The sequence below is a fragment of the Prinia subflava genome, chromosome 17 (genome assembly GCF_021018805.1).
Source record: "Prinia subflava isolate CZ2003 ecotype Zambia chromosome 17, Cam_Psub_1.2, whole genome shotgun sequence".
NCBI classification, from domain to species: Eukaryota; Metazoa; Chordata; class Aves; order Passeriformes; family Cisticolidae; genus Prinia; species Prinia subflava.
Genome location: NC_086263.1, coordinates 6,476,443 through 6,587,677, shown reverse-complemented (window position 1 = coordinate 6,587,677; position 111,235 = coordinate 6,476,443). Strand labels below are relative to the sequence as shown.

At 41.7% G+C, this 111,235-nt stretch overlaps 3 protein-coding genes across 4 annotated transcripts; 2 read left to right on the top strand and 1 right to left on the bottom strand.

The window, feature by feature from the left end:
• The first annotated feature begins 8,367 nt into the window (after window positions 1-8,367).
• On the top strand, window positions 8,368-15,333 carry LITAF (lipopolysaccharide induced TNF factor). 2 transcript variants are annotated; one of them, XM_063414145.1, is made up of 4 exons: window positions 8,368-8,788; window positions 12,735-12,917; window positions 13,305-13,461; window positions 13,743-15,333. In XM_063414145.1, the coding sequence occupies exons 1-4, from the start codon at window positions 8,383-8,385 to the stop codon at window positions 13,849-13,851; spliced, it is 855 nt and encodes a 284-aa protein (XP_063270215.1). In that variant the 5' UTR covers window positions 8,368-8,382; the 3' UTR covers window positions 13,852-15,333. The 2 variants fall into 2 exon arrangements, with proteins under 2 accessions (XP_063270215.1, XP_063270217.1); XM_063414147.1 differs by lacking the exon at window positions 8,368-8,788 and adding an exon at window positions 9,092-9,246.
• A 6,850-nt stretch (window positions 15,334-22,183) lies between these two features.
• LOC134559710 (uncharacterized) lies at window positions 22,184-94,766 on the top strand. Its single transcript, XM_063414776.1, has 73 exons — window positions 22,184-22,364; window positions 22,824-22,874; window positions 23,414-23,574; window positions 24,562-24,632; window positions 26,619-26,784; window positions 27,672-27,809; window positions 28,603-28,792; window positions 29,827-29,954; window positions 34,248-34,351; window positions 34,735-34,900; window positions 35,130-35,312; window positions 36,012-36,164; window positions 37,398-37,542; window positions 39,008-39,166; window positions 39,902-40,020; window positions 41,028-41,309; window positions 42,326-42,481; window positions 42,932-43,116; window positions 43,883-44,065; window positions 44,199-44,290; window positions 44,481-44,650; window positions 44,938-45,097; window positions 46,124-46,203; window positions 46,745-46,925; window positions 47,998-48,153; window positions 49,383-49,516; window positions 49,619-49,777; window positions 50,351-50,531; window positions 50,996-51,207; window positions 51,735-51,923; window positions 52,807-52,946; window positions 54,295-54,457; window positions 54,569-54,655; window positions 55,132-55,266; window positions 55,654-55,773; window positions 56,279-56,496; window positions 58,137-58,330; window positions 59,490-59,792; window positions 60,479-60,708; window positions 61,718-61,879; window positions 62,088-62,165; window positions 62,523-62,873; window positions 63,434-63,790; window positions 65,785-66,135; window positions 67,051-67,182; window positions 67,880-68,029; window positions 68,489-68,605; window positions 69,245-69,418; window positions 70,177-70,384; window positions 71,401-71,567; window positions 72,942-73,054; window positions 73,930-74,011; window positions 74,218-74,355; window positions 74,991-75,153; window positions 75,796-75,917; window positions 77,316-77,456; window positions 78,450-78,563; window positions 78,944-79,072; window positions 79,535-79,696; window positions 81,277-81,441; window positions 82,508-82,673; window positions 83,952-84,136; window positions 84,672-84,764; window positions 85,032-85,236; window positions 86,122-86,309; window positions 87,024-87,121; window positions 87,508-87,692; window positions 88,766-88,968; window positions 89,395-89,584; window positions 90,213-90,322; window positions 91,869-91,988; window positions 92,338-92,477; window positions 93,757-94,766. The coding sequence occupies exons 1-73, from the start codon at window positions 22,304-22,306 to the stop codon at window positions 93,770-93,772; spliced, it is 11,580 nt and encodes a 3,859-aa protein (XP_063270846.1). The 5' UTR covers window positions 22,184-22,303; the 3' UTR covers window positions 93,773-94,766.
• Window positions 94,767-97,421: 2,655 nt separating this feature from the next.
• RMI2 (RecQ mediated genome instability 2) lies at window positions 97,422-99,454 on the bottom strand. The gene is made up of 2 exons (XM_063413960.1): window positions 99,106-99,454; window positions 97,422-98,567 (listed from the first exon to the last, which is right to left on the bottom strand). The coding sequence occupies exons 1-2, from the start codon at window positions 99,371-99,373 to the stop codon at window positions 98,419-98,421; spliced, it is 417 nt and encodes a 138-aa protein (XP_063270030.1). The 5' UTR covers window positions 99,374-99,454; the 3' UTR covers window positions 97,422-98,418.
• Window positions 99,455-111,235: the final 11,781 nt, after the last annotated feature.

Below are 111,235 nucleotides of genomic sequence, written 5' to 3'. Positions count from 1 at the left end.
AGCTCAGAGCTCTGCCTGTTTACTGGCCCATTGTAACTTCTGAGTGTCTCTGTGCTGAGCTGAGAGGTGCCCTTGTTGGAATTACTCAAACCCCTCTCCTTTCACTCTCAACACTCTGATCACCCAGGTGAGTTCTGCTCAAAACTTCAGCTGTGGCAGGTGGAGGAAGCAGCACTGACACAGAACAACCCTTGCCCTGCAGCATATGGGAGATTCTCCACTCCTTTCTGTGGAATGATCAAGAGCAAACAGAAACATGATGTCAGCATTAGAACGGGACCTTGTTTTGTGGGAGCAGTGTTGTACTTACCGCACCTGTTGCATTTGCTGCACTTCTGATTCCATGGATTTTAGTCACTGCCCATAGGCATTGCTGAAAGTATCTCCTGAGTGACACCTCAAACCCCCTGTTGGCCTCGGAGACTTCTAATGCAGTTGCCCATTTAGCAGGAATATTTCACTCCCTTGGAAGTTTGCCTGTGGGACACAGACCAAACACCTTTCAGTTTTCTGGAGAGCCACCAAGGGGCAGCTTCCTTCACACTGCTCGAAAGCAGAAAACCTGCCCAGTTGTCTTGGTTTAGGCTAATTCCAGTTTGCAATGACAAGGTCCGTCTGAAGGGGGGGGGGAAATGAACATTGAGAGATTTTATTTTTAATCTGAATGGACCTGTGAGGGCTCTGAGAATTTGGTGCCTTTCAGTTATCAGGTATGTAGGGATAAATTCGTCTAGACTGTTACTAATTTCATCTTCCTATGAAGCACTGTTGCCTTCACCCTGAGATTTTCAGGTTTGGTCAGTCCTTTAAATCCTCAGCCCTTTCCACTCTTGCCTGCTTCTCCTAGGCAGTAGGCTGGTAAGAAACAGGTGTTCAGTAAGGTTCTAATATTTCTCCCTGCAATGCCTTTGCCTTTTGTGTTTGATTTAACTTGGTTCCAGCCACCTGAAATCTCAAAGATAAAAACTAGTTTTCCTGAATGACAGACATTTTCTGTTTTCCATCTGAACTGAAGTCTGCTTATCTCTGAGGCAAGCAGATTTTTGGATTATATAAGCAAACCAAGAAAATCATTACAGACAGGTTTTCTTCTGTGCTTGCCTAGAAGGATAAAGAAATTAAGAAGGATAATTACCGTGAAGATTTTTTGCCCCATGGATGTTACACAGCACATTTCTGTGTCAGTCCCTTCTGGATGCAGTGCCTGCCATCTTGTGGACAAGTCACATTATGAATCCTTGAGAAAATATTTGAAGACCATAATATTTTGTGTGTGTGATAAAATTGCTTAATTACTTGCAGCTCAATGCAAACAGTCTTTCTTTTTGGGGACTTATTTTTCAATTGAAGTTACTTGAGTTTGTTTGGTTCCCTTACTTTTGAGAATGCGTATTTCCTCTGCTCCACTTGTTACCAGCTGTAAAACTATCAAATGTGAAATTCTCTGCAGTTTCCTATTTAATTAAGTTTAAATCAATTACCTAAAATGTTCATTTGGGAACCAATCAGAAGTAATTCTGAGAAATCTGTCAATTGCTATATGCCATCAATAAGGAGAAAATAATTTTAGAAACTCCTTTGCTTCAAATCTAAAAGCAAAAATACTCTTCTTATTATGGACATAAATGACTTGTACAAATACTTTTATTTGAAATTAAGATTCTATATTCTTTATTAATTTTTTATTAGGTATTTATAAAGTATTAATCTATAATCTATACTGGTTTGATTCTTGGTAGAATGCAAGTGACAACTCTTCTGTCATTCTTTAGTGAGTGAAAAATCCTTTCCAAATGCAATAAGGATTCATTTTATGGGGAAGGCTCTAATCCCCCCAGTATTTGTGAAAATATTATGCTTGCTGAATGAGATAATTTCCCTTTTGTGAAAGTCCTTTGGAGACAGCCCACTGCCTGTTTTTCTAAAATTTATGGTAAATGTTCAGAAAAGCAAGTGTGTAAAACTTGAAAAAACTTGTTACAAAGGTGATGTTTTTGCTGCTACATTGAAAGTACAGTTCTAGCAAGGAACAGCTTCAACTCTTGGTCTGACTTAAATTCTCATTTGGACTCAAATTTTTGTTTAAAATAAAAAAGACTGTAATTTAAATTTCATTTCATTAATAAAAGAGGATGAATTGTCACTATTGGCACTCCCATGTGATTAAAGAATCATTAGGGTTCATTGTGCCGGTAGCTGTGTCTGCCCTACAGGTGGGCAGAGCCATTCCTGGCTTTAAGACAGATGTTATTAATTGCTCCTGCAGAATTACTGGAGAGGTGACCAATCCCAAGCTCTCCCACCACCCAGGTGGGACAGAATTAGTGCCACAGAGGTGGCAGCTCCTTATAACAGATTTGTGAGGCACCTCTGGAGTGCTGAAAGCTGTCAAGGAAGTGGCAAAGCAGCTGGGTCAGATACACAACTGAGGGTAGCATAAGCTGCTCAGAGAACTGGTGACTTATTAAACAATCATCTGGGACGAAACCCAAGTGTTGCAAGTGTTTGAAGGTTCTAAAATAGCTAATAGTCTCTAATGACAATTAATGAGGTCGTGCACAGTGTGATAATCATAAGGAACTGTGTTTGCTTACCAGTGCTGGACAGTTATTTATGAGCTGGACTAAACCGAGCCATCAATTTGCAGAGAAGCAGTTTATTTTTAGTTACTGTAGATTCTGTTGTGATTGTGTCACAGAACACATGATTTTGCCGCAGGGCAAATTCAGGAGGAGCTGTGCATGCAATCAAGACTTGCAGAATCTCTGCACCCAGCTCTCACAGCCTACGTGAGGCTTTCTAGTTCACTTATCTTTATTACTAGTCTTTGTAAGTGTATTTAATTGTTTACTGATTGCTTTGTTTATCATAGAGGATCAGTCTGAAAAGACAAAGGTTTCGTTTCAAGCGAGAAGTGTGTTAAACATTTGGCATCCAGTGTAACTTGCCGCTCAAGGCTGCATGCAGATTTGGAGAAGTGTTTTTACTGTGTAGCAATGGCTGATGAGATTGCGTTTCACCGTGATTAGTCATTTGTCTGGTAAATGGCTGTTAATGCTCGCATTGCTGTTGCTGTTTTAGCTGTGACAGTAGCTATGACACTTGTGCCCAGATGATAAACTTCCTGCCTTGCTGCTTCCTACACACAACCAGTTTCAAGTGACAAGATGTGACATATAATGTCTGAGATTCTGAAAGAGGAACTGAGCCCTTCCGAGCTGAGATTTGGGAGATTCACTGAAGTGGTTTCAAGGAAGGCAGTCCTGTCAGATGTGGGGAACTGAAATGCTAAACATGATGTCAAAGCTATCCTTAAATCAAGTAATCTAAGTAAAAATTCCTAGAAATTATAAACCAATACATAATTCAATAACTCATAAAGTGAGAGGAGCATAAGAAAATAAATGCTTATTTGAATCTAGCTTTGCACATAATGTGTGAGTGATGCTAGAAACAGACTTTAAGAGAAGCGGATATTTGAGGCCTGAAGGAAAGCCTTACTGGATAAGTATGAATTTTTAGTAATATGGTCTCAATGTTTATACATATTTCTGTATTTCTTGCCTATATCCCAACTAGATCACAATAGTTCTGGTGTCCAGAAGACAGCTGTGTGAATATTCTATCAGAATTTTGCACAAGAGAATACTGATCATTCCTTACTCACTTTAGATCCAGAGTTGGATCAAAGCACTTCATGGGAAGCTATTGCTCCTCTGCCCAACAGGGTTGGAGATGACCATATGGAAATTGAAATTAATTTATCCTGCACCAGTATCACCAGTGCTTTGAGGACACCTCAGCAATGTAAACATGCATTTTACACTGAAGTGTGGGATCTTGTCATCTTTGAGGCTTCTCGTGTGATCTTCAACGCTTGTATCATTGTACTAACTATTGAAATTGTGTTGGAGTTTTTATTGTGCTTGCTTAGGAACTGGAATCAGTGATTGCAGCAGCGAAGAAAAAAGAAAACATTCTTTCAGATTATTTGGCTTAATATATCTACCTTGCTTCTCTTTAAATCTGTACATTGATTATTTGTGCATTGATTATTAGTCTGAAACTGCATTCTGGTACAATTCCATAAGTATCTAGTATTGCTGAAATGATCAAAAGTCATAGAAATTCTTATCTAGCTTCAACAAATCAGTGTATGTGAAATGACATACACACATTAAAAAAGATTTATTTGTATGTGTGCAAGTCCTGTGATTTCCAGACCGGAGTAATTTAAGGTGAGATTAAGGTTTACTTATTTTACACATGTTATTGAGAACATATTACAGTATGTAAAATATGGGGCTAACAGGCTTTTAAATGTATATCAACTTTTGAACTTCATTTAGCTTCTTTTACAGAAGCCTACTACTGTAAAAGCAAAGGGTAGTAAAACCAGCATGCAATTATTTTTGGGGCTAAGCTGACATCTGCTGGTGTTCTGCAATAAGGTGTGTGCAATGAGTGTGATCCCAAAACCTCCACGGTCCTGTGTGTGCATTTGCAGGTGCTCGAGCAGCCCCGGTGGTGACTCAGTGAAGCAGAGGCTGAGCAGTGAGTGCAGGGTGCGGCTGCTGCTCGCACCGTGCCGCGGGGCCGGGGCGGAGCGGGCTCTCCTGGTTACCTCCTGCTGCCTTGGTATGGCGGGCTTCTGAACCTGCAGGGGCCCTTGCTTCTTACGATTTTTAAAAACGAGTTATGTTCCTAATCTTCGGGTACGCAGCTCGTGGGGAAGGGAGGGAGATAAGCTGTATCAGTTTCTGGCCGTGTTTCCTGATGCACGCCTGAGCTGGCACCGGCCGTGTCCGCACCCAGTCACCTGGTCTGCTGCAGGAAGGAACTGCTGTGGGTGCCAACACGCAGGCGGCAGCCTCGGGGAGCTGGGGGCTTTCCTTTTCTGTTCCATTAGAGTAGGAAATTTGGCACAAAATAACCCCACTTGTGCTGGAGATCAGAGGGACCGAGTGCAGCTGGCCTTAATTTCTGGTTATTATCAATTTGGCACTGCAGCCTGGTTGTGTTTAATAAGAACATCCACAATCACAGATTCACAAATAGTGCTACTTATTAAAGCAAAAGAAATAGAGATTTGGAAATGGTATTGATAAATGCTGTTACTGCATTAGCATCAGCCAATGGTTAATTAAGCTAAATTAGCTTCAAGCAAATGAAAAATTCAGTTGGTCATTACACTTCACAGATAATTAAGCTTAGTTTCACTCAGGTATGGTCTGACACAGAGACAAAACTTACTAAAGAGGCATCTCTCCTTTGGGGAGGACAGAGGAGCAAAACCATCCACTTGTCTATGAAATGGGGTCACATTCTCATCCTCTGCACAGAGGATTCCAAATATCAATTTTATATTTTAAGATAAATGGAGGTGAGACTGTAGTCAAATATAATAGATTACCTGTTGCTTCCATCGTAGATAGTGGGGATAAAGGCCCTTTCTCAGTTGCCTGCCCGTGCATGTTTCATACGTAAATGAGGGATAATGACGGGTTTGGTTACCTTTGGTCAGGCTGGGTTAGGATTAATGTTTGAATCAAAGGCAGAACAGAACCATGATACTTGAGTATTGCATCCTCCTCTGTTGCATGCATGGCAACGGTGACCATCGTGTCCAGAGATACAGCCGCCAGCAGGGGAACTGAAAAGTGTCTCTTTGGTTAAGCACAAGGATCCATTTTTATTTCTCCCCTTCCCAGACCAGGGAGAGGGAGGAAAGTGTGGGGGGAAGAACGGAAATGGGAACGGAAGGGGCAGAAAAACAGAAGGGTCACAGGGGCCGATTCATGGGGTTTTGTAGGGTGTTGAAGGGGCAGAGTTTTAGGGTTTGGGTCAAAAGAGGGGTTAACACAAGGAGAGTAAGATTAGATATCAGCTTCCTAGAAAAGGGGTGATTCCACACTCCTCCACTCGGCTAAGGCAGAAGTAAAGGCCATCTGAGCTTTGCTTGATCATCTTTGCTCCCATCAACATTTTACAACTGCACATCTTCATCACAGAATCATAGAACAGTGTGGGCTGGAAGGGACCTTTAAATATCATCTAGTCCAAGGCCCCTGCAATGAGCAGAGACACCTTTCAGTAGACCAGGTTGCTCAGAGCCCAGTCCAACCCAGCCTTCAGTATTTCCAGGGGCATCTACCACCTCTCTGGGCAAACTGGGACAATGGTTTACAACCCACATTGTAAAAGTTTTTATAGCTATCTTTTTATATCTAATCTAATCTAAATTGACTCCTCCTTCAGTTTAAAACCATTATGTCTTTTCCTGTTGTAACAAGCCCTGCTAAAGTTTGTCTCCAATTTTCGTGTAGGAGAAAACTACTGAAAGGAACAGTGAGGTCACTCTGGAGCCTTCTCTTCAGGCTGAACAGCTCCAGCTCTCCCAGCCTGTCTCCATAGCAGAGGTGCTGCAGCCCTTGGCACATCTGCATGGCCACCTCTGGACTTGCTCAAGCAGCTCCATGCCCTGTTGTTGCATTGTGGGCCACAGACCTGGACGCAGCCCTGTAGGTGGAGTTTCATGAGAATGGGGCAGAGAGACAGAATCCCCTTCCTCGGCCTGCTGGCCACACATCTCTCACAGGAGCAGATTCTACTTCTAATAAGGCCTGCTGTGTGTGTTTAAGGGGCTGAGGCCTTGTCTCCATACTGATGTGTGAGCACACTCTCTGCTTCCCTCAGATACTGGGCTGGGAGCCCTACACTTACCCCAGACACCATGCAGTGCTCAAGCCTCACTCAAGTCAGGTGTAATATAACCAAGTGCCTCAACTCATGTCCTCGCTCAACCAGCCTCATCAATTCTCTGCAGCAAACTTGCCAATTTTCCACAAGAAAAGTGTGAACTTTTCACTGAGAATCAGGAATACAACTCCTTAACACCAATGTAGTATTAAGAAGCATAGTAGTATTAAGGACATTACTTTTTATGGTGCCTGATGGACAGGATAACTCTGCCTAAGGTGCACGCTTGGCTCAAGATGGTACAAGTATTTATTAGCAAGGACATACATATCCCTCAGAAAAGTGTTACAATTTGTTACTTTAGGTGGCCACAGAGCCCATCAACCGGGCTGATTTGTTCCACTGACCACTATACAACGTTCCATTAATTGTGACTTCTGTGTAATTTTCCACATGCTCACTGGTGCTGTGGTGACCAGCTCAGCCACACACTGGCTAAAGCTGATGCTTCTATTGCCCAGGACCATCCAGCAAAAGGACTGGAGAGGCAGAATTAGCAAAGGGTGAGCAGAGTGAGAAGGAGGACGGATAGTGAGAGGAAATACAGTCACGTACCAGTAGTAGGGCAAAAAGGAGAAATGTTACTGGGGTCTCCAAGGAGGAACACGAGCCAGCCCAGACTAGATGCAAAATACAACAGTGAGAGAGCATGGCAGCTGGAGTAAGAAGGCTTTCAACTGAAGGTCATGCCTTGTTTCATCCTGGGAGATGTGTTCAGCCATGGCTTCTCTCTTCTCTCTTCTCACTCCTAAGCTGCTCATAGCCACCTGGGGAAGGGGATTTAGTAAGAGAACAATTACTCAATTTTAGTTAATCTAGGGCACCAAAGCCCAAATTACTCATGTTCTGCTCCTGAGAAAAATAATATATAATGTGATTTCTTGATAATGGTGTAAATTTATTCACCTCTAAGTCTAGTTCTAATCTCAGTGCTGATGAATCACACTCCACACTCCTCTCCCTGTTCCCCCCAAACAGAGGACTGGAGTATTCATGCCCTCAATACTCAACGTCTGATGGCATCCCCAAGCACCCATACTTGCAGGTAATTCAGTAGATTACTGTGACTGTAGAGCTTCATATTGGATTTATCATCACCTGGGGTAAGAGCTCCTTTCATCCTATAACACCTGACTCCTTGCTCCAGGATGGTTTTGAATTGAAGCTTTATGTGTGTTCCTTAGGGCAAGGTTCAAGAAAAGATTTAAATACAAAAATAGGACTTGAACAGATTTTAGATGCTTTCCATCGAAGGCCAAAAGGTCTTATGAACTGTCCCTGCTAATAACCTGCAGGGTTTATCAAGTCCCTTCAGTCTAAGGTAGATTCACACAAACCAGCACGTGAAGCACTCCCTGTTGAAGCCTGTTTGGGATCTGACCATAATTTACTTCTGTATTACCATGGAGCTGGATAGAGGAAGGAGTGACAGACTCTTGTGTTTTCCAAAGACTGAATCCAGTTCAATTGCTTGTAAAGGTGCTACCGAAAATCACTGAATCTTGAACTTGAAAGTTTTGTTGAACATTTTATGTGCTCTTTTATGTTGTCTGAAATAGCTGATCTGGTAACGTAGGGGTATTGTAGAATTAGAGAAGTGATTTCCCTGCAGTGTTACAGAACATGGTGCTTGGCTGCGCTGCTAACGGGAAAGTTGAAGATCACTGGTTTCATCTGAGCGAGCTCTTGGCGAAAGCCGCGGACTTCCCGATCGCCGTGACTGCGAAATGCGTCAGGAGTGCCTGTACTTCCACAGCCTTCCCCCCTTCCCTTCCCGGGCTGTCCCGCCCAGGCACTGCCGGGAGCCGGCGGGTCCGGGGGAGCGGCCGAGGCGGCTCCCGGGGCAGGGCCCGGCCGGGCCAGCGCAGCGCCCTCCTGGGCAACCCCCGCGGCGCCTGCTCGCGGCTCTGGGGGAAGGGGAGGAGGAAACGCGGGTGGGGACGGGACGGGACGGGACAAGCCCTGCTGACGGTGGCTGCACCCAGAGGAGCGGAGAGGAGCGGAGGGCTGGCGGACACTGCTCGGCACGGTAAGGGCTGTGCCGCGGGCAGGGCAGAGCGGGGCGGCGGGGGGGCTTTGCTCCTCTGCCGGGGCCGCTCCGGGGCCGAGCGCTGCTCTCCCCGGGCCGCTCCCACTGCTCCGGCCCGGCTGCGGGGCGGGGGGAGAAGCCTCGGCTCGGGGGCCGATCCCGCCCCGCAGGAGCCCCCGGAGCACCGGGGGCAGGCTGGGGCTTCGCGGGCCAGCGCTGCCCCGAGCGGCGCGGTCCCGGTCCCGGTCCCGTCCGGGAGAGGCCGTGGACGACGGCTCCTGCCCTCGGCGATGCGGGCGGGGGCCGAGCGAGGCCGGAGTTTCGCTTCCCCGAGTGCGGCAGGCGGAAGGTGGCCGTTCCCTCAGGGAAACAGCTGCTCCTCTCGAACCGGCCCTGCGCTGCCCCAGGGAGGGGGTTCCTCACAGGAACAGGGTTATTCCAAAACTCTTGATTACTAGGTAACAGTAGCACACTAACCTCTGACATCTCTCCTGCCAGCAGAACACACCGTGCGGTACTATTTCTACTTTGCCAGTATAGCATTCAGTGTGACCTCAATGCCATTGGTTCTTCCTGAAATAATATGTCCAAGTCTTTTTTGTTGTGATTACAGGATTTTATTGTCACAAATGCCTGAGAAATTTAAACAACTTTGAAATAATATTTTTCAGCAGGTTGGTAAACTGGGAAGTTATTTTCCAGAGTTCAGAAGAAGTTGGTGGTCCAAGAAGGTGCTGTTTTAGGGCTTTGCACTGCAAAAATCCGAGTGTTCTGATAAACCTGTATATCCTGCTGGGTTGTTGAAAAAAAAAGCCTTCAACGTGTATTTCATTCTCAGATTTGCTGACCGGTCGCTGTCTTAGACTCTGATGTGCAGGGAGCCCTTAAACCACCCGTGGTGTTGGAGGGCGACTTGGGATTTCTAGTGAAGAGGGCTGCATAGGAATTGTTTAATTTAAGGATTAAGTTATGTCAAATTTTAGCAAGAGATTAAGGAAAGGGCAACAACAGATTTGTTTGGCCAGATTAGGTTAGGACAGCTGTAATTGTAAGCAGTTCTTATCTGGATGGGGTTTTTGGTTGGTTTGTTTTTTACATACCAAGCAGAGAGGTGGGCTATTGCCTTCTTTCTCCCTTTTTTAAAATTTTTTTTTCCCAGCCTAATTTTCAAGACCTGGAGTGTGAAACACATTTGCACTGGCTGTATGAAGTGATGATTCAAATATCTCTTCAAAGTTGACATTTAAAGCAGAAGGGGCATTAGAAAAATGAAACTGAAAAGCTGAAGCTGTGGTTACATCTATAGTACTCAGTATTTGGAAGAGGCTTTTTTGTAGTCCCAATGTCATCTTGATGTTATTAGCAATTTTTGTTTCAATACATAACTTGAAGGAATTCATACATGTTTTTAGTTTCTTACCATTCATTGTAGTACTTTGTACATGTTATTTGTGCTTTTTTTCTTTTAAAAAAGAAAAGGGGTACCACAATGTGCTATGTGGACCTTAGACTTGTTCACGTTTGTCTACAGGAAAAGAAAAAAAAAGTGAAAGTGCAGAAAAAGCACAGTGATCACTTTTAAATTGAAATGGTTTTTCAAAACCACTTAGTGGTAAGAAATGAACATGCAATGTAATTTAAAAATAAGTAAATATCAAGACTAGAAGTGTTCATGCTAGAAGTTATGATAATTTTGAAATCCGTGAAAGAGTGTTGTTCCATTTCTTAGAACTTGTCAGTGGAGCAGAGCTGAGCAGCAGCAGGAGCTGTGTGTTTAACCCCAGCTGGCAACTCAGCACCACACAGCTGCTCCCTCACTGCACCCCTGAAGATAGTGTGGAAGGGTGTGAGAAAATTCATGGATTGAGATAAAAACTCTTTCATAATCACAATAAAATAATGATAAAAAGAATAATGTAATAGTTGTCATGAAAAGGAAAGTAACAGAGAGAAATACAATCCAGCAAGTGAAGCAAATGAGAACAATTGCTCACCACCAACCAACTGATGCCCAGCCAGTCCCTGAGCAGTATTTCCCTCCCAACAACTTTCTTCCTGCTTTTATTGCTGAGCATGATGCTTTATGGTCTAGAATATCCCTTTGGTCAGTGAGGGCCAGCTGTTCTGGCAGTGTCCTCTCCTGGCTTCTTGTCCAGCCAGAACCAGCACACTGAGTGGGGGCAGTAGATCATGATTCAGCTCTGTAGTTTAGTCACAAGGAGAAAACTTCTCTTTTCTCAGGAAAACAGAAGATCAGTGTTTTTTTTAAGTATAGCTGTGAAATACTTGTTACTACAAAAATTTACTGAGTTTCAACATCTTTGACTGCTGTCTTGTTCCTTCTTCATTCTGCCAAAGCTGCAGTGTGAGTGTGAGAAAGGAGGGAAGGAGCAATGTTTGTCCCAGGCTTACCACAATTACTGCTCCAGCACCTGTAGCCACATCTGTCCTTCTGTACCAGCTCCTGTGTTTGTCCTGGCCACGGGCCTACTATAAAACCCACAGCTGATTGAGTTCACCATTCCATTTGTAGTACACCTTTCCACATTTCTGCTAAATCTGCTGGGAAGACTGTGGGACTCCTGAAATACATAAACATTGGTGTTTGCTGGTGTATCCCCATGCTTCCAGTGCAGCCAGTCCTGTGTAACCTGGAAAAGTGGACAAACTTGTGACAAGTTCTTTATGGAAATGTTTATAGACTGCACTGAAATCCTGATGAAAGCTGTGTGTGTGAGGAAGATAATCAGCCGTATTCCAGGGACTTTTCATGCTCCGGGAGAGTGGAAAGGCTTGTGTCATTGTTGGAAGCCTGTGTGCTGGATCTCACACGAGCTTTGTGTGTGTGGAGTGACACCAGCCCTAAACAGATACTTAACACCTGAAATTCTCTTTGCATGTTGTCTTTTGTACCTGCAAATTGCATCAGTGCAATTTCCCTTCTTTTATTCATCATAGTGCTGTGGGTAATTGGAGCTCCTACATAACTCATAGCACCACAGAATTAATATTCCAGATATAGGTTGCCTTTCCCAGATAGTACTGAGTGAAAAGACTTGCATGTGTACAGAGGGATTGCATGTACGACAACAGAGTGGAGTGTGGCTCTTGGAGAGCTGGCTGAGGGTCCTTAGGAGGAAGGGGAAAAGGGCAATCTCGGTCAGCATTGATGCCATGAGACCTTGTTCCACAAAGAAATGTTGGGCAGACTATAGGAAGTGGGTAGGTGGGGAGGAGGAGAGGAAGTCTGCCTTGAAACCACAGTCCTTTCTTGGCAGTGGCCAGCGTTCCTATCCTCTGCAACAAAATAACAATTGGTGGAGGAAAAGATGCACTACAAACTCATTAAAATATTGCTAATGAGCAAAAATGTCAACCTTAGACATATTTAATAATTGTAAAAGCTTTGAGTTCAGTTTGACATGCTTAATTGTTTGGGTTTCTTTTTCCTTCAGTATAAATACTTCTTATTTCAAATTACAGCAGACGTAAATAGTATTTTTTAAGTATTTAAGCTTCACCACAAACCAAGCTCATGTTGGTTAGCAACTCCCATGTGGCCTATCATACTGTTCAGTTTTTCAGGTGAACAAGAGGGATTAGAAATAGTGTTTTTGGAGAATTAGGAGACTGCTAGATAGTTTAGTACACTAACAAAGATGCTCCACCTCCCTGCTTTAGTATTTTTATTTTATAAAGGAGGAACTGGTGTTGGGACAAAGTGTAAAACATTCCCAGTGAAAAGGAAGTGGGAAGTAGACAGCAACAACAGTAAAATCAAGATTAACATTTAATACTATCACAAATACCACCCAATCAATTTTATGGTGGTAAAAGTCCCTTTTAATCTAGTTATCTTCTTGCTGTTGAGTTGAGTCTAATTATTTGTCAATTGCCCTTAATAAATAATGCCTTTTGTTATGATTTTCTCTCTTTTATGTTTTAGATATAATGGCTGCTCCAAGTGGCAACGCTGTCCCATCTGCACCACCTTCGTATGAGGAAGCCATGGGAATCAATGTGAACTATCCTCACCCCTATCCCGTCCCTGGCCCTGCACAGAAGCCAGATGGAAAGGGAATGGACCCTCCCCCACACATGGGACAACCTCCACCAGCAAATAACCCCAGTAAGCCTCCAAAACTCTTCTGTACCTCATGTTAAGGTGGTGTTAAGTGGCTGTATAATAGGTGCTGTCAGAAGATGAAAAATGGTGGTTCACAGGTGTTCATCACCTGCCAAAAATATTTTTGAAGGGAATAAGGAGAATCCATTCTTTTGAATCCCTCTATGCACTGATATCAATAACATCATTTGGCTTTCTGCAGTTTTTAGTGCAGCTTTATTTTTTAGACAGTGTATTTCTGCATTAGGAAATGACATGGTGATTTCTGTTCTTGTTGTGTATTTCATTGCTCTGAGCCCTGAATATTTCAGTTATACCTGGTTTAGAGGAAGTTGACTACTACTCTTTTTTCCTGTTCCTGATGGAGTAAACAGCCATTTCTCTGCTCAGTCACTGTTCAGACCGTGTATGTGCAGCAGCCTGTACGGTTGTATGACCGCCCAGTTCAGATGTGCTGCCCTTCCTGTAACCAGATGATTGTGACACGTCTCTCCTACGACTCAGGAGCTTTGACCTGGCTGTCATGTGGTGGCCTCTGCCTGGTGGGGTACGTCAACTCTGATTTGCACTTTTACCTTGACTTTTTTTAGCTGTAGCATGTAATTTTGCTTTCTCTGTGTGGGGCCTGAGCCTTCATGGTTCAGTCAGCCTACATCTGCCTCTGTGTCCTGCAGAACCTTAAAGCGGTACTGGACTCCATAGCCATGTGTGTTCTTCCTAAAGCTTATGGCACCAGTTTTACTGATTGCTTTTGGACAAAATACATTTTACTTCTCGTGTGTATAAAAAGTGATAAAGCAGTGTTTTCCTCTTTTTTTGCCTTTGCAGGTGTATAGCAGGCTGCTGCTTAATTCCCTTCTGCATTGATGCCTTAAAGGATGTGGATCACACCTGTCCAAAATGCAACACTCTTATTGGTTCTTACAAACGTTTGTAGGCAGTGTTAAACACTGATGAAGTTTAGCACCTCTACAAGCCCTCTTTGAAGCTTTGTGGAGACTTCCTGTTTTTTCTCTGCATCTGTTCCTGGAAACCAATAAAAAGTAACGTTTATTGCTGGTTGGTTTGAATACAAATTTGCTTGAGAGGAGTCTCACTTAGGTCTGTAAAAAGCATACCCAATCTGTATGGGCCACTCAGTCCAGCACCAGTGGAGAGCAGTGGAGTGTTTCCCTTTTGCTTTATACAGAACAGGTTGGTGATGTTCTTCAGTTAATCTTGTCTCGGGCATGTTGCACATTGTGCTTGCATTGAGACCATGAAGTCTCAGCACAGAAAAGAGGAGGATGTGTATGGAGAGCTATTCAGGCTCATGCTTTGGCAGCAGCACTGTTTACAAACTTGTGGGGAGTTGCCTCAGAGACAGGTGCTCCTCTTTGAAAAAAAGAAATTGGTGTCATCTTTTCATGAGAACTAGAATTCATTTAAAAACTTTTGTAGTTGGAAAAGAACCAAACCTAAAGGCTTCTTCCTTCTTAGAGATAGCTTTTCAAAATGGACAACTCAGGTTGTGGTGCAAAATTAGTGATTGAATCTGGTTATCTAAATTTTCTTGCCAATTTCAAGTCTAGTGATATCTCTAATCTGAAGTAAAGATATTTATATAGAAGATATTTGTTCAGTGGTTTCTGTCAGGCTGGAGGCTTTCTTACTGCTGATAGAAGGTCTCTGAAGTGTTTTCTTCACCCCAGTGGAAATGCCCAGAGAGCCGTGGTTAACTTTTCAAACTTCCTTGTACAATTACATAAGTCAGCTGATCGATCATAAACAAACCTTAGCCTTAAGTCTTGAATTCCACCTGAAACACAGAAATAAAACACTTGGGCTTTTAGTTGTTGATCTGCTGTTAATTATTGTTTCTTTATTAAGAAGGTAAAATGTTTGTTAAGAAGTTTCTCTGATTTTTCTAAATTTAATGAAAGATGACTTCTGCTTTTAGAAACTTAAGTTGGATATGCTTATTTAAGATGATAATCACAAAAAATCAGGGGATGAGGCTCTGAAGGTTAAAGTAATTTCTGTGTCGTAAGCAACTTGATCAAACAACATTTTGATGCATATCAGAGAATCTGAATCACAAAATCAAGGGGTTGGAAAAGCCCTTTGAGATCATCATGTCCAACCTGTGTCCTAATGCCACCTTATCAGCCAGACTGTGTGTTGAATACCACACCTAATCTTTTCTTAAATACCTCCAGGGACAGCGACTCCACCATCTCCCTGGGTGGCCCATTGCAATGTCTGATCACCCTTTCTGTAAAAATCTTCTTCCTAATGTCCAGCCTAAATGATACCTGTCCAGAAAAGGCAGACAGGTGTTTAAACAAGGCTGTGTTGGTAACGCTGTATTAATATCTGTAAAAGTAAAAAGATAAAATAAATACAAATAAAAAATACTGCATTTACTGTTCTTGCTAAATGTGCCTTCTGTAAATATTTCATATAAGTTAGTTTTTCATAAGTCTTTCAACACTAATGTTTGAAGTCCAGTAATTTTGTAGATCGTGTACAATCTCTAGGCCTTGTCTTAATTACGTTTTGTAAACTGCTGCTGCTTGTGAGTGTGCAAGTGATTTAAGAGCTTCCTTGTGTATTTGGAAAAGGTTTCTGGTCTCCTTGTGCCGTAAGAATGTACATCATCAGCTACTAACTGGCAAGAAGAGGATGGAGATCAAAAGCTGGTAGTTTTGTAGCTTTCCATCTTGATGACATGGTACCAACAAGTGCTTTTATGTGCTGATGCACCACCACAGTGCTCTCCGTGTTCTTGAAGGGCTTGGGTCATGCTGCATTGGATTTTCTGTACTGGTGACATGAACAAGTCCTGTGCCTTACTGGGAGGCAGAATTCCCCCTCTGGGTGTCACAGAAAATGTGCTTCTTGTCAGTTTATTGTCAGAGCAAGACAGAAATAAGCAGTGAAGCTCGCAGTGCTTCCAAACTTGGGATTTGCTTGGGTGGTGGGGAGGATTTTTAATTCTTTTAGTACCCTGTCAGTCTGGTCTGGATAATCCTGCCATATATTCATTTGGTAAGTCTTCCAGTTGTTATTCCCTTAGCTCCCCTTTTCTCTCCAAAGTGATGATTGGAAAATCTGAGGTGGTGGCACCAGAATGCAAAACACCAAATAAAAATGTTTTGATTTATGTGCACAGTCTGTTGATTCTCTTTAAGTTCCTTGTATGGATTGAGAGTAGGACACACAATGTTGGCAGCTTTTCCTTCTAATTCAGCATTCTGCAAAGCTTTCTGCTGCCCCTTCTATAGTTGTGTTTCCTTAAATGCAAAGCTTGTGTTTGTTCTCTTGTGTATGGAATGATCTACAGACTGTGCCAAAGTAACCTGCTTTGTTAAACCCACCTTGGACGAACAAATGCAGGATATAACTTGCTTTGTGTGAAAGCACTTTGTGTTGATTATGTTGAAATTACTGTTTGTTTTTAAATTGACTCTATTTAAAATAAAACTTTGTCTTTCCTATCTAGTGCTTGTAATTGGAAAATTATAATATTTGGAACGTTTCCAAACACATGGATGGCTGAAATGTGAAGAAAAATAATTACAGGGAGAAATTTTTTAGTGTCTCACCTGAGCCAAGTCTCTGTTGACATTCTTTGCTTTGCAGACCAACTGTACCACACAGAGCCACACTGAAAATGGATTGTTTTCCTACCACCCAGGTTTTAGAAATATGTTTTTCAATTAAAACTGTTGAGTAAAACTTTCATTTGCAATGCAACTAAACAAACATATATAAATATGGCTCCATGTTCACATACCAGGAATATATATCAAATATCACTGTATTCAATAGGAAGGAATCCCTATTAATCATGAGAGAATACCCTACTTTCTTTCAATGTCTAAATTTTTTGTTTGGTTGGTTTTTTTGAGGTGCAGAAAACACAGGAAGGCAAGGTTAGTACCTCAAACAAATTTGTTTTAATGCTTTGATACTTATTTTTATTAACTGTAGGGTTATTTTGGTAGAAAGTGAGTGTTCCATGAATAGTTTTTCCTTGATAAGGTAATATACAGAAGGAGCAATGCTGACTTTATGGACTCAAGCTGTTTTCACATAAGGAAGAAGCACAGGCCATGCGAAATCCTCCAGCCTCACATGACAGGTTCAGGTAAAACCTTCCTGCACTCACCTTCATGAGCTTTCCAGGAGGACATTGCTTTCTGTTACACTTTGACAGTGTTATTTTCATTAGGCTTCTATTAAAAATAGAACATGGAACAATGTTCAAATTCTGATGAGGCTTGAGCCAGAAGGAAATAAAACTTGTTTTATCATGCAAAGAGGATCCAAAATAAAAGTTGTTAAAACAAGTAAAAGGCAGCTGATAGCCCTACAAGAGGGAGTTGTTAAGCAAGTTCAGAGTGGTTTCAAGAAGCTGCTATTTATTGCAATGATTGTGAAAGCAGTTCTGGCAGTCTAGCAACAATGGTTTTTTTAAGAAATTATTTGTCCACTCAAACCTAGTTAATTATTATTCATAATTGAGCAGCAGGAGGTCAGTAATGGAGTCTACAATAACGTCATCCTCAGAGTAAAAAATGAAAGTGGAAGTCCTGTGACAAAAATGTAGTTTTTGTAGTTCAGGTGATCGCATTTTGTAGCAAATTAACCTTTGTGTTCCTATTTGCTTCATAAGATCTGCAATGTGATACGAATTTATTTTCTCGAGGATGATGTTTAATGGAATTTTTTGTAAGATGGATACTCTCATGTATGATATGCTGAGTGTGAATCTGGTATAAAAATAAATTTGCCAATGAGCATCTTAGTACTTTTTCGAACCAGGATATTAAAAGGTGCATATGAAACCGACTGATTTCAAAGGAAGTGTTTCTTATAACCATTCAAATTGATTTTTGTCGGGGTCTTTCGGGGTCTTTTGGGTGTTTTTTGTTGTTGTTTTGGTTGTGGGTTTTTTGGGTTTGTTTTTTTTTTTTAAGAACTTGAAAATTTAATGTCTAAACGAATAGTTCTGTGGTCTGGAGGTGCTGAAAGTGGCTGTGTCTGAGTTGAGAATAAACCAAGAGTGAGTAGGCAGCTTCTTGTAGGTCCTTTTGTGGTTGGCTGTTTTGCTTCACACTATAGCTTTGTCTTTGTAATAAAAAATTACTCCCAAAGAGCAGCTTCAGTGAGCTCCAGAGGACTATTGCATTAAGAGGGTGTATGACTGACACTGCTCTAGGACTTTAAATCACAGTGCATCTGAATGTGACAGCAAGGGGTTCACAAAAGCATTAGGAGGGAAGAAAAAAAGACAAACCCAAAGCAATTTTTATTTCTTGCTCCCCACAGCCTCTCAAGTACCTTCTGGTGCTCATCTGTGTCTTGATAACTAGTACAAAAGTTACCTCAGGCATATACCTCATAAAATGCTTTTATTGCTCATGAAGTGCCGTTGAAGATTTTTTTTTTTTTTTTTTACTCTAGGATAACAGAATCATAGAATTGCAAAGGTTGGAAAAGACCTCTGAGATCACTGAATCCAACCATCAACCTGCCAGCTCCACCTTTCAGCCGTGTCCCTAAGCTCCACAGGGACGGTGATTCCAGCTCCCCTGAGAGCTCTCTCAGGCAGCTGGCAGGGAAAGTCCCTCCTGAGCCTCCTTTTCTCCAGGCTGAGCCCCCCCAGCTCCTCCAGCTGTTGCTCATCAGTGTTGATGAGGAGCTCCGCTGCGCGTCTGTGGTCACGCTGCAGCAGCTCCATGTCCTTCTTGTGAGAGGCCAGAACTGGACACCGCAATGGAGGTGCGGCCCCATCACCCCGATTCCCCTCAGCCATCGCTGACCCTGCCGCTCTGCCCGCCCTCGCCCCGGCTGTGCCGCGGGTTCCTCGGCTGCTCCTCGGCGCTCGTAGGCCGGGTTTGGGGACTGTCCGCCGGCGAGCGGCCGCTGCCACAGCGCTGGGGCGGACAGGTGGCCCCTCCATCCCTTCACTTCGGCTGGGAAAACGCCCTGGAAAGCGCTCGTGCCTCGCAGCACGTTCGCGGCGTTTTCCCCTGAGGTGGGGGTCGTTCGGGCAGCTGTCCCCGGAGCACTGCCACTGCTGGTGCCCGGGGCTGTGAGGGGCGCTCGGGACGTGCCCGGGGCTGTGAGGGGCGCTCCGGGCGGTGCCCGGGGCTGTGAGGGGCGCTCCGGGCGGTGCCCGGGGCTGTGAGGGGCGCTCCGGGCGGTGCCCGGGGCTGTGAGGGGCGCTCCGGGCGGTGCCCGGGGCTGTGAGGGGCGCTCCGGGCGGTGCCCGGGGCTGTGAGGGGCGCTCCGGGCGGTGCCCGGCGCTGTGAGGGGCGCTCCGGGCGGTGCCCGGGGCTGTGAGGGGGGCTCGGGACGTGCCCGGGGCTGTGAGGGGCGCTCCGGGCGGTGCCCGGGGCTGTGAGGGGCGCTCCGGGCGGTGCCCGGGGCTGTGAGGGGCGCTCCGGGCGGTGCCCGGGGCTGTGAGGGGCGCTCCGGGCGGTGCCCGGGGCTGTGAGGGGCGCTCCGGGCGGTGCCCGGGGCTGTGAGGGGCGCTCCGGGCGGTGCCCGGGGCTGTGAGGGGCGCTCCGGGCGGTGCCCGGCGCTGTGAGGGGCGCTCCGGGCGGTGCCCGGCGCTGTGAGGGGCGCTCCCCGGCCGCGGGCTGCAGGCGGTGCCCGGCGCTGTGAGGGCTCCGCGGGCTCGATTCGGGTCCGTCACCAGACGGAGCTCCCGGGCACAGGAGGGCGGCGAGCACACAGGTGGGTGTTGGACCCTGGCCAAGGGCACTTCCCTCCTGCCTTCGGCTGTTCGGGCTAAAAGTCAGTGTTACGACTATATTAATTTAGTATTATTTAAGGGGCCTCTACAAAGCAGACTTTGCCAGTTTGTAGTAGCTCAGGCTTTCTTGGCAATAATAGTGAAGAGTTCTCAGGTGTCCACGGACAGGCTTAGCCTGTTGTGTGACAGATGGTACCTTTAATTAAATTCATTTTCCAACCTTGAGTATAGTATCCATTAAAATGGATGGATATTTTTCTGAGACTTACAGCCAATGTGGATCTCTTGCTACAAACCAGTGTATTTGTAGCATGCGTGCCAGATTTTCTCCCATTTTTAAAGATTATCTAGGACAGCGATGTGCTAGAATTTTCAGGAGATCCTTTTTCTGCCTATTTTGTGGGTGATGTTTTGATTTTTTAGAAGAAGCTCAAGTTGTGTGAAGTACAAAAAAATGTTTAAAAGATGTTGAATTTTGGGCTCCATCCTGCACTTGCCAACAACTGCATGAGGGATGTCACATGAGCCAAGTGCACAGGACACTTATGTGATATTTTATCTTAAAGGTTTGAGTTCAGTGTGCATTTAAGACCTAGCTGCTATTCAGGCATTTAATTCCATATTTAGATGTTTCAATAAAAACTGCCCCAGATCTGTGCTCTGCTGTTTGAAATAATTTTATTTAAAAAAGCCCTAGAGTTTTCTTAGCGAATTTCTTTGTTCTCAGGCCTATGAAATTGTCAAGATTCAAGCAAGCTCGGATGTATAAATTCTTGAGTGTGCTTGTCGTCCTACTGTAAGACATTTTTCTTCTTTTTTTATTAGTATAGATTATTCGCTAAGAAATGAGAAGCTACAAAGCTAAAACTTGAGATTAAAATGCAAATTAGATTATTTTAGAAAGCCTAAGGTACACTCTACACTTGAACTGGTGTCATGATAAAGTAGAAATTCCCTCTGATTTCAGTGTTGATGTTCCTACTGATTTTGATGCATATTTTTTGCTTTAAAGGTTATTTTTTTCAATAGCTATGTGAAATATGTTGAAAAATCTTATTATATAAACAGTTAAAAGTCAGACAGGTGTGGAAACTGGGCAATAGTAGTGATTCAAGAAAATAATTGTCACAATATAGCAATTTTCTGGTAAACTCCTGATTTTTTTTGTTCTTGCCCAGCTATTGACTTTCCTCTTCTATCCATATTGCTGATAATAGACCAAGAGCTAAATGACTGCTTACATGGAGTATGTACTATGCCCAGATGAGCTGTACTCTTAAATCAAACATTAGAATGAGTATCAGACTGAGTAAAAATGGCAAACTCTGTAATTTTCCACAAAGAAATCTCTGAAGCAGTTTCAAAATTAGAACATTCTCAGAAATCACCATGAAGGCAGAAGAAGGTTTTCTCAGTTAGTGCTTTGGGGTGGTTCTAGGAAATTTCAGCTGCTGTATGAAATATGTAGGTTTTGGTTTTGATTTTTTTTTTAAATTCAGTTTCAGACTTAGACTGGATTTCAGTTTGGCATTTAGTAGGTCAGGAATTTTGATAGAGGGGCCCAGATTACATCATGGAGTATTTTATTAACTCCTTAGACTGGAATTGCTCTCTCTCACCTTCTTTAGTCATTGATACTTGTAAAGCACCCTGGAGAAGTTGCTTTCCCTTTAACATTCGTAAGCATTTTGTGAGCAAATGTTACGCAATGGAGGAAATAAGTGCAGGTAAGAGGCTGTAGCAGCACAAATCTAGAGGGGGAGACTAGCACCAGTGACTGGGATCGTTACATAAATTTCTCCTTATGACTTTTGTTTCAAGTAAAACACTAGCTCAGCCCAGACCGGAGGGCTTGCAGCAGGAGGAAATCAAGGTTTCCCTGCCCACAGGGCTCCCCTTGGGAGGTGCTGGACACAGGCTCAGCTGAGCTGTGGCCATGGCTGCGGGCTCACAGTGCACGGCAAGTGTGGGAAGAGCCCCGGGCCTGAAGAGGGGCCTGCCTGGAGGGCCTGTGGCTGGTGAGCTGTACAAACCTGATGGGTACCAGAAGGATGGTGGTTCAGTCCTTCTGTGCATTATTCACACACAATTTCACCCATCTGAGGTTTGTGACTTTGGTGTGACGAGTTGCCTCCCATGAACTTGCTTGCTCAAAATGCAAACACCTTCCCTGCAGTCCCAAAGCTTTGGCTTTAATTCTGTGTGCTTTTTGGTTGGTTAATCATCAAGGAGTTATTTCTAGGGTAACTTTTACAGTTGTTTATTTAGTTTAAACTCACTGCATGGGATTGTTGTGAGCATTTGCTCTGTTACAATGCCATATACCTAATTTCTTTTCCTTGCAGTTTTCTGGGATTTCTAATAGATTAACTTCTCTTTCTCTTCTTTTGCAAAAAGGCTGAAATGCTTTGGGGATGGGATCAGTGGTTATGTGTGTGTCTGTCTCTCCCCCTTACTACAGCCTCCCCCTCCCCTCTGCAGGCTGCCCTGCCAGAGCCCCTCCTCTGGCTGGAAGAGGGGAGTTGAAATAGTGAGCTCCTGCTTTGTGAAGGAAATTTTCTTTCAGTGCCTTGCTCTGAGGTGCCTTTGAGAGCAGAGCTGATGTGTTTTTGTTAACTTGAGGTCTGAGGAGGTGATTTCGATGGCCACAGGGTTGCTTGCCATCATTTTTCTCTGTGCTGTTGTGGCTGGAGCTTCAGGGAGTAAGTACAAGAAATTTTTCCTCTGCTAAGATGGATCTCTATCAATGCAGAATACTTCTACTAAGAAATGTTCCCACTGGCAAAACCTCAGAGAATTATGTTACAACTTGTCGGTTTGTAGTAATTCTTGTAGCAGCTTTGTCTGGATTTTTAGTGTTGTGTAGCAGTTTGCTTTACTGAGCTCTTTGGGTGGTACTGGGCAGGTGGGAGAGCACCCTCCCTGGAGAGGACACATTAAATAGTGCATCTTCCTTCAGCATTCTGGGGAAAGCAACAGAAGTGGTGAGACTGTGTCAGCCTGTACACTTGATAGAAAAACTCTCATGGATTTATTTATTTATTTGTTTTGAGAACAATGCTTTGGTTTCAGTAAGTTCACTGAAATTCAGAAGCAGCAGATCCATGCAGAGCTGCACACAAATTTGCAGTGCTTCTCTGTTCTGTTACCTGTCATTGCAGGATCCTCAGAGAGGTTAAGTTATGGAGCTTCCTGTTCTGCAGAATGTGCAGGTGAGTAAAACAAGATTGTATTCAGGCTTTTTGTATGATAAGAAAAGAGGAATTTGAAAACTTCCACAGGGGCGTTGTGTTCTGAGAAGAATCATACGTATGTCTGAGTGAACAGCATTCATGAAAGTGGCAGAGAAGTTCCACTAAGGTTTACCAGGCCCACACCTGCCTGAAGTTTGCATTCTGTGAACTCTGAAGCACTCCTAAGCATTAGAGCTGAGCAAAGGACTAAACCAGTGTGGGACTAAGCCCAGCCGTGGACATGAAGGGCAGATCTAGTTCATCTTGCTGTGCCGAAGGTCCTGCTTTGCTGCTCTCTGGAAGGTGTCGAAGGAGCATCATGCTGTAAATGTGTTACATTCTTTTTCTGCCCTTAGAAATTAACTTCTTGTCTTGAAGGAAACAGTGAGGTTATGTGCTTGGGAGAGGGGAAGCCTTTTCACTGTCCCTACAGGAGCTATGGCCAGCACACTGGGTGCTTTCACAAACCCAATTCTGAAACTACCCCCCTCCTTTGTTTTGTTTTGTTGATTTCCTAGGACACAGTGCATCATACTTCCCCAAAAGAGCTAGATACAGCTACAGGTATTCAGCAGTCACCAACACATTCCTGCAGGGAAGTATTCACAAAAGCAGTGGCATCTCTCTGGAGAGCACAGTGATCATTGAAGTATTGGGGAATTGCCACATGGTTTTGAAAGTAAGTATTGTCATAATTGTTTGAGTGATTGGGATGAGGTGTTGTGCAATCTTATTTTTCTTTGGGATTATTACTATATTTCAAACATTTTTCTTGTAATTAAAAGCCAGTTCAATTCTGGATCTCATAATTAGAGTTGCAGTATTGCTTTGATGCACCACAACTTGAAATTAGGTATTTTCCAGTTTTAAAAGGCAGATTAAGCAAATAATTGTTTTCTTTTCTAAGTGGCACAACAATTCACTGTTTTGTTACATGAAGTGCAGAACTGGAGATAAAGCCAGTTCTTGAAAGGAACTTGGTTTACTTTAAAGCACTTTCATATATGTAGCAGTAATTTTAAAATAGCAAGCATTTTAAAAAGAACTTGAGAAACTTGTATGACGTGCTGGATTGGTGCCATTCCTAGCCCAGTAAAATTCAGTGGTGTAGCACTCCATTCATCACAGCAGCAGATCTGTCTCTCAGAGACAACAGCAACAGGGCAGTTTCAAATTGCAGAGCTTCTCCTGAGGTGAGCCCTGTGGAAGGTGGAGAACTGCAGTGCTTTAGAACTGCAGGGGCAGCAGGGAAAAATCAACTTTTCACCTGCTTGGGTTTTCCTTCAGGTTAACAGAGGGGATAATTCACTGCCTTTGCTGCGGGGTTGACCTGTGTCTGCAAAATACACACATAAACGAGGCCAACAAAGTGGATAGTTATCCTTGTCCTAGCACATGGATAAAAATTAACTGCTTAGTGGTTTGACAGTGAAAGGGATATAATGGTGCTGTATAAAATCTGTTTAATAGTGAGTGAAACTTCTTCATAGAAGAACTTTCTGGAAGCTGCCTCAGACACACCTCCTGAAGATGGGGCTAATGCAGTTCTGTTGCAACACTGAGCCTTTGTTCATAGTCTGTGATGTTCTGTGTGGATATCCTGATATGATAAATCCACAAGTTTCTCTTGACAATGAAATATATTGCCTATAATCTTTGCTCCTAGGTGCAAGATGTACAGTTTACGAAAAGTTTTGCATCCAGAAAGGAGTCTCTGAAGGAAATGGACAGTCTAAGGTAGAAAACCTTCTAATCTGGTCTGGTTTTTGGGGTTTTTTGAAACCATATGGCTTAACAGCAGCATGACTGGACATTGTTCATTCTGCTTCATATTCTATTTAGTTTGTAGGGTGGTTGGTGTTTGTTTGTTTTTGGTTTTGTTTTTTTAAAAAATGAGTTTTCAGATACAAGCACTATAAAGAAAAATGAGAGAATGAGAGGCATTTGGTCCAAACAGGTTTTTCTTCAATGGAACTTCATCCCTTTGTATGTAAAATCATTTGGACAGTAGACAGTTCAAATTATTCTGAGTAAAATCAGCAGGCCTCTATCAGCACACGTGGATCACAGCTCCCAGAGCTGCAGATATTCTACAGAGTCTTGAGTTTTGCAGGAAATTTCAGAAGTTATTGGTTTAGAAGATTCTCATAAGGCAAAACGTTGTGTTTTTTTTTTCTTCTGGGATATTTATATTTCATTTAGTTGTCCAATGAGATTTTCTTCCTTTTCTGTTTTTTAGGTTTAGTAGCTCATTCATAACATATGTCTGTGTTTCTCACTGACTTGCCAAGGTATAGTCTGCTGTGTAGATGGCTGTACAAAAAGATCTCCTCAAACTGTGGAAGTCTGGCATTTTCCCAGAGAGCTGATTCTTCTTTGTGTCATCAAAAAAAAAAGGCAGTTCTGTTGTCTGATTAAGCTCAGCTTGTAATCTTCCTCTTTGTCCTGCCACTTGGATTCTCAGCCTTTAGACAACACTGAGAGCTGAGGTAATTGACTCAATCCAAAGGGTCAAAAAGAGCAAGCTTGGAGTAAATGCATTGCCTTTTTTATTTATCAGGAAGAACTTTGTGTTCTCTCTATGGGCAGTGGTATCAGAGTTCAAATGAGTGTACAGGCACATCTTCTGTGGAGTTATTTGCAAGATTTTCGTAGCAGTAAGAGCAGTTGTGTATTGTTCTTTGCAGAGAAGCCAAAAAAAGAGAGGTAGCAAAGAAAGCATTCAGTGAAGCTTGGCTATTCAAAATAATTATTCAGACAAGTGAGCCTTATTAGCATTTGCCTCAGCCTATTGTGAACATACAGTAGTCTAGCTTGTCCTCTGAACATGCATGTAATTTCCACAGATAGTAGCAAAACCGGGCTCAGTTGCCTAGGAGTTCAGAAACCCTTATCCTATACGCCCAGGCTCTTCTGGAAGGACTTCATCCAGCTGTTGGTGCATTAAAATTTTCTCTCTTACCTTGTGACCTGATTGATTAGATGAATAGTTAGCACCCCAGTTAATGTGCAGATGAACTCTCTAACTCACTGTATGGGAGCTACTATAGAATGCTTCCTTTGGATGGTTTTTTTTCCCTATTTAGAGGGCAAAGATACGACTAAAGTATGCTACATTAGGAGCAAAAATCAATGTTAAAAATGATCCCTTGGAAAGGTAAAAGACACTGTACTCTCAATCTGGGATAGCAAAAGCCATTAGGGAGTGTACTAACAGCAGAGATTGGGGAATAACTTTGGGATAGAGCCCAAGTATGACACCTAGCAGAGCAGGAAGATATGGGTTAATTGGGAATTGTTCTTGTGTGTACCACAGGCATGGTAGAATTCAGATTACTTTGCAATTCAGATATGCCTACCGAAGCTAAAGGCACTCTGAATAATAAAATGGAATTTCTCTCTTAATTAAACAAGAATTATTGCCTTTAAGTACATTTACTTGTAAATAATTTGCCAGGACTGCTTTTATTAAGTGTTACAATTATGTTGAGGATGCTGTGATTATCTTGAGAAGATTTGTTTTTAGGTTTTCACAGGGTTTTTATAAAGGCTCCTTGGGTTAGGCTGAATTTATGAAGCATAGAGGCTTGCTGTAAAGAATGGAGATACAGAGTGAGACAGATCCATTGTGGAAGAACAGCTCTGTTGAGGAAAATCTCAATCTAATGTCATAAATTGACTTGCACTCGTTGAAGCAAGAAATGATAAACTCTTTTATCACAGGGAAATCCTAGAACAGCATCCTCTTCATTTTTCTTTCCATGAGGGGAAAGTTCTGAAGCTCTGTCCTGTGAGGAGTGAACAGACCTGGGCACTGAACATCAAGAGGGGCATTCTCAGTATCTTACAGACAGTGCAGGAATTCCCTGCTGGTGCCATTATTGAGGAGGTGAGAGTGTCAGTCGTGCTGAGGTGACTCTTAGCTCTTGTACATGTTAAGTCTACTCCACTTGTAAATAAATAAAGGGTTTTGCCACTTGGTTCAGCAGACAGTGGCAGTCATCTGATGGTTTCTTGTAGTGAATGTTCTAAAATTATCTATAATTTGCATTCTTGTTGAGCCTTGGAATCCACTACACCTGAGTTCTAGTGCCAGGGTTTTACCTGTGCTATGGAGAAAATACAATTTTCATAATTCATGATTAATTTTTGTTACTTTTTTCCATTAATTTCAGGAGGTTTTAAGATCAGTGTTCTCAGAGCTCTTTGAAATTATTTCAATGCTTAAGCTCAATTTCTTCTGTGTAACACTGAAACAATACTCCACCCTACCCTGCTGTCACCTGTGTGTCTGCATGGGTGCAGCTGACACACTCAGGGGCTGCAGTTCTCTTGTGGAGAGCTGTCTCTACACTGACCTTCAGCATGATGAGCACTGCCTCATTCTCAGGTACTGCTGTGGGTCAGTGTTAAAGAGGTGTTCTGCACTAGGGCTTGGCCCACTCATACGTGATTGAAATGACTCTGCCTAGTGTAATGCTCTTCTGAATTAATGCTTCCCTGCATGCCCACAAAATCTGAAATGAAAAAACACGTCTGTAAATGATCTGATTCAGAATAATGCAGTGAAATTAAACAAACCAACAGAACCTGGTTACTATAAACTATTTGCCTTTTCATGGCTTTTGTGGCAAAGCCCGTGTTCTGCAAGGGAGATTTCAGATCTCTGTTGTTATTACCAAAAAAAAAAAATTATTAAAACTAATTGCAATAACCAGTACTATCTCCTTGTATTTTATGTGTGTGTGTGATTCAGCAGTGTATGTTTGTTCCTAGGTGGATGTCCTGGGAGTATGCCCAACCAGGTATCAGAGAAAGGGCCCCATTCTTGTCAAGACAAAGGATTTAAACCTCTGCTCCCACCGCTCTTCTGGTTGGACTGCTGTGCAGTCTGTTGTTCTTCCTCATGTGTCAGTAAGTTTTGGGAATTACACTGACTCTTGCTTTTGACTTATTTGAAGATAGTGTCTGCCCAAACTTGTGTTCTTAGCGAAGAAGTGGTGAATATTATGCTCCCTGTAATGCCTGTTATTAACAGAATTTGTTTTGATGCAAGTTTGCTTTGTAGTTGATGAATGTTATGGTATAAATGCAAGAGGTTGTTAGGTACCTGGATTAAACTCTCATTAAAATATGGTTTAGAGGTGATTGAACCTCTACTGAAAACTGAACATAGACCCTGGAAGAGAGGAATAGAGAGATTTTAGTAAGAAAAAATACATTAGAAAAAGAAAGCTATTATTTGTAGAAAACTTTGGAAATATAGAAACTTTTCTAAATGTCAGACTTGCAGCTTTCCACTGTTGACAGAAAATACAGTCAATATTTGTATATTGTGCTATTTTTATTAGGTATATATTACCTGTTTCTTCTATTGTAGTAACTATTCATGATTTACTAGCCTTTTGCTTTTTTCTACTTTGCTGACCAAAAATATCTGATTAACTTTGAGGCTTTGTGAACCGAAATGAATTTACACCATTTGATGCTGACAGTTAATAGCAGTTGTTTTTTCAGTGATGAAAAACTAGGCTAAAATAAGGAGCTAAAATAGTAATATCCTCCACAGGCTGGGAACTGTCAGAGGTGCAGACAAGAGATCTCCCACTATCCCAGAACTGGAATCCTCTGTGAAGCTGGGAGAGGAAGGGTTGGGTAGGGTGACACAGAGCATCAGGAACCTTCCTGAAGTATCTGTTCTTGTCAGTCTGAACAGCAGATGCTGTCCTCCCAGCTGGAGTGTGTCCAGAGCATCAAGGACGGGGTCCTGGAGGGGGCCGAATGTTCCGAGTCCGACCGCGTGGCGCTGCTCCCTCAGCAGGGCAGCGGGGCACAGACACAGACACGGGCTACACTCACACTCTCGCAGGTGGAAACAGAGACACTCTACAGTAGAGGTAATGATGTTTCTGCTAAAGTAAATTTATTTCCTAGAAAAATATTGTGATTTGTCTGTGAGAACTCTTTGCAGCCATGATTTTCACCTTTAATGTATTAAACTGCTTTAAAGTGGGTGCTTTTATTGGCTGGGCTGAGCAGTCCTTTCTTTGAGGGCTTGGCCCTGCCATAACAAAACTGTGGATCTCCAAAACTGGGTAGGTTTCCAAAAGTGACCGAATATAATGGCCAGCTCCTCTTTATCTACTTTACATACCTATTGCTCTTGTATACAGAGCATCAGCCTTCCCAGGTCTGTGGGCAATTCCTAGTTTTTATATAAATGGAACCTAAATAATTGCAATTCCTAATGGAACTAAGGACATGCCATGCCTGAGAACTGTTTTAATTTTTGCTCCTTTGCCCTGTGTGTTTCTCCTTAGGAAAACGATTTTACTGAAGTCAATAGATGGCTTGCCTGAGGAATGATTTCAAAGTTGAATTCTAAACGCTGAGGAACATGTTTTCTGTCTGTTTCTAAATAGTTGTTTGGTTCTTTTTTTAAAGGAACCCTCAGATTTCCAGGTCACTTTGTTTATAATTATACCAACATAAGATGATAGGATTCTTCCTTGGGAAGAGGTTCAGAGCCAAGCCACTTATTTTTCTTGGCACCTAGATCTCATGTTGACTTTTTGGGTGATTGAAGTGTGGGACGAGTGATTAGATGACCTTGGGAAAGGTGATGAATGTAAAGTAGCAGGGCCATTCTAATTGATGTATGGATGGAAAATAGGGCTTTTTTCATGTGTATCTTTATCTTGTTTCTCTGACTCCTTCTTTTGAGTCACACTTGTCTTTATTCTGTTGTGTTCTTAAATTCAAGCTGACTGCAGGCATTCATATTCATCCCTTAGCTGTACTGAGCCTAGAGAGGCTTACAGGGAGAAATAAAGGCTCAGAGAGAAACTTCCACCTTGCACAGAGGGTTAATGATAGCTAATGGTCAGCAATCACCAGAGATGTGATTTTTCCTTTATATTCCTTTTTCCAGGGGACTCTGAGGATCTGTATGTGACCAGTATTCTCTATGAAAGAGAGGTAACTAAGAGGGAGGTCACTGGGGCAGAAGTGACTGAACTGGTGTGGAAGCTTTGCTTAGCACACAGTGCAAGTTATGAGGTAAGCTGTACTCACAGCCTCTGCTTCCTTGGGAGGCTCTTGGTGGGCTGAGAATTCTCCTACACAAACAAGAGGTGACCAGGAGAGCAGGAATTTTGAAATACTGAAGCCTTCCATTGTTTTGGACATTTTAAAATGTGGAATTACAGAAAGAGAAAATGCTTTAAATCACACTGAGGAGTTAAAACATCCTGTAGCCCCCTGAATATTTAGCAAAAGCAATTTTGAACTCTATTCTAAATTAATCTGAAGGAAAATGTCCCAAATTTTTGTTTCTCTGTGAAAAAACAGAAGCAGAAAAAGTATCTGGTTTGGGTTGTCACTGGCAGTTTTGATACCTCATTGTAGAAAACATCTTCTATAGCTTTAGTGTGTAATACTACCCCAGGCTGGGCTGTTGTCTCCATGTTTATTTGAGTTCTGCCATCCTTATATTGCCTCATGCCCAAAGCAGTTTGCACACGAAGCCCTTGCCTCTGGGTCTTGGCTGGTAGGTTCCTTGTGCTTCTGGTGAACTCTGCTGACAACCATGGTGTTTTCTGGGGATGCTGCTGGGGTCCAGGGGGAATCTCAGCCCACTAGACCATTTTCATTGGTGAATGCTGCTAAGATAGGGTGGAATCTTCTGGTCATGTGGAACAGGCAGTGGATTAAATGTTTTTATGATGACCATCATTCTAGATGAGGGTCTGCCTGTCTCCTTAGCTCACTTGCGTCTTGTATTTTTTGTTGATACTGGTGGCAGCTGAATTAGTCACTAATTGTCCCTGTGTTTGAAATGAAGATCCCTATCTCTGAAATTCAGAGATTATTAAGAACACCTGCTAGGTTATAAAGAACACCTGTTATGTACAATACAGAAGGATCAACAGATGATGATGCTTAATCACAGTTCACCTGAAATCAACTGAGGGCAAACAGAGGACACTTCATATCCCATTATCCTTCAAACAGAGTGGTCCTTGCTAGTAGTGAAGTTCCTACAGAGAAAAATAAAGGAAAAATTGTAATTGTGAAAATAGAAGAAAACTGTCTTTAATTCATTTTTGGTCAGGATATTACTAGAAAATAACTATGGTCACATGGGAAAGGCACTAAACAGGGCATTGCTGCCTCCATGAATTTGCCACTGAGTTTAGTCAGCTCATTCCTGATATATTCCCAGTCCTCTGAGGTTCTGGTCTTTTAGATTGTTTGTACTTTGGAGCAAGGTTATTTCCTGTGCAGAGGGGCTGAGATCTGTCCTGTAAATGGATATAGGTACAAGTGATGTTAACAGAAAGCTTCAGACCCAGCATGGAAGGCACTCACCTTCCTTTGTTTAGATTAAGTCCTGTGTCAAAGAACAGCATCTCTGCCTGTGTTTCCCCTGGGCTGGATATTGGGGGATGGAGGAGAGGCTTTATGGGCACTGGAGAAAAGTGCAATGCTGGATTGCAGCTCTGCAGTGATAACCTGGGTGTGTTCACCTGTGACTCATGAGCACAGGTAGGTGTTCATGTTTTGTGTGTGACTTCAGGGGAAAGCACAGGGGGAGCAGGATAAGAAGCTGCTGAAGCCAGCTGAAGCCAGCACCTTCAGCCAGCTGTGATGAATTCCAGCCCCAGACCTTACTCCCAGCCTGTTAAGTGGTAATCATGGTCTGACCTGGTACCACAGCCTGACAAAAGCCTGGGCACGGGGCTGAGGAGAAAGCAGCAGGTGGCCTTGGTGGGTGTTGCAATATTTCAGATATTCTGTCTCTGCATTATAAGCAGATCTTGCATCTCTCTTAGCTTCATGCTGTGTAAACTGGGGCTATGGAGAGATAAGAGAGCCATATAATAATGTTTGGTGCTAATATAGAATAAAAGCAGCCTCTTGGGGATGGATAATGCTTAATTCCATGTGGCTGTCAGTGTTACTGCAGTATGAAATGGCATTTAGGCACAGACTAGAGGGTCTCATACTGCCTGGAAAATGTTGAAGGAAGAAATTACTGCAGCAGACCTGAGAAACTTTCTTCAAATCCTACCTTCTAAGAACATTCTTAATTCAGTGTCTTTGAAAGAATGGTGGATGATTTTTCCCAGTAACAGTGGGATGTCACTTCTGCCTCCAAAGAGGCCTATTGGCTTCATGTGTGGGAAATTTGTTTTTTAAATTACTAAGATTAGCACAAGTGGCTACTGTCTGTGCCACTGCCTAAAAGAGAGGTGAATTATTCATCATGTGCCCGTCCCAGCACAGGGTTTGATTGGTTGTCAACCATTTTCACTGTTTCAGGGTGTTCTTTCTGTGTGACAAGACATTTCAAAGAGAATCTTTATCATCCCTCATTTCAACCAATAAAATGTCCTTTGGGCCAAGAAAGAAGTTATGGGAATGCCCACAGCGTTGCTTGGGAGACAGCTGCACTGTTATGCATGTAGAGCTTGTTTGTCCCTTTATTGTTTGACTCTGAATGAGGTGAGATTATGCATTTCTTTCAGGACACAAAACCAAGAATAAATGGAAGGGAAAATCTCCAGCTCTGGGGAAAACAGTGAAGGGATGAGAAAATGGAGGTGGAGATGGTGTCATTTCCAAGGAAGCAAAGTTGTTGTTTAATTTTTCTAATGCTATTATGAGACAAGATTGAATTTCAATGTGGATGTCGATTAGCTAATGGACCATTAAGTGAACAAGCTGCCTACTGACAAAGAATGGAAAAAGGGATGGGGAGAAAGGACCCTCTCTTGAGAGAGGCTGGAGAGAAGCCTGTCACTCCACTTCTGCTGATGCTGCATTTCCAGTGACTGCCTGGGTTTTGGTGCTTGATCAGTAGCTCTGGTGAATGTGGCTGTGTATGCACTGAGCAAGGTGGGCAAGAGTATGTCAGATTTGCTTTGCCTTTGCCTGGACCCCAGTGTGACCCACAAAAGTTTACTTTCAGGGCATGATTTGTTTGTTTGTTTGGAATGGAAACGGAATGCCTGTGGATCTGTCTGAACTTTAGATATGGAATTATAAACATTAACAGAATTAATACATAGATGGGGCTTCACATACGAGAACAAATTTAATTTGATGAAGTTATATATTATTTCTAAGAAGAATATAAATCCCAAAAGAATAAAAACATAAACTATATCTATATCAGATCTGACAAATTACTCTCTCAGCCTATCAAACAAAACAGCAAGAAATTACTCAGACTTCTTACTGAAAGACAGCTTCTTGTTACTGAAAATGGTTGGCAGTCTTAAATTAAAATTGAATGCTGGCACTGGGTTATTCAGTGTTTTCATTGTTTTTGGGAGTAGCTCCTGGAAGAAATGTCAGGAAGTCAAAGTAGGTCTGTCCCCAAACCTTTGGAAATGTGACTTAGTAGAATTAGACTTAGTATGTTTTTTAACTTAAGAAAAATGTTTTCTTTGGAACCTAAAATTTAGTCCTATGTTGAAGCCTTTCACATCTGAGGTAAATAAAGCATTGTAGTGAATCTGACATGGACCATGTTTAAAACTTACACATTATAAAGGTCGGTTAACATGAACATACAAGATCCTGCATTGAACATTCTACTAATTTTTCAAGTAATGAGACCTATCTTCTTGAACTTTGGATCAGGTCTCAGAGGAATACACCCATGTGCTATTTAACCTTTAGAATGCCAGGTAAAATAGCTGCTGAATGATGTACCAATTCCTCTTAGTGAGAGAGAACAGCTCTTCTGCCTTTACGCTTCCAGCTAATCTGGTGCTGCCTGCAGAGAGAAGTAAGGGCAGTTCTGCCTCAGCTGTTCCCCAGTAAAATGGAATAATTCTCACTGCCCAAGGGTTCTCAAGTGAAACTTCTAAGTGTTGCCCAAACCTCAGTTAAATGATCTTTCCCATAAACCTAAGATAATATACAGTTAGCTTGACCATTGTTTTATTTGTATCAAAGCTATGTCAGCAGTTCTGGTCATAAATCAGGATCTTGCTATACAAACTCAGAGAAGATTATGACTTTCTCTTCTGGATTGTAACCACACTGTTGCATTTTGGTTTGTTATTCATTTGTGGGCCAGTGGTGTGCTTGGTGGTCACTGGGAACTGTTGTCTGAGGGACTGACTGACATCCAAAGCAGAAGCCCTTCTCTGTATATGTTTGCAGTCTGGAGAGAAAAGCAAATGAGGAAGGAGTGTAGGGACACAGGGAAGAAAGGAGGGTTCACTCTCAGGTTTCATTGTAAATCAGTGGCAATGCCAGTATAACCTCTTGTGCTCTGTTCTCTGAAGCTGCTTTCTGCACAGCAGGGATATTACAGTTGTGGTTGTGCATTTACAGACTGCAGATCTCTTCATGACTCTCGTGTTTGAGCTCCGACATCTTTCTCTTGAGGCCTTAATGGCACTATGGCAAAGATCATCATTTAAGTGCAGAGACAATTGGTAAGTCTCTTTTAGCAATTGCATTCAAAAATATCCAGGAAAGAAATGTTTTGCAAATATTTAAAATGTTTTAAATCTGTGCCCAAATGTTGAATTTAAATTTGGAGCATTTTAAAGGAATAATTTGTACTGCAGATCTTGTATCTGTAATGGGATGATATTCTCTCTTCACTGAATGAATGTTATGTAGAAAATAGACTTACCTATTCCCACAGTCAGACTTCCTGTTTCCAAAGCAATGTGAGTGGGAAATCTGAGTCACGGCTTGGATAGAAATCAGTTCTGCAGTTTTAAGCTTATGTTGCCATTTGTTATGAAAAAGCTTACCTGGATCTGTACCTTCAATGTCCTTAGATTTCCTGTGCTATTTTCTTGTGTTACAGGCAACCATTAATAGATGCTCTCCCATCTTGTGCCACAGAGGCATGTGTTGTCCTAATGAAAGACCTCATAGCTTCTGGGGAAGTTGAGGAAGACAAAGTAGAATATTTCTTCTGGTCACTTGCATTCATTCCTAATCCCACTTCAGGCATGATTGAATCACTTGCTGTGAGCGGATTTTTTTTTAATTTGTAATGTGATCTAGGTGGCTCATAACTTTTGTGTTTTACAGTAACAGTCTTTTTCACAGATTTATGCAAAGCTCTGTCCAGGTAACTTTGTTGAGACTGAGTTTTACTATGTAAACATTTTGATATATTTATAATCTGTGTTATGTTACAATAGTCATTCTCATGACTTTAATGAAACACCTCATTCTTTTTGTGATTGTTTACAGCCTTTGCTGAAGTCACCTAGAGCAATCCAGAGCTGCTTCTTGGGAGTAACTGCTCTCGTACATAGGTTTTGTTCAGCTCACAGCTCCTGTGGTATTGTACCTGCTGTGCAGAGTGTGATGACGACCCTTGGGAAATTTTTGGGAGAAAACTGTACTGTGCAAGATTCAGAACATCTCAGCAAGGTATTGGTTGTACAGAGGCACATGATATAGTGCTTTACTCTTCTGTTCCTTTTATGGTCAGGAACTTGTTTGATGAAAATGGTATTCATTGGATTTCCAGACAGCCATGAATACAAGCTTCGTAAATGAATATTCCTTACTAGAATAAGCTGATAAAATTTTGTAATCCAACAAGTAGAAACTGTCTGGATGTTGTTGTGTGTGGAAATAAGGAAAAGCCTTGGGTTTTCTGATGAAGCAAACTTCATACCATTGAGCAGTATGAAGAACACTTATTTGTTGACAAATTATTCTTTTACTTTAGTTATTGTATCCAGAACTCTATGTTGAATCACTAAAATCTGAAAATATTTGTGAGGGACAAAAAGGGACAAAATATCAAAGTACCTGAAAAACTTTTCCAGTACATAAAATTTATGGCTTTTGCTCTTCTGTTGCAATGTAGGCTTTTAAAAATGTTTTCGTATTCCTTCAGGTCTAAGGCAGGTTCTGCTAACAAGTGCCACGTGGCATTAGAATAAAACAGTGGTCCATATGTGTCTTGTCCTCCCGATAAAGCAGGGTGTAGGTGGTACAATAGGGGCTGCCATGAACTCCCCAAATCACTAGTAATCATTTGAAACAATTTTGCAGAGAAAATGTTAGTGCCATGAAATGCACTTGGAGCTCTCTCTGTCCCGCCTTGCTTTGCGTTCACAGATGCAGCTGGTGCTGAAAGCCATCGGCAATGCGGGGCTGGCCGCGGCCCCGCTGGCTCCCGCCCTGGGCCGGTGCGCTGCCCTGCGGAGCCGCCCCGTGGAGATCCGCCTCGCTGCCGTCCGGGCCTTCCGGCGCGTCCCCTGCTCGGGCACGGTGAGTGATGTACTGCCGCAGGGCTGGGGCTCGTTGGAATAGTTACAGAACACACCAGCAGAAAAGGAACAGCTGGAGACGTGTTCCAGCAGAGCCCCTCTGCTGGCGGAGGGGAGGGTGGAACCATCCAGATGAGCAAACCTATGATAAGCTTTGCTGCAGTTGTGGTACCACATCCAGTGACTGAGGCAGTGTTTGGGACTTCTTAATTAGGCACTTCTGTTGGGTGCCTTATGTCTGCGGGAGTTACGGCTGAAACCCCACAGGACTTGATTTTTCCAATAGTCTGTTTCACTGTTTTACTCTCTGAAGCATAAAGTATTAATGTGAGAAGCTGGTTGTGATTTGTAATACACTGCCACAGTTAGAACATTTTGTTAAGTGGTTTAATGGAAGAAAGTTCAAAACTTGTTTGTCTCTGATATCTTGATACTTGGAGGAATGGCAAAGCCAGGAGTGTTGGCCTGGGGAAAGCTGACAGTGCTGGTTCAGAAGAACAAGAAGTTCCATGTGGACTTGCACTTGGAGAAGCCCCATTCTATGGCTTTTTAAAATTTAATTTCAGTATGGATTGGTATGATTCACCTTTTGTACAGTTATGAAGCTTGGTGTTGCTCATTGGACATGTTCAAAGTATCAAGTCTGTATGTTGTCATACACCCTATCGTTGTCTAGCAAATGAACTGCTGAACTGGGTGGACTGGGGCTGTTAAATGCTGATAAAAATGTTAGTGGTATCAGTCACCAGCTTCTTAATTCCTGGCAGTTCACAAAAAAAGCTGTCTTGGTCGATACTGGGGAAATATTGAACAGAATAAATTTGTTGCTGGCCTGCTCTTTGATTGAGACCAAAAGTAAAGATCTTAATAGCCCATGAACAAAACCATGGCCATTGTTGTGGCACATGAGAGACACTGCAGACAGGTCTCCCCTGGAATAAAACCATCCTTAACAGTTGTGCTGGCAAGGGAGGCTCTGTGTTGCAGTCCTGTGTAGATTTGTCTGTATAGCATTCAAGGTCATAATGAGTTTGTTCAGGAAATTTGTGGATAAGGTAGTATAGATAATATGTACATACATCTGTATCCATGTTACACAAAGTGACTTTGTCAGGTATAAGGCAATAGCTATGAATATAGCAATAGCTCTTTGAGAACAAAAAGGACTGAAAGTGCACATGAGGTATTCCAGAGAAGTGAATTGTAAATGTCTTTTTTTGTGTTTTTCTCTTAGAATGCTATATTAGTTCAGTTGTATCAAGCAACCAGCGAAGATGTGGAAATAAGAATTGCTGCTTATTATATAGCAATGAAATGTCCACATGAAGAGTTATTTAAACAAGTACAAAAGACTTTACTGAAAGAAACATCCAGCCAAGGTCAGCCAAGCATTTACAAAAGTCTTACATGTTCCTAATTGATACGTCTATGTGACATTTACTTTGCAGGTGTAACGCTACCAATCTATGTCAATTTTTATTTAATCTCAATGCTTTGCAGATTATTTCTAAATGATTGTTTGTATGATTGTGACATTTTATATTGAAATTATGGTACTGTTAGTTTAGTAGTAATCAGTAAGGACTGACTTTTCTTAGAATTAGTTTCTTCTACTGGCAGCATTTCATTCACTGAAGGCTCCTGAGAAGGATGTATGGAAGAGCTTTTATGCTCAGTGCATTAGAAATATGAATGGATGATGGCAAATTGTGTTTTATTGAGAATGAAGTGACAGGAAAAAAAATATTGCAATATTCTAAAATGGTTTCACCTTGTTCAGATACCTCTAGACTAATCCCTTGCATTTACATCTGTCAAGAAGAAGCAAAGATGAGAAGGGTATCTGTAAGCTGGTTTGCAGGGAAATGAAAGCAGGCTCTGTCTGCATTGTCTGGATCCTGGCCAGCTCTGCCTTGGAGCTGGTATCCATTTTCCCAGAATGTTCCGGACCAGTGTATCCTGCAGTGATTGTGAGTTCAGGCTCAGTATTGTGTTCACATCATCACCTGCTGATGTGGCTTGTGGTTTGGAGGGCACTCATTCCTCTCTGTTCAGAATTCAGACAGAGAGAAATTGCATCCACCTCCAAAATCCTGTCAGGGTGTACCCTCAGTGACTCCTCCTGGTGACTCCATGCAGAACATTTAATTTGTCCAATTTATGAAGGAGATCTACAAGTCCATCCAAAATGGTGACTGTTTCAAACAATTTAAATGCTTATGAGTATTCCTTATTTCTTTCCTTTGTCTTTTGTTGATGTGACAGCTAAATAATTTATATAATAAACTTTTGACAAACAAATGCTTTTGAAGGCATAGGGCACAGCTTAGTTTTTAGTTCCACATTCAGAAAATGAAATTTGAAAAAAGAAGTTGTGTAGTGAAAAATGCTGTTACATCAATATTCAATATCTGTGCATTGAACTAGCACTGGAGCTTAATATCTTTTAACTTCAGGAGACAAAAACCCCTCTATTTAGAAGCAACATTCCAGAACTTATGGAAATATTTGCCCCTCAGGACACAGCACATACATGGCCAAACTGGGACTCCACAGTGTCATGCAGGAATACTAATTCTGAATCACAATTGTTTAATTGTATGTGGGGTTTTTTTGTTTGTTTGTGTGGTGTTTTTTTTGGTTTTTTTTTTAATTTAATGTGCTGTTACAGTAGGTGAATCAGGCTGATTTTAATCATACTGATAATGAATGGATTCTGTTGTGGTTGGGGGAATGGCTCAGAACTAATGATGGTATAAAAAATAAATATATCTCCTGTATCTGTATTTAAGACTCTTGTAATTTTTCTCTGATTTCCACATGCTTTTCTTTGTTGAATTTTAGTGGGCTCCTTTGTTTGGAGTCATCTCTCTCAGCTCTTGGAGACAGATGATCCATTGAAGGAGCACCTCCGAGATTCTATTCCTGATGAAATCCTTAGCAAGGATTTTGACGGGGAGACATGGAAATACTCCTCATACTCTGATGTCACCTTTCACTCAGGTATGTGGAGTTCTAGAAGTTAATACTTTGTAGCATATGGATTATTAACATCCCACATGGCTTTTCTGACCCTTTACATATTATAAAGTCCAGAGAACTTTGATTTCTATGATCAAAGACTACACAAATATGCAAATGTAAGCTTGATTCTGCTTTGACCTTAATTGGAGCATATGAGATGTATTTTCAGCAAGCCAGATACTGTGCACCTTTACTTCTTGTGAGAGAGGAGACTAAGTAGCAATGAACATTTAAGATTATTTTTAATTCCTTCCTTAGTTAACTTCCTTTGCAGCAACAGAGGACTGTGATGTTTTTTCTTCTCCTGATCCATGTGCTGTCCTTGGTATAAAGAGTCAAACTAGTTCCTTCCTGTGTTACTATCTGTTCATTTATTTTCAGTGAAAATGCTAGATTTTGTTTTTCAGAGCTATGTTTTGATTTTCTGTCCATTTCCTCCAGTTCATTTATGTATCTTATGTATTATAAATACTTTCCTTTTGATGTTAGTGAGATAAAACCCAGTAATATCCAGTAAATATGGAATTCCAGTAAACGGAAGTTACTTACATTAATATCTTTGCTGTATTAAAAAGTTAAATAGTTTTACCTATGATTGTTTCATTCACCATCTTCTTATTGAGTGGACTAACAGTTTTCCAAAGAATTATGAATTTTGAACAATATATGAGAAGAGCTGATCTCCAGCTGACAGACGTCTCTTTTCCATTGCAGCTGGTGCAGGTGCAAATATGGAAGCATCAGTGGTCTTTTCTCCTGCATCTTTTCTACCACGGTCAGTCATGACAAATTTGACTGTTCACTTTATGGGACAGGCTATAAATCTCCTGGAGGCAAGTTTACAGGTTTTTTAATTGTGGGGGTTTTTTATCCCACTCCTCAAGTGACACTTGGTACATTGAAGTACAAAGCACTTTCTGTTTTCCTGTTGCAGTTCCTTTAGTAAAAGGTGCTTTTCATGCTGTAGCACAGTTGTCTCAGACTGGTGAGTGCTCTGTGTAATGGGCTTAGTCAAAATAAAAGCACTGTCACTGCTAGTGGCATGCACCAGGAAAGTGACTTATACTCAGCTGCTGTTGGTTCAAATGAAACATGAAAATCAGTGCTTCCTGAGACACTGCTCTAGCTCCTGTTTAGGATAGCAAGATTCCTTTTCTTGATGTACAGTGGAAAATGGATTGGCTTGGGTACAGCATTCCTTTAACACAGAGATGGACTCATTTGTACTTAGCTGAAGTCACTGTTCTAGTGCCATTTAGCATCCACTGCTTGGGACATTTCAATGACCTGCCTGTGACCTCATCATCTCTACCTGCTGTGCCAGGTAACAATGTGCACATGAAAGAAAGAAAGTATTTAATGGAGCCTTCAGATCTCAAGTTTAAGCTTGCAAGGGAACAAAATTTTTTTTCAGTGTCGCATACCCTGGATTTATGTGTGTTAGTAATTCTGTTTTAAGCAAACTTCCAAACAGAATCTTATTTCAGAGCATGAAAAGGGTGTGTTAGTGTTTTCCAGCCAAAATACTGTTTTAACATGCCAAAATAGCAGTATCCCTTTCTGGCCCATCATGGTGTAAATGAACTGTAGTACCTGAATGGAAAAGGATTTTTATTTTGGACTGAGCTTTACATATCTAATATATATGGGAAGATTTAATACTGAAATATCCAGTATTGAATGCTGAGGGACGTAGAATGCTAAACTTTGTAGACTACTGTGATCTTGCTTGGCAAATCTTTTATTACATTTGGTTGTATATTTGATTTTGTGCTTTAGAACTGGCCATGGCCTGTATGTGTCACTGTTAGGCTTTTCACTGCTGCATGCTTTTCACTAGGTTGGTGTACGATTGGAGAATGCTGAAACTCTCATAGAGAAGGGTTTTGGGCCGAAATCTTCTACTCTCAGTGACTATTTTTTTGGAAACACTAATGAAGGAAACCACAAGTCAGAAACCCCAGTGGAAACGGCAGAGAAAGTCAAGCAGAGGAACCCGACTTTGAAGCAATATAGCCCCACTAATCATCTTGTGAGCAAATCTGGCAAGCCAAAGCTGAGAAAAACAAACCAAAATTGTCTTGGTAGAAAATACAATAAGATGAATGAGTTAGTCAAAAAGGTAACTGAATCTGTAGATCTTGGAAAAATTAATGACATTTCCCAGTTGAACACAGGGCCCCATCTCACACTGTGCTCTGGATTACTGTGACTCCTTTGCATCAAGCACATGTAACTCATTCTGCTCACTTGCAGAGAATTGAACAACTGCAGAAAATACAGAGCAGCAAAGAGCCAGATCTTTAGGGTTTTTTCAGATTGTTTTATTGTCTCAAAACAATGACACTCAGCCATGGGATTATGTTGCCTGTGTTTTGGGCTTCTTCTCATTATTTTGAGCTCTGGTCCCTTTATGCTGATGTCCTTTTGTCTATTGACTGCTGGGCCACTGTAAACAGCTGCTTGATGTTGAGTTCCTGAGTCCTGTTGTTTACAGTCTGACTTCCTAGTTTAATGTTAGATGCTACATTGATGCTTTGATGAAATTTGATGAATTTACTCATTTTTGTAGAGAGCTATATTTTATGTACAAGACAGGAAAGTTCTGAGAACTGACTTCAATTGTTGATGTATTAGCTGGAAAACTCAGAGTGTGATTAATTTAGTTTGTCTTAGATCATCTCTCCTCTTGGATTCATCTTAGGGTTTCTTCTTAGAGAGCAAGCTCATGATCATGGTGTGTTGCTGTGGTAGAATTGTAAGGACAGAAAATGTAAAATTTTTACTTCCTAGCAGTTTATTTAGCAACAAGGCATCCCTAATGTTGTTTTGGATTGTATTTTTCAAAGCTTCATCTGTTAGTGGGTATATATGGCAATACTTCTCCTTTGCCTGTCATCTTAGGACTGGACATGACCAGAGCTCATAATGACAGCTAGCTGTGTGCTATGGAGCTGAAGTGTAGCTGGAAAGAACAGCTCCTAATCCAGGGTCTTAAGTGGTCTCCAAAGTACATGTAAAAGGGAGCCTTATGTTTCTTCACTAATAGCATAGCCTACATTGAGGAATTGTTTATTGTGAGTTTGGAAGGAAATTATAACACCATTCCCTTTGATTTCTTTTTTTTTATCACGTCAGTTCACTGAGAGAACAGTAAGAAAGGAGGCACTGAAATGTGAGCTAAGCATGAAAATCTTTGGAAATGAACTTAGCTTTTTAGATTGTGAAGATTTAAGAAAACAAATGAAACATTATTCCTTAAATCTGGCGGAGTTGGCCGTCAAACTTCTGAAGGTAAAAAGAACCTTTTTCTATTTGAAATTAATAGCTTGAGAAACTGCTTTCTGACAGATATGTAAAAGATACAAAATATTACTTGTTGTTTCTCTAAAATTGAACCCTAAAAGACATCAGTGTATATTTGGTTTAAACAGCATTCACTACACTAGGTAAAGACTTGTTCTGCTGCCTAATGGTTCTTACCTCTTAATGCTTCTTTCCTTCAAATGCACCCTTACTTAAATGCAAATTATTTTTTTAACTGAAGTAGGACTAGTGTCTGACTCATGCCATGGCCATAGGCAGACTTTGGGCTGCTTTCTTCTTTGTCCTAGAGCAGCTCAGGTAAAAACACTTTTACAATAGACAGATGCAGTCAAAAGTTATATCTGCAAAAATTCTTGAATGCTAGCTCTATTACGCAAAATAAAATTCTGGGTTGTGTTTGTGTTTTGTTCACCACAGGGGCAGGAGGTCCAGTTTAATAAAAGGATGAGTTTGGCCACTGAAGAACTGCAGTTTCCAGCAATTTCAGGCTTTCCTGTTCAACTGGCAGTCAATGCCTCAGCAGCAATCAACATAAAAATCAAAGGGAATGCAGATTTCAAACAACAGTCCAATTTCTTTCTAGATGGATATATCAAGCCAAGGTATTAACTGGTGCAAATGTGTCCCTTTCACATGTCCCTGATATAAGTAGCAATTCCCAAAGTGAAAGTTTCACGTGAATGCCTATTAATTATTTAGGAGAATCCTGAAGAACAAAAGCAGTCATCAGCCTTCTGTTGCTGAATGGTTGCCATGACGTAAGGGCAGCAGTGCTTTCCTGTCCTGCCTGTCTGATTTTGAACTCTTGCTATGTTAGTCCAGTACTGGTTTAAGCTGACTATCCTCTCTATCTCTTAATCAAACTCCTGAATTCTTGCATGCAGATGATTTTTTAATGCTTTACCTGTGACAAGTGTGTTTTTCTCAGGATCAAACATGCTGTTACAGGTTATGGATGTGCAAACCAGTGGAGGATTTAACCCTGTGTTTCCTTACCTGGCTGTTTTAGCTCTTGTACATACTGAATACATTACTAAACTTCACTAAGTGCGGTACAGACAATGAGAAACTTGCCCTGTGATACTCAGTTTTAACTGCTTTCCTTTTCTTAATATTTCATGCTGAAATCTGCATTCAAATCTCCTCCTTAGGAGATACAGTAAAACTATAATTCATGTTAGAAAGTGTGTGTTGGTGTACATGCAACCTTTTCAGTTATTTCCTGAAACAAAATAGTTCATCATTTTAATCATAGAATATAGTGTGTTACACCATCAAATGCTGTATATTTATTGAAGAGGTTTAAAATAAGTGCTTTAAAAAGAAATGGCATTTCATTGAAGGAAATGTACATGAATCTTTCCACAGTGCATTTGTCCAGCTTTCTGTCCAAATGGGAATTGTGGGGACTCTGGGACAAGCTGGCCTGCAGTGGTTAACAGGAATGAGGACTTCTACTAGTCTTGATGGGGGAATCCAGGTGAAGAAAGGGAAAGAGCTCAAAGTTTTCTTGAACACTCCAGAAGAATCTATGGAGATAATTGATTTCAGGTAAGATTAAGCAGGGGCATCTTCAAAAACAGTAACTGTTAACTTTCTTGAATATAACTGAGAATTTTGCTCAAATATTGCTGTAACTTTAGCATAATGGGATTTAAGTTATTGTTCAAAATCTTGGTTGTAGCTCTAAACTCTACTTCAGAATGGTGGATGAGACAGAATATATAGATGTCTTCCAAGACCACACAGAAACCAGATCTTGCACTAGGGAGGAAGGTGAGTCCAGCTATTATGTTTGTCTTAGAAAAGCATTCTGAAATATCTGTTACAGGTCATTTTATTCAGTACAGTTTATTTTTTCATACGTTATTTCTAAAAGGTCTACAGTGCAGTGTTCATTTTCATGTTTTCTTTGTTTGCTGTTCTAACTGTTCTAACTGAATGTTGTACTGTTGTCTTGTCGCAGTGTCTGAGATTATTGGCTGGCAGCTGTGTTCTGAGATGTCCTACCCTGACCCAGCCAGCGGTTTGGTGTTCCCCCTGCCTGGACCTTTGAGAGTGGCTGTGACACTGACTAAGCAAGACCGAGGCCTGCAGCAGTACGTGGTGGAAGCTGCCTACAGCTACACAGCTCAGGTACCACTGGCACTCCGGGCTCTGCCTTTAGTTCAGTTTGCTGTTCTGGTGACACAGTGGGGAAGCTCACACTGCATAGCTCTGGATTCCAAGCTCTACATTATTATCCATTCCATTCCCAGTGTAGTGGGAGGGTCTGTAGAACACAAATTACTGGTGCTGATAGGACGCGTGTACTCTTTTTATCTACAAAACGGCACACACAAACAATCCCTTGTCTCAGTGTGAGAGATTGTTTTGTAAATGGTGTACTAATGAATACTGTGGTTATCCCTGCTCTCTTTCAGGAGAATTCGTGGATCCCAAGTGAAGCTGTCTTTCACTTCTTCATTGGGACTCCAAAGTCAGACTTGAAAAGAGATATTGGTGTTGACCTAAGTTTTAGTGTCCCACAGAAGAAATTCAGAATCCAATTTATACAACCTAAGAAAAAAATTGAGATTGATGGTAGGTTTTCCAACTAAGAGCCTGATCATCAGCTAATATCACTTAGGAGAACTTCATTACAATTAACAGAGAAATATCAGTATATTTCACTCACTAATCTAAAGCTGAAACTACATTATTATGTGATAAATGTTCAGTTTACTGCTTTTAGGTAGTACCCATTCCCAATGGAGTTTGCATCTTGGTTAAGACTATATTTTGCACAGTCAGAAGTTCATAAAGTCATGTTAGAGAAGAAAGCTGTTACCAGGATTGATGAAATGAAGGCTAAAGAACATGATGGATTGTTCTGACATCTTTTACATATGCTGAACTTGCCTCACTGTTTCAATTTGCTGTGTTCTGTTAATTGTGAGATGAAGTTACATGTTGCTAAATCAGGGAAGTACTGACTGTGATATTGCCATGCACTATAGTAAAAAATAACATTTTAATCACAGTGCCACATAGAACACAGAATCTACAAAGCCATTGAGGAAATATAAACTGATAAATTAATGGTAATATAGACAACATATTTCACATGGCCTGCTGGTCAAGTGGTGTTTTATGTTGACATATTCTACCATATCACATATTTAGAATTTTCCACTCTTTTTTTTTTTTAATCCTAGTTATTTCCAAATGGATTGCAAGGAAGCTTTACCAACACTCTGCAAAGCTTTGTGTGCACAGCATTCTGAGCTCCTGAAATGTCTCCATAGCACAACACAACTTACAAGTTTTAGCAGAGGCTTAAAGGAAGTGCATAAATCAGTTCCAGAACTAAGCTGTTTTTGTTGGAGACAGCTTCATTGCCTTTTCTCAGTTATTCTCCTCAGAATATTACTAGTTTATTCTGAAGACACTTTGCAAAATGCCTTTGCAAATTCTGATCCTAGCTTTTTTCCTTTGAGCTGCTATTACTATGTTTTTTATCTCTATATATCTATTGTTTATAACAAGAACAACTATCATTTCAAATACAGTTTTATGAAGCATCACCGATCAGTAAAGGAAAAGTAAAGAGTTTTCTTTTTCTCCAAGGGAGGATTGAGTTTTCTAAAAATTCCCGGGTTGGACACCTGGAGCTGATCGTGGATGACAGAGATGTGTACTACATTAAGGTATGTTTGCATTTCATGAGCTCTCATTCTAGGATGAATACTTACACTAAAGCACAGAAAAGAAAGGCAGTGAAAATACATCATTGAAAAACAGTTTTGTGACCAATCCATCAGAGAAATTACCAGTTCTCCTTATTACATATATTTGAGAGAGACTCAGTGCTACATTTCAACCTAAATCTCTGTGAGACTGCCAATATTTTCAATAACACTCTGTAATTTCTGGCCTTGTATTGCAACATTTGTAGTGATTTCAGTCCTAAAACCAGCAGAGGCTGAAGGAAGTAGCATCTTGCACCACTGTGACCTCTGTGTAACTGGAAAAACAAATCCATCCTTCCTCCCCATTTATTTATCAATGGCAAGTTTTAGGCTTTGTGAGGTGTGGAAGATTTATTATTAGATATATAGAAAAACATGTATTTTCTTCTTCCTCTCATCTCATTTCTGAAACACCCAAGTCTATACTATTGTTTCTCAAAACTTATGTTGTCTTATGAGTGGCTTGGGGTTTGGTTTTTGATTAGTTTGTTTGTTCTAGGGAATGGCAGATTTGCAGATGCTGAATGGAGAGCAGAGATACACGACCCAGCTGGAGGTAAAGCTGATAAAGCAAAGCAGTCCTATCATTCTGTCAGGAAACATCACTAAACAGCTTGGCAAGAAGATAGCTTTTTCAGTATCTCTGAATAATTTGTTGAAGGATGCTGCATTTCTTTCAGGTTAGAGGACAGTAAGTATTTGCCATATAAATGCAAGTTCTGGAGCTGTTACTTTGTTAGCATTACCTGGTTTTGGACACTTATTCCTAAAATTCCTTTCAAATCCATGAAGACTGTTTTTAAAAATACTATCCTGCATAAATTAATAAAAAATATGTATTTCAGAATAAAATAAATTTAAAAATAAAAGTCTATTTTGAATTACTCTTGGAAAGCATGGAGGAAACAAGATACAAGGAATTACTTAACAAAAACTTGCCAAAAAAACCCAGCTGTTTTTTACTTTTCTTAGTACAAAAGTATGCAGATACACATATTTGTAGCTAAATGTCTCTTAAGACCTGCTGTTCTAAAAATCTTGAAGACTTTGTGCCTCACAAATAAGCTAAGAGGAAAATACAAGAGAAAGTATCTGAAAGTGAGCCTTAATATTTGTATAATATCAATACATTAAAATTAAAGTAATACAGTGAAATAAAGCAGTAGTTTATGTCTGAGGCCCTCATTTTTGGCTGAAATGTCATAGGGTTACACAGTCCTTTCAAACAGAACTAACCTTTAAGGAATGCAGAAGACCAGTTTGTTTTTTGGGAGATGATCTTTTGGTGAAATTTTCATCCTCAGCTTTCACATGGATTGCCAGTGACTGCATCCAAGCCAGTTCTGGTCTGGTTCCAAGCTCCTAGCACCTGAGAACTTGGCTGCACCAGCTGTGCTGCTGCAGAGCCACAGCGCTGCTCTGACTTTGTGCAGAGAACATCCACATGTTCAAACATTAGGGCTTAGTTAAAAGATCTGTCTGTCTGAATCTGTTTCCTTTGGGAAGCAGCTTCTGGATGCATTTCAGTAAGGTTGAAGCAAGCTGTGAGAAGTGGTCTGCAGGCTCTCTGTGGAGATGGAGAAAGGCACTGAACATCCAGCTCTGTGTCTTTTTATCTGTTCACTACCCAGAGAGCTCATCATGGTGGAGAGACTGAATACCCCTTTGGTTTTCCCCACTGTAGTATTCCTTTGACTAGCTGAAGGAACTTCAGGTTCTACCACTGCATAATCATTTCTCTCCTTTCTGTAGCACTTCTGGAGAAAAAGATTGATGATAAGCTGAGACAATACTCGTTGGAAGGGGAGACTCACCTTCCAGGTGTTCTTGGAGTTCACGCCGTTGCTCTTCTCCAGCAGCACGAGGGATTGTGGTCTCATCGTCTGCAGATGAAATATGGACTCCTAGGTACACTGAAAAACAGGGAAAGTAGAAGTATTCTGTAGTATTCATTTTTCCTACAAGATTTGCCTCTGTGTTTAGAACACAATAGAAAGATTTCACTTAAGTTTTAAACTGTGATCTGAAACTTGGAATGAGTTTCTCTTTTCAGTTGGATAAATTTTACTCTTGGAGTTTACATATAAAAACATTTTTTTTAACATGGGCTTTTCACAAGCATATCCATCATTTGATTAAAAATCACTTTTTTATTGAGAATTGCTCCAAATTAATTTGTGTTTTTGGATGTTTGCATACATTCCCTCAATAACATGAGGGTTGGTTTCTGGGAAGCAGCTGGCTGTGCTGCCCTGGCTGCAATATAGGAATTGCATTAATTTTGTAGGACAAAGCAGGTGAACATCAGTGCAGTTACATCAAAGTATTGAATCCCTGTAGTAGCTAATCATGATAAATGTATAGGGGGATTGTTTATGCTAACTCTCTTGCACCTTCAGAGAGTATGTAGCAATATGAGTAATAAAGTTTTCTTAAACCTACACAGGTGTGGCCCCATAATTTTGCTAAAAATGGCATGCTGATCACAGGATTTTATAAACATCAATCAAAGTATACCTGAACACTTAAACAGTACCTTAAAATGCCTGGCTATAACCATGTAATTGTGAAGTTTGATGCTTGGAGCATAGTTACACTTTAGTTTAAACCCAGTTTGACAACTATTCCACCTGAAACGGTCACAAATACTTACTTGGAGAAGTACTGGATTTTTCATTTTAAAAGTAAACCTACTTAATAGTTGGAACTTCAAATTCATTATTTTAATTTTCTTCTTAGTGTCCAGAAGGGGTGGAAGTTGGTGGGGTTTTTTTGTTTGTTTGTTTGTTTGTTTTACCTGAAATATTTTGTCATATTATGATGTTGGGAGCTAGGTGGTAACAGAAAATCATCAAATATTGTGTGATATCAAGAAAGCTGCAAAGCTTGATCATGATTAGTTTATAGTGTTTTTACTTCAACCAGGTAAAATTCTGTTTAAGTAATAAAGTTCGTGCTTTCCTTGGATTTGTAGGTGTATAAGTGTACAGGTATATGGGTATAAAAATAGAAAAAAATTACTTTGATGTTCTGAAAAACAGAAGTCTTGGAGCCAGTGCCAGTCTTATACTATTAACATTGTGAAAGATTAATTCTGATTTGCTTGAATAGGTAACTTTGTGATTTAACTTGAGCAGGAGAGGCCAAAGCCCCTTTGCACGAGTGCAGAACGCAGCAGAAGGCTCAGGTGGAGACGGGTGCACGGGGCCTGTACAGGCTGGAGCTGGGCCATGAGTTCCACTGTGCGCAGGCTCCCACCTACAGCCACCAGGTGGGTGCTGGGCCAGGCACTCCTGGGCACCCCGGGTCACCTCTGCTCAGGGCTCTCAACATGGGAAAGAGCTCAGCAAACAGGCAATGCCCTCTTCTTTAGGTCCACCTGAAACATGAAGTGAGTGCATCTTGGATCTCCTCCCAGATGGAAGTGAACTATGGGAAACGCTGGGATGAGATAAACAACGAGAAGAAACTGCTCATCACCCAGACCTTTAAGAACAGTTCCAGTTCATCTGTGGTCAGCTATTTCATGGAGGTAATAGTGATGGTTGAAAAGTAAGACCCTCACCTCAGATATTTAACAGACAGACTAAGAATAAATTTTGATTTTTTTTTTATTATGACCTTTTTTTTGTAAATACAGTATGTACTAATAATATAAGGCAAGTACCCAGACCTAATACTTTTGAGCTAGGTGAGGTCTTAGCCCAGAGACACTGAGATCTCTGACTTTTGCTAGAAGATAAATTTTGCAGATACCAGAAAAGTTGGGATGTAGTTTGGTCTGAGGTTGTTGCACTGTTAACTCATATACAATGACTGAGGAGATTTATGAAAGCTGCTTTGCTGATGCAATGTGAAAGGAGGGTGCAGGTTTAAATAACTCAGACTACTACAGCATTTTTCTTTTTGTATCTCCTGTAGTTGTAGCAAATGCATATTAAAGAAACCTCAGTCTATGATTGGTGAGCATGCATGAAAATCTATAGAGTGAATGGCAAATGTGCAGAGGTGGAAGCTGTGACCTTCCTGTTTCTATGTGTGTAACTTACACAGCCCTGAAAATGGGATCTTGTTTTTATTTAATTTTGCTTCACTTCTTTTCCAGTTTACCATGCAAGTCCTGGAAAAACAGGTGAATTATAGAACCCAGCTGCAGCATTTGCACACCTCTCAGGTGTATTTGCAGAGCAGCACCAACTTCGAGGTGCAGTATAATGACCACGTACCATTTGTGGCTGGGCTGCAGTGGAAGGATGCATCCAGAAATGGCCTGAAGAAGTGGGAAGGTGAAGTACCACAAACCATTTCCAGTCTGTGATTAGAAACGCAGGCATTGGAAGCTGTTGCCAGGTTTTTCTGAGCAATTTTGCGTGACTGCAACACAATGATAAAGATTTTTCTCAGAAAAGAGAGACCCTGGAGGTTGTCCAGCCCAGCTTCCTGCTCCAGTCAGGATTGTTTCTAGCGTAGATCACATCTGTTGTGGCTTTGTCTAGCTGAGTTTTCGACATCTCCAACCTATCACAGCCTGGCTGGCTGGCCTTTTCCAGAAGTTCCATTTACACTAGCGAAGGACATTTATTTCATTATATACAACCCAGAGATTTTAGCAGCTGGAAGAGAAAATGTTGATAGCAGCATTTTAGCTTCATTCTGGAACCCCTGGATCTTAACAGCCTTGATGTGGAGTTAGAATCCAGGCAGTTTGAAATCCAATGTTTCTGTCATCTTTAATATATATCCCTTGCAGGTGGATTCAATATAGACACCCCCTGGCTCTATCTGTACACAGCTCACAAACTGCACCAGCCTCAACATTCTGCTTATTTACTGACATCTGAGCTGACAGCTGGAAAAGCTCTCTCCATTAAAGACCTTGTACTGGAACTGTTCTATAAAGATCAAGGCAGTGAGAAGGAAGGAAAAGTTCACATTTACACACCAGCTGCCACATACCTGCAGGTTGGTGACATGCTGCTTCACAGAGTGGATGGCTTTGGGGACAGGGCTCTGTGCTATCACTATGCCCTGACTATGGTTTCTAAGCTTCCTCCTAATTTATTTTAGACTGTGCTATGCAATAGAGGTTTAAAACTGATTTCAACATAATTGGTGTGCATTAAGCAATGTGGTAGACTTCTATCACTATGCAATTTCACTTATGTTTATGATTAAGACATTCCTTTATCAGCTTTTCCTTCTTAAGTCACTACTGCTTCAGGCATAGCTGTGGAGGAATGTGAGAAACATTCTTGAATGAGAAAAAGGTGTTCATCAACTATTTAGCTTTTTGTCTCTCCCTAGTTTGGAGGAGCTAAAATAAACTTTGAACTCTGTATGGTAATTTTTGAGTATTTTGATAATGGAGAAACTAGCACACATTTCTAATAGTTCTTGTAAATGAGCATTCTGTCACCTCTGTGCTGTGCTGCTGCATAGTGGAATGGTGTCTGTCCTGGCCCAGCCAGACTAATGTCTTTGTTTTTCAGGCATCCACAGTTAATCGTCTTGGGAGGAATGTTCTGCATAGCCATAGTGAAATAGTGTCTCTGTGGAATCAGCTTGTGAAGAATGAGATTCATTTGGAGAATAATGAACGAGCCAAACTTCTCTGCTTTAAGATAAAGAGTACAAAACAGGAATTTAACTTCACAGCCAGCTATCAGAATCTGCCAACGGTGAGAAAGAAAAACAAAAGCAATTTTTTGACTCAGCTCTCTCTTCCTGAAAGATGTTATTGCTAGAGCTGAAACCAAAATCCTTCCAGTATTGTATCTATTTCTGTCTGTTTTGACAGGCTGCAGTGTAAATCCAGGTTCAAAAAGAAAACAAAAACTTGTGTGACATAGTTTGGAGTACTTCTCATCTATTAGGGAGCCAGACAGTCAGTCAGGGAGGAGAGGGTGAAGAGAGACAGCATGACTAGAAAGAGAGCTGGGGATGTGATTACTCACAACTTGACGCAGATGTATGAGAGGTGTGGAAGATTCTACTGTCTTGGAGAATCAGAATCTCTTGCCTATTAGTGAGCATGGTAACAGCCCAAGTTTATACACTATTTTAATCTCTACATCCCTTCCAGTCTTAAAGTAGTTTTTGCTTTGCTTGACATCTGCAGCACAGGAAGGGTAATCAGCAGCTTCTCCTCAAATGAGGTACTTTAAGCCATTACTTTGGTCCATTCACACCTTGCAGGAAGTCTTTAAAAGTATTTTTCTAAACATAGCTTTAAAAATGCTTTTTCCATGCTTTGAAAATCCACTTCAGTTTTTTATGCACCAGAGCTTGTTTATGTTGCAATTAGGCGACACTCAAGTGATACATGAAAGGGCATTTGTCTTCTTCTGGAGTCAGTTTTCTACTGATGGCACTTTTAATCCTCTGAGAGATTAATGGAGATCTGGACTTAAACTGCAGCAGAAATGGTTCCATCTGTGAAGTGACAGCCTTGCTGCAGCCTGTTGTACAACATGGTTTCCATATTTGGGTTCCTGAATACAGTAATGCAGTAAATCTGATGCAATTGTTCTTTCCTGTTCTGGTCCCATGCTCTGAGTGCAGCCTAAGAAGACAAACTTTTCTGTGAAGATTGTATGGAGAGATTATAAAAGTCTGCCTGTCGTACTGCAGTGTGAAGGTCAGATAAAAGAGCTGAGGAAGGAAAAGATGTTCTATCAAAAACGTGCAACCCTCCATTTCAGGTTTAGTATTCTTGTTTCAATCTTTTAAGAAGGTTTTGGCCTAAATTTAATGTGCATCTTGACGTTCTTAGGAAATGTCCTGGGCTTTACAAAGTGAGTGCCACATGCACACAGTCTGTTCTTTGTCCCATGTGGCTCCCTGAACTTGCTCAAGCACAGCAGCTTCATGGGCTGGTTATTTGCATCCATTAGCTTTTGGCCTCCTTGTTGACATGACAGTGAACAAAGCTGTCACCAGACCATGTCTGCTGTGATGTGTTTGCTGGCAGCTCAGCCAGGCATATAGCCCCCTTTCCTGAGAACAGCAGCATTTAGGGTGTGTCCAAACTTGGATGTGGTGAGAAATTCCAAAATCCAGATCTGATCTTCTGTGCCTCTACGTGCCTTTTTCCTAGTCCTCAGGCATTACAGAGCCATTCTAAAACCAGAGGTATCCTCTTAAAACATGTAACAAAAATGGTCTTGTTGAGATTTTGGAATATGTTTCCATTTTCTGATGAGAATGAGTGCATTCCTCCTACATATTGGCTATCCCTGAAATTTCTCTCTTCATTATCCATTACTAAAGCCCAGCCTGGAGGCCTTGGTAAGAATGTATGCTCAGGTTAGAGACACCTGGATCACCTCTGGGGAAATCTCTTAAGCAGCATCAACAGGAGTGCACAGGCTGCTTAGGAGCCACTGTGCAGCTCAGAGATAACTGAAACACTGCAAGGTATCTTTTCTATAAAAAGAGCAGTGCTAGATATACTAACATATCTAAAGGTGGTCCTGTGTCTGCTTAATAAGGGTTTGTGCATGCTTCCAAGAGGTCTGCCTAAATGAATGTGCAGAAATATTTAACAAAGTCCATAAAACATTACACTGAAGTAGTAAGCTATTCCCAGAGCTGTGTAGTGCTGAACATTTGTTGCACAGAATTCTTGGCATGTAGATACTGTTTCTACAGAAAGCGTAAAATGTGGATAGATGAGATTTTCAAACCTGCCAGGACCTTTAGGACACTGTTCCTGTTTGAAATGAAGTCTTGGCCATGCGGGTGTGGAAGGTGTATGTGCTGATTATGCATGTCAGAATCTTAGAGCAGCACCTTCTCCCACGCCCTTCCAGGCATCTATCAAATTCACATGGAAACTCTACCAAAAATTCAGGTTAGTATGTGGAGTTTTATGAAGTTGTAATTATCCTCTGTAGTTTCTTAAATGTCTGGTCCTATGTGTTTTCCTTCTGTACCTCACACCCTGGTGGTAACTGACAAATTTGGAGTTCAAGTTGAACTCTGCATGATTTCTTTTTGTAGTTGTTTTTTAAGATCTTTTCTCTGTGTTTATTTCTTGTTTTTTTCCAGGCATCCTTTTAAAGTGCCCTTTCTGCAGAGCTTCCTTCTGCAGGAGACATTTACTGTTGACAAAAAGCAAAAGCACTATTTCATGGAAACAAAAGTTTTGATAAATGGGGTGGAGGAAACAGTTCAGACTCTTATACTTGGTTACCAACCTGAAAACCCCTATGTGAGTTATCCAAGAACTTCCTTTAGTCTGATATACCAAAACAACCTGCAAACAAGTGGTTTACTGCATATGGCTTATGTTTGTTGCATTTTCTCTCAAACTTCTTTTTAGATTTGTGCTGGTTTAACTCATCCTTATAACTACAGGATGTTTCCCAAAGATGTTGAAATGTGCATTTTAACTCTAAGTCATCAAAATGTGAGTAAATTTCCCATTAGATTCAGTTAGGAGACATTCCTTACCTGTTTATTTACACTTTACTGTCTTTACAGACCTCACTTACTACAGGTGTTTAGTTCCTCACCACGTAGCTGCTGGAACCAAAATGTTCAGAGGGTGGTTATGTCCTTGGTACCTCCTGTATTTTGTATAATAATATGTTGTGTAGTAATCTATGATAAGAATACTTCATATATTATTTTTAGAATATTATTATGCATGAATAAAACAAGTACTGGAATAGAATGGATTCATCATGATCTAGCTGTATCTATTAATCTTTCTTTCCAAATGTAGCTATTTTTGCTCATTTTCTTGTTTTTCATTCCAAGCCAAAAAATAATATCTTGCAACTCTTCATTTTTCATGATGTGTAGGGATGACTTCTCTGATCTTTCATTATACACAGGGTTAATACTCAGTGCCCTTTGCTTACTCCCATTCTTAACACACAGGTGAAGCATGAGCTTGAGACTGTCTTAAAGGTGGATAAGGAAGATGTCCTCAGTTTTCTAGGGAGGTATCAGGACAAATCCAGTGGGACTGATTTTAGACATATTTTACACATGGATATGACACACTCATTCCAGGTATTGATGGTTTTAATTTTTAATATTTTATGTCTTGGTGACTGGTTTGCTGTGTTGTCTTTAGAATTATAATTGTTTGATGCTTGTAAATGTCCTAATTCAATCTAGTCCTGCCCTGACAAATAACTGTAGTTATCTCAGCAGGTTCAGTTATGTATCAATAATTTGTGTCAATAATGCCTTGTAAGGCACACTGACTTTTCTTTCCATGCTTTTTTACTTCTTTCAATATATTTTTCAGTATTTTGGGATAAAACTGGTAAAATTTGATACATACATTTGCGTATATGCATCACCCACTTCCTGCTAGAAGTTCAGATGTTAAATCACATGAGGCAATTGGGGGGAATGCAACGCTCTGTTCTGATATTTTACTTTGTCAAATAGCTTGAGTTTCCACAAGCAATGGGCCTAAGCGGGGAGCTGTTTTCCAGGCAGACTAAACTGGAACACTTTGACTGTGGTGTGAGTGTAAAAGTCATCACCAACAAGAACGTGTCTTCACAGGTCAGTCCCTTGCTAATTACAGTCTTGTTGCTTGAACTTGAGGTTTTGAAGTTCATACACTCAATGACTAAAGTGGAGAGGTATAAATTGTTAGGGAAATGGTTAACTTTTGATGGTTAGAGTTTGTTCTGGCTAGATAGCTACATGGGGTTGGAACAGTTGGCTTGTGTTTTGGCTGAAATTCAGAAAACTCTTAAAGTCGAGTTAAATTGTACTTAAAATTCAATGTAGCTCACATTTTGTTGTGATAGGGTTGGGATAAATCCATTACCTTCACAGACAAAACAGACTCAACTTGGGCAATATTAATTTAATTTATTGCCAAATAAAATTACAAGAAACAAAGATGAGAACTAAAAACTCCTTTCCCCCTTTGCTTCCCTCTCTGCTTTTGTCCAGTCCCAACTTGTTGTCTGCAGTCTCATTGCTCAGACTGATGTTTCAGCACTGTGTGTTATATAATCTGAGGTCCTTAAGGTCCTGCTCTCTTTTTCTCTATGTACAGGCCAAGGCAGCCCTGAAGAGTTACGGTGAAAATAATGTCAATGGCTCCCTTCACCTTCATTCCAATGGAAGGGAAATGCTGGTGCTGGAGGTTGATATGAACAGGGAGAACAGGAGGAAAGTCAGAATTGTTGAACTGAGGGCTTTTCTCCATCAGACAGTCCTGACAAATCCAGAATCAATACAGTTCCAGCTCATGGGCAAAATATTTCCATCAAGGTAGAGAAATCAGAATGTTGGTTAATTGAGGAACTGAAAAGTGTTCTGGGAAACAAATTTAAATGTAACTACTTTCCTATGGCTGCAGTAAGGCCACTGAGTAAATGCCAGTTCATGTGTTATCCCTATTATTGAAATACTTCTGCTCCTTATGTTTCATAAGTTGGTGTAAGTTTTGTTAATGTGTTCTAGTTGCCTTCCAAGGACTTTGTATAGAGAACTTTGAGTGAACAGATTGTACAAGCTATGCCAGTGGAAAAGGGCACTTCCCAGTGTTTATTGTAAGGTTTTTCAAGTATTGGAGAAAGCTCTAAGGTGGCAGAGATGGGAAACAGAAATTTGGCCTCCCAAGTTCCAGCTGATTTTTCAAATTTTATAAATACAAAAGCATGCAGTGAAGAATTTAGTGTTTCTGCAGAGGTCCCAGTGTTTACCAATTGGGTGGGATAAGGAGAAATAAGCATTAAAGAAATCAGAAGTTACTACAATTTAGATGAAGCACATTAGATTTACTACTAACACTAAAAAAGGGACAAAATATTCCAAGAAGCGTATTTCATGTGGTTCTGCAGTTTGCTTGCAGTTGTGGGTTTCCAATAGTGCATTAATTTGTTTAAATACCAGGAAAAGCCATACAAGAGCAATTTATTGCAGTTCACAGGAAAGAAAACAGAGCACTTAAAATTTCTGGAATGATGATTTGTTTAGGATTTGTTTTACAAGGAGAATACAAACAAAAACAAACTCTTGAATGTTTGTGGAGAACAGCTAACAGGATGCAGGGTGTACAGACTACAGTTGCTGACTGATGGAATGAATCTTACTCCCCTGAACTATGTCGTTTTGTTCTTCCCATAGAATGGATTTTCACTGAGGTTTTATTTGTCATCATTTTTTCCAAAGGGTTCCAATTTCTAGGATGGATGTCTAACACTATGAAAATTGAAGTGATTGCCTCACTTTTAGGTATTTTGTGCAGTATACTTGAGTGTGGAAAGTCAGATAGTTCAGCAGACAGTTTGTTGAAGGCAATGTGAAAATTGTGTCTCAGTGCTGTACTTACCATACTGAGAATGGAACTTTTTGTTGCTCCAGCAGGTTTCCCTAAAACGCTGTGCCATGTTTATCCAACACTGCTCAATTCAGGGCCAAGATGTAAAGAAATATTGTTGGTTCATTTACCAAACTCAGATGATGGTGGCACTCAATTATTTTTAAGCTGAATTCTCAAATGCTGCTTTTAAATCAGCACCAAAGAGATATTTCATATTGTGACAGAGAAGGCTTTGTTTCCAATTCAAAGTCTCTCCAACTCTTTCTTTTATTAGGGACCATAACAAAAACATTCAAGAAATTTAAAGAAAAATCAGTCTATCAATCTGTGAAACTTTTCAGAGGAATTTATAAACATCTGGTGAATAGCGTGAGCTGACTGCAAGGCCTCTGATTGCCTGACACAACACTGGAACGAGTGCCCAGAAAGTCTGGGGAGTCTCCATGCTTGGAGATACTCCAAACCTGACCACACACACTCCTGAGCACCCTGCTCCCATTGATCCTGCTTGGAGTGAAGAGGATGTCTTGACAATCCTGAATCAACCATAATATCTTACTAGCAAATTTTATGTCTGTGTTTTTAGACTTCTGTTGTCTTCTGACTTGAAGCTTAATGAAAATAGGCTTCACATGGATTTCATGGGAGCCAGGGAGCAGAAACTTGGCTTTGTTTTGTCCCTAAATGGAAGAGTGCAACACACTTTTACTGGATTAAAGGTCATACCTCATCTCCTTTCTCTGGATGGATTACTGAAGTGCAAAAACAACATTCACGATGGTACTGTGTTCCTTTGTGTTTTGTTCTAACCTGCAGCTATCTAAGGAAGCTTCTTAATTTTAGTATAATCCTTACTGAGCTGCACAATGTATTCAGCCCTCAACAGAAGAGCAATGTGTATCTGTTGGGATGAGTCCAGAGCAGACCACAGAGATGGTCAGAGGGCTGGAGCCAGGCTGGGAGAGCTGGGGGTGTCAGCCTGGAGAAGAGAAGGCTCCAGGGAGACCTTAGAGCCCCTTCCAGGGCCTAAAGGGGCTCCAGGAGAGCTGGAGAGGCACTCTGGACAAGGGTCTGGAATGACAGGACAAGGGAGAATGACTTCAAACTGACAGAAGGCATGTTTAGATTGGATATTAGGAAGAAATTCTTCTTTATGAGGGTGATCAGACAATGGAACAGGTTGCCCTGAGAAGCTGTGGCTGCCCCATCCCTGGAAGTGTTCAAGGCCAGGCTGGACAGTGCTTTGAACAGCCTGGGACAGTGGGAGGTGTCCCTGCCCATGGCAGAGGGGTTGGAGCAAAATGGGTTTTAAGGTCTCTTCCAGCCCAAACCATTCAGTGATTCTGTATAATGCAGAGCAGAGTATTTAGCATGCAAAATGAACCATGGGTCACTGGGTTGAGAGTACTTTTCAGTGAACTAACATAGTTTGGGATTTTTCATGTTTTCATGGATTAAAGGAAATAGTGGGTGGCCTCTTTCCTCTTCTGAAGTGTGGGGGCTGACTTGAGACTCCTGCTCCTTCGAATGGCTCCATGGGTGGAGTGGGTCACTGCAGAGCTCTGGAGGGATTGTTTAGCCTGCAATTACACAAGCAGTAGGTCACAATCCATCTGTAAATTTTCCTGCAGAGGGAGTGCAGTATAGTGCATGGCCTGAGGGCACAAGAAGCTTGGTGAATAAAAAGAAACAGCTGTCAGAAATACTATTATATAATTTGTTTTAAACACAGACATTCACTAGTAGAGAAACCCTCAACACTGAACTGATTTGCTCTCTAGATTAGGCAGAATTATCTGGTATAATAAATGGAAATTGTTCTACTTCCTCCTGATATTAATGGAAAGGTTAATTTATACATTAAACATTAAATTATACATTAAATTCTAAAACTGTCCCAGGAATCTCTCTCTACAGTAATGATTTCTGCCTGTTACAGGTAACATCAATGTGATGGTCAACAACAGACTGTATGGACTGCATGTCAGGAACAGGAATGTGTTTGGGAATACCACTGTGCACAATCTCACTGTTGCCATTGTTCAGAATGGCAGCCAGGCAATCCCAGGGGAGACAAGACTGAAAGGACACCTGGAACTGAGTAAAGAGAAGAAAAGGGGGCTGGCTAGCTTCCAGGTGGATGAGAAGGCTCTTTCTGTAGATTTTCTCAATATCATGGAGCATGGGCACGGCAGAGTCAGTGGGACTTTCACTCATAATGTTGACTTCTTAAAAAATGCAGGTAGGAAGAAAATCTGACTTGAGGCTGTGGTCTAACAAAGTGATTTTATCTAAATGACTGCTGAGCAGTGGAAACAGATGAGTTGTGTTTGCTCACACCAGAACAACATGTGATCTAGTCTTAGCAGCATTCTTTTTAATATTGTTGAGAAAATACAGAAATATGAACATAGAAATAGTTCAAAGAGTTTTGAAAAAGAGAGAAAATTATTTCTCTCTTGTACATCCATGTTCTTGCACAGCATCTAAGCTGACCAGTTCCTCTAGGTATAGTTTTGTGCCAAGTGTTTTTTCCCAAGCAAAGCCGAGGGTTTTCATGAACTGGAGTTATCAGTAATTTTGCATAGGTTCCTTTGGACAGAATAAATCTTTTGTGAAGTTTTTTGACAGCTGTTTACTGGAGTTGGACACAATATCAATTAGTAAATATCCTTTATTAAGAAAAGGAAAATTCTTGATTTCCAAAGTGCATGCCACACTTTAATTTAGCAGTCCCTTTTCAATATGATTTTCACCTCGAAGGTAACATACTTCTATAAATATCAGTAACGTGATCACACTTTATATAAAGGTGTCTTTTCTTATGAAAAACTACAGAAAGCTTCTTTTGATCTGTAACACATCTCTGTAGTCTGTAATGACAAGCCAGAAGTGCTGTGTTGATTTTCCTTCCTTCCCTGTCTGTAGGGTTGCCTTTGGATGGCATTCTTAGTGCCGTGTGTGAGCGTGGCACAGGAAATCACACCATTGCCATCGCCCTGCAGAGTGGCAGTGAAAGGATTGCTGCTGTGTTTGAGGGGCACGGACTGGCCACAGGGCCTCCAACATCCCAGCTGTCTGTGAGCCTAAAGCACAACATCTCAAAGATAAAGAAACATGGGGTCCCTTTTGTTTTAGAAGCTTCTGGCTATTATGAGGTAAGAGGAGTTGTACCTGTGAAAGTTTAATTTCTGGAAGGACAATTTGTGTATATGTAATAACTCTAGGCTTTTCCTGTTACTGTGTATATTTATTTTAGAAGCTGCTCCGCTTTTGAGATGTACTAAATTACTGAGTGAAAGAAAGGTGTTGTCTGGCTCCTTGTCATACTGTGGATCTGTCATCTGAGCTCTTAGAGCTAAATCTAGACTAAATGAGATGCTACATTCAGTTCTCATTTAAGGGAAGTGCCTTGCTGCATATGAACAGATGTCTTGTCCAATTTTATCTTTCTCCTATAAATGGGAAATGGACCAGCAGCAGGCCTAAGGCTTGCAACTGGTACTGGATTTAACTGGTCCTGGTGTCATCCTTTGGCTGCTGAAGAGCAGAGCAGTGTTTAGCACGGCCTTCCCTCTGGAAATTCCTACCCACAGAAGCAAAATGGACCACGATCCCTGCTATGGTGTTGCTTGGCCACTGTTCTCTCTATCTGCATTGCTGCTATACATCTGTGAACTTTACAGCTCTTTTGCACTGTAGATTATCTTTCAATAAATGAAGGGTTCAGACACTTTGCTGTCTCAGTCACCCACTGAAAGGCTGAAGTCACTCACGTGCTTATATTTGGGTGGCTTCAACCACTGTGGTAGGGTGAGACACAGAGGTGTGCAGAGAAACAATTCTAAACTGTTCCTTTGCTTTTTAGTAGTTCCAGTGCTTTAATTGTTTGTGCCTGAGGGCTCAAATCCTTCAGGATACAGAAAGCTCTCAATATGTTTTGGACCCAGAAGGAATTATTGATACACTGCATTTGGAAGGTCTGGCATAACACTTCAAGCTCTATTTGAAATGAGGCTGCCTTGATGAATTTGGATTTTTATTTTACCAGTGCTGCTGCCCTGACAGACTGTGATGTTTAAGCACAATGAAACACACTCTGCCCTTCCCAGTTGTTGCTGGGATGTTGTTTGTTTCTTTCCATGGTTTGGTGTCTTTTGTGCATAGAATTTCTCCAGAAAGATTGCTGCAGGGATAACAGCCACAGTGGAGACAGAGCAGCTCGAGATTGAAATAGAGAAGGAAACCACTGGCACTGCTATGGAAATCTCTCTTTCACTTCACCATGATGTGGGAGGACTGATGGACATTGTTCCACATGTACTAGAGGTTTGCAGAAATCCTGCCACATATTGTAGTGTATTTAGTGCATTAAACTGTTTATCTTTTTGAAACAGCACTCTAACTGTTAATCTTAAATCTGTGTCTTGGTGCTTTCATCCATTTGATCCTTAAAGCAGCCCTGTAACTTGCTCCTTTGAATTTTAGTCCTTCTGCTTTTCTTCATACTCTGAATGTGCTTTGTTGACATCAACAGGTTGCTTGCAGTGGAGAATCTGCTAACAAACAACTTTCTGGCCTTTGCAATGGTGCAATTGCATTTCATCATTTTGAGGTACTCGCTTCATTTATAAACTTTCTTCTCAACAATATAGTGTCTTAACTACCATGAAGGGAATCTAAGTACTGAGAGTGCCATAGAAATGGATTTGAGCTTCCTGCAAGTTTTGTGTGCACTTTCAACTTTCACTCCATTCATTATTGGTTTGGGTTGTCTTCCTGTTATTTCGATTATGGAACTCCAAAATAAAGATTTGAGTCCATCTCTCCATTTGTTTCAGCATTTATAATTATGTAGGATGAATACAAAATGTTGTAGGGAACAGTTCTCTTCTAGTAATATGAGCTTTTAAAAACAGTATGTGACCTGAGTGGAAAGCAAACTTGACAACAGTTTTCTGTAATTTTTCAGACTCCAGCAAGAGTTTCACTGAATGGGTCAATATCTACCACCAACTTTACTGTCATCCTCTTTGGACATGTTTCTTTTCATGACATATTTGCCTGCCTTCAACTCCATGCCACCACTAACACCCATCCTCGTTTAGAAATCAACTTCCAGCATTCTTTGCCTTCACTTCATTCCCTGGGAATTGCCAGAGAGAACCAGCTGAAGGTGTCAGCCATGAGAAGTGACAAGTACAAGGGCATCCTTGGGATTGTCCTTGGGCCTTGCACTTTGGAAGCTGATGGGGACGTGAGCCTGTCAAGCAATGAGACAGGATGGGTACTCACTTTTAGAAACAAGTGTGTCAGTCTAGAGGTAAGCCCAGATTGTTTCCTGCATGCCCTTCCAGTCTGTGTATTTCAGATTGCTGAGTCACAGAAAACTGTCCCCTGACTACTTATAGATAGGCCAAATTTGGTCATTAAAATTGTTCTGGCAGAGCAATGAGTCAGAGTGTATTTGAAGATGATAATTTGGAGTAATAGAATAGTAGATGTTACTGCTGTTGCCATAAAAATGTTGCTTAATAATAGTTTATTAATTAAAATAAACTTTTGTCCTAAAATCTAGTGAAAAGCATGTCCTTTCAGTTTGGAATTGTGAGGGTGAAGATTTTTTCCTTCTACATTTGTTATGAAAAGGTTATTGTAGGATTTCTTCTTCTTCCCCCCCCCCCCCCCCCCCCCCCAATTTTTTTTTCCTGGTATTTCACAGAGAAATTTCTGATTTCTCTATGGAACAAGCTGTCTTCTATGGTCCTTTCCATAAGCAGATTGTTTCAGAAAGGAGGAATGCTTTCTCGTGAATTATGAACAAATGAGGAAGAAGTTGCTTTACTCTGTGCGTTTTAATCTGTGGAATCTTTCCTGTTGCAGAGGATGGGATTGCCTCGAGCTGCAGTCTTGGGGGGCTCCTTTCGACAGAACATCTGCAACGTGAGCCTGTTAATGCACCTGCAGTGTGATGGCAGAGCAGTGGATGTGCAGATAGACACCTCCTGCCAGCATGGATACATGCTCCAAGGGATGCTCAGGCATTCACTTCCCTGGCTCAGCCAGCTTGGGCTGCCTTTTGAAAACTCTGTCCTGCTCTCCGCAGCCACAGACTCCAGCACAGAGGGCATTTTCCTGCTGCAGGCTGGCAGATGCAGACTGAGGGCTAGAGGGGATCTCTCTGTTCAGAACAAAGCTGACTGGACGCTGGAAACAGAAACAGAATGCCAAGTTCTGCAGGTAGCTGTGGGAAGCTTTTAAAGAGAGTTTGGGGGTCAAATGAAGGCCTTGTGGGTTTTAGCTGAAAGGCAGTGCTGGAGTGTCGGGAGGGCGCTCTGAGGGCACGTCTGTCTCACAGCACTGGGCAGGGTCTCACAGCGCTGGGCAGTGTCTGTCTCAACACTGGGCAGTGTCTGTCTCAGCACTGGGCAGTGTCTGTCTCAGCACTGGGCAGTGTCTGTCTCACAGCACTGGGCAGTGTCTGTCTCACAGCACTGGGCAGTGTCTGTCTCAGCACTGGGCAGTGTCTGTCTCAGCACTGGGCAGTGTCTGTCTCACAGCACTGGGCAGTGTCTGTCTCGGCACTGGGCAGTGTCTGACGGCACTGGGCAGTGTCTGTCTCAGCACTGGGCAGTGTCTGTCTCAGCGCTGGGCAGTGTCTGTCTCGCCACTGGGCAGTGTCTGTCTCGCCACTGGGCAGTGTCTGTCTCGCCACTGGGCAGTGTCTGTCTCGCCACTGGGCAGTGTCTGTCTCTCAGCACTGGGCAGTGTCTGACGGCGCTGGGCAGTGTCTGACGGCACTGGGCAGTGTCTGTCTCGGCACTGGGCAGTGTCTGACGGCACTGGGCAGTGTCTGTCTCAGCACTGGGCAGTGTCTGTCTCGGCACTGGGCAGTGTCTGTCTCGGCACTGGGCAGTGTCTCACGGCACTGGGCAGTGTCTGTCTCAGCACTGGGCAGTGTCTGACGGCACTGGGCAGTGTCTCACAGCGCTGGGCAGTGTCTGTCTCAGCACTGGGCAGTGTCTGACGGCACTGGGCAGTGTCTGACGGCACTGGGCAGTGTCTCACAGCGCTGGGCAGTGTCTGTCTCAGCACTGGGCAGTGTCTGACGGCACTGGGCAGTGTCTGACGGCACTGGGCAGTGTCTCACAGCGCTGGGCAGTGTCTGTCTCAGCACTGGGCAGTGTCTGACGGCACTGGGCAGTGTCTCACAGCGCTGGGCAGTGTCTGTCTCAGCACTGGGCAGTGTCTGACAGCGCTGGGCAGTGTCTGTCTCGGCGCTGGGCAGTGTCTGTCTCGGCACTGGGCAGTGTCTGTCTCAGCACTGGGCAGTGTCTGACGGCACTGGGCAGTGTCTCACAGCGCTGGGCAGTGTCTCACACCCTGTTCCCAGGTGCTCTCTGCACATAGAGCAGCTCAGCCTTTGCTGACTGTTGTCTTTGCAGGCCGACACTGCCCTCTAACGCCCAACAGCAATATTAGTCTGAACTCTGTCAAAAATGCATTCCCTGGTCTGAGAGGATTATATCAAAATAGAATTTCCTTGGTTTTTCCAGTTAGCCTCACTGATTACGTTAGAAGGAATGACTATTGCAAAATTAGGGTTTTTTTCCTAGATGTTCATAGGCATTTGTATTTTGCTTTCAAATTCTCAAATTGAGTAACTTCCTCAACTACAAAGTGTCAACACAAAAATGACAGGAAATTTGTAGTGAAGAGGGAATGAAAATCCCTTGAAGTATTAAAAATAGTAGAATTTTCAGTGTTTTTGGAAATCCTTTGACAGAATGGGAAGAAACCTTTCATTTGGGATGTTGCACAAGACAAGCTGCAAGTTTAATTATTAAAAAAACAAACTTTCTACAATCAGATGCAAGAATGTCTGTTAGGCCTATGATTTTTTGTACATTAATGTGTTTGACCACACTGAAATAAGTGTGGTCTGGATGAAGCATAGAATGTTTAGTGAATTTTGCCAATCTGAAGGAACGGGTATTTTGTATTTTTGTAAATATAAAACTTTGTAAAGATGCAGAAGTTGTGAATTCTGCAGGATTGTCCTTAAATCTTCCATCAGATCCTATTCAGGAAAAATCATCCTCTTTCTTGTTGAGAGGGAGAAAAATGGCAGCATGGAGGTTGTAGGATTTTGTCTCTGATATTGTATCATATAATACACACTTGTCTTAAAGTGTTTGTATATTCCAAAGGAATTTTTGTTTAAATCTTGATAGGATCTGAGTTTCCCAACTCAGTCACGGCTCACAGGATCCATTCAGACAGACAAGTGCCAGGCAGAGCTGCTCTCCGTGCTGGAAACAGAAGGCAAAACAGCCCACCTTGAAGTGAGAGCAGAGTGCAGGCCAAAGATGGCTCTGGAAATCCAGTTCAGCCATGACCTCCCCCAGCTGAAGGGAATCCCAAGAGAAAATCAGCTGTCCATCACTGCACGGAAACACTTGAAATATCTTGTTGGAGTTGGAATGAAATTGGGATCCTGTGAGCTTCAAATGAATGGGGACTTTGACCCTGAAAAGAACCTTCAGTGGAAAATGCTCATAGAAAACAAATGCCAAACAATTCAGGTATGGAAAAGAATTTTCTCCTTTAATGTTGAATCTATACATTTAAGCTAGGATCTTTGTAGCTGCTAAGGTCAAAAGACAATAATCTAAATATTTCAAAGAGGTAGCAGGAAATTAGAAAAACATTCTCTTTTAATGTTGCACCTTACTTCTGGAGCCATTCACTGTATTTTCATGTGGCATACACCAAATTTCCTGTTAATCAGTACCTGCAGATAATGGACTTGCTTGTGCTAGCTCTGATGTGTTTTCTAAAACATGGCTGAGAATTCTGCAGGGTTTTTCTGTTCAGAAATAATGATTATTCAAAGTTGCCTTTGGTTTTATTAGCAGTTAGAGGTTCTCAGCAGTTTGAGAAACAAACTGAAATAGTTGAAAAAGGTATGAAATAAATAATCTTCAGGTAAGAAAATTCAGTGTATGCAAAGTTTGAGAGCCGTGTTATCACATTATGATCTGTGGATTCAATATGTAAGTCAGGGTAAATCTGAAGATACAAAGATGAGATTCACCTGCCCTTTTCCAAAAACAGAACTACCAAAATAAACTTACGCATACTGTCTGGTTTCACTGAATTTATGGATGCTTTGGGCCACTGGGACAATGCCAAGCATAGAATATTAATTAACTTTTCATTTCGCCAGGAAGAGCTGCCACATTGTCCAGTGTTCTATTTATGCTGACTCATTTATCAAAAATAATCAGACACATTCAAAATAAAAAAGACAACATTTATAAAATGTATTAAAAAGCTCTCGAGGTTTCTGAAACATCCTGTGCCTTTGCTGCCTGGTATACTTAATTTTACAGCTAGGTGATTAAATTTACTATTGGGAATTAAGTTTCAGGGGTATAATGTATTTGTGATTAAGTGCAAAAGTGGTGATTTTTAGAAGCTTTTTCTTTCTTTTACAGGATCTTGGAGCACCAATGAAAATTGATGGCTCAGGCTACCTTTTGATGGGTGAAATGAACCTAGATTCACAGACACTGATCACTGTTGATGAAAGTAAATTCCGAGGTCTCCTCATACTAAAAGTCACTCCTGTAAGTACCCTGCAGGCTGTTGGAGAGTGTGAACCAAGTACTGAATAATGTACTTTAACTTGTGTTATTTGGAACAAATAGCCAATCTTTAGTGAGACTGTGCCTTCTGATCACCCTGATCAGAAACCCCGGCTAGCTCCAGTAATAAATGCCAGAATAAAAATAATAAAATCTTTGAAAACCTGGCACCTTCAATGTGCAGTAACTGATATATAGGATAATAGGACATGGGCTCTGGCACTTCCTGAATTATTTCCTTGTTATGATCTTTATGTGTAAATTTTTGGTGTTTGTATTATGCTGTTGGACGTTCCTTACATCACTGTGATATACCCTGCAAAATAATGGGCAGCAGCTAATTGAGACACTGCAGTTTGTTTGTTTATTCAGTGAGACAGCAGCACAGGGAAGGCTGTGAATCTCTTGCTTTTCTGTTGACAATTACAAGTTTGGATTGTGTTCTCATCAGAGCAGGAAAGCAGAGAACACACACAAGTACCTGTTTCCTCATGGTGTTTCACTTTCCTGCCATAGCTGGTAATTTCTGCATGTTTTGTGCCATGGAGAAACAACACAGCTAGTGGGAGTTTACTTCATATTAAATGTAGGACAGACAGATTTCTGGTTTGAGCTCTGTATTGCAGCAATCTTTGGGTTCTACGCGTGCTTTGCTCTCTGTGCTGTGAAATATTAACAGGAGAGGCAAGAGTTGGATGCGGTGCTAACCCATAACATCCAAGGAGCTGCTGACATTGGCATTCCCATGAGGATGTTACTTGATGTGATATCAGAAAACAACAGTGACTTCTATAAAGGATTTATCAATTTCTGTGTGAACAACGAGCAAGTAAGTGCCTCCTCCATATCAGTAATATGTGAAATTGAGGTTGAAGTGAGCTAACTGATTTGGTAAATATTGTTTCTGCAAACAATCCAAATACAATATTTTGCAGGGGCCGGGTTAGTTCTAAAGGCATTAATTAAATGAAGGCAGTATCTTTCAGCCACTCCTTCTGTGCAATTGATCCTTGCAACAAATTTATCATCAGCAATGATCCATGATAAATTTGTAAATGATATCAAACCTTCCTTATCAAGAATCTTCACTTGGTGCAGCATATTCCCTTTTACAGTACAAAGCTGTGACTTCTAAAAAAGTTAGACAATTCTTCACCACAAAGTTTTCACAGTTTTCATAATTTTATTCCAATGTGTAATTAGTCTAATAATTACATTTATTCAGAGAAGTCTCCATATCAGAGATGTTCCACAGTTAACTTTTGTCATATTTTCTTGAACTGAGCAGATTACAGCAGACCTGAACTTTATCCAGAAGTTGGATGTTGTGTCTCTTAACTACAAACTTACTCATAACATAGAGACATTGAAGACACTGCAAATAAAGGACAGGATTGAACTGCAGGTGGGTTATCAACCTGGAGCCATGCTATGAGTGGAACAGCAGCTGGGGAAGTGAGATGGCAAAGAGCCATGGGTGGAGGTGAGGCTTTACACGTTTGCTGTTGTGGTGGGGTCCAGGTGCTCTCTTCACTCCTAAGGGGAGCCCAGAAGCTCCGTCTGTTCTCATGGGAGGATAGCTTAGACCAGGGCTTCCCACAGGCCCGGGGCTGGAGGCTGGCTCCCAGCGTGGAGTGAGAGGAGGGCATTTGTACTGCATTTGTGTGTCTGACAGAGCTGCAGTGTCCCCTGGGCACACAGCGCATAGGGGAGCACTGCTGGGATTTCACTGCATCCTTTCCAAATGGGATTTGCCTTCCAAACTCTGGCTACCTGGCATAATTTTTTATCTGAGAAACACAAGCCTTATCAACCATGTAACTGCATAGCATTAAAGCATGATCACACTTAAGAATACATGTTAAATGGTTGAATTCTAAAATAAAAGGTGAATTTGTAACTATGTTGAATTATAAATGATACAAGATGCCTCTCTGACACATCTTTGAGATGATACTGTCTCAACCAAAGAAAGAACCTTGACAAACAGGAGCTTTAACTTTTACAGTTCTGTCTTTTCACAATTTACTTTTGCTGCACACAGGCTATCTTGAACCTCAAAGTCACCAGGAGCTTTAGTTTGAAAGTGCTTTATGGTGCTCACCTAACAGTTCTTGAAGGACAAATCCAGGAGTTTGAAACAAGTACCAACATAACAGGGAATTTCCATCACTCTTTGCCATGGCTGCTACAAGTCAGAGTCCCATCGTCTTTACAGGTAGTTTTGGGGTTTTGTTGTCTTGTTTGGGTTTTTGTTTGTTTGGGGGTGTGGTTTTTTTGTTAGTTTATTTTTTGGTTTTAATTATAATTATTGTCCTGTAATAAGGATGTAATGCAATCTCATGGCTTGAATGAAATCTCCATTTTGTAAGGTACAGGATGGAAGCTGAGATTTTCTGATATTTAAAAACTGTGGATGTCTAAAACCTGAACTATGGAAATAGAAAGTTACCCCTTGGCTGCTTTCTGAATGAGATTCTTCCATCCTGATCAGTGTCAGTAGAGTGGGTACTGCTGATATTGTAACTCTACAGGAGAGCTTGAGCACATTCACCAGGGACTGGAGTATTGCTCATGTGCTGTTTGATGGGAATTTCATACTGAAAGATGTATTTCTTTGGGATCTATTTTCAGGGAGGTATTGGAGTACCTACTGTCTGGTAAATATTGTCAGTAGGTGTAGATTGAATGTCCTTTATAAGAAGAGAGTTGTGTTTGTGGGATAAAAAAGAACCCAGTGAGAATTTGACATAGATCAGTGAGGCTGACATAGCTTGACATTCATTCAGTTGAATGAGCTTCATACTTGAAAGTCAAAGATGATTAATGAAAGGCCAAAGACATTTTGTTAATGGATAGATTTTGACATAAATATGGACTAGAGAGAATTTTCTTTCTCTTCCATTTTCTCCTGTCTTAAAATTAACTAGTACTTAAATATTGTTTTGGAACTTATATCTACGTGTCATTTTTTAGATAGATATGGTTTTTCAAGGGAGAAACACTACTCAAGAGAGATATGTGCACATTGCAGCTGGAGAAACATCAATCACATACATAATAAATTCCTATTCTGTTGGCCACCAAGTGGATCTCTTCTGTCAGAGTGTACACAGCAGTGAGGTACTGCAGGCATCTGGCTACCCTAAGGCAATCAACTTCATTTTCAGTTTACAGAAATCAGGTGGGTGCCTGCCATTCCTGGCAGGGTTTTTATTCTGTAATAGCTGTTTCAGCTGTTCCTTCAACAGCTACCAACTGACTAAGATTTGCAAGTAGTACCTAAAAAGAGGCTTTATCTTGTTTGTAAGTAAAATTCTCATTCTGAAACTGCATCTGTGATTAGTTGATTAAGCCAGTCTGCCCTCGAACTTGCCCTGGCATAAATCCTATCTGCGTATCTCTCTTACACTGTGATCAGGTACCTTAAGTGCCCACAGAGAAATATATTCCTGTTGAAGAAAACGCCACAACTGTGAGAGCACCAAAGGGCAGGAACTACTGAGGTTAGCAGGCACTGAAACAATACTAACGTGAGGGGCACAATCTGCTTTCACCCTTTCAGAAAAAGCAGCAGGATGTGAAGTAGCTCCCAGGACAGGCACAGTCAGCATGAGATTTCCACCACAAACCCCACCATTTCTGTGGGTTTTGTCTTATAAAGAATTTGGGGGGGTTTCATCTCTCTTATCTCATTTTTATCTTTTAGCAGTCTTGTATTTCCCTTCTAAAAATGAAAAGCTGGTAGGAAAGTGGGGAAAGGTCTTCAGGTCATGCTCTTTAGGCATTGCTGAGCTGCTGTAGCTGGAACCAAAGGAGTCACTGGAGGCCAGAAGAGCTCAGAGCTCTTCCCTGGCTGAGGCTGCTGCAGGCCAGGGGTGCAGCTGGCTGTATGGATCAGTCAGCTCTAGCTGCACAAACACATTCCTGCCATAACTTGCCACTTCACACTGGATGTGGGTGCACAAGCTCTGTTACCACAAGACTTTGTAAGGACAAAGTTCAAGGACATCCAGAAAAACTGTACCCTCCTCCAACCACAGGCCAAAATTCTTGTAATCCTGAGTGATGACTTTGTCTTGATGAGTGTATTAACCTAAAAGCTGTCTGGATTGATTTTATGCAGGCAGTACTGAAATTTCTCAAAAATCAAAGCAAATTAGCTGCTCAAATTAGCACTGTTTTGTCCCTTCTATACAGAAAAAAAAGCCAAGACTGTCTGTGAAATCCAATATGATGAGAAAGATATAACTGTGACTGTGGATGTTGGCACAGACTTTGAACTCTTGGGTATATTTGTGTTCATGGCAGAGGTGAAGCATTCAATACCACTTCTCCATCACCTGGGACTTCCCTTCTTTCTTAAGGTAATGCACCACAGAATTTTGCTGTGCTTTGATGAAAGCTTGAGTTACATTTGCATTAATCCAGAGCACTTCCAGTGGCCTCAGTGAAATTACTCCAGGTTTATATACCAGTGCAGCTGAGAGCTGACTTGGCCCTGTTTATCTGAATCCTTGTTTGAGTACAGAGCTAGTGGTCTGTTTCCAAGGAGCCTGCTCAGACACCTGAAATCCCCAGTCTCAGGGTTAATCATGTCAGGAAGGCACACATTCACTTTGCAGCTTTGCAGCTGATAGGGCTCACAAAAGTAGAAAGAACTTTTGGTAGAAAACAGCTGTCCTTCCTAGCTAGAGAACTCCTTGGCTTGGTTAAACCACTTGTAGCACACATACCTAAAATGCTTCAGTGTTGAATAAACAGGAGAAAATTTATATTCCAAGCTACTTGATAGCATCAACAAAGGCTATACCTGTTTATCCCTTGGGAGAAATAAGCCTTAGTTGAAATGTCCCCTTCCCTTTTGAAGGGTAGTACACAGAAAAACACTTCCAAGTGATCCACCACCTTCTCTTCAAATAACAAGACATGTAGCTAGGATGCAAGAGTAAAAGTCAACTTCCTTGAACATAAACATTAGATCAATATTAAACCTGCATATTAAGTATCAGTGTTTCAAGGGAATATTTACTGCCAACTTTTTATTGAAAGGTAAAAAATATTTTCATTACTTCTTCCCCATTAATATTTAGTGAAATGTCTTTTATCCTCTAAATGTTTGAATGAAAAGGAAGAAAATTAGAGATGGCAATTCTTGAGGTGCCTTATTCATGTATGTTATGAGTATAACCAGGGGACTTCAGAAATTGCTGTTCCCACAGACTTTGGCAAATACCAGTGTTGATATTGAAGTGTGAGAAGTGGCCCTCATCTTTCCCAGAGAGATTCTTTAGCATTTTCAGGATAAGGCTGTAGATGATGCAGCAGCCGTGGGAGGAAGAAAATTCCCTGGAGTAAAAAAATTTGTGGAGCCTCATCTGTTTCTTTAAAAAAGAAAAAAAAAAAGGGAGCACAATTTCTTTTTAGTATATGAAAAATGAGAGTGTGAGAGACATAGACAAAAAGCAGGAGCTTTAGACTTAAACCAGATAAGGGTACATTAAAAATATCACTAATATTTGTCAATAACGCAAATGAGTATCTATGGAAACACACACAAAGAAAGGAAAACCTCTCTTGAGGCTCTTGGTTTACATCTAGGAAGCATCCAGAGGGCCTGTCTGGAAGATAAACTTCAGTCAAGATGATGGTTTTAAGTGAGTCAAGAGACTGTGCTCAGTTGAGGTGAAACGATGGGTAGAAGTGATGGCATTTGATTTGTTTATTTTCCCCCTCCACAGATGACAATTCAAGAAGTCATGACAGAAAACGAAACTGAAGGTGCTCTGAGGCTGACCTATGAACAAAACAAAAACTTCTCCTTTTCCATCAGTAGAAAAAAAGACCAGCAAGGGTAAAAGGGTCATTCTGAGCACTATAAAAATGTCATTAGGCCACTGTGATTCCTTAGAAAACAGTTACTGTTTTAATCACCAGATCACTGGTGAAATGGATAACAAAACTTGCATAAAGTGATTAGTCACACCAACGCTCTCTAAACCTCAGGGAGTTTCTGAAGGGCTGCAGACAGATCCCTCCTCTCACAGCCTGGGACCTGCCTCTGCTTCTCCACAAAGAATCCAAGTAGCAGACAGTGGAAAGAGTCCATAAAACTCTAGGCCTGAACCAGACAAGTACTTAAAAATATAACTTAACTTGACATAACTATTTAAATCTTATTGATTTTTTTTGGCACTGTTGAAACTTGTAAAATTACAGTGACTTGGTATCAGTATGGCTGTATCTGCACAAAACTGTAGGCTTTAAGGGTGTTTAGAGGTCTGATATTTTCAGCCTTGGGGTATTTCAGATATTTCTTAAGTTTCTAACAAAAGACCTTTGCACTGAAAAGTCCTGTAAGTTCTGTTAAAATCTCTAATCATTGTAAATTCCAGTTTGTAAACCATGGCAGTGCTTGCAAAATCAGATTCCAAAATACCTTTCTCATTTTAAAAAAGCTGATGCATTTGCTATGGCAAAGGGATTTCTGTTCCAGTGGGCTACATGCTGTCCCTGGGATGCATGCACAGATTTTTTATTGAGCTCAGAGGTGGTCATTTTGTGTGAGTGCATCAAAAACAGGGAGCTGGGTAAGTGTTCAGTGGCTCGTACTGCCCTTTAACTCTAAAAGCTGTGGCAGAATTGGAGCTAACTCAGATGAGCTTGTGCTGCCAGCAAGAGTGGACTTCCTGAAATATTGTTGAACAAGAGTACATTTCTTCCCTTTAGTGAAGAGTTGAATATAAAAGCACTCCAGACTCATCCCTTCTTCCTACAGTACTTCCCCTGTGCAGCAGAAGTGTCTTCTAAGGTAACTATCTGCAAGTAATCCATTGCATACATCACTGCAAAGTAGACTTGTCTAATATGGTAGGAGTCAAGCTGTATTATTTCTAGTACTAGTATCTAACATTTTTGTTATTTTTGAGAATGTTCCTGTTTTTAAAGATGTTAACAATTCCAGTCTTTTCTTTTCCCTTTTTTTTTTTTTTTTTAATTTAATGGGAATTTGAAAAGGTAAATTATGATATGAGTGAAGCAAAAGGCAAACTCTCCCTCAGGATGGAAAAAAAGGATTTCAATGTTTCAGCAAAGCTGACTTTGACTGGAAGCAGCTACACTAATGCCATCGAAGTGGCACAGACCATGGCCCAGGTTGGTAGCATCACTGATGGCAAAGGCAGCCTGTGACAGGAGGGCACTCAGGGGTGGCTGCCAAGGCCAAATGCAGCTCCTGCTGTGTGAGGTGTTCTGCCCTTGATTTCTCCAGCAGCATGAGCAAACCTTTGACTGTGGATTAGTTTGAGTTTATATTTGTTTGCTCCTATAGATGGAGCACTCATATAGGATTTATAGGGAATAAGAAAAATAATGTGGTACAAACTGAACCAGTTTTATAATGCAGGTACCACACATTTCTTTCTCTAAATAAGAAAAGATGTCACAAATACCTATTGTTGTTCATGCTATCTGCTGGATTTATTCTGTAATAGTGGGACTCTTAATGTTGTAAGGATTATTCTGTGTGATAAATGAAAATCAAACTGTGTAATAATCTAAGACTGTTGTAAAGGGAATATGCAGTTGTTTATGTACGTTCCATTATTTGCAAAGATGACTTTCTGTAGAAATGAATAGTTGCTTGTACAAGAGGGCTTAGAGTATCCTTGTACTAGACCTTTAAAAACACATTCCTACAGACCTCAAAGGACTTTGGGGTACCAAAATTACACTTAGGTTTAGTCTTCACAGAGAACTTGGGGTTTAATGTTTGCCTCTTTTATTTTTAGTTAAAAATTCTTCCAAGGCAACTTGTGTTTATGACAATTTACCAAAAAGGCAACAGATCTCATCTGCTGAGGCACATTGCCCTGTGGGATGGCAAAGAGATAAAGCTAACAAGCACTTACACTGGACTCTTCCCAAAGCTGCCTGGAGGTCATGGCATTCAGGGTAGGTTCCTCAAGTCTTTTACAAGTGTTCAAAGCAGACTATAAAATAAAATAAACTACATAAATCTGATTTCAAAATGCATGTCCAAAGGCTTTCAATCCTGTTTTCAGTCTAGGGCTTCTGAGATCTTTTTTGCTTTAAATTCATTATAGGCCTGGCTGTTAGAAACGTCCACTTCAGAACACTCATTCTGCTTTGTGGGTATGGAACAGAAAACTTAAATACTGGGTGCAGAAGTGAGCACTGGTCACCTTGAGGTGTTAAACCCTCATGTTGAGGCTTTATGATCTGAAAATAGGGGAGATAACTGCACTTACCTGTTTGAGTGTTGCAAGCCCAGTTTCACACTTCCCTGGCTGTTGTTGCTGAGGTTGCTCTGGGTGTAGCTGTCAATCTTTTGGTCATTGCAGGTAACCACTGTTCTGCTGGTAAATAGAGAGAGGGTTCCTGTTTTCAGTTACGTTTCCTCACGTTGAGCAGACACCAGCACACTGAAGTCCTTGTGGCTGCTGGGCAGGGGTGTGTGTGAGCAGAGACTGCGTTTCCCTGGGAACCAAGAGATGTCCTGCTGCCTGTGGGAAAATGTCCTGGGAACGGTCATGATTCCTGGTGGGAAATCTTACTCGTTTGTTTTCCTTGTAGTGGAACTTCTCCATCCTCTCTCCATCCCTTTTCCACGGCATACCTGGGTCAATTTATATGTGAAACATTCAGCACGCAGTCACCGGGATGATCTTACTGTTGTTTGGAATGAGAAGGACAAGGTACAGTGGCCCAGAGCAAATAAATGTCAGGAGAATGACAGGAATATCAAGAGAGGGGGTTTGGGTGGTGGTGTGGTGATTTTTTGGGGGTTTTTTTAACTTTAAAAAGGCACTAAGCAAGCCAGAGAACTTGACTATAAGGCAAACTATCTCTCTTCTTGGATGCATAAAAAGTTCTGGCTGTGAAAGATGAGCAGCTGATATTCTTGTAGGAAGTATTTTCAGGCCATAGTATTTTTTTGTTTGCAGTAACCCCACACCTTGTTGCTTAGCCAAAGGTAATGAAATCATAAGCTTAGAAGCACTGGGTAAAGGCCTCTGAGAGTAGGTGGGAACAACAGCACAAATGTCACGCTTAAAGCAGCTTAAGGACAAAGAAATAAAATCTAAGACAACTGAGAGAATGTGAGCGTTAGCTGAGACTGAAGAGGATGAAGAACTCATTGCATGGATATAGTACTGGATTTACCCACACAGAAGCAGACACACACCTTGCTTAGCATTTTCAGCTTTACTGACTCAGTCAAAGCCCTTTTGTATTTCATTCTTTCTCTCCTTATTAGCAAGACTGACAAATGTGGAACAGTTGAAACCAGTCTCTGTTTCCATAAAGCACTATTTAAAAAAAAAAATATAAAGAGTGAAAAAGAACTAGCAGAATATAGGGTAGGTTAATTTCTAGATGTGGTTAAGTGGGGACGCTTTCCTGACTTGCTGCTAACTGTGCTACCTTTACAGGTGCATCTGAAATACAGCACCTTGGCTGAGTATTATATTATTTTCTAAATAATGGACAGATAGAAGATAATGTATAAAATATGCTACCTAACATAAACATAAATGTGCCTGCAAAGAGCATGGATTTTTTTGATTTCTTTAAAAAGCGTTAAAACTCCAAACTTTACTTTAGTGATTGTATAGAATGTATTTTTTACTACTGCTTAAATTACTATAACTATTTAAATGCCACCACCACCTAAATTACCACAAAAATACTTTGCTCTCAATAACATAATAGAATTTAGTTCCTGATGAAGCAAACGCTTTTTCTTGTGCTTTAACTTTGTAAGCTGTGTCTAATGACTCTGTGGCAGTGCAGCCTGCAGTGCCTAAAGATGAGACCAAAATTAGCCTCAACAAACTTAAGCGTTGTTCATGATTTTAGCAAAATACAGAGAGTAGTTCTGCTTTGAGCTGTGCTATGCAGGGAATTCAAGCAGCAAAAATTGTCCTAATTTGAACATCAATTTGCCTCCCTACTTCAGAAAGGACTTTATTGTGCACTTAATTCATCTGAGGACAAGGTACAGGGAAATCTTACTGGGTGCAAGTTTGAGGTCAGTATGTGAGAGGTGTTTTATTTCACAAGTTCCTTTTCCATCTGTTGATGTGGATCAGATATCAGTGTCCTCTTCTCTGAAGTTTGGAAGACACCGGACAAGCTACAGAGCCACTGTTGCCCACCCATTTAATTACACTCTGAAGCAACTGGAGGTGCATTCCCTGTCAGAAAGAAGGGGCAGGAAGTACAGCCAGCAGGTGAGATCATGAGACTGGGCTGCAGAACACACAGCTGGGATGCTGCATTTACTGTGAGTGTGCCTTTCATCCCTGAGAAGTGCAGGACCAGAAATCATCCTGAAAAATATAAAGAGCACTGTAAAGAGTGCTGTTATCGCCTTGTGTTGAAACCACCAGAACTGTTTCCTAGCCAACAGCCTTGCACTTTTTGCATTGACCCATTTTGGATAGGAGGAACACGGAAGTGCCCAGGAACTAGCCAAGCAATAAAAATGTGGCAAATTTTGTCCATAAAGCAATGAACAAACCCCTAGTCTACACACACAAGAAAAACAAGCAAAAAGCCCCCCACAATAAACCCAAACTGAGACCCTTTGATACCCCTGTGAAGAAAATGTACATTTTTGGATTGTGTAGGAAATTGCAACACAAATGTGAAAATGTGCAAGGCTAGAAAGGCTTTAAACTGTTGTTAGTTAATAGTTGTGAAGTGCACTTACAAAGCATCTATAGGGAAAAAGAGGAGGAGGCACTCCACAAATCATCCTTCAAGATCAAATACTCCAGTATCATTTCTGTCTGACAGTGCAGGGTGTGGGTGAGGACACTGCAGCTGCTGAGGCTGAAGGCTTTCAGCAATGAACTGTGCCAGCTGGGCAGTGTTTCTTCATCTGAAGCCCTTTGGTGCCCAGGGGGGTTTGCACAATACTCAGTATGGTTCCAGAATCGTGTTCTGAGGAATAAATTCTTTTGTAAGGTCACTGTTGTGGTTGTGCCATTAATTGCTTTGCATGCCAGACCCCAGGCAGCTTCAAGAGAGGGCAACAAAAGCCTTCCCTGGCCTTGGTTGTAGAAGTGCAGCTTCCATGTGTTTGTCTCAGGCCCAGAGCTTCCACAGAGCCTGAACATGGATCTGTGGCAGCTTTCCCTGTGTTCTGTTCTGCTCCCCTGGATGGGGATCATTCTGCTGGTTCCAGTCTCGCTGCTGGACAAATCCTTCTCTGCTTTCAGCTGCAGGTGTCAGGGAATGCTGGGCAGCCTGCTCGCCTTGGGCTGGGCCTGGAGGATAAATCCAGGATGGACATCACTGCCTGGGCTGGCTGTGTGACACTCTCTGCAGGCCAGGTATGAGCCTTACACTCCCTGGAAGGGATGAGTGTAGCCAAATTTCTGTGCTTGATCCTCACAGAATGATTTTTTTCTGTACTTTCTTACCATATGAAAGCCTTGAAGTCAACCTTTTTGTGTCTCAGAGGAAGAAAAATAAACCCTGTGAAAAATTCTGTTTCATGTTGCCACACAGGGTTGTACTTGGGCTGCAGCCTTCCCTCAGGACAGAGCTGCCAGCCCCTTAGGTTTCTAGGGGGAGACTTAGCAGTGTTTCATGGGTATAGACCCCCCAGGGGTTCTCACAGAATGTTCTTGCCAGAAAACCTACTGCCCAAGGATATACTGAACACTTCAGAAAAATTGCTTACATGTGTCAATGTTTTCCACTTTTCCAGCTTCAGAGAATATTAAGCATGGAACACCTGCATGCATGTGGGTCTCTAGAGCAACGACCAACATTGTTTAATGAATATCTAGATCTGAACTGGGACAACAAAAAATTCAAACACAATTTCACATATGAGGTAAGAGAAGGCAGTTCTATCTGTTGACTCATTTTTATAGAAGCTGTTCTCAGTAGATGAGAAATTATTTTGGATTTAGATGTAATATTGAGTGGATTTTAAGAAAGCTCTTCTATAGAGCACCATTTTTTGTGAAATATCACTATTTCATTTCACCTTTTACATTTTCTCTAACAGGAAGAAAGCTAAATGTAGCATAGTTAAGAAAGAAAGGGTTCTTAGGAACTAGAGGCCTCACCTGTGCCCTAAATTTGCAAAATGTGGGATGGGGACCAGTAACAAGGCTAATGAGCCAAAACATGGTCAAGTGGAAATGTTATGGAAATGTTTTGGAAATGTTACATTAAAATCCTGAAGCTACTGGAATAACAAAAGCCAGCCTGGGGATGGGCTGAGTGGGCTCCAAGGAGTGTCTAAGATCCTGCTGTCATCTTTTAACCTTGTTTTCTTGCTTCATTGCAGAGAAATCAGCTCTTGTATCCTGATAAGTTTCAGTTAGAAGCTGTTCTGGAAAATATTTTCCTGACCCCATGTACCAAACAGAAGATTCTGGGTAAAATAGAATCAAACTACTACTCTTGCCTGGATTACTATACAAGCTTTGAGTTCTGTGATCTTCCAAACGTAAGTCTGACATAAACACATTCAACCTACTTCAGTTTAAATGTAATTACTAGTTTGGAGACTTGGTTTTCCTCAGCTGCAACTCTTCAGAAGACTTACTATACTTCTGTAACTTAAATAAACAGTGTATCTGATGGACTAGGGCAGAAAGGTTCTGTTTGCCACCATAGTGTGTTCTATAGGTCCTTTCATGGTTGTAAACATTCTCACTTCCTCCATGTTCTTTCTTTCCTATTCCTCTTTCAGAGGTATCTTAATTTCATGTATCTGGAGAATACCAAAACAGTGATCAAAAAGGAAACTAGAGAGGAGTAAAAGTGCTTTCCTTCCCCTGTGGGTAAAAGGAAGGGTAAAAGTTTGCTGGTTTTTATGATTGCTCTGCTGGTAGTGATGGATTTTTTAACTGTAATGTAACCTTATTTTTCTATTACACACAAAAACTGAAGGCCCACTCAAGATCTTCCTTAGGTGCATGCTGGTCCTCAGAGGTGCTTGTAGACACAAACACAGAACTTGGAACCTGCAATAAATATCTCTCTCCAGTTCCCAGCGGCTGAAACACATCTTGGTTTCCTTATTTACTGCCAGAGCAGATCACACTCTGTTACCAACAGGAAAACTTTTCCCCAGACCAATGTGTGATATAACCTGTTCATAATGCAAAGGATGTATATGTTGTCACTCCAAAAGCAGGTGCCTCTGTATTTTTGGGTCATTCTCTTCAAAGGCATCGTGGTTAAGCTCAACTGGAAATTAAGCACCACAGCCACCCACTCAACCCCCTCTCTCCCTGTGGAATGGGAAGGACAATCAAAAGTAAAACTTTTATGTTGAGATAAGAACAGTTTAATAATTGAAAACAAACTAAAATACAATAATAGTTAATACTACTATTAATAAGAAGAAGAAGAAGAAAAAGAAGAAGAAAAAAAAGGGATTTTCAATACAGTTGCTCATCACCTGCTGGCCAGTGCCAGACCTCCCCTCCCAAACCCAGATTTGCCCTTCCTGTAACTCCCGCAGTTTATGTACTGGACACGATACTCTGTGGTGTGGAACGTCCCTATGGCCAGGTTGGGGCACCTGTCCCAGGTGGGCTTTTGTGCACCTCCTCACTGGCAGAGCAAGAGAGACTCACAAAAACAAGTCCTTGACTTAAGATAAACAACTGAGCAAAACCAAAACATCAGTGTGTAACCAACCCCATTCCCATTCCAAATCCCAAACTGTACAAGCTATTCAGAAGAAATTAACTCTCTCTCAGTCAAAACCAGGACAATATTCACTTCACCTCCCATGTATCCCCAACTTTACCAAAACATTTGGCTAGAGCAGCTGAGAAGTGTAGGAGCAAAAAACATTGGACATTTTAACAAAATATAGTTCTCTGTAGCTGTTCCTCTGGTCTTAGGGTGTAATCACTGAACATGCCTTGTTAGAGCACAGAAACTGAAGATGTAATGAAGACAGTGCTGTGAGGAGCAGAAGGATGTGCTGGTTTCTGAAACCATAAGTTTTCTTTGTGGTGCAATTTCATGAGAAAGCAGCCACTGTACCACTTCTTTTTTGTGCACACTTAGGTAATTGTTTTATCTGGAAAGCACCACCTCAACAAAGATGACATAATTTTGCAGTCAGAGGGCAGATTCCACCTTGCTGATCATGGGAGAAATGACGGGTTGATCGGAATATCCATAAAGAATCAAAGCACTGCTGATGTGAAGAACTATTCTCTGGAAATTGAAGTGAGTTTCTGTTTTCTTTTACTGGCACTGGGTTTGTTTTCAAAGGCCTGCTGCCATCTATCTCCCAAACGGATCAGGCGCAGGCAGTGGCTATAAACCAGCAGGAAACACAAACCACTCCTGCTTTCCTTAGTGCTGTTTCTAAAGGAGCGGTTAGGCAGCATCCATGCAGTGTGACCCACACACAGGGGAAGGCACCAACATTAGCTCTCTGTAGAGCTGTCACAAATAAAGCAAGCACGTTTCTAGTGGAGTGTATCAAATTTAAGAGGCTGTGTGCTGTTATAATTCCCATTCAGCATGACTGCTCTGTTGTGTGAGGTATGGGGTTTTCACCTCATAAGAATAAAGAGAGAGAAATACAATGCTTGCACAAAACATCATTTGCCAAAAAAACACTGAACTAAACTAGGCACAGAACAGTTCATATGATACTCATTCTGAGAAAAATTTCTTCCTTTTTCTCTTCCTTCCCACCCTATTTTGCATTTGCTTTTAGTTTCCTGAGAAATTAATATGGTGGAGAGGCAGATGGAGACAACAGAGTGAGGCAAAAGCTAACAGGGTCGGCACCATCCAAACTGTTCATTAGTAGGAATGTGGGTGGTCCGGCATGAGACAACAGATCATCCCTTAGCAAAATTATGATGATGATTTAATCAGTAACAAACACTAAATTATTTTTCCATTTCTGTCTGTTTAGAGAGGAGGGAGATGAAATGAGTATCAGCTGCTCTGCCTGAACTTGCTTCATTCTGTGTTTTGGAATAAATGGTACAGATTAGCAGCCTCACAGAGAACTGACTGGGACATTGTTTCTTTCACTGCTTCCATTAAAATTTTGTCCATAAGCCTTGTGCTATCCACTCGTCGTTCACTCCTGGGTGAATCACTCTGATGCTTGTGCCTCTCTTAGTGTAACTCCTGCATCATGCACAAGCACTGGGGAACATTTCCCTCCCCACTTACCCTTTTGTGGGAAGCACTGATATTTGAGCACCATCTCTGAATGGTCATTAATTCTGTGTGGGGGCTTTGAATAAATGTTTTTTCCTTATGGTTGCAGTTAAGAGCCTTTGAAGATATTTGGCTAGGCCTGACAGGAACTGCTGCTTCCTCATCTGTTCAGAGCCAAATCCTTGTGGAGGGGATTATTGATCAGAAAGAGAAAGTAAAAGTAGCTGCTTCAAAAGGAGAGGAGTGTTTTCAGTGCTACATGGGGTATCTGCAAGGTACGTACCACACTGACCATGCTCTCAGGCACAGGGCTTAGTTTGAGGTCATCCTGCCAGGAGCAGGGAGATGGATTTGATGATCCTTATGGGTCCTTTCCAACCGGAGCTATTCTGTGACTCCCAGAGTCACTGCCATGAGGAGACAGGAAGAAAGGTCGTGTCTCTAGCACTCTGTTCATTCAAGCTATGGTCTTTCAGATAAAGAAAAGCTGAAGCTTAAAAGTGGTTAGGAAGGTCAGTTTGGGAGACATTTTTGTATGATTACAATAGATGGTAACAAAAGATTCCTCTTGATTTAATCATCTTAAAGTTTTCTGCCTTGTTTAAGATAATCATTGCATTCCAAATTCAATAAAGGAAATGAGAGAGACACCTCTAGAGACTGACCATACCACATTCTGGAACAGCTGTATGAAGTGGGATGTGTGCAATCGCTGGCTGCAGGGGATTGTCTCAAAGTCAGCTCTGACTGACAGTAGAGAGGAAAAAAAAAAAGGCTGTTAGTTCAAGTTGTGCCTAAATTCTACATTAGTAAAGTAAGGTGAAATGAGCTGCAAGAGGTGGGGCTCATCCACATTTCAGCTGCATTAGAGTTGGGTGCAAACCAAATCGATTTGGTGGTATCCCAGTTGTCTCAAACTCACGTTGCTGACAATCCCAGCCCTTGCTTCGCTTATGGATTTGCCATTCCACACTTCTGCAGCAGTTTCTCTCAGGTTCATATCCTCACCTGGAACTGCTATGATGTTTTTGAGATTAGGACCATTGGTTTGTGAATCACTGAAGTCAGAAGTTTGTAGAAATGACTCAGCTCGGCTCTCTCAACCCAGATTCTACGTGCACTTTGCCAACCATTTGTTTATGCTCATCAGTGCTTCTGTAGAAACGACGTGTGTGTGGTGGGTGGAACTGACAGGCAACATTTAAGGGCTGAGCAGTTTTGAAACATCTGCAACAAGGCACAGTGAGGACTAAAGTAGAAAAAAAGGCCTGTAAATCAGTGTGACAGAGTTTTAGATTAATCCAGTGCTTTCTTTGCAGTAGCAAATCTGTATTTGTAACTCACTGACAAGCCACACAGAAGAGAGAGATCAAACCCTGACACTGATCTAATTGTCTCCTGTTTATCTCTTCTGGGTTTGGTTTTTTTTTATATCCTCCACACCTAACACAGTCAGACTCTGACTGATCACCTAAGTAATTGAAAGCTGGCTTTAAAACAATGTCTGTCAATGTTGTTCCTGTAAATGAAGCACCCTCTTTTCATTCCTTAAGGGGATTTGGAAGAAGGAATGGAAGTCAGTGCTTGTTCTGATGGGCAACAGATGGCTGCCATTAACACCTACCTCAGCACCAATGGTAAAAGGCAGGAAAACGTGGGACAAGTGACTCTAGCAGCTGCTAATGGAAGCTTGAGTTTTCTGGCACATGGATGTGGGGATCCTTTTCTTAAGGCTGAGGTGAGACCCTTCAGTGGCAGGATTTCCCCAGAATATTATTTGATTTTTGTCATTTTGATGGAGCACCTTCTATGTAGGCTTCAGGTGTGAATTTTGGTGAGTAAGCAGGCAAAATTATGCAATGTTTTAATTATTTTCACGTTGATGTGAGAAATTACCAAGTGGGAATAAAAAGTTGAGCCATACCTAGAGATAGAAAATACAGGACCCCTTCTAAAGGGTGGATCCTCTGCGGAGGATAAGTAAACAAAATGAGAGCAGCAGTAACTGCTCAGCATGTTGGTTACAAAATGAATTATTAGAATCCTGAACTTTCACTTTAAGTAGTTCAGGATTCATATACTCTCCACTCGGGGAAGGTTTTTTGCTTTTAATCGTTTCCCTTTTCTGTTCCCTTGTCTATCAATGGAATAATGCAATGTGAGGCCACTGTGGGTGTTTGCCGGCATTTAAACTAGTACAAACTTTGAATGACTTGGATCTAGCACGAGCAATTTTAAGTAATGAATTCAAGGTTTTAACAATCTTCTCACAGAGCAAGCTTAATGAAATTGGGAGCCTCTTGAAAGCCACACTGATAGAGAAAATAAAGAAGTTTGATGGATACCTGTGGAGATTCAGGAGATCAGTAAGTATCTGTACATGATCTGTGAAAACACCATTAAGTGTTCATGCAGTGCTAATTAAACATCGTTATATTGCCTGCAGCTGTTTTGTTTTGCTCAAACATTCCAATGATTACTCCTGTGCTGACCTGTAACTCATACAGAGACAAACCCCCTGTTTAATGGTGGAGATCCTGTATCTCTGCACTCAGAATTGCCTCACAATGAAGTCAAAGCTTTGCTTGAGATCACTGTGTTTTGAAATCGCTTCTGTTTTGGAACCACTGTAGGTGCAGCATGTTGGTTTCCTGTCTGAAGCGGCTGGCTGGCCTTCAGTGGCCTTGCAAAGGGCAGCAGGATTCCTGCACAGTGCGGGTACAGCTGCCACCCAGGCGTGGAGACGAAGTGCAATCAGGCACATGCTGAGCAGCAGGATCCCACTTTACCTGGAGAGAATTCAAGAAGTTGTCCGGCAAATGCAGAATGAATTACAAAGTAAGCAAAACGGAGCAAAGCAAGAACAGGGACAATGTCAGTGCAGGGCAAACCAAACTTCACTATAAACTCTAAAACATACTGAACAGCGCAAAGGTTTCTATTTTGATCTAGCAAGAAGTGCTGACCTTGGCTCTTAGTGTACAGAGCAGGAGCCTTGATGCAATAAGCTCTCAGAAGGCTCTCTGTGAGCACCTTCCTAATGAAATCAGTGGTGAGGCTTTCCTCGGTCGCAGGAGGCTGGGTTCAATCAGATGAGAACATGAGAACGGAGTCCTTAATTCCTAAGCTGAAGTATTTCTGCTAACAGTTCCCTGGCAAGCCTTTCTTCCCAAAGGGCTGTTCATATCCATCCTTGAGTTTTTAATGCTTGTACTAATTGCATTTCCCTTGATCTGTTTTTTTCCAAGCCTATCCAGTAGCCACTAATTCACTGTTCAGCTGTGGCCTTTATTGGAACCTTTGAGAAATGTGGTCAGCTGGAATTAGCTGCAAGAACCTTCAGTTCTCACAAGGGTAAAACTCACTTGGGGCCACTTAGCTCTAGGCTCTTCCCACTCAAAGCTGAACTTGGTTGACATACCGTGCTTGAGATCAGTTGTGACCAAACTGTCCTGCTGCTCAGCAGGAGCAGCCTGTGCAGCACAGCTCTGATGGGGACACACTGGAGAGCGTCCCTTAGATTCCTTTTGGACAGCAGCAGTACATTCATAAGGGGTCAGTTCACAGCTGTGCAATGTGCTGACTGCCATGGAAACACAGCTGCCTCTTCCACTTTTCTGTGTTCCATCTTCACTTATGCTGGAAATTTGTGGAAACAAACAAGCAAATATCCACTTTGTACCAAACCAGCTAAGGTTTGTCTCATTAATGTGTTTGCTTCAGAGCCATTAGCAACTTTGAAGGATGCCTACTACGATGTAACCTTGAAGCCACTGGATGAAGTCTGGAGGGAGAAGACTGAAGAGCACATGAAGAAAATCCAGGCTTTCTTACCCAAGATTGTAAAAGATGTGTGGCTAATGAAACCAATCCAGGTGGCATTAAAGGTTGTGAAAGCAGGCTTGGATATGGTTGGTATAACTCTGTTCTCCATTTCTAATGGTTTGAAAGACTAGGCCTACCTACAAATTTAAGTCTCAGCTTTGAACTACGGATACAGAAAAATAGTTAATTTTTGTTTATGGAAAATGTTTATGTGCCATTATCTTTCCATGTAATAAGCTTGCACACAGCAGATTTACTGTTCTTGCAATATTTGTCCTGCTTTGAAAGAGTAATTTTCCAGCTAGAGGAGAGGTTGTTTTACTAGTTCTGGTTGAAATCACAGCAGCAGTAATCTGTCATTTCATGTAGCTTTTACTCTTCTTGCATAGAGAAGAGAAATTGCGATTCCAATAAACGGTGTACAAATAAATCTGGAGTCTTCCAATTGAAATAAAAAGCATTAAAGATTTATCATGAGGCTAATTATATTATTAAAGATACCAGTCCTTTCCAAGCTACTGAAGCATATTAATTTAGTGAAGCATTGCCACACTTTAAGTTATGTTATTTAGTAAGAATATATTTCTGTCTATTATTTGTTGATGTTGTGACCAGAGTCTGTCCTCTGGATATTAACTTCTACATGACAAGATGCTGTAAGGCAGGAGACAAATGCAAGAGACACTTGCATACCACTAAAGTGGCATTTCACATTTCTTGATTTAAAACTCATTTGCAAGTACTGGCGCTGCCCTGAAGCCATACTAGAACTGCTTTTATATTCTGTGACTCTCCAACAGGCTACCCAGCAGGTGCTCAGGTGGGCAGAGGCCACGTCTTCCAGAGCTGTGAGCAAGATCCGGAAGCCCTTGCTGAAGCTGTACAGTTTTTCACCTAGGTAACTGGAACTGGTGTTTCTGCAGGATCCCTGCTCGGGGCAGGGATGTGCATAGTTACTCTTCCTGTCAGCGTGCAGCTGAGGGTTCTGCACAGCCACCCAACCACTCCTTGCTTTGGTCACATCACATCCTAATGTTTATTTCTGTTGGCTGCCAGGTACACTTTGTTTGAAAGGAGCTACTGGGCAGCAAACAGGGTATAAGCTACTGATAACTGGCCTGAGATGGCCTGGGGCAGTGCAGCTCTTGGCTAGAGTAGGGTTGTGTTTTGCTGTTCTAACCAGACTACAGTTCTTAGCAATATTTCACTTCAACATTTCTAACAATAAAGCAACAGCATTTCATCAGTTCAGCAGATAAGGGGTGTTCTGTTTGTATTCTACAGGAACTGTTCGGTGGCAGGGGAACTGCCAGTACTGCCTAAAGCAGACCTGTCCCTGCAGCTGGCAAATGTCACCACTTACTTCATTGGAGAAAAACTAATGAGGCCTCTGCAAGACCTCTACAGTCTCAACATAGCTGCAGAGTACTACAGATTCAAACGGAGGATGATGGAGAGCCCCTTTGAATGTAAGGCCTTTCAAAGTGCTGCCTTGTTGTGTACCTGGGTCTATTTCCATTTAGCTCTTTATTTTAAAAATAGTATTTGGAATAGAAGGTTACATAGAGATGGTCGCTAATTAATAATTTTCCTATCAACTTACATATAATCTTTCTTGCAAGATAGTGATGGTATGTATAGGGCCAACACTCTGGGCAAAGCTGACATGCAGTAACACTGCTCTACTTAATATTCATGCAAATTTTGCAACTCTTTCACTTCCTGCTCTTGAGCCTAGAAACAGCAGGTGGTATATACCTTATCCATATGCTCTTGTGAGCTGATCCTGTGGGTCACTGCCAGTCCCACCTGTTGGCTCTGTGTCCTGGCACAGAGGCTTGGAAACTGGTGACTTCACCTCTGCTGCTCCCAGGATGAGCAAGCTCAGCCCTACTAAAACTTCAGTGACAGTACTGCCTGTAAAAGTATTGCTAAACGCTAAAGGAATGCACTGACAGCCCTAACTGCCCCTTAGAGAGAATGGCTTTTCCAGAAAACCATTTTTAATGGTTTCCTCCCAGTACAGAGAGACACAACAGAGGGCTGTGAAAGTGGGTCCTAGTGACCCAATAATCTGAGTCATGTATCAGCAGGATTCCCTGGACTGCAGCTGTTTGACGTCCTGGTTTGGAAGGGTTGTTTTTGGAGACAGTTTTGGAGAATTAATATTCTTGTGTTTTCTGCATAAGAATTCATAATGTGTATGTATGTGTGTGTTTATAAATATGACTATCAAGTAGTACAATGACAAATCAAGATGAGCTTTGAATCCCAGTTCAAGTTTATCAAAGTTTTATGGCACTCAGGTAAATCTATAACAGAAAATAAATCATTAAATTGTTTCATTTCTGAGAAAAGTTTGGCTGCAAAATAACTGCAGTGTAACTAATGAAAATGTAAGTGTAGTAATTTCAGTGTAATAAAAAGTTGAGAAATTATTTTAAGAGTATGCCAGCAGGAAAATGTGTGTGTTGCAGTATGTGCAGCATTTCCTGCTCTGTGGAAAACTCACTGATGTTTCTTCTGAAATATCATTCTCCAGATCATGCTATGTTAGTAGGGGCCAAGCATCTTGTGACTTTTGATGGAAAAATTTATGATTTGGCATCAAAGTGCAGCGTACTTCTTGCCAAGGATTTTGTTCACAGTGCTTTCACTGTAGTACTAAATGAGGAAAGTAGGAACTCAAGATCACTCTATGTGGAGATGAACCAGACTGCGATCACTATCTACCCACGACTAAAGGTAGGAAGATCAAGTCAAACATTTATTTTCAGCAAAAATTTTCTTCAACTGACAGAAAAAAGTTTTTAAAATACTAATGCTCAAAACATAGATCAGAAGCACTCTCAGGCAAGGGCTTCAAAGTAACCACTTCTTTAAAAGAAAATACCTCTCCAAAACAAAACCAGCATAACTAACTCAAGGGCTGCCTCTTTGCTCTCTGTATATGACAGAAACTTTTCAGCTTTCCTCTGACATGGTCTAAGAGAATGGCACTGAGGGGGAGGCTTTGTGCTTTCTGCTCTTTCAGAAGTTTAACACAACCCTATTCTTATTCCCTTAATTCTGGGCTAAGTTGGGCTAATCACACCTGTATATCCACTGTGCTTGCCTGTGACTGAACTTTCACTATGACAGATTTGAAACTGCATTTTCATTTTAAAACAGATATACAAGATGTACAACTTCTCCTTTACGGAAGAGAACTGCCAAGTCCTGGATCAATCCCTTGAAAACAGCACCATGAATTCAAGGCAAGGAACCAACAAAATAGAAGTATCTGATCAGAAAGGAGTTTCTGTCTCTTGTGACTTTCAGTATGATTTCTGTACTGTCACTCTGGCTGGGTGGCACCACGGTGAGTGTAAATCACACAGCTGTTGTCAGCTGTTAGTCATTTTTGCTGTCTCTCTGAATTACCTCTATTACTGGCAGCATCTGTGCTTTCACTTCTTTTTCCCCTCTTCCTTTATGGACACCCTGGAAATGGCTCTAGGCATTCCCAGTAATTGCCAAATACACCATTCCAGGGAGAGGCCATGGGTTACTGCTGATTCAGTGCAATAAAGCAGACAGAAATCATAGGCAGAGGTACTGCAGCAGCCCAGCCCCAAACCCTGGCTGAGAATCTGCTCTAGAGGAGGCTTAGCTTGTCAGACCTGCAAGACGACGACAGAGGGAGGCCCAAAACCTCACAGGGTTTTTGGTATACTCAGATTGCGTTCACGCACCATCCATGTACCCCACACAACCCTAGCAGTCACCCCTCAAAGACCAGCAGAGAAGGGATCTGATGCCTCGATGTGCTCAGAAGCCCGTGAGCAGCTGAGACGTGAGATGGCAATGCAGGCTGGGCAGCCTCCCCTCCTCCACAGCAGAGCTGAGCTCTGCTGGACAGAACAATCAGAGCCCAGAGACTGCTGCTGTGATCTTACTGCACCTACCCCTGACAACTCCTCTTTTGCTGCATTTCAATTTCCTCCCAGGCATTTCAGCTGGGCTTTTTGGTACCAATGACAATGAAGCTGGAAACGAATGGATGGTGCCTAATGGTTCCTTCACTGACAGCGTGGAAGAGTTCACCCAGAGCTGGCAGGTAATGAGCTGAGGGGCCCCTGTGTGCAGGGCTGCTGAGCACAGGGGGCATTGTCTGACACACGGGGCTGGCTTAGATGAACTAAAGCTCGACAGTGAAAACAGCAGCACACTGCACCAATAAACAAAACTTCAGAAACAAAGAACTAGTAAAGTTGTTCTCCATCCCCACACCACTAAGTATTCAGATCTTTTTGGAAGGTTAGCTGCTTCTGTCAGTTACTGACTTGCATAAAAAGACTCCTATAACTATCATAAATAAATGTTGCAACAATTTTATACCAGTAACATTTTAGCTCTGCTTAATTCATGCACTCAGCTGAAAATAATCTAAGTACACAAATGTGCAGTTGTACAGAACCATCTGTGAATGCAACCAATCAAGAAAAGTAGCCTTAACATGCTCTCAAGCCATGTTGACAAGATCCTCTAATTCTCTTCCAAGTCTAATTTTAAGAATCTATTACCAAAAAGAAAAGGAACCAGTATCTTATTACCACAAAGATTTTGTAACTTTTCCATTTATCCTGTCTCACAGAAGATGTCTGAGTTCTGGGAACAGAAATCTCATTTTCAGCTTTATGTCAGTACTTTACTGTAAAAGAGAGAATTGCTTCAAGTATCTTGTACTTCTTGCTGTTGCCGAGATACAGTTAATGAGCTTGCAGCCTATATTTATGTTAATAATGGGGCAGGATCACAATGTGACTGGCCATAGACACAATTTTCTTAATTACTACAAATATTAACTTCTAATATATTAATAAAAATGAAAACTCCCCGGAGGCATCAAACAGAAGAACCAGTTAAAAGCAGTGCATAAACTCAGTGTCAGACAGACACAGGGCAGTGCACGGTGCCCTTCTCTTGGGGCAGAAGGGCTGCACTTGCACGATTGATTGGAAGGGCTCTCTCTGACCTGTGAACTCCGAGTGCAGCTTGCTCTAGGAGCTCTCACAGCCTCTGTCATGGGCTGAGCCTGCCAAGGACGGCAGCAAAGCTCCACCCTCACAAGGCCAGGGCTGCACAACCGAGGGGACTGCGTGTCTGACTCCTGCAGGATGAGGGCTAGCACAGAGTAAACTGCCAGCTCATTTTCCTTAGGAACTAAAATAAACTACAATTTACTCTTGCTTAAAGAACTTCTCGGTGGTGTGGTTTTGTTGGGTTTTTTTTAAAGCCACCTTTACCTATGAATAATCCAGCAAGGGTATGGAGTTTTTTTTCCTTCATCAGAAAGATCTAGTAAAAGCACAACTTTGACCTGTCAGATCTACGTAAAAGAGAACTAGCCAACTACTGCTATGTCAGCAACTACATACCCAAATCCTTCAGTAACAGAATCAATAGCAAAAGGAAAAAAGGTCTAATCTGCAATGTGCCTCTCAATATTAATGAACAATAACCATTAGAGCAGGGTACTGAGCTGCCCATATTGTCCTTCAAAGCAGCTCACACTGGGAATCTGAAGAACACGTCCGACCCTGTATGCAAAAACCCCCAATATACACCAACTTCTGTTATTAACAGTAATTCTGTTTTCCCAGGTGAATAAGTGCAGTCTCACACTGAAGAAAGAGAAGCCATGTCCAATTACAGCTAAGCAAAACATCTGTAAAGTGTTCTTTGAAGAACCACATTCACTTCTTAGGAACTGCTTCAAAGTTGTAAGTAGAACTCCAGCCAGAATCACTGTCTTGATTATGTGCACACTTCCAAGGACACACAACCATTGCAAGGATATAGAAGTTTAGCTGCAGGGAACTTTAGAAGTAATCAAAACAGTAATCCAGACAGAAAAAAGGTGTTTTTGACATCCACAGAATAGTGACATGACTGCACTGCTCTTTAGGACACAGGTCTAGAATCTGGAAACAGAAATAACCTCCTCACTATCAGGAAGGAAATAAAAGTTTATGAATGGTCCTAAGCAGGCAGGGGGGAGGGGACAGAACCCAAAGCTCTGGATTTACCTGCAGGTCCCTCTGCTCCCCTAACCCACCCCTTTGTGCCCAGGTGGAGCCCAAGCCCTTCTACACCATGTGCACACAGGACACCTGTGACTCCCCGGCCCTGGGGGCTGCCTGCAGCTTAGCAGCAGCTTTCGTTCATTTGTGCAACCGGAATTTTGTCCCTGTGGAAATCCCTCCACAGTGGTAAGTTTCATTTCTTTTACCACCCCAAATATTCTGACTGCACTGCTCCAGTACTTACGTGTTTGTAATTCAAGAACACATGAGAAAATAAAACTGACTGAAAATGAATCTGACTGTGCCCATGAGCAAAACTATTCCTATTCCCAGAAATGCTCTTCTTGCCTCTTGGCTACCTCTGGTTCACTCACAGCACACCAGAGCCCATCACTGCACACTCTCTACTGCCTTTATTTTGTCCTGATCAGCTGTGTGACAGAGGCAGAAGGATACCTGCAGAATACTGTGCGATGTCCCCAGCAGTTTCTCCTCTTGGATTCTATTTCTAGTTCCAGGACATTTCTGGGTAGCATCTTACAGGCAGTGAGTGGTTTTAGCTCCACTAGTTATATAAACTCTTCAACATATAAATATGAAATACAGAGACAAATTTTGTTAAATCTGAATCAAAAGAATATTCAGTTGAAAATAGTTTTACAATAGCTTGGTAGCTGAATGATTGAAGTCAGCTAGTGCTGCTAGTTTACATTAGCCCATTTCTGAGGAAAAGGGTTGGAATGAAGGTGGATCACAAGCTCAGTTAACGAGAATGTGCTATTAAAGAAGCAAAATACATTGGGGATGTACACATGAATCAATATATTTAAGATAAGAAATATTTCTTCTCTATTTAGCTTATTTTATATATCCAATTTTTGGACACCATGTTTTACTAAATTGTGAACCAGTTGAAAACAGTCCTGGGGAAAAAAATGGAAGGGTTGAGGAAACACATGAGTTAAGTCTCTAAAAATGTAAACACTCTAAAGAGAAGGAAGTTGAAGAGACCAAACTAAGGGACAATCAGGTTTGACACAGTGGAAGAGTCAGCAATGGTTGGGTTACGCACAGTAACTGATAACCAGCGACAGTCATGAAAGCAAAACAGAAAGTGCCTGTCAGCAGAAACTACCTCTGCACTATTTCTCAGAAATTCATGCTTGTCAAGGATCTTCCATTGAATAGCTGAACTACCCAGACTTCATAAACTTTAGAAATAATGCTGCCCTTTTCCTCCTTAATGTGAATTTATCAAACATGAGAGAACCTTGCATCTTTATTTCAGTTTAGCGATCTAAGATAAAACCATATCTAAAAAGCTGGAGTACTTTCCCCACAATTTTTTGATGTCACAAATTTATCTGATGCTATTTTCCCTTCAGAGACTTTTTGTATTTCACTGTAATGAGAGGTTGCATTACATGTGACTTGTACTTACCTGGCCTTCATCTCTCCATTTCAGCTCGAGCCAGTTCTGAAAGGCAGATACCAGCCCTGAAGATGGAAGAAGCCCTTCAGCACCCAAAACAGAACAGTTATTTTAGGTAGACAAGCTAGAGGCACGAACAGGGAGAGAACAGTAGAAGTGTGAATGCATTAGTGTTAACTGTGAATACAATGAAGAATATATAGTATAAAAGGAAAGCTTTCCACCCAGAACTCTTGAGGACAAGAAGAAATATTTCAGTATATTGACAAGAAACTATAATCAACCAAAAGAAATTGGACATGAAAGTATCAGTCACTCTAAAAAAATCCTCCCATTTAATGGCAAAATTGCCTCTCCACAAGCCTTGAAGCATAGCACAAATACACTGAAAAGCTGAGAAAACTCTCTTCCAGCTTAGCGTGGTACAAGTGGACTACTTTGTGAAAGCAGCATCATCAGCTTGGTGTCAGCAGAGATGCTGACTTCTTTTTTCTCCAGAAATGAAACCCCACTGTTCAGCAGTTCTGGAGAAGGTTATCTATCTTCTTCCAGGGAAGTGCTCCAACACACAAGAAGGTTAACATAGAAATAAGATGGGTAAATAATGGAAAGCAGTTAATAATTTTCTCATTTTTATACTGGTTGATTTTTTTTCCCTTATTAATGTACACACTGTTAAATGAGAAACAGCCCTCTTGGTTTCTGTGCACCAGTTTCACATTTTTCCCTGTGTGTCTTTAGAACCCCTGTGTCAGTTGATGTGCTGGGAAAAGGTGACCAAGATCTACCCTGCCCATGAAGTAACGTTAGGGTGTTATAGCTACTGTTGTGTGAGTGTCTCACGTGTTAAATCCCTTTCTGTATTGTAGGCCACTTGATTTAAAAATTGCATTACCTTTCTCCACACAGTGCCTGGAATGCAGCTATTCCTTGGTAAAAGGTAACACTGCAAAATCCATCCAATGTCTTTGCATAATATGCAAGCACTGAAATAACAGTGTTCTGTACTATGACATCATGCTAATAAACACCTGGCTGCCTTATTTTTATGCTGGAGTACATTTTTATTGATTATTTGTAACAAAGTTCTACTGACCTAGAGAGTTGGAACTGGCTGGGTTTGACTGGCTCACAAAGCAAGCAGCTGCCTCTGCTCTCAGGTACGCTGCTTGCAGCTGCAGTCACTTTCTGAACACTTACCCCCTAGCTTGATACAAATTAAAAACACGATTCCTACACTAGTCAGGAAAAAACCTGAAATTTTTAGGGTTCCCACACACATCAGATGCTAGAAATCAAGTCTTCCTCTGCAATAATTTTATACCTGCACCCTTGCATAAAGCCAAAATTTTATGAAATATTTCTAGAAGAATATTTATACCAGTTACTGATTAAATAAACACAATTTTCTCCCCAGTCACTGAATGTCACTTCACTCCCCAGCTAACCACACCAACCACCTCTGAAAAAGGTCCTGCGGTGACAGTTTCAGGAACAGTGAAAAATATCAGCAAGTAGAGGAAAAGATTGAGAAGAGCTCAGTCAGCAATACAGAAATACAGGAATTTAACTAAATGCTAACTGCAAACAGCAACACTGAGCTGGATGCAGACACCAGGTCTCCTCTAAAAGCTGTTTATAACTTAACACTTGTGATAAAGAAGCCATTTAACCACCAATAAACATTTTTAACTGCAGCCCTTTCACTCAGCCCAGTTGTTTGGTATCTCTGAGCTGTTCCCCAGGTTCTCCAGCACACAGTTCCTGTCTAGGTGCTCTTTGGAGAGTCGGGAACTCGGACACAGCTCAAGCCCTGAAGCTCAGCAGGAAGCCCAGAAGCACAGGGCAGCTGGAAACCGTACTGACCCCACTGACCCCGGGCACCTGCCCGCACACAGGGCATGCACAGACACCACCCACACTGAGCAGGGCTAACAGAGCCATCAGGGGGAGGGGAAAAGGGAAAAGACAAAAAACTCCAAACGACCCCTCACCTAAAGGAAGTGTTCCACGTCATGTTCATAACTGGAGTTTGGCACTGATTCACAGCTGTCATGAACAAGTGTTCTGTCACACCTGCTCATCCAACACCTCCCACAAACACAGCTCTGTCACAGGCCACTGGGTTCTTCAACTGAATTGTGTAAAGCCTTTAATGAACCAATAAAACCATCCAGCCAAACTGTTTAAGTACACCTTACTTACTGCATGGTAATGTCTCACCTGGGGAATTAAAAAATGGAGCCAACACATCACCCTCCTGCCTAACAGAGGAGAGATGGCAGCTCCATCAGCAAACACCACCAGAGTGCCAGGGGGATGTGGGGAAGCCCATTCCAGCTGTACCTGGAGGGAGGGACAGCAGCGTCCCTGCAGGGCAGTGCCAGCTCCACACAGAACAGCCCTCAGGCCAAATGAGACCTCTGCAATTTGTCATGGACATGAACCTCTGGAGAAGAATCACCTTGGAAGGGTTTGACTGAAGCATTTATCAGGTGAATCCATCAGCTTCAGTATTTCAAAGCTGGCTTTTTTCTCTGCACTAGTCCTGGCTTTATCAGGACCAAACTTATAGTAGATAACTACTGACACTGCTGCACATTACTGAACACCTTGACTGGCGTAATCCAAACTGTTTATGCCTCAGATGCAGGTAATGCAGTGTATAAACTATGCTGTCATATGGCAAATACATAATATCCATTGCGTGTCTCATGGGTGTCCCCAGCACACAACACACAGGAATTCCTGCCTCTGACTCCTGCTGTGAGAGCCCTTTGAACACACCTGCCCACACCAGCTGCCCTTGCAGAGCACAGACAGGTGAGGTTACAGCTCACCTCCAACGTGTTCTTTATACACAGCCCCCATGTTCTCTAAAGTTCACAGGATTTCTACGTATTACACCAAGTTAACCCCAAAACAGATGTAACAAGAGCTCAGCTTTGACCTCAACACAGGGCTAAAGAAGCCCCTTATCCTACAATTCCTCAATTACAAACTCTACTGTAAACAGCAACAAAAATCACAAACCCGTGTTCTAACTGCAGAATTTGAGCTGTAAGGTGAGGCAAAGGGAGCATTCCCAGCACCCAGTAGAGCCCCACAATGCCAAACTACAGAAATAAGAAACAAGGGCCTTCAGCCCAGCCTTAAACAGCCACCAACAGCCACAAGCAGCACCAGCCTCTCATGAGGTGAAGTACAGATGAGCTGGGAGTCAAAGCAATCTCCAGCAGTCTTTTGTTTAGAAGTACAACACCCACTCTGGCTACAAGTCTCTTTTGCTTCAAACTCCTAGGAAAATAACTTTTAATATGAACCAGTTACCAGCTGATGTGCTGGTCATGTGGATTATTTCTGAAAGGCTACAGCACTCCACAAGTGGATGTTTTCCAGAATCACAAACAATAAATAAACCCAGACCGCCAAAATTCTTTATCTCTGTATGTTTTGGCATTTCAGCAGGATCTCAGAGCACTTCCACCATCCAACTGCCTGTGATGTGGTCAGGTTTGGAACACCAAACTCAAGACTGGAATTGTACTCTGAAATCCAATCCTTAGTCTGCAAAGACCTCAAATCTTTAAAGCATGCTAGTTAGTTTCCACATGCTTTGAAAACCTAATCCCACGATTTAAAAAATTAATTACCACCACTTGATTCTCATCTTAAATTGGGGAGCATTCAATCAGAGATTCTCTTCCCTTCCAATATGCATTCCTAATTAACATAACTTTATTACTGGACAATACAGTCCCCAATCACGAAGCCATTCCACACAGATAACGCAATGCATTTCTCAGGACCCAAATTCTCTTTAGATAAGATGGAAAATAAAAAGTATTAACATTTCTACTTTTTATAGATCTCTTGATGTGATATCATAGTTTGTTTTTTTCAGAGGAGAAGGAAAAATAAGAATAGAATGTAATTTAGAATGATTTAAACAGTTAAAAATAGCATACACTGGAAGAAAAAAAACCTTTAGAAAGATAACTGCACTTAGGAACAGAATGCTTGTTTCCAGAGGTAAAGAGTATTTACATCTTGCACCTGGAGAACCTATTCCAAGGAATCCTGCATGACATCTTTTATTAACTTCACTTCAGAGGAACAGAGGGGTCATAACCACTTCCCGTATTTCAGAAACTGGAGAGGTATTTTAAGTACAAGACATTGCTAATGGTTACCACGAGACACCTGCTGTACAAGTAGTTCACAGACATGGTGGTTACTGAACTAGAAAACGCAGGTGAAAACGATTGTTTCCAACCACAGCCTAAAAGGGCTGAAACACATTTTGCCTTCATGCCAGGTACTGAGTTCACCCTGGTAACAGGAGCCCTGTGCAGCCCCTGCTGCCATGAACACCCTGCTGGAGAACAACTGCCTCAGTATGTGCTCCCAGACAGCAGCTAACACACACACAAACAACAATACAGCCTTTTCAATGGTGTGGACATCTTACTCAAAACATCAAATAGCCATTTCTCAAATATGTTGTAATAAAAAGAGACTGGAAGACATGAACAGTGTGATTATTATCAGATAAGCACCGGTCCCTATGCTTGAATGAGCTCAGCTTCTCACATTAGTTTACTCCAGGAGTGGTTACACAGAATAGTCCAATGTTCTGCACCAAAAAGCAAAAGAAACCAAAGTTCCAGTTCTTTTGGGCAGAAAGTGAAAGTATTAGGGGATGACTCTGTGCAAATCCTCCACTTCAAGGTTCCACATATTCTTATGGACGGGGTTTTCAGAGAGATCTGTCATCTTTATTGCTCGAAGAATGGGCTCAGGACTGCAGGACCGCACCACACCCATCACCATTACATACTTTCCTAAAAAACAAGTAAGCATTAATTAACCTTTGTATTAACATTTAAATTCATAAACCAAATTACTTAAAGCCAAGTAAACAGTGTAAATTGAAGATGCCAATACCTGTAAGAAAACTCGGGAATGGAGATTGCTTAGAACTAAATTTCAGAAAAAGCTTCATTATTTGTACAGCCACTTTCACGGCATATTTAACCACATTTTCACATACACAAGAGCCAAACAAACACAACTTTGTCCTGCTGTGTAAGTGGACTGAGGATAGATCAGAAGGCTGAATTTTTAAGTAACGTGCCTATTTTATACCACAATTTTTGCAGTTCTACAGACCAACACTTCTCCATTTGAACTGGCATTTCTGGTGAAGGGAAGAGAGGGAAAGAAAGGAGAAAAACAGAAAAAAGAATCAGGAGAAGAATCTCTCTCCTTGTTGAGGCCTCCTGCGCGGGGCCCGGCCCGGGGGCCAGGCCTGGCCTGGCGGAGGGGCTGTGCCGAACCGCGTTAGAGCGGGCACGGGCAGGGTCCCCCCGGCCGCGGTACCTGCGCTGAGGCACGGCCGGCCCTGCGGCACCTGCTCCACGCCCAGCACGGTGAAGGCGCCGCTGCCGTCCTGCAGCCGGGCCGAGCCGCCTTCGGCGCCGCGCTGCACCTCCAGCACGGTGCCCTGCATCCACACGGCCCGCAGGGACAGCGGCGCCCGGCCCGCCGCCGCCCGCCGCAGCTCCCAGGTGCCGCCCGCGCCCCGCTCCGCCCGCCGCAGCTGCTCCGCCAGCACCTTCACCGGCGGGCCCGGCGCCGCCCCGGCCATGCTGAGGGGCGCCCGGGGCCGCGCAGCCGCTGAGGGCGGGACGCGCTCGGCCCGCCCCGCCCCGAGCGGCGGCAGCGCTGCAGCTGCGGAACGGCCTGCGCGGATGGGAGAGACCGCGGGGCGGGCGGGCCGTGCGCGGTGGCGCTGGGAGATAGCGGGGTGCGGGCAGGCCCCGGCTGGTTCAGCCGCCCGTCGGTGCCCCCGGCTGGCTCAGCCGCCCGTCGGTGCGGGGTGCGGGCAGGCCCCGGCTGGTTCAGCCGCCCGTCGGTGCGGGGCGCGGGCAGGCCCCGGCTGGTTGAGCCGCCCGTCGGTGCGGGGCGCGGGCAGGCCCCGGCTGGTTCAGCCGCCCGTCACTGCGGGGCGCGGGCAGGGCCCAGCAGCTGCCCCGTGTGCCGCCCCCCGAGCCACCGCCCCTGCCCTGGATGAGCCCAGAGCCTGGCTGGAGCTCACGTTACCGTGTTTCGGTTCCGCTGCGGCCCGTTCGGGTGCAGAAGGCAGTGTGGGCTGTGACTCGCTGGCCTGGCTGGAGCTGAGGGCGCTGCTGGCCCCGGCTCCAACCCTGCTCGGCGGGAAGGGGTCTCGGGGTTTATTTGTGATTGATGAAGCTCCTCCGGTTTCCTGAGAAAACAGGAAAATGCACATGCTGATTTTCCCAGGGATGCTCTTCCGGGGAAATCCGGAGCACAATGCACTGAAAGCGTGGGCAGTTTTAACACGGGAGACTTTGATTCCAAGGCTTTTAAGAATTTATTTACTATTTATATTAGAAACAGGCTAGTTCACTTTGCCGCAGTCTGGTATTCTTGAAATGTTATGGTTTCTTTTGGGTGGGTTGGTGGGTTTACATTTCATTTAGAAAATAAGCCAAGAAATAAGCTAATGAAGAAACAGGAGGATGGAACAAAGACAAGAATCAGGAAAACCAAAGGGATGAGTTCATTACTTTCTCAAGTCCTATTACCTACAAAAGTGCAGAATGGGTAAAAATACACTGACTGCAAATATTCTTCTTTAGAAGAGCTTTTGTTGTCCATTAAAATGAGCAGTTACTTTATTTTAAAAATCTGGTTTTGTCCTGAGTAGCAAAATACATCAAAAGACCTTTTTTTTCTACTCACCCATCATGTTGTGAATTATTTATTCAGTATTTTTTTTCCAAAGATATTTTCTGTTTAGAGACATTCTGTAAGTGGGACTGTATTCTTTTTATAGTGTAAGGAAGCAGTTAATTTTTTGTTACCACTTACAGTAAGAATAAAACATAATATTGGTAATAACAATAAAAACACTGACATCTAAGCACAATACAGAACCATGTAATCTGGCAATCAAATCATATGGCTTACAGGAATAGAAAGACATTAGATGGTTACTGTATATGAAAGCAAGATTTGAACGAGGCTCACAGGAGAATATTTGTAATTTATGCCCTTAAGCTGCAGTCACTTGACAGCATCAATATTTAGTTTCACATAAAAAAAAATAATTGTGCCAAATATTGATAAAAGTATTGTATTCCTATTTTTTACTGCATAATAGGAGGGTCTAATGCTTATTAAGCCATTAAACCTACAGATCAAGGCAAGACCCCTACAAGAGTGTAATCTTCAAGAGAGACTAAAAGGTCCTTTTAAAAAGATTTGCCTTCAAGAAACTGTTATAAGAGGAGCAAAAATACTGTCAACCTGCATCAAGGATTTGTTTTCCTAAACCAAAATCCTTTTCTTTTAGTAAAATGCAAAGTTATGCTGAATTATCTGCGAAGCTCTTCCGCAGGACCTGGTGCAGCTCAGCACAGACACATCTGCAGCTGCAGGGAAATGTCTGAGGCTGTTCTGGAGGTGACCCCACAGCAGTCACCCCCTGATTTGAGGGTAGCAGAGCAGGCTCAGCACACAGCTGGAAAAGGCACTGAGCTGGTTGCTGCCAGGCTCTAAATTACTCTGGATTAAACATCAGATTTTTTGAGAGCACCCTTGATGAGAGGGTTTTGGTTTGCATGGATTAAAAAAGAAGGAATCAATCTCCTGCCTGCTACTACAATGTGCACTTCACTTCAAAGCAGGACATTATTCTTCAGGAACATTATTCCTCAGGCTGACACACACATGAGAGCTTGGGTAAAAAGAAGGTCAAACTGCACAGACAACAGTGAGAACAGATGAACTGGACTCAGGGCTCCCTCAGTTACAAGGGCTCCCTCAATTACACTGGCAGTGTTTTGTTGGTATGGTGCCAGGAGAGCTTAGAAAAGAATTTCACCCCACATCTCTGTGAAAAGAGATTTCCAAAGAAGCAGTAACTTGAGATTTTCTCTCCAGCTCAGATCTTTTTGTGCTCCCACTGGCAGAACTACTTAAAATGGAAGCAATTCCCTGCTTCTCTCCCTAATTTTGGTAAAAGGCTGATATTACAGAAGCAGAAAATTCCTTCTTTCTCTTGGCTAGGAAGTCTGATCTTTTATAGCCTTTCATCCTACCCCAAAGAGTTTTAAAAAATCCTTCTTTCCAGTCCATTGCCTAATGTGTACAGAACAGGTTCTTCAATTTTATTTGTTTCTCTTTCCCAGTGCTAGAGAGTAACTACTTTATTACTTTCAAAATTTGTTTGAAATACATTTTATAACTACTCTTTTCCTGAGAAGCTACAAACTGGATTTCAAGTAAATTTTAAATTTTTTTCTAGGGTTTGGAATCCAAGTAATCATGAGTTGTTTGTTTTATTTTTTTTAAATTTATTTTTATTATTTTGTAAGCACTTGCTTTAGAAATAGAGCTAGCTGAGAGCTCCACAGCTGACCGCAAGAAAAGTCTCAAAGTGTGGAGCTGAAAAATACATGGATCATAATGTTCATGTCTGAATGGCCCACAAATGTCCATAAAACAGATCTGTAAAAAAAGGATGTCTCTGGCAGCCCAGAAACTCAAGAGGATTCAGAACTCAGAGGATGTGATGGGGACAGGCCAACACCTGCTCTGTTCTGGCATCTCCAGCAACAATGCCTGCCCACAGTCACACGGTAAACTGCAAAGGGATATGGCTGAGCCTTTCATATCCTTGTTCAGCACAAGGGAGCTCAGCATCACAGAAGAAAGCTGTGAAAATAATTCTTTGCAGTAATATATTACTCTGCAAGTGAGGGGTCTGAGACTGTCTTCCTTTCCCTGGTGTTCATATGAAACTTCACTGAAGGACAGCTTTTGGCACACACAGTATCAGGTTTGACCTTCAAGAGATCTGTCTTAATTTAGACTTATTTACACTGCACACAGAACGATATGACACAAACACAAGAATATAAAATTCAATTGTTCCCAGTGTTTTGTTTTGTATTGCATAAAAGATGCAATGTGGACATGCTGACTGAAGTCTGGAAAAACATTTTCATCCTTCAAGGTTTTGTGGGTTTTTTTAGACTATTGCATCATCACTGAATTTAATTAATGATTCGAAATTAATGGATCAATGAGTTGAAATTAATGGGTGGGAAGTCAGTTGTATTTACATCCCTAGCTTCAGCTGCTTGTAATTTATGCTTTGGGACAGAGCAGTCTGGCAGATGGATACTAAATTGTGTTTGACCAGGAATTTCAAAAGGCCTGGAGCCAGCAAAGTCATATGCTGAAACAGGAAAACTCTAGGTGCAACCTGGCAATGTTTTAATTAGTAGGTGGCTCTGAATAAGTGATATTTTAGATGTGACTTGGCCAGGGCAGGTAAATGTGAGCAACAGACATCAGAATCCCACTACTTACAACAACAAGAAGAGTCTGGCCTCTCCCATGGTGTCATCAAGCCAAAATATGCACTTAGAGTGACAGAGGAATCACTCTGAGGTGTGGTGACCTAACCTGTGGCAAATACCATCAACTAACGCATTAGCAAGGCACCCCCCACTGCTCTTTTTCCTTGAGAATTAATATAGATGCTCTACATTGCATGTGTGCTTATGCTTAGTGGAATCAGCAGAGGATTATGGCAAGAGCCTTCCTGCAGCTGCCAGCTGCACCCAGCGTGTGGAGAGGAAAAACAGCACCTCCTCAGAGAGTGGGAAAACCTCAGCTTGTACAGCCAGCCTTAGCATGAGAAATCATTTCATTGACATGCAAAGTTACTCAGTTCCTGTCACTCGCCACACATCCCTGCCACAGAGCCTGCAGGCTGTGAAAAGGGCTATGCCGTCCTGCTTAGCTGACTCATTTCACTTACAAAGAATACTTAAAGGAAATACTTAGAGCACTCCAGTTGTGTTCTGCAGAAGTGGGTGTCACCTGTTCGTTTCTTTCCATGGTATAAATATGCTGACATGTAAATTAAATAAATCAGTGTTCTGTGGAATAGGATTAAAGATTAAAGAAAAAAATTAATTAATCAGTCTTTACCTGTATTCCTTGGTCTTTACCAGTATTGCTTGCTGCTCTGGAGATAGTTTGCAGAACTGGCTTCCAGATGGGCTTATTCAAACTCCTGCACAAGAAAAAAAGAACCGTTTAAACAGGAAATATCAATGGCATCCAAAGCATTAGATCTTCATCCCAACTGAAGTTGGGCCAGCAGCAAGGAGACTTCAGTCACTCACCTTTGTGACTGAGTTTCACTTTATAAAAGAATTGGATATTTAGCAAAAGCTTAACAAGACTGGAGAGTCCCTATAACCAGTGTGAGGAATACAGATCACAGTGTCTTCCTTTGACAGCTGCTGCCTTTGCACAAACACACTCTGATTAGCATGGTCAGCATCCAGTTCATTCAGTGATGTGACCGAAGAATATTTTTCCTAAACAACAGTAAGCAGAAGAGTGACATTTTACTTCCAAAAACTTAAAATCTGAGTTGTCAAACAGACATCTACATAGAAGCCAGTAAGGCTGAGAAGTCACAACCATTCCAGAGCATACATTGGCAGGATTGTGCAAGATTCAAGGCCTCTTCAAAGATTAATGAAATAAATTTCTGGTGCTTAGCAGGGAGAGGCTTTTACTAATAGTCACATTTTCATGGAGGCAAGATCATTCTCAGGTCCAATCAAAAAGACTGTCTCTCCCTATGAACTTTATCTTGTTTAAACTAAAAATGTCACAGCTACAGCACCACCAGTCAGGGTAATTTCAAATTAATAAAATGTTAAGAGCACAACTGAAAGGAATCCAGAATTTTAATAAAATAACTCAAGAATTTTACACCAATCTCACACACAATTCAGCACACACATGCATTAATTTAGGAAAAAGCTTTTGGAAGTAAGCATCAAGCTACTTGAAGAGGAAAGTTTGAAGTGAGCATCCAAGAGCTACAGGGAGCCAGAAAGGAAAAAGCTCATGCGTCTGTTGCTGTGTGTGGTATTACTCTGCAGAGTCTTCAGGGGCACACATTTAACAGCAGCTTTGGTGGCAGCTGCAAGTTGCCAAGCACACCAGACAGCTGTTTCTAATCCCTGATAATTCATATAAAAAGTGAATTGTCCTCACTGCTCCCTATGCTTTGGCCAATGTTTGTTACCTGTATTCCCATGGAGTATCACTCAGACACACATCGTGACTGTCCTTAACTAACCAGATTTTGCTCTGAGATCAGAGAATCTGTGTGTAAAATGGCTGCCCTTAGTTCTCCATGAAGCTGTGACTGAAGCTTTGTCCATGTGATTGTCCATGTGATTGCCCAGGGATGCAGACAAAAAGGATCCTGGACTGGACACAGGGCACCAAGCGGCACTGGCATCTCCTTCAGAAAATGCTGTCCTAATGGTGTCCTAATGCTATCCTAACTCACCTGATGCTTGCTCTCCTGCAAGGGGAGAGGAGTGGCCTTGGAGGGGAGGATGCTGCCAAGGGCTCAGCAGGAAGACTCTGGAACTGGTACTTCAGAAAGAAAAAGCAGAAAACACAGCTGGAGGAACAGCTGGCTTTGTGCTGCGCTGCAGGGGGACACCAGGCATGGATTCACAACAAACAGCTGAATGACTGAAAAAGCAAAAACAATATAAAGAGGAAATCAACAGCAGTGAAACTTTGAAGCTGCTCAACAATAGAGTTTACATGTTTTTGTGTACATAGGGGGACTGGGACCTAAAGAAGCTTGAGTTTCCAGTTTCTTATTATGGTGTCCATTCTGTAAGGCAAGATTCAAACCCAGAAGTACTTACAAGGATGTAGAATGCATTTACTGCCACAGCCCCTACAAATAGCAGCCTGCTCCCCCAGATACTGGCATGAGTGGATGAACAAACGAATGAATGTTGGCGTGTTAATAGTGGTAATTTTGGATGGAAGTCACATTGGTATATGGATATACAAGGCCTACTTACCTTTTAATAGCTCTAAGAGAAGATATAAAATGTCATGTTAAATCACAGAGTTCTTCCTAAATCAGAACACTCAATGTGTAATTGATGAAGTATGTTTTCACATTCTTAGGTTTCTTTAGTTTATTAAAAAAGTCAAAAGACACAAGACTGCATGAACCAATGGGAAGACATCTCATTTTCAGTTCATTTTAGAAAGACCTCTACAAGCCATACGGAAATGTCATGTTTTAAAATACAATTTGACATTAAAATGTCACAAACTGCCTCCACCTCTTGATGTAGTAATTTTAATCACAGGTTTTAGTTTGTGGTTTGTGCAGCACCTTATGTTAAGCACTATGCTGAAACTCTCCAATTTAGACCCATCTCTTTCCAGTAAGCCCAGAATATGCAAGGTCAAATATGAGTTTAATGGAATGAAGGTCAGAATTTTATTGCTAGCATTCGCTGTCTTGAACAGCCACCACTGACAACTGATCCATGAGCATTTCAGTACTCAGCTTTTGTGAAGGTAAATACACCTACTGGTGCTCCAAGATTTTAATCAGCTCCTTCCAGTGAGACTGCAGAACCTCATGGTATGAACTAAACAGGAAAACAACACAAATCGGAGGAACACAGAAAGAAACTCTGAAAAGGAACCTACTTCAAAGAAAAATATTAAAATAATTTTTAATATACAGGTAAGCTGACCTTTCCACTGAACTAATAGTTGTGTGAAGTCTGCAGTGAGGCAACTGTAAGAACATTTATCTACCTGAATATATTTAAATAGTGACTACTGACTCATATGAAAATACTTGATTTTTATAGAAGGCTAGAAGATTGCACATAGTTGTGCAACACAATGCTTGTTTCTGAATGTAGCTCTATATAGGGCAGCCTTCCAAACTAAACAACAAAACTTGGACTTGAAATTCAAATACAACCAAAAAATGATTCATCAGGGATCCACATATATTGAAGCCAAAAACTTAGCAACCTTTCAGCTTGTCATGAAAAGCAGCAATAAATGATAAATGCAGACCTAGTACGCCTTATTTTCAAAACCTGACAAGCCCACAAAACCAGACCTGCAGTACTGCACTCTATTGCAAAAGCCATCAGTGCTTGTTTGTTCAAAATAGAAACTGTCAATACTTTAAGAGTCAACCAGGAGACATCAGTTCAGAGCAGATGGTGCCTCACATTCATGCAAATGTCACAGAGGGGCCGTGCAGAGCTGGCAGGACACTGTGTGCACATTTTTGGTTGCACCTTTGGAATTTTGACGTTCCAAATATCAAGCATTTATATTCAAGTAATTTCAAATTTTACACAGGAGCATTTGAAGAACTGTAGCTCTGCTACAGTTTGAACGACTACAAATGTCAGACAACAGACACTTGAGAATGGAAAAGGGCAACGCACGACCTTGGATTTGCAAGGCAAAGCTTGTCAGATCTTGGGCTCCATTGCTGGTTACAGCCTCATTTATGAGAAATCATGTCGGGTGAAAGTGAAAGGCACATGCAAGTTTCTTTTTCTTACCTACAGATATCTCTGGTTTGTCACTACGTTATCTAGACTCCTATAAAAATAATACTGTAATTACTAATAACCGTAACAGATGTGGGTTAGGTATTTTCATTTTTGTTGTTTTCATAGATTTTTAAAGCAGAGGGAGACTTGAACAGTTGACCCTACTGTTTGACACAGACCATTGGTTTATTTGCATTCTGGTACCTCTGGGTCTTCCTTTGCTGGGAACTCAGTGGTGCTTCAGTCCACTCCAGACCACAAGAGCTTCCAGCACTCACCAGTGGAATTAAGGAGGCTGGAGCACACTCACTACTGCTTTCATGTGCCCATTTAATGGAATCAGTTTTACATTCATTTCTGGCAAATGAAATACGTGAGTGAGTGTCTGGGGATAGCAAAAATATTCTCTAGGCCCCTTTTTTACCTCCATCCAGGTTTGTGAACAGCAGTTAAGCATATTGATGAAGGAATGAATACCTCTGGGCAGACATTTTTCAAATGCAACAGGGCTGGCTCCAATCACTCTCCAGTTCCACTGCTCTTCCCTGCCCGGAAAAATTAAGCATTTGGGTATGTAGGTTAGATTCAGAATACATAATGTGGATAGTTCACAAAACACTTTGGCTGGCCCAGTTAAATAACAGTATATACTGCTCATAAAACCAGTGCTGCTCAGTATCAATCACTGATTCTTCTGACGGGTGTATTCCCTCTTTTGTTGGGTACACAGTTCCTTCTGAAAAATGCTACACACATCAGGCCTCCTGATAGCCCAAATAATGGTCACTGGCAGCTTCCAAAACCAAGGTTGGGAGGAACAGTCCTCATTAAGAAAATCTCTGAAGTTTACAGTCACAGGAGTGTTTATTTAAATAGTGCCACATTTACTCAAAACTGGCAGTGTCTGGTGAATGCCCCTTTTGCTTGTGGCAACTTTCCTTTCTGTTTCTTAGAAATGTCATTGTACTATCCTGGCATCTGCTGGACACATGATTGGGGAAAACAAAAATTCCAGCCGAAGGAAACAGAACTGAAAGTAACTGGACACTCTTTCTCATTCATCTTTTGATTTGTACAATAGATAGATGCATTTCCTTCTAACGGCTGCATTTCCCAGATGTAAAACAGTAAAGCTCCCTCCACCAGTACTTCTGCAATTTCCGTCACACAGCTGTGGAGTGTTGCAAACTGATAACATTTGTAAAGAGTGTTTGTAAAGTCATAAAAGGAGCAGTGCCATGTAATTCTTACTCATAAACTGTGGGAAAAGTTTCTGTCCTTGAATTCCAAGCGTTTTCCATGTTTTGCAATGTCCTCAAATTGTAGTTTATAATTTGGTCTGTAATCTTACACAAAGATTGGTTAAATTCCTGGTACATGAGTAGGAAAGGGTGTATTTGTTTATTATTTCATCAGAAAAGTTGCAGCTATATGCCTTAGGAACAATGCTTTCATCTTTCCTGGTAGCCGTCTCTTGCAGGCTCATACTGAAGAACAAGTTTCCACCATGGTTTTCATTTGCTGCTTTTCATTATATTGTCTATAAATGTCTGGATATATAATGCCTTAACAGATCTTAAGTTGTATCTCCATGTTGCAGCTCTGCCTAAATGGGCAGACTGTGCATTTCAGATGGTAAGAAATGAGCAGGTTCTGCATGCTCAGGCCTCTGCAAAGAGACAAGCTGTGTCCTGGGTCAGTCCCTGTCCTACATCCAGCAGGAGGGAACTTCTTGTTTTTGCAGCACTAAGTGCTACAGCTTGGCTGGGCACTGTTTGGCCTCTGGAAGTAGGATAGCTCTGATCATACAAGCACAAGAGTCCTGTGCAGATGGGATGAGACCCTCGATTGCAGATCTAGAAACTCTGAGGTGTACCTAAGCATGTCCAAATGCCTCAGCAGAGTGTGCTCCTCCTGTTGCAGAGCTGACTCTGGTTACCTACTGCTTGGGACTGAACCACTTCCTAATACCTTTCCCCTACCCCCTTCCTCTCTTCTTCCATCAGTGTGCACAGACCCTGCAATAAAACCTGCTCAGTCAGAAGGAAAGGGAACTCCTATTGCTTTGAAATTATAACGCAACAGATGGCTTACACCTGCAGCTGCATTTCATCAGCCAGGAAATGTTGCATGGTCATAAAATGTTGCATACAGGAGAACTGAGACTACTTGTTTTTAATCCTCTGCCCTGTTGGGCATCAGTTTCCAAAGATGGGCTGGGTTCTCTAACTTCCCTAGAGCTCAGGGCTAGTTCTTTCTGGTCCAAACCTGTTGTTAACTCTTAACATTTATTTGGCTACTGCAGCTAAGGCTGTATACTCATGTAATCTCACATACTGTACCTAGAGTATATTCTAGAAAACTTTAATTAACAAATGTTTTTATCTTAAATACTATTACATTTTTAAAAGAATATTTTTTAACATAGAACACCAATTCAGTATGGTTTTCCATTCCTCAGTGTTGCTAGTTTGATGTTTATGGAAAATTTGTCATTATTTTTTCAAACTGAATTAAATAAGAGAGGCTTGAAGTACTTCTTATCCCTTCAGAGACTTCATTAGAGACACTTTCTTAAAGTGTCATTATCTTTTCAACCTCCTCAGTTTTATCCAGCAGTTTACTAGTGAGATCTTGTGGGAATGTGGGTGCTTCAGGCTTCAATTTAGGGAATCAGGCTCAAATCCCTCCCTGGCATGGACTCAAGGACATGGTTCTCAAGCTTATTTTGAAATGAGGACCTCACACCACAAACCCATATAAGGAAACATTCTCTGGTCTTCCTGTGAATTTGCTTTTGTTGATAGAAAGGCTTTCAAGAGCCATTGACCTATAGAAAGAATGGTTTTGCCTTTAGGCTGGCAGGCTGGAGCTTTAATTTAACAGAGGTGAGCCACTGACTTCTGTCTCAGCTTCAAATACCACTTAAGTAGCTCATCTAATTGATTCGTGTGCAGTGAGTTAACAGCACTCAGAGGGGTCACCAGAATCCAGTGTTTCCCAGCCACAAGTGACTGCTCGAGATGTTAAGTTCCCAAATACTTAACGAGTATTCCTCATTCCCTCTCAGTGAGAGGAGACTGCTACGTACTTGTTAGGACAACTGCAAGAAAAGGGAGAAACTGAAGTTTGACTGCTCTCCATCAAGCAGGGACAGGAGTCTCACTTTTCCACATTCTGAGGAGCTCCAAATACTAATCAGCTGCCCCAGCAATGCTCTCTTTGCTTGCTCCATTTTTAAAAGACTGCCTTTCTTCAGAGACCGATTTTTGAACAATCTCAAGAGAGGAAAAGCCTCAGCTCTGTAGGCAATAGTTCCTTACTGGCTGCTTGCATGGCACACTGGCTGCTTTGGATCTCCTTCCAAAAAAACTCAGTGCTCTCAATGTACACCACAGAGAACCATGAACAGGTCCAACACTTCATCTCAGAAACCTCCAGCTGCTCTTGGGCAATGCTCAATGTTGAGACACACTTCTTTACTGGCCTTTAGCCTAATTAACTAGAACAAGTTTACCAGGCAGTGTTTTTCAGAGCAGTGCTGAAATCCATGTCCTCATTCAATGGTGAAGCTATTGGCTTGTCTTTCCTTGCTGTGCCTGTTTCCTGATCTGTGAGTGTAAAGCTGGTCCTTGCAAAAAGGGTTTGTCAAACACAGATGATGAGTGTGGTTTAACCAGTACATGGTCTTGTCTTTCACCCAGTGACCTGCTCTTGTCACACTTCAGAGACAAGCAGAGCAGTCAGAAACACAAGCAGCCTTTGCAGTCTGAATTGCCTTGGAAAAGCATGTGGGCTTCTTGCAGTCAGATTTTTCCTGTTTGCTGTATTATGTGAGTTCACTCTAACAGTGTGTAATGATTGCTAACAAAGGATATAAATAATACATATGAGATATAGCTATAGATATATATAGCTATAGATATAGATATAGGGGGATGAAGATGGTGGACACTACTGAAAATAACTTGGATGATAACAGAATCAATTGAGAAGATGAATTTTCAACACACTGACTCATTCAGATGGAATAATTT

Coding starts and splice junctions, on each gene's coding strand:
- LITAF (XM_063414145.1), top strand. CDS start 8,383: ATGGTGCTTGGCTGCGCTGCTAACGGGAAAGTTGAAGATCACTGGTTT. Junction 8,789..12,734: donor GGCGGACACTGCTCGGCACG/GTAAGGGCTGTG, acceptor TTTATGTTTTAG/ATATAATGGCTGCTCCAAGT. Junction 13,462..13,742: donor GGTGGCCTCTGCCTGGTGGG/GTACGTCAACTC, acceptor TTGCCTTTGCAG/GTGTATAGCAGGCTGCTGCT.
- LOC134559710 (XM_063414776.1), top strand. CDS start 22,304: ATGGCCACAGGGTTGCTTGCCATCATTTTTCTCTGTGCTGTTGTGGCT. Junction 27,810..28,602: donor TTGTTCTTCCTCATGTGTCA/GTAAGTTTTGGG, acceptor TGTTCTTGTCAG/TCTGAACAGCAGATGCTGTC. Junction 82,674..83,951: donor CTACATGGGGTATCTGCAAG/GTACGTACCACA, acceptor TCATTCCTTAAG/GGGATTTGGAAGAAGGAATG.
- RMI2 (XM_063413960.1), bottom strand. CDS start 99,373: ATGGCCGGGGCGGCGCCGGGCCCGCCGGTGAAGGTGCTGGCGGAGCAG. Junction 98,568..99,105: donor CCGGCCGTGCCTCAGCGCAG/GTACCGCGGCCG, acceptor CTTGTTTTTTAG/GAAAGTATGTAATGGTGATG.